The sequence below is a fragment of the Dipodomys merriami genome, unplaced genomic scaffold (genome assembly GCF_024711535.1).
Source record: "Dipodomys merriami isolate MVZ:Mamm:240054 unplaced genomic scaffold, mDipMer1.0.p SCAF_50, whole genome shotgun sequence".
Lineage (NCBI taxonomy): Eukaryota > Metazoa > Chordata > Mammalia > Rodentia > Heteromyidae > Dipodomys > Dipodomys merriami.
This window is the reverse complement of record NW_027206069.1, coordinates 1,919,281-2,028,717: the sequence shown is the minus strand read 5'-3', so window position 1 is coordinate 2,028,717 and position 109,437 is coordinate 1,919,281. Positions and strand designations below refer to the sequence as shown.

The 109,437-nt window shown below is 48.4% G+C and overlaps 1 protein-coding gene across 1 annotated transcript; it reads left to right on the top strand.

Annotated features, from left to right (window-relative positions):
• The first annotated feature begins 6,281 nt into the window (after nucleotides 1-6,281).
• Rcor1 (REST corepressor 1) lies at nucleotides 6,282-93,889 on the top strand. The gene is made up of 12 exons (XM_069997523.1): nucleotides 6,282-6,802; nucleotides 6,897-6,956; nucleotides 47,339-47,422; nucleotides 61,519-61,571; nucleotides 69,128-69,289; nucleotides 70,817-70,935; nucleotides 76,883-76,961; nucleotides 79,592-79,786; nucleotides 84,516-84,593; nucleotides 85,042-85,099; nucleotides 85,703-85,932; nucleotides 90,028-93,889. The coding sequence occupies exons 1-12, from the start codon at nucleotides 6,526-6,528 to the stop codon at nucleotides 90,067-90,069; spliced, it is 1,437 nt and encodes a 478-aa protein (XP_069853624.1). The 5' UTR covers nucleotides 6,282-6,525; the 3' UTR covers nucleotides 90,070-93,889.
• The last annotated feature ends 15,548 nt before the right edge of the window (nucleotides 93,890-109,437 follow it).

Genomic DNA, 109,437 nt, shown 5'->3' with positions numbered 1-109,437 from the left:
GATGCCTGGTCCCCGGGCCTGGCCCCTGTTCTTTTTTTTTCTTTTCTTTTCTTTTTTTTTTTTTGCCAGTCATGGGGCCTGAACTCTGGGCCTGGGCGCTGTCCCTCAACTCTTAAGCTCAAGGCTAGCACTCTACCTCTTGAGCCACAGCGCCACATCTGGCTTTTTCTGCTTATGTGGTGCTGAGGAATCAAACCTAGGGCCTCATGCATGCGAGGCAAGCGCTCTACCACTGAGCCACCTTCCCAGCCCATGGCCCCCGTTCTTGATGGGGTTTGTGGTGGACCGGCCCATCTCCCAGCACGCAGAGCTGCTGCTCAGCACGGCCTGGGTGGGCAGGCAGGCAGATTCTGACGGGGTGGAGGCTGGGGGTCCGTATCCTGTCACCGGGGCAGAGGTGGCGGCATCCTGGCGTTGCGCGCAGCAGTGGAAGCCAGCGTGGATGCTGGCCCCCAGGCTTGCTTGCGGTAGAAGGCAGAGGACAGTCTTTCCACTCCTCGCAGGCATGTCTCCGTTCCTGAGCAGCCTTTGGGGACATCTCCACTCCGCCAGGGAGGGAAGTTGAGGCAGCTATGTCCGGTACGTGGGGCAGGTCTGAGTCCAGCGTGGCTCTGCAAACAGAGGCTGCAGCAGGTCGGGTGTCTGCCTCCCGCAGGCCCCGCTCCCTTCCTTTCCGGAGGCCTTGCGCGGGCAGAGTAGAGGGCTGGAGATAGCCAGGCAGAAGCAGCAGTCTGGTAACTGGAACGGAGATAAGGAGACCTGGAACAGTGGGGCGGAGGGGGCAGTCCAGGAGGAGGTGACAGGTGAGGCAAGGGCAGCCTGGGGACACCAGGGAAAGGAGTTCTGTGCTGGGAACAGCATGTACAAAGACCCCAGGTAGGTGTAAGATGTGGAGGGGAGGCCAGGACCGGAGGTCTGGGCTGTGGAGGGCTCGGAAGCTCATGCTCAGTGCAGCAGGACTGCTGAGGGTAGAGGGGTGGCCCCTGACTGCCTGTGGAGAGAGAAGGGCTCCCCCAAGGGAAGGGGCTGGGGGTGGGGTGCAGCCCAGTGTGGCTGGGCATGCTGGCACACAGCGACTGGGAGCTTGTCTGGCATGGTGAGGCTGGTCCCGAGGCCCACGTGGAAGCAGAGTTCTCCACTTCGCAGCTCTGCCCTGTGCTGTGCTGTCCGCTGTTTGTCTGATGCAGTTAGTTGCCTGTTTTTTTTTTGTTTTTTTTTTTTCTGATCCACAGCACCAGGGGAGGAGAGGGAGGGCCAGGGGAGGGGCCTCAGGCAGGAAGGCAGTGTCTATATAGAAGAGGACCAGCCCCGGGCTGGGAATGTGGCGGCTGGGAATGTGGCGTAGTGGTAGAGTGCTCCTCAGCACCACCTACACACACAAAAGCCAGAAGTAGCGCTGTGGCTCAAGTGGTAGAGTATTAGCCTTGAACAAAAGAAGCTCAGGGACAATGCCTAGGCCCTGAGTTCAAGCCCCAGGACAGGACCAGCTCTCTGCGTGTCCAAAGCTACTGGGCAGTGCAGGTGGCCTTTAGCAATGTCTCCATGCCATATCTTCATGTCTTATGAAAGTTTCATGTGTAGCTGGGCATACCTATAATTCCTACTAATCAGCAACCTGAGATCTGAGGATTGTGGTTCAAAGCTAGCCCTGGCAGGAAAGTCTTTGAGGCTCTTTATCTGCAATAAACTCAGAAAAAGCCAGAAGTGGTACTGTGGTTCAAGTGGTAGAGCACTAGCCTTGAGCACAGAGAGGCTCAGGAACAGTTCCCAGGCCCTGAGTTCAAGCCTTCAGCTCGCACTGGCATACATGAAGAGGAAGCTAGGAGAGGAGGCCCTGGGGACTCCCTGTGGAGGCCGTGTCAGTGGGCAGGTGAGAGCGGGAGCAGCAGCTGCGGACAGCCAGAGCTTTCCAGGCAGGCCGGTTCCACTGGAGCCACACCCCAGCCCCCAAGCATACTTTTCTAGCACACCAGCTAACAACAACAACAAATAGCAACCACTGTAACGGTCAATATCATGTTCAGGATTACACAGGACCTTGTGTAGGCATCCTGCCTCCTCCTCATGTCCCGGCCCAGCTCTGGTGGGCGTGGCTGGGGTTGGCCGCTCTCGCTTGCTCCCGCTCACCAAGGCCGAGCAGCTCACCTCTAGGTGCCTGCCTTTCCTTGTTTTCTTTCCTAGAAGGCGGCAGGTTGGGTTTACCGAAGTGGCTATTCTCTCTCTCTCTCTCTCTCTCTCTCTCTCTCTCTCTCTCTCTCTCTCTCTCTCTTGCCAGTCCTAGGCCTTGAACTCTGGGCCTGGGCGCTGTCCTTCAGCTCTTCAGCTCAAGGTGTGTGCTCTACCACTTGAGTCACAGCGCCACTTCCAGCTTTTCTTTTTCCTGCTTATGTGGTGCTGAGGAATGGAAGCCAGGGCCTCAGGCATGCAAGGCAAGCACTACCACTGAGCCAATATTCAGGATAGTAAAGAGGTTAGCATTAGGCCCCTTCCAGATGAGAAATCAGCTTTCACTCTGCACATCCTCCCATTCCTGCTCAGTGAGGCAAATGTCCAACTGTTTGTTTCATTCAGATCTCTAAACTGTAACAGAAATGCAAATCAATCCCTTTAAAGGCCAGGATTTCCACGTGGTTCTGGGTGACTGGGGGAGAGCATGCGCTTCAGCACCCCTTGGCCTCCTGTCTTCCTGGCGGTGGGCAGGAGGGCGCCTGGGCTTGGGTTTAGATGAAGACCCCTTCTCAGCAGATCCACAGAGGCTGAGCCCAGGGCCGCAGCTCGCAGGCCCGGCGCTGGAGGCCCAGGTGCTCCTCTCTAGGTCATGATCTGAGGAAGGCAGAGGTGCTCCCCAGAGTGCTAATGAGTCCCTGAAAGGGTTTTGCTTGGCCGTGCGCTCCTACCTGACCAGACGCGCGGCAGACGGGGTCCTGGGTCCTGCTGGTAAGAAATGAGAAGCACCACGAGGATGGAAGATGGGGGCTCCTCAGGAAAGAGGCTGGGCTGACACACGGAGGCCTTCCCCCCCCACACCACAGCCAAGTCTCAGTCAGACCTCAGCTGTTCCAGGAGACCCCCCCCCCCCACTCCCTACAGCAGCCTTCCTTTTCCGTCACCATCCACCCATCCCTCCAGTCCTCACTTAACAATATTTAATGAGCACTTGCTATGCTTTAAGCAGAGCGAGGGCAGGGAAGGCCAAGCAGGAATCTGGTAATTACAGGTTGAAGCAGGGTGGAGATTACAAAGGAGACTAGGGAGGGGGGCGTTCTGTGGGGTAGGAGAGCTGGTGGCTCAGGGGTGCTAAAGACTAGAGAAGTGAGTTTCTGGGCGGAGTGTTCTCCCCAGGAACTGAGCACAGGACTGGCAGTAGGAAGGCTGTGGTGGGACACAGCCCTGAGGGGAGGGTGAGGAGAGACTGAGGTCGGAAGGAGGTTGATTCCTCTCTGCAGGAGTGTGGCTGCCAAAGGGGAAGAGAGATGGAGCCAAGGCCTCAGGATGCTCAGTAGCCATTGCCCCTGTGTTTAGAAAATACTGGCCTAAGCCAGGCACTGGTGGCTCAAGCCTGTCATCCTAGCTACTCAGGAGGCTGAGATCTGAGGATAACAGTTCAAAGCCAACCTGTGGAAGGAAAGTGTGTGAGACTTTTTTTTTTTGTCAGTCATGGAGCTTGAACTTGGCCTGAGCGCTGTCCCTCAGCTCTTCAGCTCAAGGTGAGCACTCTACCACTTGAGCCACAGCGCCACTTCCAGTTTCTAGTGGTTTATTGGAAATAAGAGTCTCACGGAGGGCTGGGAAGGTGGCTCAGTGGTAGAACGTGTGCCTAGCATGCCTGAGGCCCTGGGTTCGATTCCTCAGCACCACATAAGCAAAAAGAAAAAAGCCGGACGTGGTGCTGTGGCTCAAGTAGTAGAGCACTAGCCTTGAGTTGAAGAGCTGAGGGACAGCGCCCAGGCCCAGAGTTCAGGTCCCATGACCGGACCCCCCCCAAAAAAAAGAAAGCTGGAAGAGGTGAGGAACAGCACCCAGGCCGAGTTCGAGTTCAAGCCCTATAACCAACAACAACAACCAAAAAAAAAAAAAGAAAAAAGAAAATATTGGTCCAGGCTGGGAATGTGGCTTAGTGGTAGAGTGCTTGCCTAGCATGCATGAAGCCTTGGGTTTGATTCCTCAGTACCACATACACAGAAAAATCTGGAAGTGGTGCTGTGGCTCAAGTGGTAGAGTGCTAGATTTGAACACAAGCAGCTCAGGGACAGCACTCAGGCCCTGAGTTCAAGCCCCAGGACTGGCAAAAAAGAAAGAAAAAGAAAACAATACTGGGCTGTGAAGGCGGCTCAGTGGTAGAGCGCTTGCCTTGCACGCATGAGGCCCTGGGTTCAATTTCTCAATACTACATAAGCAGAAAAAGCCAGAAGTTACACTATGGCTCAAGTGGTGGTGCTAGCCTTGAGCTGAAGAGCTGAGGGACAGCGAGCGCCCAGACCCAGAGTTCAGGCCCCATGACTCGCAAAAGGGACAAAAAAAGTATGTGTATGTATATGTATATGTGTCATGCTTGGAAGTAGGTTCCATTCCCGGTTTTATGGCTGAGGAGGCTGAGAGGCTGCAGGCCAATATGGTGTCCATATGGTTTTGGGGTCACACCAGAGTAGGGTCTGGCCTGTGAGGACCAGAGAGGCGCCCACAACCTAGCCAGGATTTGAGGCCCGGGTTATGGGGTGGAAAGAGGCAGGGAGGGTCCAAGTGCGCAGTCAGGTGTCAGCTTCCATCAGCCCGGCCCACCCTCCATGTTCACTGGCGGGCAGAGGCTGGCAGAGAGAGGCTGGGCAGGAGAGCGGGGCCCTGGCTTGGCCTGCTGAAGCTGTGGAGGAGGCCCCCGGCTCTCCGGCTCTCCGTGCGTGTTTCCGGAAGTGGCCTCAAGCTTGGGTGTCTGGGGTGAGCCCGTCCTGGCAGGCCGCTCATCTCCGTGTCCAGCCGCCCGGGGCAGCGCAGCCCGAGCTCCTGCCGGCCCGGAAGCTGCCCGGCCTCCCCGCCGCCCTGGCCAGCGCGCAGGAGGCTGGACGGCTGTCCCTCACCGTCCTCCCTTCTTCCATTTTTGAGGCAGACTCACGGGACACCTCGGGTTGACCTGGGACCCCAGTTCTCCGGCCTCAACTTCCAGAGGGCGGGGATGACAGGTGTGCCCGCTAGCTTTGGCCCTGGCGGCGCGGCGAGGATCCCAAATGTGGAAGAGAAGGAAACCGTAAAACCCCGGATTTCTTCCGGTAGCTATGCATATCCGGCGCGGGGTATACCGTGCCCGCGCTGAGCGTCCAGGCAAAAGCCATCCCTCTAGGCCCAGGGTGTCCCCGGGACGGGCACGGCCGGCCACCGCCGCGGGCGGGCGGGCAGGGGGGCGGGCCGGGGCCGCCGTGGACCCGCCGCGCTCTCCCCTCCCGCTCCGCCCGGGCCCGCCTCCCCCGGGCCGGCCCCGCCCCGCCGCGCCGGGACCCCCCGGGCCGGCCCCGCCGGGACCCCCCGGCCCGCCTCCCCCGGGCCGGCCCCGCCCCGCCGCGCCGGGACCCCCCAGGCCGCCTCCCCCGGGCCGGCCCCGCCCCGCCGCGCCGGGACCCCCCGGGCCGCCTCCCCCGGGCCGGCCCCCGCAATTAGCGGAGCGTGCCTCCCGCCCGGCGCAGCCGCCGCGGCTCCCCGGGGTGCGCAGCCCCCGGCGGCCCGGGCTCCGGGGGAGGTGGCGGCACAATTAGTTTCTCCCAATTAGTTTTCGGTCTTTGTACAGCGCCCATGCGGGCTGCCGTACTCCTCCGCGCGGGGGAAAGTAGTCCCGCCGGGGACCCCAGTTCCTGCACCCGCGTGGGGCGCCCCGACAGGGAGGAGCCGGCGGGAGCCCCGCAGGGTCCGCGGGCGCGGGGCGGGGGCCGCGGGGCGCGGCGGGAGGGGCGGGGGCCGGGGAAGGGGCGGGGCGCCCGGTCGGCCCCGCGCGGTGGCCTCGAGAGAGGGATCATGGGGCGGCGAGCGAGCGCCAGCCTCCAACCACGTACGGCGGGCGGTACGCGTCAACCCAACTAGCCAGCGGAAGCTCCGGGCCTCCCTTCCCCGCGCTCCCGCCCCCTCCCGCTGACGGACTCGCGATGCATCCAATCCAGGCTCCGTTCGGCGTCAGGGTCTCCCGAGAACCAATGGCGCCGCTGGGGGGCGGGGCCTGCGCGCGACGAGTTAGGTTGCGCGCGGGCCCCCCCCCCCCCGCCGCGCGCAGGCCCCGCCCCCCCCGCGGCTCGCGGAGTAGTTAGAGCCAGCCAAGTGCGGGCGGCGATGAGAGCCAAAGTTGCACTGGGTTCGGCGCCGGGGGCTTGAGGCGGCGCAGCGCGGTGCGGGTCTGGGTCTCTCCAAGCCCCCAACTCACGCCTGTGGGCTCCCCAGCGCTCGTCCGGCCCGGCCCCGCGCCCGCCCGCGCCCCCTTGCCCGCGGCCCGGCCCCCGCGCCTCGAGAGCCGGGGTCCCCGTCACTTCGGCCCGGCCCCAGGCCCCGCCGATGCCGGCCATGGTGGAGAAGGGCCCCGAGGTCTCAGGGAAGCGGCGGGGGAGGAACACCGCGGCGGCCGCCGCCTCGGCCGCCGCCACCTCCGCCGCCGCCGCCGCCGCCGCCTCGGCCGCCTCCGCCTCGGCCGCCGCCGCCGCCGCCGCCGCCGCCGCCGCCCCCAATAATGGCCAGAATAAAAGTTTGGCGGCGGCCGCGGCGCCCAATGGCAATAGCGGCAGCAACTCCTGGGAGGAGGGCAGCTCGGGCTCGTCCAGCGACGAGGAGCACGGTAGGTCGCCGCCGCCGCCGCCGCCGCGCCGCGCCCGGCCCGCCCGGCCCGCCCGGCCCGGCCCGCGCTGACCGCCCCGCTCTGTTCCCCGCAGGTGGCGGCGGCATGCGGGTGGGACCCCAGTACCAGGCGGCCGTGCCCGACTTCGACCCCGGTGAGTAGCGCTCGGCCGGCCCCCCGGCGGCGCCGGCCCGGCGACAACTTTCTTTTTGTGCGTGGGGCCCTGCGGGGCTGGGCGGGGGGCGCGCGCGGGCCGCGGGGCTCGGGCCGCCCGCGGGGGTGCGGCAGATCCCCGCGCGCGGCGCCCGCGGGCCCCGCTCGGGCCGGCCTGCGCTCCCGAGCGTTGCCCGTGGCCACACCTGACCGCGGGCGCGGGGGCCCTCGGGTCCAGGTGAGCCGCTCCCCGGCGGGGCCCGGGCTGGGAGCCGGGGGTCTCGGGGCGCCAGGAACGACGGGTTCCTGAGACGACCCCCCCCCCCCCCGCTCGGAACCAGCCTGGCCCTCACTGGCTTCTGACTCACCTCCATCCTGAGGCACACCACCCCCCAAATCAAGTCATAAAAGAAGTGTGCTTTCCAGGGGGCGCCTGCCTGAGCGCCGCAGCCTCGCGTGTGGCAGTTTGATTTTTGGACCTATTTGTGAGCTTGTGTGCATTTCCTTTAACCTCCCTCCCCCCTTTGTGGGTTACTTGTGTGTGGAGATTCTGAAAGACTGGAACCATTATAAGCTTTGCTAACCATTGATTTTCATCGACTAGAAGTCCTTATACTCAAGTATGAAGCATTTGCTCCCCTTGCCGCTGTCTGTGTGGAAGCAAATTTAAAGTGGTACAAGGGAAGGAAAATCCAATCAGACAAAGGAATTCGACAGATTTTAATGCAAGTGGTTCTCAGCCGGTCTCTGTGTGAGTCTGTATTTAAAGGTGGTTGTTACCGAAGGTGTTTGAAAGGATGTGGGCCTTTGGTTCAGAAAGGAATTTCAAAAGAGAGTCTTGTACGGCTGGAGTCGAGTCCTGGTTGGAGGGCTTTAAGAGCTGGAGGCTATAAGTAGGTTACACCACTACTTTGCTTTTTAAAAATATAAATGCTTTTCCTAGGAAACGAGACTGGGAAAATAGCAAGGATCTAGTCCTTGGGAAAAAAAAAAAAGATAGCTCTAAAGCTGTTATTGAGATACTAAACTCTAGGTGTACTTGAGAATTTAAAACAGGGTGGATCTCCAGAGATCTTGCATCCTCTCGAAGTAAATGGCTGCTCCACGTTTACCTTCTGGAATTTGTTTTATCGGCTCCAGTCTTGTACATTTATGTAGTCCAACCTCAGATTCATATTCCCTTTAAAGCCCTGCTAGTGGTTTTGATCGTTCCTCCCTTTTCTGGTAGTCACTTCTCGTTTGTGAGTGACAGCCTAGAAGTAGGAGGCCAAGCCTCTCTTCCATGCAAGGGCTCCCCCATTCCTGGACTGGCCACCAGGGGAAGCATTCTGGTTTTTTTTTTTTTTTTTTTTGGTTACAGTTGACCCTATCTTCATTTTGTAGGTCAAGTCTGCAGAAATCCACAAAACATAAAGGTTGTCACCAAGGTTCCCTTCATGTAATTAAAAAAAAAAATCAAGCCAGGCGCAGGTGGCTCATGCCTGTAACCCTAACTACTTAGGGGGCTGAGATCTGAGGATCAAAGCAAGCAGGGGCAGGAAAACATGGACCTTTTGCCAGGCTCTGCTGGCTCACGCCTGTCATCCTAGCTACTCAGGAGGCTGAGATCTGAGGATCACAGTTCAAAGCCAGCAGGGGCAGGAAAGTCTGAGAGACTCATCTCCAATTAACCACCAGAAAACCAGAAATGGTGCTGTGGACCAAGTGGTAGAGCCCTAGCCTTGAGCTGAAGAGTTCAGGGACAGCACCCAGGCTCAGAGTTCAGGCCCCACGACCCCCCCCCCAAAAAAAAAAATTGAGAAAATCTTTGAGAAAGTTGTTCAGTTGTTGCTACATTAATTTTGGAAGCTTTATCTATTCAGTGGTCACAAGAACTACATTTCTGACACTCGGCTAAGAATAATGCCAGCCTTACATTGTTAGTAAGAAGCCTGACCTGTGTTCTTTGAAATAGCAAGTGTAAAAAGGTCCTTTTTTTTTTTTTTTTTGTTGGTCATGGAGCTTGAACTCTGGGCCTGGGCGCTGTCCCTCAGCTCTTCAGCTCAAGGTGAGCACTCTACCGCTTGAGCCACAGCACCACTTCCGGTTTTCTAGTGGTTTATTTGTAGATAAGAGTCTCACGGACTTTCCTACCTGGGCTAGCTTTGAACCGTGATCCTCAGATCTCAGCCTCCTGAGTAGCTAGGATTACAGGCGTGAGCCAGCACAAGGTCCATGTTTTCTACTGTCTTTACCATAGGATTTGTACAAGGCATAGACTTGCTAGAGCCCCTCTATTCTAGAAAGTAAAGCATTTGGAATGCTCAAATGCTGTTTGTCAGTGGACTGAGTTTTGATGTTAACATTTCCACATTTCCTATAGTGTTCATTTGAAGTCTGGAAAGGAAGTTAAATGGTGTGAAGTTATTTCAGACCCTGTGTTGTCAATCTGAGCGGTAGGACATACTTCTAGATATAGCTGAATATTGTGAAACTTTACTATTTCTTAGTGATTTTTCATGTGTTTTCTCATTTAATTTAAAATCTAAGCCAATCACTGGTGGCTCACACCTGTAATCCTAGCTACCCAGGAGGCTGAGAGCTGAGGATCGATGTTCAAAGCCAGCCTTGGCAGGAAAGTGCATGAGACTCTCACCTCCAGTTAACCACAGTAAACTGGCAGTGGTGCTGTAGCTCAAGTGGTAGAACGCTACCCTGGAACTGAAGGCCCAGAGTTCAAACTCCACAACCCACAAAAAAAAAAAATTCTATTTTGTAATAGAAATGGTACACCATTTTCATTTCTTTATAGTTTTTTTTCTGTCCTTAGACTTAGGTCTTTTTTTTTTTCCCTCTCTCTCTCCTTCTCTTTTTGGTGTGCTGGTTCTGGGGATTAAACTCGGCCAAAATGTTGCCCCTGACCTTTGCTGCACAAGGCTGGTGTTGTACCACTTTGGGCCACAGCTCCATTTCCAGTTTTTTTGGTAGCTAATTAGAGATAAGAGTCTCATGGACTGCCAGGCGCTGGTGGCTCACGCCTGTAATCCTAGCTACTCTGGAGGCTGAGATCTGAGGATCGCGGTTCAAAGCCAGCCGGGGCAGGAGAGACCGTGAGACTCCTATCTCCAATAAACCACCAGAAAACCGGAAGTGGCGCTGTAGCTCAAGTGGTAGAGCGCTTGCCTTGAGCTGAAGAGCTGAGGGACAGCGCCCAGGCCCGGAGTTCAAGCCCCATGACCGACAAAAAAAAAAAAAAAAAAAAAGAGTCTCATGGACTTTCTTACCTAGGCTGGCTTTGAATTGTTATTCTCATATCTCAGCCTCCAGAGTAGGATTATAAGCCTGAGCCACTGGTGCCTGACTAATAAAAGCTTAAAAAAATAAGTATATGTGGGGCATGAAGCCCTGGGTTCAATTCCTTAATTCCACAAAAACAAAAATCCAGAAGTGGTGCTGTGGCCAAGTGGTAGAGTGCTGGCCTTGAGCAGAAGCTCAGGGACGGTGCCCAGGTCCTAAGTTCCAGCATGTATATGTGGTAAAAGTGTGAATGAAATTCAAGTTGATTTTAATTTTTTAAGTCATCTTTCTAGAATGGTTGGAGCTAAGGTTAGTTGACAATCACTGTATAGTTCATGTAGGATCACTTAATTATCATGTAGGATAATTAAGATGAATAGAGCACACTGGTTCTAACGTATTGATTTAGTTCTCTGAAGACCTCCATATCAGTGGGATGTGAACTATTTTTCGGTGGGTGAAAATATCTCTGAGGTGAAAGAAAGTGTGACCATTTAGAATGAAAAGCAAAATGCTGGGCATTGGTGGCTCACATTTGTAATCCCAGCTACTTGGGAGGCTGAGGTCTGAGGAGTGCAGTTTGAAGCCTGTCCTGGACAGGAGAGTTCATGAAACTTAAGTCTGGTTATTCACCAAAAAGCTGTAAGTGGAGCTATAGCCCAAGGGTGGTATGGGTGCCAGTTTTTTTTTTTTTTTCTTCTTCTTCTTTTGCTGGTCCTGGGGTTTGAACTCAGGGCCTAGGCACTGAGTTTTTTTTGTGCAAGGCTAGTGCTCTACCACTTGAGCTACGGTGCCACTTCTGGCTTTTTCTGTTTATGTGGAACTGAGGAATCCAACCCAGGGCTTCACGCATGCTAGGCAATCACTTTGCCACTAAGCCACCTTCCCAGCCCAAAGGTGCCAGTCTCAAACAACAAAAACAAAGCGCCAGTCGCCCATGGCTCATGTCTAAAATGCTAGCTAGGCTGAGATCTGAGGATTGTGGTTTGAAGTCACTCCAGGCAAGCAAGTCTTATATTTCTAATTAACTACTTAGAAAAACCTAGAAGTAGAGCTGTTTCTCAAGTGATAGAGTATTAGTCTTGAGTACAAGAGGCTCAGGGACAGTGCCTAGTCCCTGAGTTCCAAGTCCCAGGACAGGTATAAATTAAAAACAAAAATCAAAGCGCCATCTTTCATTGGGGCCTCGTTCCCACCGATGGTGCCCAGATTGTGTGTGCCACACTGCACTCTGGCAGATGGTCTTCAGGTCCCCTTAGAACTCAGCATTTACAAGTCATAGGGCAGATGCTTTCCTATGCATCTTTTCTCTGGTTCTTTCCTCCACTAGCCAAGTGTCTCTTATTTTGAAACAAATGGGTGTTTGCTATAAAAAATGTCTGTTGTTTAGCGGCAGCTGGTGGCTCATGCCTGTAATCCTAGCTACTCAGGAGGCTGAGATCTGAGGATTGCAGTTCAAGCCAGCCTTGGGCAGGAAAGTCCCTGAGACTCATATCTCCAATAAACCACTAGAAAACCGGAAGTGGCCCTGTGGCTCAAGTGGTAGAGCGCTTGTCTTGAGCTGAAGAGCCGAGGGACAGCGCCCAGGCCCAGAGTTCAAGCCCCACGACCCACCAAAAAAAAAAAAAAGTCTGTTGGTATAGGCATGTAGACAAAGATCTATGCCTATATGCTTCTTTTTTTTTTGGGGGTCTGGTCGTGGGCCTGAACTCTGGGCCTAGACGCTGTCTCTCAGCTCTTCAGCTCAAGGCTAGTGCTCTACCACTTGAGCCACAGCGCCACTTCCGGCTTTTTTCTTTTTTGCTTATGTGGTGCTGATGTGGTGCTGAGGAATCGAACCCAGGGCCTCATGCATGCAAGGCAAGCGCTCTACCACTGAGCCACCTTCCCAGTCCCCTATATGTTTCTTTGGTCAATTTTCAGGCATTCTTCCTTTGTTATTTTCTAGCCAGAAGAGTGCAGTGATAGGATGTTAGGGTTGGCTCTATTTAGTTCTTTGTTTTCTGAAGCATGTGTGAATGTGTGATGTCAAGCTCTTATCCAAAGTTGGTTTTCATTATCACAGTTCACACATGCTAAAATTACATCTCTTACCCAAGAGAATTTTCTCGTGTGTGTGTGTGTGTGTGTGTGTGTGTGTGTGTGTGTGTGTGTGTGTGTGTGTGTGTGTGTGTGTGTGTGTGTGTGTGTGTGTGTGTGTGTGTGTGTGTACTGGGAATTGAACCCACACTTTAATATATACTAGGCAAGTTCTATCACTGAGTTATAGCTCTAACCCCTCTAGGAGGAGATTTTGTTAATGTTGATGAGACAGGGTCTTAGTAGGTAGGCCAGGCTGGTCTTAAACTTGGTCGTCTGGCCTCAGCCTTCTAGGTGCTCAAATCACTAGCATATGCCACTATGTCTGGTGCAGGAATTGTTAGTGGTATTTCTGAGGCAATAGTTATTTAAAAGGGCACGTTCTTTTTTTTTTTTTTTTGAGGGTGAGGGGCTTGAACTCAGGGCCTGAGTTCTCTCCCTGAGCCTTTTCTGCTTAAGGCTAAAGCTCTACCACTTTGAGTCACAGCGCCTCTTCCGGTTTTCTGGCAGTTAATTGGAGATAGAGTGTCATGGACTTTCCTGCTTGGGCTTTGACCCATGATCCTCAGATTTCAGCCTCCTGAGTAGGGTTACAAGTGTGAGCCACCAGCACCTGTCTGCAATCTGTATTTTGAACATTGAATTCCGTGTATTTGATCAGATTTGAACATTTGTGGTTATCATTGGCTTAGTAATAAAAAGTTACTTTCATGTGAAATAGATAATTCTACTGACTAGGTGCTTGACCTGCTTTTCATTTGTTTCCACTGACAGTTCAATGCTCTGTGCTTGTCTCTAGATGCATTGTTTTCTATGCTTCAGTGTATGGTATAAATTTGTATTATAAAAATGCTCAAACTCACAAGTCATGATTACTGCTTTGTGATTGAAGCATGCTTTAGGGATGTGTCTGCCAGAATGAGAGCTCAGGGCTTTCTTTAGTTGGAAATGATGAATCCTATGAATGATCCAATTAGTCAAAGAGTGTGGTGGAGCCCAGAGTTGATTGTCAAAAGATTGATTGTAGCCAGGTGCTGGTGGCTTATGCCTGTGATCCTAGCTGAGATCACAGGAGGCTGAGATCTGAGGATCAGGTTCAAAGCCAACTCTGGGCAGGAAAGTCTCTGAGACTCTTAGAGCCTCTTATCTCCAACAAACCTGCAAAAGCCGAAAGTGGAGTTATGACTCAAGTGTAGAGTGATAGAAAAAACAGTAACTAAAAAGAACAACAACAACAAAAACCGTAAGGGACAGTTCTCAAACCTTGAGTTCAAGCCCCAGTACCAGACCCCCCCCACCCCCCCAAAAAATGTATTGTCCTGTGTCTGCAACTCTGAAGGTAGTATAAGGTTAGAACTGAAGTGATCACTTTGTATCTCCAGGGCCTCAGTTTTCTCAGTTCTGGATTACTGCTTTTCATCAGAAACAGTGCAATGTCAGTTACAGAGTAGCATCTTTGTAACTAGAAGCAATATAAAGTAGATGGGAAGCTTGGGCTGCAATTATCTGGTCTGGGTGGATTGTCCTGACCACTGTGTGTTTACAGAAAATGGAACTCTGTCCTCAGCGAGGCATTAACTGACATACTATATGTAAAAAGCCTGGCAAACTTCAGTGAGTACTCGGGAAATGTTTTCTGCTATGGTTCTGATTTTTATGTAACAGGTTATTGTCAAGTAATTGGTTCCTGCATAGTCTGATTCACTACTAGGGAAACGCCTTTGAAAGGAAGCCACTGGTTGCTTTTATTTATTTATTTTTTGTTGGTTGTGGGGCCTGAACTCTGGGCCTGGGCGCTGTCCCTCAGCTCTTCAGCTCAAGGCTAGTGCTCTATGGCTTGAGCCACAGTGCCACTTCCAACTTTTTCCGTTTATGTGGTGCTGAGGAATGGAACCCAGGGCCACAGGCATGCAAGGCAAGCACTCTACCACTGAGCCACCTTCCCAGCCCTATTCTTCACTTTTGCCAGTCAGTTTCTTCTTGCTAGTGTTTTGTTATTTTTCTGTATGGTAGTAGTGCCCCCCACCCTCACCCCAATTCCCAGTGCTCACAGGCATGTCCCTCTACACCCAGTATTTTGATCTTTCCCTCTCCCCCTCCCCCTTCCTCTCTTCCCTCTCTTCTTCCTCTCCCCCTTCCTCTCTTTTTCCTTCCCCTCCCTCCTCTCCCTCTCCCCTCTCTTCTCCCCTTTCTCCTCTTCTTCTTCTTTTTTTTTTTTTGGGTCCAGTCGTGGGGCCTGAACTCTACGTCTGGGCACTGTCCCTCAGCTCTTCAGCTCAAGGCTAGCATTCTACCTCTTGAGCCTCAGCGCCACTTCCGGCTTTTTTCTTTTTGCTTATATGGTGCTGAGGAATCGAACCCAGGGCCTCAGGCTTGCAAGGCAAGCGCTCTACCACTGAGCCACTTTCCCAGCCCTCCTCTTCTTGCTAGTTCTAAGGGCTTAAACTCAGTTTCTGAGTTTTGCTCAAGGCTAGTGCTGTACCACTTGAGCCGTAGCTCCAAATCTGCTTTTTTTTTTTCTTTTTCTTTTTTGCTAGTTGGAGGAAAATTTGCTTCGAGCCTTGATCTTCATATTGTGGCCTCCTGAGTAGATAGGATTACAGGTGTGAGCCACTGGTGTCGGCTTGATCTTTTTCTTATTGACTTGTATGAATTCACATATTGGGATATTAATCAATTTTTTGTTGCATATATAGTTTTTGTTTTCAATGTGTGTATATATAGGATTCAGTTTCTTGGCTAGAAAGGAATAAAAATATAGATATTCAGTCCATGTTGATACACTGTTTAGCTGTTGACCCAAATTGTAGTTCCAGATGACTTGAAAGCTCTAGTTTAATTTTTGCCTAGCATGTAGCTATAGTAGCAAGTTCAAGGCTAAAACGATGGCTTCAATTCCCATTTTCCTATGAAAGGTTAAATGCTATGAGCTAAAACTAAATCCAGCTGTCTTAGGGATTTACCACTGGTACTTAGGAAAAGATGCATGTGGTCAGGAGGCACCGCCTTTCATCACGGATGGAAGCCCTCTAAAGAACGATGTGTCAGTGCCAGGCCAGTGTAGTGCTTATTTTGTGCCAGGCTGGTTTGAACACTATTGAATTATTTAACTCTCCCAGCAGTCATATGAGGTGAAGTTATTGTCTTCATATTGCACTTGGGACACTGAGAGACGGAGGGTTTAGTGTTAGGGCTCATCTGGTAACCTGCCCAGTGTTACTAACTCAGTCTAAGTCAGTTGCCATCAGCCAGAAGAGGCATCATTATTTTGTATATTACTAAGAAAGGAAAAACGTCCCTGGGCGCTGGTGGCTCATTTCTGTCATCCTAGCTACTCAGGAGGCTGAGATCTGAGGATTGCCAGCCGGGGAAGCAAAGTTTGTGAGACTCTTATCTCCAGTTATCCACCAGAAAAACTGGAAGTAGCGCTGTGGTTCAAGCGGTAGGGTGCTCACCTTGAGCTGAAGAGCTGAGGGACAGCGCCCAGGCTCTGAGTTCAAGCCCCACAATTGACAAAACAAAAAAAGAAAAGGTTAAAAAAAAAAAAGCCAAAAGCACTAGCCTTGAGCAAAAAACTCAAGGACAGAACCCAGGCTTCAAGCTCCATGACAACAAAATGAAACCAAACGAGGAGCAGTGTTTGTATTAGTTTTTTGTTTTTGTTTTTCCCATGTGACCTCAAATGTTATGGTATTTTAGAGGTTTCATGACTTAAAATCCAAATTTAAAAGGACAGGCACTGGTGCTGGGCATTGTGACACATGCCTGTAATTTTAGCTAGTTGGGAAGCTGAGATAGAAGATTCTAAGCCAGCTTGGGCAGAAAAGTAATCAGCTAAAGCCAGGCTGGAGGTGTGGCTCTAAGTAGGAGAGCACCATTTGTGACAGAAGTAAGTCTCAGAAGCCAGCTGAGGGTTAGGCTCCTGAGTTTAAGTCATAGCTCTGCCGTATTGACACCTTCTGTATAGTATATATACTCTATGCGTATGACACACACATACATAGCACAAACAGAATGTATGTACGAGTGGTTGTGGGAGGTGTAGGTTAGTGATAGAGACCCTGACTTCTGTCTAACACTACAGAAGGACTTGGGTTCTGGTGCTCACGCCTGGAATCCTAGCTACTTAGCAGTATGAGATCTGAGGATTGGTTTGAAGCCAGTGTAGTCAGGAAAGTTCGTGAAACCCTATGTCCAATTAACCACTAAAAAGATGGAAGTAGAGCTGTGGGTCAAATCTTAGACTGCTAGCCTTGAGCATAAACGCACAGGAACAGCACCCAGACTCCGAGATCAAGATCCAGGACTGGCACCAAAAAATAAATAGATGAGTTTTTGGCTGAGGGGGCAAATATGATTTGTATGTGGTACTGAGGACTTGAACCCAGGGCTTCTTGCATGCTAGGCAAAAAGCACTCTACCACTAAGCCACATTCCCAGGTCTTCTTTTCTGTTTTTTTGAGGCAGGGTCTTGCTATGTATGGCCTCCAACTTGTGCTACTACCATTGGCTTATACATTTGTTTTTTTTAATTGAGGAGAATGTCACATAACACAATTAACTATTTTTAAATTAACAGTTAAGTCAGGCGCCAGTGGCTCACACCTGTAATCCTAGCTACTCAGGAGGCTGAGATCTTAGGATCTCGGTTCAAAGCCAGCATGGGCATAAAAGTCTGTGAGACTCTTATTTCCAATAAACCACCAGAAAACTGGAAGTGACACTGTAACTCAAGTGGTAGAGTGTTCGCCTTGAGTTGAAGAGCCCAGGGACAGCACCCAAGCCCAGAGTTCAAGCCCCACGACCGACCAAAAAAAAAAAAAAGGGGCTGGGAAGGTGGCTCAGTGGTAGAGCACTTGCCTTGCATGCATGAGGCCTTGGGTTCGATTCCTCAGCACCACATAAGCAAAAAGCCAGAAGTGGCACTGTACCTCAAATGGTAGAGTGCTAGCCTTGAGCTGAAGAGCTGAGGGACAGCGCCCAGGCCCAGAGTTCAGGCCCTACGACTGGACCCAAAAAACCCCCACAAAAACAGTTAAGCCAGGTACAATTAGAATGCCTGTAGTCTCAGCTACTTAGGAGACTGCTTTTATTTTCCAGGAAGTCTGCATGTAGTAGGTGTAAAATTGCTGGTTCCTAGAGTAATTCAAGTGCTTATACACATATGTGTATATATACTAATTTTAAATTGTTATAAAGGTGATATACAGAGGGGTTACAATTACATAAATCAGTCCCTCCATGAGACTTTATCTCCAGTTATCCATCAGAAGACCAGAAGTGGAGCTGTGGCTCAAAATGGTAGCACTTTAGCCTTGAGCAAAAGAGCTCAGGTATAGTGCCCAGGCTCTGAGTTCAAGCCCCATGACTCACCAAAATTTTTTATTATTAATACTAAACATTGAATATTAAATTACTAATGTTAAATATTTACATTTACACTCATAATCATGTTAAATATTATCAATTTTATATGTATATATACATACACCCCAATTGACTATGCCTAGTCTGCTGGCTTTGTCTATTTATGTGGTGCTGAGGAATCGAACCCAGGGCCTCATGCTTGCAAGGCATGCACTGTACCGCTGAGCTACCTTCCCAGCCCCGACCATGCCTAGTCTGAAAATATGAATGCTTTGAACTTTTAATAGGATTGAATTCAGGGCTTTGGTTAGCGTCTTTTTTCCACCCAGAGCTGGTGCTCTACAACTTGAGCCACACATCTGTGTCCGGCTTTTTGGTAATTACTAGTTGGAGGTAAGAGTCTTATGAATTTGTCTGTCCGGGATTGCTTTGAACTGTGATCCTTAGATCTCAATCTCATGAGTGGCTAGGATTGCAGGCATAAGCCACTGGTGTCTGGCTAAGGAACAGCTGGAATCTGAAATCTTTGGAAGCATTTGAGATTTTGGATTTTTTGGATTAGAGTGCTCAACTTGAATTTTAGAAACCAGAATAATTCATTTCTTTTTTTTTTTTTTTTGGTAGGTCGTGGGTCTTGAACTCTGGGTCTGGGCGCTGTCCCTCAGCTCTTCAGCTCAAGGCTGGCACTCTACCACTTGAGCCACAGCGCCACTTCCGGCTTTTTTCTTTTTGCTTATGTGGTGGTGAGGAATCGAGCCCAGGGCCTCATGCATGCAAGGCAAGTGCTCTACCACTGAGCCACCTTCCCAGCCCTAATACAGAATTCTTCAAAGGATAGTTATTTTTAGTTGTTTTCTAAAAAGTTAGTTAAGAATTACTACATCTAATTAATGTGAGAGAAGTGTAATTTAGGAAGTATCCCTGGATATTTCCTTGGTATTGGAAGGTAGATGGTGAGGTGAGGAGGAGGGAGGGGAGAGCAAGGAAAGGGAGGCAGTGTGAACAGAGAGGAGAGGGAAGAATGCCCTTTAGCTGGGCGCCAGTGGCTCACGCCTGAAATCCTAGCTATTCAGGAGGCTGAGATCTGAGCATCACAGTTCAAAGCCAGCCTGGGAAGGAAAGCCTGTTAGACTTTTATCTTCAAAAAAGCTGAAGGAGGCTCTGGGAAGGTGGCTCAGTGGTAGAGTGCTTGCCTTGCATGCATGAGGCCCTGGGTTCCATTCCTCAGCACCACATAAGCAGAAAAAGCTGGAAGTGGGACTGAGGCTCAAGTGGCAGAGCCCTGGTCTACAGCTGAAGAGCTGGGGGACAGCGCCCAGGCCCCAGAGTTCAGGCCCCACAACCAAAAAAAAAAAAACCCAAAAAACGCTGAAGGAGAGCTGTGGCTCAAGGGGTAGAGCACTACCCTTGAGCACAAAGACAGGGGCACCTGAATTCCATTCCTAGCACCAAAACACAACAAATAAAACCTTGTACATTTTTTTTTTTTTTTGGTTGGTCATGGGGCCTGAACTCTGGGCCTTGCTGTCCCTCAGCTCTTCAGCTCAAGGCGAGCGCTCTACCACTTGAGCCACAGCACCACTTCCGGCTCCTTTTGCTTATGTGGTGCTGAGGAATCGAACCCAGGGCCTCACAAATGCAAGGCAAGCACTGTACCACTGAGCCACCTTCCCAGCCCTGAAGTCCTTTTTCTTTTTGTTGGTCATGGGGCTTGAACTCTGGGCTTGGGCGCTGTCCCTCAGCTCTTCAGCTCAAGTCAAGCGCTCTATCTCTTGAGCCACAGCGCCATTTTGAGTTTTCTAGTGGTTTATTGGAAATAAGAGTCTCAGGGACTTTCCTGCCTGGGCTGGCTTTGAACCTCAATCCTCAGATCTCAGCCTCCTGAGCAGCTAGGATGACAGGCGTGAGCCACCGGCTCCTGTCTCCCTGAGCCCTTTAATGAAGGCTAGTGCTCTATACTTTGAGCTACAGCTCCACTTTTGATTTTCTGGTGGCTGATTGAAGATAAGTGTCTCATAGACTTCTTTTCCTGGGCAGTTTTTGAACCATGATCCTCAGATCTCAGCCTTTTGAGTAGCTAGGATTATAGGTGTGAGCCATTGGATACCCCCCCTCCCCCCCCTCCCTCGGTCCTGGGGCTTGAACTCAGGGCCAAGCGCTGTTCCTGAGCAGCTTTGTGCTCATGGCTAGTGTTCAAGCCCCACACCTAACAATAAACAAGCAAACAAACATTGAAAACCACATTTTATGCTTTATTAAGACATAAGCTGAGCCCGGTACAGGGTGCTGGTGGCTCACGCCTGTAATCCTAGCTTCTCAGGAAACTGAGATCTGAGGGGATCATGGTTCAAAGGCAGCCCAGGCAGGAAAGTCTGTGATACTCTTATCTCCAATAAACCACTAGAAAACCGGAAGTGAATGGTGCTGTGGCTCAAGTGGTAGAGCGCTAGCCTTGAGCTGAAGAGCGCAAGGACAGCACCCAGGCCCAGAGTTCAAGCCACAACCGACATAAATAAATAAATAAATAAATAAATAAATAAATAAATAAAAGAGAGAGGGGAACAAGGAGAGAGTGATAGAGGAGTAAGGTAGGTGGGGTACATTGTGCGTGTGTGGAAATGTCACAGTGAAATTTCTTGGCAATTAATGTATACTGATAAAAATCTTCATAAAAGAAATATGTTGAAGGCTGTGAAGGTGGCTCAGTGGTAGAGTGCTTGCCTTGTGTGCATGAGGTCTTGGGTTCGATTCCTCAGTACCACATAAGCAGAAAAAGCTGGAACTGGTGCTGTGGCTCAAGTGGTAGAGCGCTTGCCTTGAGCTGAAGAGCTGAGGGACAGCGCTCAGGCCCAGAGTTCAGGCCCTACGACCGACCAAAAAAAAAAAAAAGGTGAAATATTGGTGTAGGAAGTAAAAAAGAGGAGAAGGGGAGGGAGAGGTGATTTGAGTGGTGCATTGCACACACGGATGGAGTTATCAGAGGGAAAACCTTGTGCAGTCAACACTTTCCAAGTGGATGTGCTGAGATGAGTTAGTTCAAGTGCAGATTTTCTTTTTTTTTTTTTTCTTTCAGGTAAGGGGTAGGTTTATTCAGTAGACCTGCTGGGACCAGGCAAGATTGGCACTCCACATGGCTGGGAAAGGCCTGGGAATGAGAGAGAGTTGGGAAAGAGAGGAAAGAGCTAGAAAAGAGCAGAGAGAGCAGAGAGATTTTCTAGACAATGCAGTTGACAATGCTAGTAATTATTAGGCATCTTTGCAAGCGTGTGACTTCTATCATAGACAACTTACTTGTTGACTATTGAATTGTGAAAGAAGTAGTAATTTAAATTTTCCAATGTATGACCTTGGAAAGAGTCAGATGAGATGTGGTTGGGTATTTTGTATTTTTAGTGTGTTGAGAGCATAATTCTCCCTATGGAATGTCTGTTGTCTTGCTTTCATACATTCTCTCAGGTACATGTTTTTAGGTGTTCATTATGTAAGAGAAGTGATGGGAATCACAGTTCAGAGCCAGCCCAGGCAGGAAAGTCTGTGAGACTCTTACTTCCAATTAATCACCAGAAAACCAGAAGTGGAGCTGTGGCTCAAAGTGGTAGAGCACTAGCCTTGAGCAAAAAGCTCGGGGACAGGGCCCAGGCCCTGAGTTCAAGCCCCATGCCTGACTCCTTAAACTTCTGGCAGCTGAACACTGATTTTTCTGTCAGATTATACAGTTCTCTCATTGTTTTCTAAATATTAATAAGCTTTCTAGCTTATGAAAAAATTTGAACAACAGGAAAGTAGAGTATTATTAACAAATCATGTGAGCTGGGAGCTGGTGGCTCATACTAGTAATCCTAGTTACTTAGGAGGCTAAGCTCTGAGGATCATAGTTCAAAGTCAGTCTGGGTGGAAAAATCTGTAAGACTTTGTCCAATTAACCAGCAAAAATCCAGAAGTGGAGCTGTGCCTCAAGTGGTAGAGCACCAGCCTAAGTGAACAAGCCCAGACATAGAGTACAAGCTGCAGGACCAGCATGTGTGTGTGTGTGTGTGTGTGTGTGTGTGTGTGTGTGTGTGTATGTGTGTATGTGTCTGTGTGTGTGTGTCTGTGTGTGTGTCTGTGTATGTGTGTGTGTGTCTGTGTGTGTGTGTCTGTGTGTGTCTGTGTGTGTGTGTCTGTGTGTGTGTGTGTGTCTGTGTGTGTCTGTGTGTGTGTGTCTGTGTGTGTGTGTCTGTGTGTGTTGGGCCAACATGGAGTGAGAGAGACCAGATTTACATCCAAACAAAAAATATTAGCAGTGCAGTAGTAGATTGTGCGGGAAGATTAGAAACACGGTAGCCCTACAGCTATCCCAAATTACTACCTTGAGTCTTGGCTTTTGGGTAGTTGGAGATAAGAGACTCATGTACTTTCTTACTGTGGCTGGTTTTAAACTGCAGTCTTCAGATGTCAGCCTCCTGAGTATCTAGGATTATAGGCATGAGCCACAGTGCCCACCTATGTGTGCAGTTCTTTCTTTGTTTCTTTGTTTCTTTCTTTCTTTCTTTTCTTCCTTCCTTCCTTCCTTGGTTTTTTTTTTTGTTTTTTTTTTTTTGTTTTTTGCGTCCGGTATTGGGGCCTGAACTCTGGGCCTGGGCGCTGTCCCTCAGCTCTTCAGCTCAAGGCTAGCGCTCTACCACCTGAGCCACAGCACCACTTCTGGCTTTTTTCTTTTTGCTTATGTGGTGCTGAGGAATCGAACCCAGGGCCTCATGCCTCATGCATGCAAGGCAAGCACTCTACCACTGAGCCACCTTCCCAGCCCCATGTGAACAGTTCTTTATATGAACTTTTTGTCATGGGGAAATACTTGAGTAGAATTTAAGATAGCTGCAAATGGATTTTATAATTTTATGTTCTCATCAGCAGTGCATCAGAATCTATATTGCTCTACAAACTTGCTGACACTTGCTGACAGTCTTTTTAATTTTAGCCAGGCTAATAGATTTACAGTAGTATCCTTTATGGTTTTAACTTTTTTTTTTTTTTTTTTTCTTTTCCTGGGGTTTGAACTCAACTCAGGTGCTGTCCTTGAGCTTCTTTGCTCAAGGCTAGCACTCTGCCTCTTGAGCCACAGAACTACTTCTGGCTTTTTTTGTGTATGTGGTACTGAGGAATGGATCCCAGGGTTTTTTTGTGTATGTGGTACTGAGGAATGGATCCCAGGGTTTCATGCATGCTAGGCAGGCCCTCTACCTCTGAGCCACATTCCCAGCCCTGGTTTTAACTCTTTGTTATGTCTAACAGTGTTGGCCATCTTTTCAAGTGCTTATTGGCACCAGAAATGTTGGAAGACTTCAGGTAGTAATTTGGGATAGCTGTAGGGCCGCCTCCTTCTCATCTTTCAGGTGGCACTATCTATCCTTTGTTGGCTCAAGTCCTTTGTCTGGAAAAAAATATTTCTAACTTTTTTTTTTTTTGGTTCCGGTCGTGGGGCCTGAACTCTGGGCCTGGGCGCTGTCCCTCAGCTCTTCAGCTCAAGGGTGGCGCTCTACCACTTGAGCCATAGCGCCACTTCCGGCTCTTTTCTTTTTGCTTATGTGGTGCTGGGGATTCGAACCCAGGGCCTCAAGCATGCAAGGCAAGCGCTCTACCACTGAGCCACCTTCCCAGCCCCCCACATTCATTTTTATAGATAGAGTTTTCTTTAATTTCTTTTTGTTTTTTCTTCTAGTTAATTTTTGGAAAGCATCTAGTTTGTCTTGGTTTCCTTCATTCTGGGTTTGGTGATTGCATTTCTCTGGTATTAAAAATTTTTTTTTGCCTTGTTTTCTGTTAATGGTACTTAGAGGTTTAAACAATGTCTGATTAAAATTGCTTTTGACAGAAGTATTTTCAGGGCGGTATCTTACCATTCTTTAAAATAATTGCATCTGTTGTACTCTAGTCCCTCTTCTCTTGCCCTATTTTTTTTCTCATAGCAGTAAATAGCGCTAAGATACTCTTAAGTTCACGTATGTATGTTTAGTGTCTGTGGTAGAATGCAAACTCCACATGAGAAGGACAGGGGTCTGCTGCTTGTTTACTGCTATATCCTAAGTGTCTAGAGCATTGTTTAGCACACAGTTGGCACAAAACAATCTCTTAAGTAAATACGAAGGCAGAAAGCTAGGTAAACTGTCACATTCTTTGCTAAGAAAAGTAAGATCGAAAATATTTAGATTAAAGCTGGCTACCGGTGGCTTATACCTGTAATTCTAGCTACTCAGGAGGCTGAGATCTGAGGATCATGGATCATAGCCAGCCCAGGCAAGAAAGTCCCTGAGACTCTTATCTCCAGTTAATCATTAGAAAACCAGAAGTGGCACAGTGGCTCAAAGTGGCAAATCGCTAGCCTTGAGCAAAAAGAGCTCAGGGACAACCGTCCAGGCCCTGAGTTCAAACCCCATAAAGGGACTGGGAAGTTGGCTCAGTGGTAGAGCACTTGCCTTGCAAGCAAGAGGCCCTGGGTTCTATTCCTCAGCACCACATAAGCAGAAAAAGCCAGAAGTGGCTCTGTGGCTCAAGTGGAAGAGCACTAGTCTTGAGCTGAAGAGCTGAGGGACAGCGCCCAGGCCCAGAGTTCAGGCCCCATGACTGACCCCCCCCCAAAAAAAAAATTTAGATTATTTGTGTTTAACAACACTATTAGGAATGACATACAATCCTCTGAGATTTGGGCAGTTATAAATTCTAGAAACTTAAAAAAATGCAGAAACTTCAAATATACTGAAGAAAGGGCTGTATACTGGCTCCACTTTGTCTGAGATAACCTTCCTTTGGTAGCTGCCAGCGGTTTATGGATTCTTTAACAGTCCTCCAACTCACGGCTTCTTGAAGATAAATGAAGACTGTTCTTGTGCTTACGACTACTACTCTTCAATCTGAAGAACTCAAATGGAAAACTCAGGAGCTTCAGATATTACTGGCCATCCTCTTTGCCCTCAGCATTTAGATTTCTCATCAGTGAGTATTTGGAGTCGCTCAGTATTAATCTCATCGTGCACTTTTGTCTTAGTTCTTAGCCATGGAGAGAGCCTGGACCCCTGCATCATTTATCCTATCGTGGACTTTGACATCTCAGACTGCATTCCTTCTCCTTTACCCTGGACCTTCTAGAAACCTTTTCTGTGAGCTCTCTGCAACTCACCGTGCCTAAGAAACTATCCGGGTTTTTATTTCTTCTGTGACTTCCTCTCACACTCAACACAGTGGCACTTAACTTCCTGTGAGTATCTGGGTCTAGATATTCTGGGTCTAGATATCCTGGGTTTTCTTGCCGTTTCCATGCCTTTCATCTTTGCTGTCTGAAGAAACCCTTGTATGAGGAACATGATCTTACCAGAATATCCACTCTCTTTGTGATTGTTCTTTATTCTGTGGAATTTCCTTCTTTACCTCTAGTAATACTTCCTGTCCTTTTGCCTATGTTAATATCAGTACATACAGATTGGACAGTTTTCTTTTTCTGCCCGTCCTGGGGCTTGAACTCAGGGTCTGAACCTCTTTGTGCTCAAGGCTAGTGTTCTACCACTGAGCCACAGCACCACTGGCTTTTTTGAGTAGTTTATTAGAGATAAGAGTCTCATGGGGACTTTTCTGCCCCAGCTGGCTTTGAACTTCTATCCTCAGATCTCATTCTCCTGAGTAGCTAGGATTACAGGTGTGAGCCACTGGCACCCAGCTAGACAGTTTTCTTTTGGTAGTGTTTGAAAGTTAGTATCTTTTTTTTTTTTTTTTTGGTCAGTCATGGGGCCTGAACTCTGGGCCTGGGCCCTGCCCCTCAGCTCTTCAGCTCAAGGTGAGTGCTCTACCACTTGAGCCATAGCACCACTTCTGGCTTTTTCTTTTTATGTGGCACTGAGGAATCGAACCCAGGGCTTCATGCATGCTAGGCAAGCACTCTACCACTTGAGCCACAGCACCACTTCAGTTTTCTGGTGGTTAATTACAGTGCCACTTCTGGTTTTCTGGTGGTTCATTGGAGATAAGAGTCTCATGGCAGGACACTTGTGGCTCACACCTGTAACCCTAGCTACGCAGGAGGTTCAAAGCCAGCCCAGGCAGGAAAGACTGAGAGACTCTTTAACTACCAGAAAACCTGAAGTGGTGCAGTGCCCTAAGTGGTAGAGCACTTGCCTTGAGAAGGACAGGGCCCAGGCCCAGAGTTCAAACCTCATGACCAACCGGAAAAAAAAAAAAAGTCTCATGACTTTCCTCCCCGGGCTGGCTTTGAATCATGATCCTCAGATCTCAGCCTCATGAGTAGCTAGGATTACAGGTGTGAGCCACCGGTGCCTGCCCTGGCTTTCTTAAAATAAGCTTTGTTTTTGTGGTACTAGAGGTGGAACCCGGGTCCCTGAACATGCTAGGTGAGCCACTATCACTGACTTACCTCCTTAGGCCCTAAGTAATTATCTTTTTACAGTTACTCTGTTTGGATTTACTAATATATTATTAGACTTTTTCTTCATGTCTCCCTATATCTTTGAAGTTTTTGTCATCTGACTTTATTTTGAGATTTCTTTCAGTGTAGGCCTATCAGTGATAAACCTGTTTGAAGTTTATTATTATTATTATTAATTTGGGGTTTGAACTTGGGGCCTCACACTGGGCCTTACCCACTGCCTCCCCGTCTTTGCATGGAGTCCCAGGCAGCTCCTTGCTGCTGCCATAGCCCTATGGTAACTATGCTGCCTAGCCTTTGCACTCAGTGCGTCTGCTGTCTCCTGGCCTCTCTCCCCCAGTTCTTCTGAGTCAAGTCTGGTTCTTTTACATCCACACTGAAAGTCACATTCTCAGAGAGGCTTTCCTAGGCTATCTAAAATTTCAGCTGTATCCACGCTACTTCCTGTTCCTCTTGCTTGTTCTGCACCCCACCTTCATTCACTCTTATCATTATTTAACATACTTCCTTATTTATGTATTGTCTGATTTCTGAAACTAGAGAGTAAACTCCTTTGAGATGAGGGCTTTTATTTATTTTTTATTTTTTGGTCCGGTTGTGGAGCTAGAACTGGGACCTGAATGCTCTCCCTGAGCTCCTTTTGCTCAAGGTTAGTGGTCTACCACTTTGAACCACAGTTCCACTTCCAGTTTTCTCGTGGTTAATCAGAAGTAAGAGTCTCGTAGACTTTCCTGCCCAGGCTGGCTTTGAACCGCAATTCTCAGATCTTACCTCCTGAGTAGCTACGATTACAGATGTGAGCCACCAGCACCCAGTGCTTTTTATTTTTATTTATTTATTTATATTTTTGTTGGTCGTGGGTCCTGAACTCTGGGCCTGTGTGCGCTGTCCCTCAGCTCTTCAGCTCAAGGCTAGCACTTGAGCCACAGCGCCACTTGCGGCTTTTTCTGCTTATGTGGTGCTGAGGAATCGAACCCAGGGCCTCATGCATGCAAGGCAAGCACTCTACCACTGAGCCACCTTCCCAGCCCGTGCCCATCAGTGCTTTTTTTTTTTTTGGTTGGTTGTGATCCTTGTACTCTGGGCCTTGCTGTCTACCACTTGAGCCACAGCGCTACTTCCCGTTTTCTGGTGATTTATTGGAGATAAAAGTCTCACAGACTTTCCTGCCCTGGCTGGCTTTACACCATGATCCTCAGATCTCAGCCTCCTGAGTAGCTAGGCTTGAGCCACCAGAGCTCAGCACCGGCCTGGAACTTTTGATTCTTCTGGGGCCCATCTAAGGAGCTTTACAGATAGATTAGATGTAATCCTCAGAACACTCCTGTAGGAGTGGTATCTTTACTGTTGTGTGCTGACAATGGGACTGAGATTTTGAGAGCTTAAACACTGCCCGAGGGCTGTAGTGGACTGTGTCAGCAGAACTAGCTTAGAGTAATTTAATCGAACCAGTATTCTATGTGTCATCTCTAAATGTAGACACATCGTGTAACTTTATGTCACAGATAACAGGAATCCTGAGTGTGTTATTGAATCCTGTTAGGCCATAATAGGTAGGTCAACTGTATTTAGAAATCCCTCCCATTTCTTCTAGATTTTCCAGTTTGAGTATAGGTTTTCAAAGCATTTTCTCTCTTTTTTTTTTTTTTTTGGTTGGTTGTGGAGGCTGAACTCTGGGCCTGGGCGCTGTCCCTCTGCTCTTCAGCTCAAAGCTAGTACTCTACCACTAGAGCCACAGCACCACTTCGGCTTTTTCTATTTATGTGGTGCTGAGGAATGGAACCCAGGGCCTCATGCAGGCAAGGCAAGCGCTCTACCACTGACCCAACTTCGCAGCCCCATCAAAGCATTTTCTCATGATCCTTTGAATTTGATATTTGTTCTGATATTCTTTATTTTTTTCACTTCTAATAAATTTGAGTCTCTTTCCTCCCTTTGATCTGATTAGCGGAGTTTATTATTACCGATTTCTTCAAATACTAGTTTTGTGTGTGTGTGTGTGTGTGTGCGCGCGCACGCGCATGTGTGTGTGTGCATGCGCATGTGTGTGTGTGCATGCGCATGTGTGTGTGTGCATGCGCATGTGTGTGTGTGCATGCGCATGTGTGTGTGTGCATGCGCATGTGTGTGTGCGCGCACGCACGCACGCTCCTGTGTGCCTGTGCACGCCATTTTGTCCATCTTGTCTCTTGGGGTTTCACTTGAGGGCTTAGGCACTGTCTCTAGCTCCTGATTTTTGTTTTGTTTTGGTTGGTTGTGGGGCTTGAACTCTGGGCCTGGGAGCACCCCTCAGCTCTTAAGATCAAGGCCAGCACTCTTACCACTTGAGCCACAGCGCCACTTCCAGTTTTCTAGTGTTAAGTGGAGATAAGAGTCCCATGCCCTGGCTGGCTTTTTTTTTTTTGGTCGGTCATGGGGCTTGAACTCCGTGCCTGGGCACTGTCCCTGAGCTTCTTTTTGTTAATTTTGCTCACTGTGGCTCACTTGAGCCACAGCACCGCTTCTGGCTTTTTCTGTTTGTGTGGTACTGAGGAATCAAACCCAGGGCTTCATGCATGCTAGGCGAGCACTCTACCACTGAGCCACATTCTCAGCCCTCATATGTGTTTCTAAACTTGAAGCTAGCCTGGACAGAAACATTTGTGAGATTCCATTTCCAAAATAATCAGCAAAAAAGTTGAGCCGGAGGTGTGGCTCAGGTGGTAGAGTGCCACCTGAGCAAGCCAGCGAAGTGTATATGTGAGGCATTGAGTTTGAACCCCAGTACTGGGGGACACAGACATTTAAATAAGGGTCGTGAAAAGTGCTCTAAAAATGCCAAGCATTCCTTTCTTTTCTCTAGTGGCATTATGTCTCAACTTAGGTCCTGTAGTTCTTACTTTTTTTTTTTTTGGTCGGTCATGGGGCCTGAACTCTGGGCCTGAGCGCTGACCTTCAGCTCTTCAGCTCAAGGCTAGCTCTACCACTTGAGCCACAGCGACACTTCCGGCTTTTTCTGTTTATGTGGTACTGAGGAATGGAACCCAGGGCCTCATGCATGCAAGGCAAGCGCTCTACCACTGAACCACCTTCCCAGCCCCATTCTTATTATTTTAAGCACTAGAAATAAACATTCAAATTTAAAGTAATTTTCTTGGGCTAGGAAGGTGGCTCAGTGGTAGAGCACTTGCCTTGCATGCTCAAGGCCCTGGGTTCGATTCCTCAGCACCACATAAGCAAAAAGAAAAAAGCCGGAAGTGGTGCTGTGGCTCAAGTGGTAGAGTGCTAGCCTTGGGCTGAAGAGCTGAGGGACAGCGCCCAGGCCCAGAGTTCAAGCCCCACAACCGGCCCCCCCCCCCCAATTTTTTTTTTCTTTCCTACAGTTTGGATTATGTACTTCTTTTCCTCCAAATGTCAGTAGTTAGAAAAAAAGATTGGTTTATCAAAAGTAATGAAAACATGTAGCTTTTCTCCACATTACAGATTTATAATGTAAAATGAGTTTTTACCTTTCAAGCCAGTGTTACAAATTCGCTACATCAGAAATGCAGAACCCTGTGTGCCAATTCTGGGAGTAGCGCACATGCAAATAGACTGAGGTCATTATCAACCCAGGCACATAAGTTGTTGCAGTAGCTGGTTAGCAGGCTGTTCTTTAGAAACACTGGGTGGGGCAGAGCATGTTTAAGGAGGGAGATCTTAAAGCACTTTTTAGACTAGCGGAGAAAGAGCTTTTCACAGGAACAGAACTAGGCAGTAATTTTACCTTTATAGAATTGTTTTCTATCCAAGTTTGGAATGATTCTCTTGAGATTCTTTCCTTGATTTTACAGCTGTGACTGCACCGTTCATGACTGTATCCATGGGAACGTAAGTTTACAATATGTTGCTAGGCAGATGTAGCTCACAGTGTACTAAAATTTCCTCATTAAAAAGTATTTGGCTTCTTCCCATAATGCTGTGAGTTCCCGCTCAAAACATTGCTTCCCATAATGCCTAGAGTGCTTACTCAACCAGTGAAAAGAGCTTGGCTGTCCCTGCACAGGCCATCACCACAAAGCCCGGGGGAAGAGACACGGGAGGAGCCTTGTACCATTAAACTACCCTTGGAGAGGACTGCATTGGATTCTCTTGGGGCCCCTCTCTGGGTGGAGAGCTGTATTCTCATTTCTTCTGTTTTCTTTCTTTCTTTCTTTCTTTTTTTTTTGGTGTCAGTTGTGGAGCTTGAATGCAGGGTCTGGATTGTTGTCCCTGAACTTTTTTTTTTTTTTTTGCCAGTCATGGTGCCTGAACTCTGGGCCTGGGCGCTGTCCCTCAGCTCTTCAGCTCAAGGCTAGCCCTCTACCACTTGAGCCACTGCACCACTTCCAGCTTTTTCTGCTTATGTGGTGCTGAGGAATCAAACCCAGGGCCTCATGCATGCAAGGCAAGCTCTCTACCACTGAGCCACCTTCCCAGCCCCTGTCCCTGAACTTTTGTACTCAAAGCTAGTACTCTACCATTTGAGCCACAGGTCCACTTCTGGTTAGTTAGAGATAAGAGTTGAATTGTGATACTCAAATCTCAGCCTCCTAAGTATAGCTAGGAGTACAGGGGGTGGGGAGCCACTGGTGTCCTGCTGTAGAGCTGATGTCTTTCAGGGCTTTGCTCTCACTTTCAAATATTCTGTTTAGCTTAAAAAATGTGTTTGGGGGGCTGGGAAGGTGGCTCAGTGGTAGAGCGCTTGCCTTACATGCCTGAGGCCCTGGTTCGATTCCTCAGCACCACATAAGCAAAAAGAAAAAAGCCGGAAGTGGCTCTGTGGCTCAAGTGGTAGGTTGCTAGCCTTGAGCTGAAGAGCTGAGGGACAGCGCCCACGCCGAGTTCAGGCCCCACAACCGGACCCCAAAAAAAAATGTGTTTGGCCAGGATCGGTGGCTTCCACATTTTATTCTAGCTACTTAGGGAGGAGGTAGTGTTTGGAGGATTGAGGTTTGAGGCTAGCACAAACAATAAATGAGACCCTCATCTAGACACAAGTTGGCCATGGTGTCATGCCTGTATTATACCAGATTCCCAGTGGCATAATTATTAGGAGGACAATGGCCTGCGACAGGCTCAGGCAAAAACAGGAGACCCTGTGTGAAAACAAAGCCGAAAAAGGGATGGGAGTTGAGACCCTACTGCTAACATTGTCCCTCTCCCCTGCAAAAAAAAAAAAGGATACATGGGGGCTGGGAAGGTGGCTCAGTGGTAGAGCGCTTGCCTTGCATGCATGAGGCCCTGGGTTCAATTCCCTAGCACCACATAAGCAAAAAGAAAAAAGCCGGAAGTGGCGCTGTGGCTCAAGTGGTAGAGCGCTAGCCTTGAACTGAAGAGCTGAGGGACAGTGCCCAGGCCCAGAGTTCAGGCCCCACGACTGGACCGAAAAAAAAAAAAAGGTTATATGTTTTACCTCCTGTTGGGGGAAGGTGGTTAGTTTAGAATCACAACTGTGAAACTGTGTAAATCCTTTGTAGTAGGAAAGTAATCTTAGTTCTGGGGTGGTGTGGAACAGCATTAGTCCTAGTTACTGGGGAAGTGAAGGGAGGAGACTCACAGTTGAGGGACAGCCTGGGCAGACTTACTGGAGCCCCTGCCCGAAAGCTAGCAGGAAGCAGCCGCACATCTGTCTAGCAATCTCAAAACCCTGGGTTCAGCCCCGAGCACTACAGAAAGTTTTGAATGTTTGAAATGGAAGAGAATCAGTTGAAATAATGGATGTTTCGCTCTAACTCCAGGCTTGCCAGCACCGGAGGACCCGACGGTGTGTAGAGAGCATGGGCTGGATGGGTGCCTGACCTACCCTCGAGTTACGCACATCTCGGAGGGGCCGGCAGCTTTGGGTCTTAGGTATCCTGACTCTAGAAGAGTCCAGAGGACTAACCAGAGAAGCCTTGTGGATATAGAGACATCTATTTTTAGTTTGTTATAATCTCAATTTAATTAAAAGTTCTTCAACAAATATTTCATTGGTATAAACTAAATTTCAAAAAAGATACAGTGGTTTGATATTGGCTTTCTATTAAATTGTGTCACATATTTTGTTTCTCCAGATTCCTCCTCTAATTATAGTTTAGAGAATTGAATGGGTAGTTATTTGGCACTATTCATGCAGTTCTTTGCAGCAGCTAATAAGTGATTTATAGAATAATTTTAAGAAGTATTTATTGTCAACTTCCACTTTACTGATAAGGAAATTGAAGCATAGAAGTGTTAAATAACGTGCACAAGATTTAGCTTATTTTTGCCCATTAGATTGTATTTTCCAAGGAAGCAGGGCTATGCTTTATATCTGCTGTGTGCTCCTATACTTGCATAATTTTTTTTTTTTTTGGGTCCAGTCATGGGACCTGAACTCTGGGCCTGGGAGCTGAGCTCTTCAGCTCAAGACTAGCGCTCTACCACTTGAGCCACAGCGCCACTTCCGGCTTTTTCCTTTTTGCTTATGTGGTGCTGAGGAATCGAACCCAGGGCCTCAGGCATGCAAGGCAAGCGCTCTACCACTGAGCCACCTTCCCAGCTCCATGAAATTTCTCTTTTTAATTTTTTTTTTTTTTTTTGGTCAGTTGTGGGGCTTGAACTCAGGGCATGGGTACTGTCTCTGAGCTTTTGTGCTCAAGGCTAGGAATCTTACCTTTGAACCACAGTACCACTTCTGGTTTTCTGGTGGTTAATTGTAAAGATAAGAGTCTCATGAACTTCCTCCTGATTGGACCGGCTTCAAACCATGATCCTGATCTCAGCCTCCTGAGGAGATAGGAGTGCCCAGCTTTGAAATTTCTGTCAATGGAGAAGTCCCGAGGGATATTTGAGCAGCATTAGAGCTACACATTTGGCAAAGGAACTTTATTTTTTCTTTTTTCTTTTTTTTTTTTTTTTGGTCGGTCGTGGGGCTTGAACTCTGGGCCTGGGCGCTGTCCCTCAGCTCTTCAGCTCAAGGCGAGCGCTCTACCACTTGAGCTACAGCGCCACTTCCGGTTTTCTGGTGGTTTATTGGAGATAGGAGTCTCATGGTCTTTCTTGCCCAGGCTGGCTTTGAACCGCGATCCTCAGATCTCAGCCTCCTGTGTAGCTAGGATTACAGGCGTGAGCCACCAGCGCCCGGCTAGGAACTTTATTTTTTCATGTTGGGAACATTTGAGAGCGCCTGGTGACGTCCTAGGGCCCGTCTTTGGGGATGAGGATAGCGAACAGAAGAGATGCATGTCATTGTCACACTGTTCTGTTTGGGTGCGCTTAGTGTTTCCTTCTTTCCCTTCACTCCTTTCCCACATGTTAGGTCCCTGGCCTTTTATATTCTAAATTAGTAAGGAGGTCCATGGCCTTTTACATTTAATTAGTTGGAATACATTAGGATTATGGAGCTTAAAAAATTTCAAAGTCGGGCTGGTGTGGTAGACCTCTTGCCTAGCATGTACAAGGCTCTGCATTAAATCTTGGCATCAGAGAATACATACATACATGCATGTACGCACAAACACAAATAGTTCTAGAAGTTACGTCCAAGTCCCATCCCACTTACTAAGACATTCTCTGCCATCTGTCCATCTGTCCGTCTGTCCGTCTGTCTGTCTGTCTGTCTATCTGTCTGTCTATCTCTATTGATTGTCCATTTGTAGGGCTTGAACTCAGGCCTGGGTGCTGTTCCTGAGTTCTTCAGCTCAAGGCTAGCACTCTACTATTTTGAGCCACAGCATCACTTCTGGTTTTCTGGTGGCTAATTGGAGATGAGTCTCATGGACTTTTCTGCCCTGGCTGGCTTTGAACCATGGTCCTCAGGTCTCAGTTTCCTGAGTATCTAGGATTACAGGCGTGAGCCATCAGTGCCCATCAAGCTAGTCTGGGACAAGCATCCAGGATCTGAAGGGAAAACAAAGAAATGGAAGAGATTAATTGTGAGAGAATGTAGACAAACTAGAGATGAAAAAGAGTAGGTGGGCTGGGAAGGTGGCTCAGTGGTAGAGTGCTTGCCTTGCATGCATGAGGCCCTGGGTTCGATTCCTCAGCACCACATAAGCAGAAAAAGCCAGAAGTGGTGCTGTGGCTCAGGTGGTAGAGTGCTACCCTTGAGCTGAAGATCTGAGGGACAGCGCCCAGGCCCAGAGTTCAGGCCCCACGACCGGACACCCCCCCCCCCAAAAAAAAAAAAAAAGCTAAAAAAAGACTTCCTGCCTTCCTTCCCTCCCTCCCTCCCTCCCTCCCTCCCTCCCTCCCTCCCTCTCTCCCTCTCTCCCTTTCCTGACAAGGTCTGACTATGTAGCTCAGGCTGGCCTTTAATTCATGATCTTGCCTCTGAGTTCCAGGATTCCAATGCTATGTCACTACACTCATCACAAGGATTTGTGTGTTGGTGTGCTGAGTGCTGGGGTTCTGTGGAGAGAAGCGCAGTTTGGAGATAGCATTCATGTTTTAGAAATGAAAAAACTGGATGTGAGTGGAGTCATTACTTCGGCAAAACAAAAGGGGTGGTAGTGTGGTGCTTTTCTGGGGCTGACTGCTTCGAAGGACCTCAGAAAGGCTGGCAGTGCCAGGCCACGGTGCCAACTTATGGCTTGTAAGAAGCTAAGAAGATTTTTTTTTTTTTAAAGTTGGTCGTGGGGCTTGAACTCTGGGCCTGGGCGCTGTCCCTCAGCTCTTCAGCTCAAGGCAAGCGCTCTACCTCTTGAGCCACAGCGCCACTTCCAGTTTTCTAGTGGTTTATTGGAGATCAGAGTCTCACGGACTTTCGTGCCTGGGCTGGCTTTGAACCGCGATCCTCAGATCTCAGCCTCCTGAGTAGCTAGGATTATAGGTGTGAGCCACCGGCGCCGGCATGTCTTCACCTTTTTGCTGTCAGGGTTTAGGAATGGTTCAGATACACCTCTGGTCTGGTCTGGTCCCTTGAGAGATGGAGCCAAAGCCATCAGAGATGGCTGGCCACACATCCTTCTTCCTGTAGATCCTGCGCGGGCTGATTCACGTTCCTCACCTTGTTGTAGTAGTCTCTGACTGCTTAAAAGCAGGCTTCCAAGGCCAGCATTCTGAGAACTAAGGTAAGTTTGTGAAGGGTAAGATCTTTTAGGACCTGGCCAGGGAGATCATGTGGCTCACATTTTTGCCATAGTCACAAGTCTCAGCTTCAAGGGGTTCCTTCTGCTAAAGGATCAAAGGCTCATTGTGAGGAGAAAGGTATGAAATAAAGATATTGTCGTTTTGTAAAATACCTACAAGTTTTCAATTTGGTCACAATAGTTGATGTATATTAATACTCGCACCCTACCATACCTCCAGCCAAAACCCCTCCTAGAATTAGCTGAAAGTTCAGGATTTTTTTTTCTTTTTTTTTTTTTTTTTGTGAGTTGTGGGGCTTGAACTCTGGGCCTGAACTCTTCAGCTCAAGGCAGCTCTCTATCACTTAAGCCACAGTGCCACTTCCGGTTTTCTGTTGGTTAATTGGAGATAAGAGTCTAATGGACTTTCCTGCCCTGACTGACTTCAAACTACAGTCTTTACATCTCAGCCTCTCACGTAGCTGGAATTACAGGCATGAGCCACCAGACTCTGCTTTTGCCCCTTGTTTTATCATAGCAGTGAGAAAAAAACTGAGAGCCAGGGGCTGGGAAGGTGGCTCAGTGGTAGAGCGCTTGCCTTGCATGCATGAGTCCCTGGGTTCAATTCCTCAGCACCACATAAGGAAAAAGAAAAAAGCCGGAAGTGGCGCTATGGCTCAAGTGGTAGAGTGCTAGACTTGAGCTGAAAAGCTGAGGGACAGCGCCCAGGCCCAGAGTTCAGGCCCCACGACCGGACCCAAAAAACAAAAAACAAAACAAAACAAAAAAAAACCTGAGAGCCATTTTTAGATTCTTCCTGGAAATCGTAGCTGGATCACTAAGTTGATTAGGTATGTGTCCTCTTTTCTGCTTTATTTTTGTCAGGGGTGCCAGTCTTGGGGTGCACTCAGAGCCTGGGCTCTCCCTGAGCTTCACTGTGCATGGCTTGCGCTCTGCCACTGGAATCACAGCTCCACTTCTGGCTTTTTGGTCGTTAATTGGAGATAAGAGTCTCGTGGACTTTCTTGCCCAGGCTGGCTTTGAAAACCACAACCCTCAGATCTCAGCCTTGTGAGTAGCTAGATTACAAACGGGAGCCACCGGCACCTGGCTTGTTTTCCACATTTTTTCAGGCCACATTTCCTTCCACTGCATGACAGAGCTCCCTTTTCTTCAAAGTACGGTAATAGTCACCCCACACCCCAAGCTGTTACCGACAAAAAGAAGAGCTCAGGAACTACTGTGCTCAGGAGGTGAGGTCACGCCACACAACTGACCAAATAAAACAATGGTCTGGGTGCTGTTCCTGAGCTTGTTCCCCCCCCCCCCACCCCGTTTTCTGGCCATGGGTCTTGAACTCTGGGCCTGGGCACTACCCCTCAGCTCTTCAGCTCAAGGCTAGCGTTCTACCACTTGACCCACAGTACCACTACCCGTTTTCTGGTGGTTAATTGGAGATAAGACATTACTCCTCAGCTCTCAGCCTCCTGAGTAGCTAGGATTACAGGTGTGAGAAACCAGTGCCCAGCTGTTACTGAGCTTTTAACTCGAGGATAGTGTTCTATCACATGAGCCACAGCTCTAATTTCAGCTTTTTTGTTCTGGGGCTTGAACTCAGGGCCTGGGTGTTCTTCCTGAGCCTCTTTGTGTTCAATGCTAGGACTCTACCACTTGAGCCACAGCACCACTCTGGCCTTTTCTGAATAGATGATAATTGGAGATAAGAGTCTCATGAACTTTTTTGCTAGGCTGGCTTTTTTGTCGGTCATGGGGCTTGAACTCTGGGCCTGGGCGCTGTCCTCAGCTCTTCAGCTCAAGGCAATCCCTCTAGGAGTTGAGCCACCGTGCCACTTCCGGTTTTCCTAGTGGTTTATTGGAGATAAAAATCTCATGGACTTTCCTGCCCAGGCTGGCTTTGAACCGCAATCCTCAGATCTCAGCCTCCTGAGTAGCTAGGATGACAGGCCTGAGCCCCTGGGGCCCGCCCGGCTCCAGTCTGGCTTTTAACTGTAATCTTCAGACCTCAGCCTCCTGTCTGGTAAAGGTGGCAGGCGTGGGCCTCCAGGCCTGGCAGATCCAGCTTTTGTTCTTGATGCAGCAGCAGCTCTTCCAGGAGCCAAAATCTGTTCTATTTGCTCTTTTTTTTTAAAAGAAACTAGTCCTGGGGCTTGAACTCAGGGCCTGGGCTTTAGCGTCTTCTGTTCAAGACTAGCACTCTGCCACTTGAGTCACAGCGCCACTTCCGGCTTTTACTGTCTTATGTGGTACAAGGAATGGAACGCTTGGCCAGCGCTCTACCTCTCACCCACCTTCTCAGTCCCCGTTTGCTTTTTGTTTGTTTGTTATTATAAGGTGATGTACAGGTAAAGGTTACAGTTTTGTAAGTCAGGTAAAGAGTACATTTCTTTTCCTTTTTCTTCTTTTTTTTTTTTTTCCATTCTTGGGGCTTGAACTCAGGGCCTGGGTGCTGTCCCTGAGCCTCTTGGTGCTCAGTGCTAGTGCTCTGCCACTTGAGTCACAGTGGCACTTCTGGCTTTTTCTGTGTAGTTTATTGGAAATAAGAGTCTCAGGGACTCTCCTGCCTGAGCTGGCTTTGAACTGTGATCCTTAGATCTCAGCCTCCTGAGTAGCTAGGATTACAGTTGTGAGCCGGGCTCAAGAGTACACTTCGCGCCGGGCTAAGAGTACACTTCTTGTGGACAGTATCACCTTTTCCCACACTCTCTCCCAGTCCCATTCAGTCTTTGTCGATCGTGGGGCTTCAACTCTGGGCCTGGGTGCTGTCCCTCAGCTCTTCAGCTCCAGGTGAGCTACCGCTTGAGTCACAGCACCACTTCCGGTTTTCTAGTGGTTTATTGGAGATAAGAGTCTCACGGACTTTCCCGCCTGGGCTGGCTTTGAACCATGATCCTCAGGTCTCACCCCCCCTGAGTAGGGAGAATTACAGGCATGAGCCACTGGTACTCGGCACAGTCCATTCAATCTTGCTACCTGAAAAGCATTGCTGCTTCATCTCCCCCCAGGGTTGTGAATTAGAATAATTTCATGGTTTGTGTAGGTAAGGAATTTGGAAGATCTTTGGTTGGGCAATTCTGGCTCGGGTTATTTCTGTGGTTGCAGAAATCCTCTTGGTAGAGCCAAGAGTATGGGCTTGGGCAGGCATGCAGTACTTGGAGTTGGGCATTTCTGACTTTGGGGTGGCTAACTGGGGATTAGAGTCTTACAGACTTTACTGCCTGCACAGGAGCTACAGTGACATGAGCCACTGTACCTGACTGATTGCTTTTTATAATTTAGTCTTTCTATTTCTGGTGCTAGGAATTGAACCCAGGACCCTGAGCATGTTGAAAGGTGCTATACTGAGTTGTACCCCCATTTCATCTCACATAGTTTCTGCTGTGGTTATAAACTTGCTCAGGTGCAAAGGGAGAGAACATAGATCTCTTTTGACACACATAGGTGTGTTAGTTAACACTAAAATATCCCACAAGATGGGTGGTAATGTAGCCACCTTGTGAGATGGGCAGTTATGTAGCCACCTTTGGAAAATACAAAGCCCTTGGTGAAGCAGTTAGATCATTGTCTTATCACTGCAGAGAAGTCTTGCCACTGAATAAGTCCCATCTGTGCTCATGATATTAAAGCCTAAGCACTTCCTTAGGATTTGAGGATTATCAGGCACATGAAGAAACTCTGTAACAGTCCAATGCAAGCAGATAAAAAACAGAGTGAAGAAACAGGAAGTGCATTTCAAAAGCAAGTTCAAACTTCAAAAATGCTTCAAGTGCATGCTACAAAATAGGGACCTTGGAGGGCTGGGAAGGTGGCTCAGTGGTAGAGTGCTTGGCTTGCATGCATGAGGCCCTGGGTTCGATTCCTCAGTACCACATAAGCAAAAAGAAAAAAGCCAGAAGTGGTGCTGTGGCTCAAGTGGTAGAGTGCTAGCCTTGAGCTGAAGCGGACAGCGCCCAGGCCCAGAGTTCAGGCCCCATGACCGTTCCCAAAAATAAATAAATAAACAAAATAGGGACCTTGGAGCCGGGCGCTGGTGGCTCACGCCTGTAATCCTAGCTACTCAGGAGGCTGAGATCTGAGGATCGCGGTTCAAAGCCAGCCTGGGCAAGAAAGACCATGAGACTCCTATCTCCAATAAACCACCAGAAAACTGGAAGTGGTGCTGTAGCTCAAGTGGTAGAGCGCTCGCCTTGAGCTGAAGAGCTGAGGGACAGCGCCCAGGCCCAGAGTTCAAGCCCCACGACTGACAAAAAAAAAATAGGGACCTTGGGCTGGGAAGGTGGCTCAGTGGTAGAGTGCGTGAGGCCCTGGGTTCGATACCTCAGCACCACATAAACAGAAAAAGCCAGAAGTGGTATTGTAGTTCGAGTGGTAGAGCGCTAGCCTTGAGCTGAAGAGCTGAGGGACAGTGGCCAGGCCCAGAGGTCAAGCCCTATGACCAAGCCCCCTCTCCCCCAATAAAAGGGGGACCTTTGAGACTAAAAACTCTTGGAGGAGCTGGGAAGGTGGCTCAGTGGTAGAGCGCTTGCCTTGCATGCCTGAGGCCCTGGGTTCAATTCCTCAGCACCACATAAGCAAAAAGAAAAAAGCCAGAAGTGGTGCTGTGGCTCAAGTGGTAGAGCGCTAGCCTTGAGCTGAAGAGCTGAGGGACAGTGCCCAGGTCCAGAGTTCATGCCCCACGACCGGACCAAAAAAAAAAAAAAAAAAAAAAAACTCTTGGAAAATAGGAGGAAAAGCTTCAGTAAGAAACAGAAAATCTAGAAAGTAGTTGGCACAGATAGTACCCAAGCCTTGATTCATGATCCTTGGTTATAAAATATTGTTTGAAGCTGGGCGCCAGTGGCTCACGCCTGTAATCTTAGCTACTCAGGAGCCTGAGATCTGAGGATCGAGGTTCAAAGCCAGCCCAGGCAGGAAAGTCTGTGAGACTCTTATCTCCAATAAACCTCTAGAAAACCGGAAGTGGTGCTGTGGCTCAAGCTGTAGAGTGCTGTCCTTGAGCTGAAGAGCTGAGGGACAGCGCCCAAGCCCAGAGTTCAAGCCCCACGACTGAACAAAAAATAAATGAATAAGATAAAATATTATTTGAGGTAATAGGAGGAAGTATGTAAATGTGACTAAGGATTATATCCTGAATGGTGAAAATTTATGTTGGTATTGGGTAAGTGAGATAATGACACTGGTCATGTAGGAAAATGTCCTCATTTTTAGAAAATAAGTACTAAATAGTCATGATGTCTGAATTTTTCAGATGGAATATACACATATACTACATATAGGAGAAAAGAAACAGGTCATAGGTAAGAATGAAAAAGAAAGAATTTATGTATAATGTTTATAATTGGTGAATTAAAAAAAAAAAGACCCTCACAACCGAAAGGACTATTCAGGATATCTGGTATCTGAACTATTAGGTATTTTAGAGAAAGAAGAAGAACCTTATAAGGAAACAAAATAACTTTTGGAAAATTTCCAGGGATGGAAAGTTATGTCTCCAGATGGAACAGAGCCACTAAGTGCCTATCACAATGAATTAAAAAAAAAATGGAGGCTGGGCCCCATTGGCTCATGCCTGTAATCCTAGCGATTCAGGATTCTGAGCTATGAGGATCTCAGGCAGCTTGCGCAGGAAAGCTTGTGAGCTCCTTACTTCCAGTTAATCATTAAACAGCCGGAAGTGGAGCTCTCACTCACCTCCCACTTTGGGCACAAAAGCTTAGGGAGTGTCCAGGCTCTAGTTCAAGCCCAAGACAAGGTGGTATACCCTGGTGAGACTTCGGAACACAGAATGGAGAGGACTCCAGAATCTTGGAGGAGTTAATTGTACTTGATTGAGAATGAAGTTGACACTGGAATTTAGATACTATGTCAATTTTTGGTTGTCACAAAATATCTGAGAGAAATCAATGTAAGGAAAAAGATGGGGCTGGGAAGGTGGCTCAGTGGTAGAGTGCTTGCTTAGCATGCATGAGGCCCTAGGTTCGATTCCTCAGCACCACACACAGAAAAAGCTGGAAGTGGTGCTGTGGCTCAAGTGGTAGAATGCTAGCTTGTGCCCAGGCCCAAGCCCCAGGACTGGCCAAAAAAAAAGGAAAAAAATACAATTTGGTTTACAGTTTCGGAGGTTCATCCCTGGCCCCACTGGCTCATCTCCGCTTACCCATCATCGAACCGAGAACAAGTGACAGACGCCGGCTCAGCTCACAGCAACCAGGAAGGGACAGGGCACAGAAAGCCCTTGAAAGACAAACACCAGTAACACGCTTCAACCAGACACACACATTTTTAGATGTCCAAGGATTTTTTTGGTCGGTCGTGGGGCTTGAACTCTGATGCTGTCCCTCAGCTCTTCAGCTCAAGGCGAGCGCTCTCCCACTTGAGCTACAGTGCTACTTCCAGTTTTCTGGTGGTTTATTGGAGATAGGAGTCTCACGGTCTCTCCTGCCCGGGCTGGCTTTGAACCTCGATCCTCAGATCTTAGCCTCCTGAGTAGCTAGGATTATAGGCTTGAGCCACTGGCGCCCAGTTTAGGATTTTTGTATTTTAAAGGAAGAGGACATATTTTCCTTTTCTACATATTATTATCGTTTTATCCTTGGAACATTGGAAAATAAGTTGCAGATGTGATATTCCCCCACTGAAATTACTTTCTTTAAAAAATAATAGTTTTGCCGGGCGCTGGTGGCTCACGCCTGTAATCCTAGCTACTCAGGAGGCTGAGATCTGAGGATCACGGTTCAAAGCCAGCCCGGGCAGGAGAGACCGTGAGACTCCTATCTCCAATAAAACCACCAGAAAACCGGAAGTGGCGCTGTAGCTCAAGTGGTAGAGCGCTCGCCTTGAGCTGAAGAGCTAAGGGACAACACCCAGGCCCAGAGTTCAAGCCCCACGACCGACCAAAAAAAAAAAAAAAAAAAAAAATAGCTTTGAAGCCGGGTGCCTGTGGCTCATGCCTATAATCCTAACTACTCAGGAGGCTGAGATCTGAGGATCAAGATTCAAAGCCAGCCAGGGCACGAAAGTCCAGGAGACTCTTATCTCCAATAAACCACCAGAAAACTGGAAGTGGCGCTGTGGCTCAAGTGGTAGAGCACTAGCTTTGAGCTGAAGAGCTGAGGGACAGTGCCCCGGCCCAGAGTTCAAGCCCCACAACCACCACCACCAACAAAATAAAAATAATAGCTTTATTGAGATGTAATTTCTATAGTTGATCCATCTTTCAAATGTGTGGTTTTGTGGTAAACAGCATCTTCAGAGTTGCAGGGCCCTCACCACACCTAATGTAGAATGTTTTCATCTCTCTAAAGGAAACCCCATGCCCACTAAGTCACCTCCTGTCCCCTCAACCACCCAGTCCTGTGCCATTCCTGATCTACTTCTGTTTCTGGAGTGCCGATTCTGTACATTTTCATGTAAATAGAGACATGGATGACTAGCCTTGATCACTTGGTGTAATATTTAGAAGGTTCTTCTGTGTTATGGACTGGATTAGTGTCTCTGCCCCCCCCCTCCCCCCTGGGCCTGGGTGCTGTTCCTCAGCTCTGCAGCTCAAGGCTAGCCCTCTACTACTTGAGCCACAGCGGAACTTCCAGCCTTTTCTGCTTATGTGGTGTTGAGGAATCAAACCCAAGGCCTCATGCATGCGAAGCAAGCGCTCTACCACTGAGCCACCTTCCTAGCCCTGGATTGGTCTCTTGCCCTCTGTTATTGCTCTGTAATTCATATGTAGATGCACATCTATCCATTATCAGCTGATGGACATTTGTGTTTCTGCTTTCCTGCTATTAAGAGCCAGACATTTATGTACAGGTTTTTAAATATATGAAAATAAACCTTCTCGCGCCCTCCCTCCCCCATTCCTTTCTCTTCTTGTGCTGGGTATCTAACTTAGGGCCTTGTGTATGCTGGGCAAGTGCTCTAAAGCTGAGCTACCCAGCCCTAAAGCTTATAGTTCTGAAAAAGTGGAATAAATACTTAGGTCCACTTTAATAAAGAGGAAGCTGTGGGGTATAGGGTAGTGAGGACATACAAAATTAGCAAATATCAGGTTATGTCAAAACTATCTGTGTGGTGTGTGTGTGTGTGCGTTTGTATATGTATGTGTGTGTAAGTTTCCGTAAATCTAAGAGGCCTCGAATCTAAATGATGTAAGGGGCCAGGAGAGAGCAGCAGGTTGAAGTATCCATGGAATGTCTGGTCTCTGGTGGAAGATTTGGATGTTTACTTGGGCCAGGCATGGTGAAAAACTTGAGTCTTCTCCCTCCCTTTCCCTTTCTTTTCTCCTCTCTCCATACTCTATGAGATTTGCAATGTAGTCTAAACTCCTGGACTCTCCTGCCTCAGCCTCCCTAGTGCTGAGATTGCAGGTGGGAAGCACCACACCCAGGGAGGATTGAGATTTGTCATATCCATGTCTTGAAAGCAGATAGGGAGCCTCAGTGAGAGCACGGCGTTTGTCCTAGGTCCTGGCCTTCAGCAGAATACCTGGCTCTCCATACCCTGGTTAACCTTGCAGTGGTCCACACGACCTATCTCCACAACAGCCTCAGAATGAGTGAAGGAGCAGGCAAACATTGCCAGTTAAACGTCTCCTCCTCTTGAGACATTCCATAGTAACTACACCATTTTTAGCAGTACTCTACAAGAGGGTTTGTCGCTCTGTCTTGTTAATTGTAATCATGTTGGGAGTGTGAATTTGCATTTCACTGATGCTTGACCATATCCAGTATCTTTTCCTGTGCTTTTGTGTAGAAATGCATATTCATATCCTTTTCCTTTATTAATTATTTTTTTTTTTTGTCGATCGTGGGGCTTGAACTTTGGGCCTGGTCTCTGTCCCTCAGCTCTTCAGCTCAAGGCAAATGCTCTACTTGAGCCACAGTGTCACTTCCCGTTTTCTGGTGGTTTATTGGAGGGCTGTGAAGGTGGCTCAGTGGTAGAGCGCTTGCTTTGCATGCCTGAGGCCCTGGGTTTGATTCCTCAGCACCACATAAGCAAAAAGAAAAAAGCCAGAAGTAGTGCTGTGGCTCAAGTGGTAGAGCACTAGTCTTGAGCTGAAGAGCTGAGGGACAGCGCCCAGGCTCAGAGTTCAGGCCCCACAACCAGACTCCCCCCCCCCACAAAAAGAAAGTCTAATGGACTTTTCCTGCCTGGGCTGGCTTTGAACCCCAATCCTCAAATCTCAGCCTCCTGAGTAGCTCAGATTACAGGCGTGAGCCATCGGCACCCAGCTGAATGCTCTCACTTTCTGCAAGCATGTATCTTACTTGCAATCTGCGCATTTTAGACTTTCATTGCTGGGATGACGTGTCACCATGTCACCATGTCCAGTTTCCCACTATGAGCGTTTCCTGCCCGAGTCCTTCTCCATCCGTCTCCTCCTAATCTTAGCCTCTTGTGTCACTTAGCATGTGCCACTGTGCCCAGCTGTGGTTGAGAATAGGTCTCACTCGCTTTCTGCCCATATTGGCCTTTGAACCACAGACCTTACATTCTAGTCTCCCAAGTAGCTAGGATTGTAAGCTCAGGAAAGATATTTCTTGCTACTATTCAGAGATGAAATTTGGGTTTAGAGGAAGTGAGAAGAGGCAGAAAGCTTGATCATGTCAATGCCACCTGAAGTAGTTCCCCAGAGTCTTTAAATTTGCGAATGTAGGTGGAGAGAACCATAGCCACGGAGCGTGAAGCACGCCAGGATAGGTGGCTTTCTGTTGGGGCTACGTTGAGCCCTGGGGTTTGTCGTTAGTCATTACCAGTTTGGTTTCAAGATGTGTCAACACATTCAGCTGACCATTTGGTCATTGTGAGGGAGAGTCTTTTTTTTTTTTTTTTTTTTGTCAGTCCTGGGGCTTGAACTCAGAGATTGAGTGTTGTCTCTGAACTTTTCTGTTCAAGGATAGGGTCCTACTGCTTGAGCACAGCTCCATTTCTGGCTTTTTGGTGGTTAACTAGAGACGAGTCTTATGGGCTTTTCTCCCTGGGCTGGCTTCCAGCCTCAGATCTCAGTCTCCTGAGTAGCTAGGATCATAGGCGTGAACCATGCATGCCCGGCAGCAAAGGCTTTCTTTTTCATTCTTCTGTCTGCCTACTCCCTAGATTCTCAAAGAAACATTAAAGCTGCTACAGAGCAAAACCTCCTTCTGTTAGTGTGGCTGTTAACCTGATTTCTGAGGCTTTTTATTGTGCACATCTTAACTTTTAAATGTATCCCATGACACAACACATCACTTTGACATTTAAATGTTTGTAACCTGATGCTGTACAGCTGATTAATTTTAGTTTCTGTATTCTTTTAAATGGCCGTGGACTTTTCTAATCCCTGTCAATAAAAATTCATGGTTTTCACATACTTTTTTACTGCCCAATTCTGTAGTGATTGTCTTTATCAGTTAGGGTTCTTTCATTTTTTGCCAGTTTGGGCTGAAACTCAGGTCCTGGGCACTGTCCTTGAGCCTCTTTGTGCTTACCACTTTGAGCCACAGCGCCTCTTCTGGTTTTCTGGTGGTTAATTGGAGATAAGAGTCTCATGGACTTCCCTGCCATGGGCTGACCTTGAACTAGGATCCTCAGCTCTCAGCCTCCTGATAGCTAGGATTACAGGTGTGAGCCACTGGCACCTGGCTCATTGTTCTAAATTTTTTTTGGGGGGGGAAGGGGTCAGTCATGGGGTATGAGCTCTGCCCTTGAGCTCTTCAGCTCAAGGCGAGCACTCTACCACTTGAGCCACAGCACCATCTTCTGGTTTTCTGGTGGTTAATTGGAGATAAAGAGTCTGAGACTTTCCTGTCAGAGCTGGCTTTGAACCGCCATCCTCAGATTTCAGCTTCCTGATCCTCAGATTGCAGCCTCCTGAGTAGCTAGGATTACAGGGGTGAGACACCAGCACCTGGCCTCCTTGTTCTATTTTAATACATGCAAACAAACTACTTAGACCATATTTATCCTCATTCACACATCTTATTGGCCCAATCCCCTTCCAGTCCTTCCCCACACAGGGTTTGTTTGACTTTCTTTCTTTCTTTTTTTTTTTTTTTTTTTGGATCCAGTTGTGGGGCCTGAACTCTGGGCCTGGGTGCTGTCCCTGAGCTTCCTTTGCTCAAGGCTAGCACTCTACTACTCGAACCACAGCTCTACTTCTGGTTTTTGAGTGATTAGTTGAAGATAAGAGTCTCACAGGGACTTTTCTGCCTGGGCTGGCTTTGACCTCTATCCTATCATGCCTATAGTTCTGTCTCATTAGGAGGCTGAGATCTTACTATAGGCTTGAGCCAGGTTAAATTTGTAAGTAGTTATTTATTTTGGTGGTCCTGGGCCTTGTGCTTGTTAAGGCTGGAGCAATACTCCTAGCTGGGCCACTAACCCTGTTTTAACTGGTTATTTTTAGGGTGGGGTCTTGCTTCCTGCCAGGGTGAGCCCCTGAGCTGTCATCCACTTTGGGCTAAATGTAGTAGCTCAAGTGAAGGACACCTACCTGTCTGGGCTGGCTTTGTACCTCACCCTGCCATTGCAGCCTTCCATAGAGCTTGGCATGGCCGGCATGCGTCTGAATCCAGCTATGCGTTGAGAAGGGATCTCACAAGCTTGAGTTAGTAACTTTTATATAGTTGTTCATTGTTGGGTTATTATTACCAAGACACTGAAAAATGAATGAGAAGTGTTAAGTGATCAAAGCACGGAACTCAGTTCTTTCTTTCTTTCTGGAAATGGGGTAGCTACATCGTAGCGCGGGGTGGTTTGAGCCCTTCATCTTCCTGCCTCATCTTCTGGAGTACAGGGCTTGTCAACAGATCCCACTCTCCCTGGTGGAGCCTCACCATTGGAAAGAACTTGCCGCAGTAAGCTTTCTCCAGATGAGCTGTCTCGGAGCAGAGCAGCGCCAGGGCTCCTGCCCTTGGGCACAGTGCCCTGCTCATGGTCAGCACTGCTGTGGCGGTTGCCTCCCTGGACTGCAGGGGCAGCGTTGCGCCTCGCGCACCTGTGCGCTCCGTGAGCCCGGGGATGTGGGGAGAGGACTGGGACGCACAAACGCTTCAACAGCTTGTCGCTGCCGCCAGGTTCCAGTGAGGCCACTGAGCGCCACCTGAGCACCTGTTTAGGGAAAGGGTGAGGGGTGACACGTTCTGAAGCTTGGAAGACCAGAACGGACGGTGTTGATTGGTTATTGTATCTGCTCAATTATAATGAGAATTTTCTTTTCTTTCTACCAAGCCAAACTGGCAAGGCGCAGTCAAGAACGAGATAATCTTGGCATGTTGGTCTGGTCACCTAATCAGAATCTATCAGAGGCAAAACGTAAGTCTTCATGCACCTGTATTTTCCACCTTTCTTAGGTAATGTAATATTTTAATAGAGGTATCTTTGTAGCTAAAAATCCCCTTTTATGTTACATTCTCTTACCTTTTAAAAATAATTTGACGAGTGAAATAATTTCTTTTTCTTTTTGTGCTGATACTGGGGCTTGAACTCAGGATGTTGCATTCTTGCTTGGCCTTTTCATTCAAGGCTGGCACTCACCACTTGAGCCACAGCTCCACTTTCTGCTTTTTGCTGATTAATTGGAGATAAGATTTCTCTGGACTGACTTTGGCTTTATATGGTGATTCTCAGATCTCAGCTTCCTAAGTAGCCTGGATTATAGGCCAGAGCTAGCAAAACCAGTTGTATTTCTTTTTTTCTCCTCTTTTGTTTCACCCCCCCCCCCACACACACACACTCCCCACCACCCCTGACAAGATTCTAGCTCCGTTGCCCAAGATGTCCTGAAATTCATGGTGTAGCCCGGGTTAGCCTCATCTTCCTGATGAGCATGCTCTTCCTCATGAGGCAAGCTCACCATACCTGGCTGGTAAGTATTTCTTTAATCGGGTCTAGAAACTTAAACATTTCAAGGTCTGCATTCTCCAAAGTGCTTTATATGCCAATATTGAAGTAACTTGGAGAAATGGCTCCTAGTAGAAAGAAAAATAGAATGTAGTAAATTGTTTTCTCAGTTGGGAATTTATGGAGTTTTTATTGTGTTTGTTTTTTTTTTTTTTTTTTTTTTTTGGGTCCGGTCGTGGGGCCTAAACTCTGGGCCTGGGCGCTGTCCCTCAGCTCTTCAGCTTAAGGCTAGCACTCTACCACTTGAGCCACAGTGCCACTTCCGGCTTTTTTCTTATGTGGTGCTGAGGAATCGAACCCAGGGCCTTGAGCATGCAAGGCAAGTGCTCTACCACTGAGCCACCTTCCCAGCCTGTGTTTGTTTTTTGGTGTAGGATCTCAACATTGTAGCCCAGGCTGGACTCAAACTTTGACCTCTCATGACTCAACTTCCTGAGTGCTGGGATTACAGGCATATGCCACCAGACTGAATTTATACTTAAAGAGACAGATTTTACTTGGAAGGACTGCAAAGGACAAATACACATTATTAAGAATAGACTCTAATGGCTAGATGTCAGTGCTCACACTTGTAATCCTGGCTACTTGGGAGATTGAGAATTAGAGGATCATTATTCAAGGCCAACTAGACAGAAAAGTTTGTGAGACCCTTTCTCAGCCTGAGTGTAGTGGCACATGCCTCTCATCCTAAGCTTTGTTGGAGGCAGAGATTACACAGAAACATTCTCAAGGCTCCAAGGAGAAGAATCTGGTGGAGCTGGTAGTGTGTGCTAGTTATTACAACTACAACTTGGAAGCCTAAAATCAGCCGATTGAAGTCCAGGTGCATGTTTGGGCAGTAAATGAGGTCCTGTTTCAAAAATAGCCAGTGCATCCCTGTGCTAGCGGTTTATGACTATAACCCTAGATGCGCAGGTGGCTGCAACCTGGATGATTTTGGGTCAAACCCAGCCCAAGAAGAAAAGCTCCTGAGACTATCAATCAGTTAACCAGCAAAAAAAGGGGGACTGGAAGCCTTGCTCAGTCAGTAGAGTGCCAGTTGTGAGTAAGGTGAGCAAGGGAGTATGAGTGTACGGCTCCTGAGTTCAGCTCTAGTATGACAAAAAGTTTATCATAGTGACCAGTACAAAGCAGGACTTAAAAATAACAAGCCTGGGCTGGGAAGGTGGCTCAGTGGTAGAGTGCTTGCCCTGCGTGCACGAGGCCCTGGGTTCAATTCCTCAGAACCACATAAGCAGAAAAAGCTGGCAGTGGCGCTGTCTCAAGTGGTAGTGCACTAACCTTGAGCCGAAGAGGTGAGAGACAGCACCCAGGCCCAGAGTTCAGGCCCCACAACAACAACAACAACAACAACACAAAGCCCCTTATCACATGAAACTTGATCATATCTAGAAATAAAGTTTGAGGCTTTCTCACAGTTAGAATTCTTCCTTTTCTTCTTCATTGCTGGGATTAAACTCAGCCTTACCCGGCACAGCGGGCTCTCACCTCTGGCCCGTACTCCAGCCCAAGGCTGTCTGCAATTTATTAGGTAAATGTTCTGTACTACATTTTTTTTGGTGGGGGGGTCTGGTCGTGGGGCCTGAACTCGGCCTGGGCGCTGTCCCTCAGCTCTTCAGCTCAAGGCTAGCGCTCTACCACTTGAGCCACAGCGCCACTTCTGGCTTTTTTCTTTTTGCTTATGTGGTGCTAAGGAATCGAACCCAGGGTCTCAGGCATGCAAGGCAAGCGCTCTACCATTGAGCCACCTTCCCAGCCCCTGCCATAGCTTTTTCAAGTCAGGGCTGGCAGTTTTCCACCTGAGCCACAGCTGCACTTAGGTTTTTTGCTGGTTAATTGAAGATAAGAGTCTCATAAACTTTCCTGCCTGCGCTGGCTTTGAATTGTGGTCCTCAGATCTCAGCCTCCTGAGTAGCTAGGATGACAGGCCTGAGCCACCGGCACCTGGCTTCCTTGCATTTTTGTACTTCAGTTTTATCATTTGAGACAAGATAGGTCCTTCTTTGAGAATTTTTTAGTGAGGTTTGTGGATAGTTTTTATGTTTTTTTAAATTATGAAATAACCTTTTTTTTAAAATATTGTATACATTTTTCTGTAGTAAAGGACTCTGGATTCTCAGAGGCATCTTTGACAAATACAAGTTTCGAATCATTATTTTCCAACAAACTAGGGCTTAGAAATTGATTAATTGGATAGTGAATTAGTACAGATGATATGCAGTAATTACAAAAGGTTACAAAAAGGGAAGTGCGGCAATTGGGGCCTGGTGTGGGGACACACACCCATGGGCCAAGGCAAAATGATTGTTAATTTGAGGCCAATTTGGCATCCATAGCAAGGCCTTGTCCACAAAAATAAGGCAGAGGGGAAGATCTGTTCATGTTTATGTTTATAAGAAATAGTTAAGTTGTGGGTTAAGCCTGAAATTTTCAGGCTTCGGCCAGGGTATCCCCAATTGTGCCTAGCAGTGTTACAGAGGTGCTCTAGCCTCCCATGCCAAGGCAGCGTGAGAGGCGATGTGTGCTGCGCACTCTGTGTTGAACAGTCACCGTCTGCCCCACTGGGTTTAAAAAGTTGAAGGCTCGGGCTGGGAAGGTGGCTCAGTGGTAGAGTGCTTGCCTTGCATGCCTGAGACCCTGGGTTCGATTCCTCAGCACCATATAAGCAAAAAGAAAAAAGCCGGAAGTGGCGCTGTGGCTCAAGTGGTAGAGTGCTAGCCTCGAGCTGAAGAACTGAGGGATAGACAGCACCCAGGCCCAGAGTTCAGGCCCCACGACCGGACCAAAAAAAAAAAAGTTGAAGGCTCACACAGAAAGAAGCCGGGACCCAGGGGATCTTTTTTTTTAATTGCCCTTCCTCGAGTGTGGGAAATTCAACCGACAATAGTTGAATGGTATTGGACTTAGCTATAATAAAATAACCTTTTCAGTATAATGTGATTTTTTTATTTTTGAAGGATATCCTAATTTCACTACTATTAGGATGGTATTTTATGAGTTCATAGTGGAGAACTGAGTAGCATTTCTGATACTTTTGGAGAACTGTTCTTCATATTTCCTGTTTTTTGTTTTGGTTTGTTTTCTTCTCCACGAGCACTTACAGTGACTTTCAAGAGCACTGTATTGGAATCTTTTTAGTGTTCTTCCTTACAGAAAGCTCAAAATATGCCTGCCTCCTTTATAACTTATGTAGCTCCCTCCTCCCCCCCCCAGTTCTGCAAGATAAATGTGCTTTATCCTCAATTTGCTGCCACGTTGCTTTGAGTATTTTTCAGGCAGTGTGACTCTGGGGTGTCTTTATCTCCTTTGCCCTCAGAAATGTGTTCCAGTTGGTCATGATGCCCATCTTTAGTTACAGTACCCAAAATGGAATGTTGGGAAAGACAGGCATTTATTGAGCTTTATGCCAAGCATAGTGTCCTGAGATGCTCACTTTTCTGGAATTTTCAGTCTCCACAGTCCATCTGTGGGAACTTTGTCCCCATTTGACAGATGGCATTCTGCAGGTCAGAGGCAAATGATTGACTGGTGGGTAGGCTCACTGTGTGGCATCTAGACCAGGAATTGCTCTCTGTTCTCACCAGGGCTTTTCCTGGATTGAGTTCTAATCCTGACTCACTCTCAGGGTAAATTCGCATTGATCTTCTTTTCATTTCTGTGATTGTCTTATCACTGGAGGTCAAGTTGTTGTTGTTGTTCTTGTTGTTTTTTGCCTTCCTGGGACTTGAACTCAGGGCCTGGGCACTGTCCCTGAGCTTTGTCAAGGCTAGCACTCCACCACTTTGGGTCTTTTTTTTGGGGGGGGGGTCCAGTTGTGGGGCCTGAACTCTGGGCCTGGGCACTGTCCCTCAGCTCTTCAGCTCAAGGCTAGCACTCTACCACTTGAGCCACAGCACCACTTCCGGCTTTTTTCTTTTTGCTTATGTGGTGCTGAGGAATGGAACCCAGGGCCTCATGCATGTAAGGCAAACACTCTACCACTGAGCCACCTTCCCAGCCCAGCACTCCACCACTTCGAACCAGAGAGCCATTTCTGGTTTTCGGTTAATTGGCAATAAAAGTCTCATGGGGACCTTTCAGCCCGAGCTGGCTTTGAACTGCAGTCCTCAGATGTCAACCTCTTGAGTAGCTAGGATTACAGATACAGAGGTGAGCCACCGGTGCCCAGCTAAGATTTTTTTTTCATGTTTGTATTTGTGTTATCTATGGGAGTCTTTGGAGTTACAATTTAATATTTTGGCTAGACTTAGAAAAGAACAGAAGAAAATTTGGGCATCGACAGCTTATGCCTATTATAATCCTAGCTGAGGATCATGTTTCAAAGCCATCCTTGACAGGAAAGTCTCCGGAAGACTTTTTTTTGGGGGGGCGGGCTGTCCGGTCATGAACTCAGGGCCTGGGCGCTGTCTCTCAGCTCTTCACCTCAAGGCTAGTGCTGTACCACTTGAGCCACAGCGCCACTTCCAGCTTTTTTTCTTTTTGCTTATGTGGTGCTGGGGAATCGAACCCAGGGCCTCATGCATGCAAGGCAAGCGCTCTACCACTGAACCACCTTCCCAGCTCCAGAAGACTCTTATCGCCAATTAAAAACCTGAAAACCAGCTGGGCACCGGTGGCTCACATCTATAATTCTAGTTACTCAGGAGGCTGAGATCTGAGTATCGCTGTTCAAAGCCAGCCTTGCCAGGAAAGTCCATGAGATTCTCATCTCCAGTTAACCACCAGAAAGCCAGAAGTGGTGTTGTGGCTCAAGTAATAATGTGTTAGTCTTGAGCTGAAGAGCTGAGGGACAACTCCCAGGCCCAGGGTCCAAGCCCCACAACCCCCCAAAAATAAATAAATAAAACCTGGAAAACCAAAAGTGGCACTGTGGCTCAAAGTGATACCTTGAGCAAAAGAGCTAGGGACAGTGCCCAGGCCCTGTGTTTAAGCCCCATGAATGACAAGAAAACGCAAAGAACAGAAGAAAGTGAAGAGAGAGGCGGGGAGAGAGAATGAGAATGTGTAGATGTAGGTCCTGGAGCTTAAACTCAGGGTCTTGAGCCACTACTCCACTTCCAGCTTTTTGGTTTAACTGGAGATAAGAGTCTCGAGGACTTGCCTGCCCCTGTTGGCTTCCAGTTGTGATCTTAAGATCTCAGTCTCCAGAGTAGCTAAGATTGCTCCTTGGACACTTTTTTTTTTTTTTTTACAGTACATCATAATGGTGCTTTTATCAACATGTACATAATGGTCCCATAAGATTATAATAGAGCTGAAAATTCCTGTTGCCTAGTGCTTGTATCCAATAAGTTGTTCATGTTTGTGATAGTGCTGGTGTAAACAAACCTGTTGTGCTGCAAGTCCACGGTAAAGATAATGAACCACTGGCTTGCGCATTTACACTTTGAATTGTTAAATTGTACTTAAAAAGAAGTATTAGTGGAGGGGCCCATCAGCTGCACTGGACATTGATGAAAGTGAACTAAGCGATGGGAGGGAGGGAGGGAGGGAATGAGGGGGAAAGAGGGAATAGCTGATACTAAGCAAAAGGAAAGAAATGTGTACATATCACCCAATGTGGAAAAAAGAGTTGTATTGTCAAATCTCATAGAATTCACAGACATTATAGACCATAATAATGACAATTGGCCTTGTGAAGGTTAAAATGTATTTGTGACTTTAGCTAAGTATAACTATACCACAGTATTGTGAAATTTATGTAGTCATTTAATCTCAATAAAGAAATATTTGGAAAAAAGTATTGGGTAACTGCATGGCCACCTCACACCAGTGGCTTCATACATCTTGTATTGCCCTATGTTTATTGTGTCTTTTCCCCTTGTGCTTAATTTAATGTCACTTTGTTTTTTCACCATGCCCCTAGGAGCGGTAGGCTATAGCATATCTGTATCTGTCCTCTTCCCGGAATCCTCTCCAATGTCTGAGGTTTGTTTGCCCAGTGGCGTCCAGTCTGAGCAAATTGAGACACAATCTTAGTGTGGTTTCAGTTTACATTTCCTTAAGGTGAAGTAAGAAAGTCCAAGACTCTCTTACCTTATCTCCAATTAAACAGCGAAAACAGAAGTGGAGCTCTGGCTCCCAAATTTGACTTTGCCTTGTCTTTTGACACAGTTTGAAATTTTACACAGTTTTCATGTTACATATATTAACAGTTTTCATGTTACATATGTTAACTCAGCTTGATTGTCTTTGGAGCTGTTAATGCTTTCCATCATTGTCTACCATTAATTAATTAATTAATTAATGTATTTATTTATTTATTTTTGTGCTCGTCCTGAGGCTTGAACTCAGGGACTGAGAGCTGTCCCTGAGCTTTTATTCCCAGAGCTGGTACTCTACTGCTTGAACCATAGCTCTACTTTGGGCTTTTAATTGATTGAAGATAAGAGTCTCAGGGACTTGTCTACCTGGGCTGGTTTTAAACTGCAGTCCTCAGATCTCAGCCTCTTAAGTACCTAATATTATAGGTGTGAGTCACCATGCCCAGGTTCGATTTTAAAGATATAGGAGATGGATTGTACAAATGACTTTCTGAGGCAAAAGTTGGGGTGTGGTCTTGTCCTTGTATCACTTAAGAAATTCTGATGTATTATTCATCCAAACATTTAAAAATAATTTATTTTTAGTTTAATGTTTTTTGTACCTCTACTGCCGCCCCCCCCCCCCCCCCCCAGTCCTGGGGCTTGAACTCAGCCTGGGCACCGTCCCAGAGCTTCCTTTGCTCAAGGTTAGCACTCTACCACTTGAACCCCACAGCACTGCTTTCAGCCTTTGCTCTTTATGTGGTCCTGAGGAATGGAACCCAGGGCGTCATGCATGCTAAACAAGCACCCTGCCACTAAGTCACAATCCCAGCGCCTTAGTCTTAGTTTAAAATATGTAAAAATATGTTTAAAATATGTAGTTTAAAATCACTTATGGCAGTACCATCACTTGCTAGGTAAGTACTCTACCTCTGGAGCCATACTTCCAACCCTTTTACCTTTAGTTATCTTTTTTTGTGCTTTTGCCTAGGCCTTGGCTGCAGACCAAGATCAAGTCTGTCTACCTAAGGCCTTCTGCATGCTGAAATCACAGGCGGGTGGAATAGTGACTGGCTAACTCTCGGCTGGCTGTCTCCTCGAACTGTGATCTTGCTAATCTCTGCATCTTCGTTATAAAGGGTGTACTTTATCCAGACTGGAGGACTGGTTAATCAACAATCGGTTTCTTGTTCTCTTTCTCACCTACCTCCTACAGCTACTCAGAGGGATCATTGGAATGAAAACTGTAGAATGGCTGCCACCAGGTGGCAGAATTGCTTTATTCAAGCTTCTTTTTTGATACTCAATGACAGATAATTTCCTGTTTTTATAATAACGGAGATGCCAGGATATTTGCTGTCATATTCTGCTTGTTTTTGGAGGTGCGGTCATGAAACCCGGGGTGGGTTTGTGCATGCTAGGCAAGTACTCTGCACTCTGCTCCTTCTCTAGCCCGGGACCATGTTCTTCAAAGATTTTGGCATGCTCAGTTTGAATTGTGAGGGGGCCACTCTCGTGCTTCCTTTGCAGTATGTAGCATCACTGCAGATGCTGATAGCAAATGGTTATTAAGAGCTCCACGGGGTGTCCTTAGCTCCTTAGGCAGCGCTTGCCACTGGAACAGGCCAGGCGCAGTGTGCGCGGGAGGGCCGGGAGAGTGAAGGTCATGGTGGCAGTGTTCATCTGCAGTCTCTTTTGCAGTTGAATTTGAGACTTTTACCATTGCACCAAGGGCATTGGGTTCGTTCTACTAAACCATGAATAAACAGAAGCAGAGCTGAGTCCCCACAAAAAGGGTAAGCATCCCTGTTGGTACCACTCCCTCCAGCCACAGCGCTCCTTTCAAGCTGGAGTAGATAGAGGGGGTGTGGCCGGCTTTGCTTGGTTTCCTGTTCCACTGAGTGGAATTCCTTCTGTCTGCTCTCAAGGAAGATTTCAAGTATTCTGGGATCACGGTGTAAATAGCAGAAATCAGTGTGTGACTCTGGCCAGCTTCTTACATTTCCTGAGCTTGTCTCTTCATTTGTGAGTAAGAATGCTAAAAGGCTTATAAAGAGCTTAGAGCATCGGGCGCTGGTGGCTCATGCCTGTAATCCTACCTACTCAGGAGGCTGAGATCTGAGGATCTCGGTTCAAAGCTAGCTAGGGCAGGAAAGCCTGTGGGACATCTCCAGTTGTTAATAACCAGAAAATCAGAAGTGGCGCTGTGGGTCAAGTGGTAGAGTGCTAGCCTTGAACTGAAGACGTGCAGGGACAGTGCCCAGGCCCAGAGTTGAAGCCCCACAACCGACCAAAAACAAAAAGGGCTTAGAGCAATGGCTAGCACAAAGTAAATTCTCAGGTGTTAATGATTGTTTTTATTTCAGCCATGTAACTTTGGGGTATTTAGGAATCCCTTCCTCCCCCCTCTTTTCCTCCCTCCTCCTCTTTCTCAACTTCTAAGAAAGCTAGCCATGGGTTTGAACAGTCTACTTTTTTTTTTTTTTTTTTTTGTGGGTCCTGGGTCTTGAACTCTGAGCCTAGGCCCTGAGCTTCTTTAGCTCAAAGCAAGCACTCTACCACTTGAGCCACAGTGCTCTTCCAGCCTTTTTGACTATTTTATAGGAGATAAGAGTCACATGGACTTTCCTGCTCAGTCTGGCTTTGAGCCATGATCTTCACATCTCAGCCTCCTGAGTAGCTAGGATTAAAAGTGTGAGCTACTAGTACCCGGCTCAATCTACTTACTATAGAGCATAATTCATGCCCATTTTCATTACATTTAAGATTAGATAATTATTATTTCTTTTGTTGGTTGTAGGGCTTGAAGCCAGGGCCTGGTCACATTCCCTGAGCTCTGCCACTTTGAGCCACAGCGCCACTTCCAGTTTCCTGGTGGTTAATTGGAGATAAGAGTCTTATGAGGGGCTGGGAAGGTGGCTCAGTGGTAGAGCGCTTGCCTTGCATGCATGAGGCCCTGGGTTCTATTCCTCAGTACCACATAAACAGAAAAGACTGGAAGTGGTGCTGTAGCTCAAGTGGTAGAGCGCTAGCCTTGAGTTCAGACCCCATGACCAACAAAAAAATAAATTAGAAAAAAATTTTTTTTAAAAGACGACACCTTTAGAACAAAACAAAACAAAAAGAGTCTTATGAACTTTTGTGCGCAGGCTGGCTTTGAACTGTTGTCCTCTGATCTTAGCCTCTTGAGCAGCTAGTGTTACAGGTATGAACCACCAGTGCGCAGGCTGATTTTATTTTTTTATGTTAAAAGCTTTTTTCACATAAGGAAATGACTTGGTTTTGAAAATTGCGCATTTTCAAAGTAGTAAAGCTTCTCTCTAGCAAGCTCAAGGCCTGAGTTCAAATCCTTGTATCTGCGTTTATTACTGTTGTACCCGTAGCAGCTGCTGCCATCTGTGGGGCACCTAGCTAAGTAATAGCAATCATAGACTTGGGAGGAGAGCCCAGGACTGTGTGGGGTAGGAAGGCAGAGAGAAACGTGGACTGTCAAAGGCGTGGGGTTTTTTGGTTCCCAGTTCTAGACCCTGAGTCCAGGCCTTGGTGCTTGCTTGCTCAGAGCTATTATGCTACCAATTGAGCCAAACTTCCAGTCTGGGATTTTGCTGTTTAATTGGAGATGGAATCTCAAAAATTTTCTGCCCAGACTGTCTTCAAAACCGAGTCTTCCATAGCTCAGCCTCCTGAGCAGCTAGGATGACAGGCGTGAGCCGCCCGCCGGCCAGGAAAAGGCCCGTGCTGAGAAGAGAGGCACGTGAAGTGCCTGAGGTTTCTCCTGAGGCCATGGCCAGGCTTTGCTTGTGGTGGCGCCTTCCCAGGCTTATAAAATAGTCACAGCAGTATAAAGGTCTTGATTGGCTTTAATTTTAGTTCTAGGATAGCTGGCTTTATTTATTATATGTAAACAAAAGATCGTGGGGAGGAGGAAGCATTAACAAAAGAACAAAAAGTAAACTGGTTACTTAATAAGTGTAAGGGTTGGGGACTAGACAATAATAGATGCTGACCAGTTCACTTCCAGTTATTTCAGTTTACTTTTGTGTAAAGGCTAAAACAGAAAGAACTTTATTATGCCAGTTGAACCTGGCCTATTTGGGACATTAGGCTGTTGTCTAATCCTGATGAGTTGGAAGGGCAGATAAACAGCTTAGTCTTGGCTGAGTGACATGGAGTGTTAGCTGTAGGGCTCCATTTTCATTTCTAGCCTGGTCTTTTGGGACTCAGTACAGATTAATACAGTACAGATTGGTGCTCTGTAATTTTTATTTAGCCCTGGGAAGGTCAGGGAAGTTCCTAAAGGAAATAAAAGATGCTTTCTGTGGTTTCTGCCCTGCCACATGAACTCAGTAATAAACAGCCCAGATTGGATCTTGACCTTTTGGAAACACACTTGACCTTGCTGCCTTGCTGGACAGACAACCTAAAAGAAAACACTGGCATTGAATATATGAAAGTGCTGCCAGCAGCCACTTAGCAATTGTTTGTGTAAGCTTTGTCAGAAATTGGGGATGATGAGATGGCTAAAAAGTGTTTGCTAGTGTGTATTAGATGGCGTCATTTCACAGGTTACAAGGCTTTCCACGCACGACCTTATTTCTTCCTAGTCTCCAGAGCTCCTGTAGGCACACTAGGTGACTCCTTTGTTTTTTTTTTTTTTTTTTTTTTTTTGGGTCCGGTCGTAGGCCTGAACTCTGGGCCTGGGCACTGTCCCTCAGCTCTTTAGCTCAAGGCTAGTGCTCTACCACTTGAGCCACAGCGCCACTTCCAGCTTTTTTTTTTTTTTTTGGTCAGTCCTGGGGCTTGAACTCTGGGCCTGGGCGCTGTCCGTCAGCTCTTCAGCTCAAGATGAGCGCTCTACCACTTGAACTACAGTGCCACTTCCGGTTTTCTGGTGGTTTATTGGAGATAGGAGTCTCACAGTCTTTCCTGCCTGGGCTACCTTTGAACCGCGATCCTCAGATCTCAGCCTCCTGAGTAGCTAGGATTACAGGCGTGAGCTACCAGTTCCCGGCCCAGTTTTTTTTTTTTCTGCTCATGTGGTGCTGAGGAATCGAACCCAGGGCCTTATGCATGCAAGACAAGTGCTTTACCACGGAGCCACCCTCCCAGCCCCCTAGGCGGCTGCTTTGTAGCTGGTAGTAGTGGTGCTGTTCGTTCTTTTGGTCTGTGTCTTCAGGGTGATCTCATAGCACATCTCACAGTAGTGTCCTTTGAAAGGCAATCTTAGTAAAAGTACCTTGGTTTTGCCATACGGTAGTGTGGCATCAGAGGGAAGTGGAGTAGCACTCAAAGCGCATGTGCTTCTCTTGTGAGTTTTTAGCTCATTCTGAAGGCATTGGGCCAGGCATGAATCGTGAGCCTGTTACTGATGCAAAAGGATGGACTCTTGGAGGAGGGGCAGCTGGCACCGGCCTCAGGAGGACGGGTGATCCAGGCACTCTGCAGTCTTTGATTTGCCTAGAGAACAAATGACTGGCATAACCACCCTTTTATGAGGGAAAAAGCTAGAGATATGTCTTGTAGTACCTGGCTCCAAGCCCCAACCACCAGTTTCAACCTTGGTGGCAGAATAAAACCTTTCAATTTGTTATTAGTGATAATCAGTTGGAATTTTACTGTATTCTGTGAGTGAAGAAACTAGGAAATTTGTAAATATTTCAAATTTTGAAAAAATATGTTGAGTGCCTCATCTCATTGTACAACTAATGTAAACTAACAAAAGAAAATTAGTTGGGCACCGGTGGCTCACGCCTATAATCATAACTACTCAGGAGGCTGAGATCTGAGGATCACGGTTCAAAGCCAGCCTGGGCAGGAAAGTCCAAGAGTTTTTTTGTTTTTTTTGGGGGGGGGTCCGGTTGTGGGGCCTGAACTCTGGGCCTGGGCACTGTCCCTCAGCTCTTCAGCTCAAGGCTAGCGCTCTACCACCTGAGCCACAGCGCCACTTCCGGCTTTTTTCTTTTTGCTTATGTGGTGCTGAGGAATGGAACCCAGGGCCTCATGCATGCAAGGCAAGTGCTCTACCACTGAGTCACCTTCCCAGCCCCTCCAAGAGACTCTTATCTCCAGTAAACCACTAGAACACTGGAATTGGCACTGTGGCTCAAGTGGTAGAGCGCTTGTCTTGAGCTGAAGAGCTGAGGGACAGCGCCGAGACCCAGAGTTCAAGCCCCACAACTGAAAAAAAAAAAAAAGAAAGAAAATTAGTGCCTTAGTCTCAATTAATACTGAGTTACATATTGATTGCTGTTTGAATTAAGTCGACTCTCTTTTGTCAATACGATTTTCTTCCTCTGAGTGTTAGAATACATACTAATAAAAGAACTTGAATTCTTTTTCACTATTGATTTTTTAAACTTGGTTGTCATTTCTGTGATAATTGGGGGAATGCATGTGTGGTATACAGTAGGATTAGTGTGCTGGGATTGAGATGTTCTCTCTCAGGGTAACCATGCTCAAGGCAAACACACCGGGCCTCTCTTTCCATGTTGTGCCTCTGCCTGGACAGTGAGATTTGGGAGTAAGAGGACATATGGGCTGGAGGAGATTTTGTTGCTTATTCCATGAAATTCTGTGCCATTTTACTTTCTGGGTTTATGCTGTTCTTAGAATTTATAAAGCAAAGTCAGCCATGGATGGTGCCCTTGACAGTAGTTCATTGCTATCTGGCATGCTTGAAAAGACCAGAAAACCCTTTAAAGGATGCTGATTTCTTGGGGGGGGATGGCTTCTGTCTCAGCCTCCCCCATCCAGGATTGAAGGTGGGCAATACCACACCGGCTCATATTTCTTTTTACTACGAAATGTAATTTTCAACCAAAGTAATACTTGTTTTAGAAAGTGGAAGTTAGCCTGGCTGCTCAGGAGATGGAGCTGGGGAGGTTCACAGCTCACGACCAGACTAGGTAAAAAGCAGAGACTCAGCCGGCGCCGGTGGCTCATGCCTGTCATCCTAGCTACTCAGGAGGCTGAGATCTGAGGACCATGGTTCAAAGCCAGCCCGGGCAGGAAAGTCCGTGAGACTCTAATCTTCAATAAACCACTAGAAAACTGGAAGTGGCGCTGTGGCTCAAGCGGTGCTCGCCTTGAGCTGAAGAGTGTAAGGTCAGCACCCAAGCCCAGAGTTCAAGCCCCACGACCAACCGGAAAAAAAAAAAAAAAAAGCAAAGGCCCTGCCGGCCCTGCCTGAAAAGTAACTACAGCTAGCTCATGCCTTGCGTAAGTCAGAGAGTACCCGCATAGCACGTGCCAGGCTCTGAGTCAACTCTAGTACCACCAAAAAGTGAAAAAAAAGAAAATACAAAGAGCACTCATCTGGCCATCAGTAATTGGGTGTGCCCGGGCGCGCCTGTGGGCTCTGTGCACCCCACAATTCCCCGGTGTCCTGTATTTCCCCCGGGATGTGGCAGCCCTAAGCGACGTGTCCGTGGATGGGGATTGTGCTGTCCTCAGGTGGTTCACTGGTTTCCTCCTGTTTTTCAGTGGATGAGTACATCGCCATCGCCAAAGAGAAGCACGGGTACAACATGGAGCAGGTATTGGCATGTTCTCTGTTGTTCACTGGGGCCACATGGTTTCCTCTGTTTATTGAGCACCGTGTCTCTTCATGGGCTTTTGTCGGTGTTACAGATCTTGGTTGTCTTTCTCCTTGCTGGGGTGTCTGTTGAGTGGATCTTGGCTTTGGAAGGCAGACGTTCTTTCTGTAAGTCTCCAACCGCCAGGGCAGTGGCCCTGTGCGGGCAGTGAGGCGTCGGTCTGCAGCACGAAACTCTTCTCGAATATGATTTGTGGATCATTCTTTGGGTTGTGGGATTTTTTTTCTGATTTTGTATCATACTCTTTTTTTTTTCCATCTATCTGAGAAAGGGTCCAAGCCCAGAGCTCACTGAGTTGGTCTCAAACATGAGGTCCTCCTGCCTCAGCCTCCTAAAAGTGCTGGGATTGCAAGCGTCCATCACCATGCCTGCTGAATAATGTTTTGATATTCAGTTGAATCAGTAACAAGTCATAAAACAACATTTACTCAAAAGAGAAAATGGCTTTCTTTTTCCAAAGTATACTCATAAACTGGTTTAGAAAAAAACATTAATTTTTATAGCCTAAAATGCTTAAATATTAACCTGATTGCTAAATATTTCTATTCTACTCTATTCTATTCTCTCTCTCTCCTCTCTCTCTCTCCTCTCTCTCTCCTCTCTCTCTCTGTCTGTGTCTCTGTCTGTGTCTCTGTGTCTCTGTCTCTGTCTCTGTCTGTCTGTCTGTCTGTCTGTCTGTCTGTCTGTCTGTCTGTCTGTCTGTCTGTCTGTCTGTCTGTCTCTCTCTCTCTCTCTCTCTCTCTCTCGTCAGTCATGGGTCTTGAACTTTGGGCCTAGACGCTGTCCCTGCACTCTTCAGCTCAAGGCAAGCACTCTACCACTTGAGCCACAACACCAGTTGCAGTTTTCTGAATGGTTTATTGGAGATAAGAGTCTCACAGACTTTCCTGCCCAGGCTGGCTTTGAACCAAGATGCTCAGATCTCAGCTTCCTAAGTAGCTAGGATGACAGGCGTGAGCCACCAGTGCCCAGCAATATATCTGTTCTTAAGGATGCTACTCTTGATTATTTTCATATTTAGCAAGATGGTTTTTACTTTAAAATTTGGACATAGTGGGGCTGGGAAGGTGGCTCAGTGGTAGAGCGCTTGCCTTGCATGCCTTAGGCCCTGGGTTCGATTCTTCAGCACCACATAAGCAGAAAAAAAAAGCCGGAAGTGGCGCTGTGGCTCAAGTGGTAGAGTGTTCGCCTTGAGCTGAAGAGCTGAGGGACAGCACCCAGATCCAGAGTTCAGGGCCCACGACTGGACCCCCCCCCCAAAAAAAAATTTGTACATAGGAAATTGGTATATAAAAGTATTGCTGCATTATCTTGTTTCTAATTCATTCCTCACCTACTTGTATTTCTTTTCTTTTTGAATTGAAACATCCAACAGTACGTGTGAGAGGTTTCTTTGTAAAACAAAACAAAACAACTGTTTTTGTAGACTGCCTGCTCTGCATATGCATTGCAGGGTGTGGTGCCTTATTGGCTTGTTGTTTGCCACTTCCTAGTTGTTAAAGCTGTCTAGTGTCTCAGAGCCTCAGGGTTTTCAGATTTGAGACATAAGGATAATGGAATGTACTTCACAGGACTCATGAGATGAGAGTCAGTGTGCAGAAAGTCATGTGACCAGGAGGATTCTGAGACTGGCAGGGTAGGAGGCACCAAGCGTCTGTCTCCCCATCTAAACTTGAACTGCACTGATGGAACTATCTGATAAGCCTGAGGTCTGTCAAAGACCTGTAGCTTCAGCCATTATCCCTCACAGGCCAGTGGCCGCTGATGACAGGAAGCTGTATGTGTGTTTCTGGAATAGTTTATACATAGCTTGCAGGACCCAGTGGGCAAAATGCCTGCCCTCCAGATGCTCAGCATCTGTGCTCTGCTGGCAGATGGCTGCTTCTCATCGCAGCGCAGGCCGAGGCTGAGCCATCGCCGGTGCTCTTCCTGGTCCTTGAGTGCCTCTCCTTCCTGCTACGGTGACTTAATGGTGAACGGAAGGGCCAAGGCCCAGGCCCTCTGCTGCTCCCTTCATTTTCCTCCTTTTTTCCCCCTCTTGAGAGGCAGCCAGTACAGATTAGGGCATTCAAAAGCAACTACCTATGAGGGAAAATTAGAAAGTTGATGTACATAGCTAGAGAAAGAAGTAGGCTTAGAAAAATCCAAACTCATGCATCAGACAGATCCCTGGCAGAGACAGATTGCAATTATGAAAAAATAGAAAAAGAATCACAAAAGAATAACACACCATGGAGAACAGCGAACATCTGACTTACCATGGTAATTGCATTTTTAAATTCAGACATCCAGTTTTCAGCCAACACACACACCCCACAAAGCTAGAAAGAAACAGGAAAGAATAGCCCATTGAGAGGAAAATAAACAAACAGAATATGTCTCTGACAAAAACCTGTTACATGAAGATGTTTATTTTATTTGAATTCTTGGGCATTGCCGCGGACTGAGGCCAGCGCTGTATGCGTGCCAGGCCGGGCAAACCCTTCGTTTAGTCCACACCCCAGCCAGACCTGCCTCAAAGACCACTGACACAGCCCCTGACTAAAAGACCACGTGGAGGACAGCAACAAAGTGGTGTGCCGGAGAAAATGGAGATACTAAAAAGAAAACCTGACTTGAAATTTGAAAAAGTTCTGGAGCCACAAATTACAATATATGTAAGGAAAGTTCATCTGAGAGTTGAGCGGTTTTGAGGAGACGAAAGAAAGAATCAGTGCATTTGAGCATAGGACAATTTCTTTGTAATCTGTGGTGCTGAGGATGGAATCCAGGACCCCCACATGCCAGGCGGGAAGTCTGTTGAGTTTCCCCCATCAGAGTACATGTTACTGAACATGAAGAGCAAGAAGGGAAGGAAGGGACAGCAACTGGGTGAACAGCTTGGTGCTGTGGCTCAAGCTTGCAGTCTGAGTTACTTGTTAGGATGAGATTGAACACTGCAGGTTGAAGGCAGTCTGGAGTAGACATTCATGAGACGCCCATCTCAACAAATATCTGGATATCTTCCATGCTACATGACTGTCAGCCCTATTGAGAGAAGCACAAATAATAGCATTGCAGCTGGGAGCCGGTGGCTCACGCCTGTCATCCTAGCTACTCAGGAGGCTGAGATCTGAGGGTCTCGGTTCAAAGGCAGCCCGGGCAGGAAAGTCTGTGAGTCTCTTATCTCCGATAAACAACAAGAAAACCAGAAGTAGCACTGTGGCTCAAGTGGTGGAGTGTTCGCCTTTAGCTGAAGAGCTGAGGGGCAGCGCCCAGGCCCAGAGTTCAAGCCCCATGACCGACCAAAAAAAAAAAAAAAAAAGAGCCTTGCAGTCTAAGCTGGCTGGGGTATAAAGCATGATCCTGTCTCAGCACAAGAAAGGCTAGGTTGTGATTCAAGCTGTATAGCACCTGAATTTAAACCCCAGTACTGCCAAAATAAAAACAGATAAAACGGGGTCGAGTTTAGCTCTGCTCCATGCGAGAGCACTTGCCTAGTAAGTGCAAGGCCCTGAGTTCGGTCTTCAGCTCTGCAGAAATTTAAAAAAAAAAAAAAAAAGTGAATAGAACCCAAGAGGCTTGTAGGATATCATCAATGAGAAGAATCAAGAGCACTGGGAATTTCAGAGGGAGAAAACTTCAGGATGGAGAAGTTTTGAAGAAATAATGGCCCATAGCTTCTCAAAGCTGATCAAAATCATGAGTATGAACATCAGAGCTCAACAAACTTCAACTAAGGTGAACTCATGCCTACACCAAGACACAGAATAAAGCTTCCAAAAGCCAATGATGGGCTGGGTGTGTGGCTCACACGTGTAATCCTAGCTACTCAGGAGGCAGAAATCGTGAAGATCATGATACAAAACTGGTAGATATAAAAAAGAAAATGAGCCAAGTGCCAGTGGCCCACGCCTGTAATCCTAGCTACTCAGGAGGCTGAGATCTGAGGATCATGCTTCAAAGCCAGCCCAGGCACAAAAAGCCATGAAACTCTTATCTCCAATAAAATACCAGAAAACCGGAAGTGGTGCTGTGGCTCAAGTGGTAGTGCACTTACTTGAGCTGAAAAGCTGCAGGACAGTGCCCAGGCCCAGAATTCAAGCCCCATGACTGACCCACAGTTTCCCCCCCCACTCCCACACGCACCAAAAAAAAATAAATGAGACTACATCTGAACAAATAAGCCAGGCATTGTGGCTATATGGGGGGTGTAAGTAGGAGACTCACGGTCCTTGGCCAGTCCAGGCAAAAAGCAAGAACCTACCTAGAAATATAACTAAAGTGAAAATAGCAGGAGGCATGGCTCAAGTGGTACTTGTTTGCCTAACAAGCACAAAGCCCTGAGTTCAAATTACATACTGGGGGCAGAGGTGGGGATAGGAGACTTTAAGAGGGAGACCATTTTTCACACTGAAGAGATCATCAATAGCACAATGCTAAGTGGGAAAAATCATCAACCAAGAACTGTATGTGTGTTCTTGTAGTTCAGCACTTGCCTGGCATGTGCCAGGTCCCAGATTCCAACCCTAGCACCACACAGAGACAGGAAAGCCTGCATAGACAGTTGTTCATCAAAAGTGAAGATAGGTGCTAGTGGCTCATGCCTGTAATCCTAGCTGTTTAAAAGCCTGATATCAGAGGATTCACACACACACACACACACACACACACACACACACACACACACACACACAAGATAGGTGCTAGTGGCTCATGCCTGTAATCCTAGCTGTTTAAGAGCCTGATATCAGAGGATACACACACACACACACACACACACACACACACACACACACACACACACACACACACACACACACACACACACACACACACACACACACACACACACACACACACACACACACACACACACACACACACACAAGCAGGAAAAGAGACCCTTATCTCCAGTTAACTACCAAAATGTCAGAAGTGGAGAGTGGAGCCGCCTTGAGCACAAAAGCTCAGGACAGATTCTAGGCCTCGAGTTCAGGCCCCAGGACCAACACACACACACACACACACACACACACACACACACACGATGAAATTAAGATAATTCCCGGGAGGGAGTTCATTCCCATTGATGTACACTTCAAGAACAAGCAAGGTATCCTACAAGAGAATAAAGATTTTAAAATACACGAGTAGTTGTGAAAGCTAGTATTACTAAGCAATGGTTTGTAAGTGTACTCTTGATTTTCTGTGTGCTTCAAGAACCTAATATAGTAGAAAAGATAGTCGGAATGTTAATATTATTACCTTAGTGATTAGATGCTACACTTTTCCCATATAGCTTAAAAGACCAGTACATGCAAAAAAAAAAGAATTATTGGTATAAAGTATAAAATGATATAATTTTGTGATGTCAGCAGCTGAAAGGGGTGGGACAGAGATATTAGAATATCATTTAAGATCTTAACTGTAACCATGGAGGTAACCACAAGAAAAAACACAGCAGAGTGTGGTGGTATGGTGGTAAGTGAAAATAGGATCTGGTTGAGGCTAGCCTGAGCAAAAGAGAGTTTTAAAAGTTAATATCTCAACAAAGAAGCCTAGTAGAGCTGGGCACCAGTGGCTCATGGTTATAATCCTAGCTACTGAAGTGGCTGAGATCACAGGATCAAGGTTCGAAGTCAGCTCAGTAGGAATGTCCATGAAACTCTTACTTTCCAATTAACCAGTAAAATTCCAGAAGTGAAGCTGGGGCTCAAGTGGGTGAACACTAGCCTTGAGCATAAAAGGTCACAACGGTGCCCAGGCTCTGAGTTTAATCTCCAGGACTGGCACACGTTTGCACGCATACACATACACCTGGTGGTACATGTCAATACCAGCTACTTGGGAATTGGAGGTAGGAAGACCATTGTTTAGGCCAGCTTAGGAAGCATGAGACCCTACAAACCCCAGGGAGGTGGGAAGGAAGAAGTGACAGGAGCACCTTAAGCTTATAAAATAGACTTAGCTTTACACTTTTTAGGGTTGTTTAGGGTTTGGGGTTATTTTGTTGAGACCTCGGTAGCCTTACTTTGTAGCCCAGACTTCTCAGACCTCCTGCTTTACCTCCCAAGTGCAGGATCACAGGTGTGTATAACCACACTAAGCTCAAAATAGACTTTTAAATCAGAACAAGTTACAAGAGACGACAGGGACTTTGGCTGTGAGTGGGAATGTAAAATGGCAGGACTGCTGAGGAGAGCAGGTGCCGTGCTTTAAGAAATTCAAAGCAGTATTACCATAGGATTCAGCTCTACTTCTAGATACATAGCCAAACAAACAAAAGCAGGTTCTCAAAGAGCCATTTGTACATCTGTGTTTATAGTAACTAAAACAAGGAAGCAGCCCAAGTATGGAACAAGCAAACAAATAGGCAAACTACAGTCTATACTTACATGGGAATTTGTTCACCCTTAAAAGAAGGGTGCTGGATGCTGGTGGCTCATACCTGTGTTAGCTACTAAAGAGTCTGAGATCTGAGTACTGTGGTTTGAAGCCAGCCTGGCCAGGAAAGGCCCTGAGACTATCTCAACAATTAATTACAAAACAAAAAGAACACAAAAAACCAGAAGTGGACCTGTGGCTCAACTTGTAGAGCACTAGCCTTGAGCGAAAGCTAAAACACAGCACCCAGGCCCCAAGATGAAGCCCTAGGCCAGCACCGAAAAAAAAGGGGAGTGAGGAAGCAATATGGATGGACCTTGATAAGCCAGTCACAAAGGACCGAGGCTGCGGTAGCACCTGCCTGCAGTTCGAGTCTGCCAGAGGATCAGGAGTTAAGCTCCGGTGGGGCACCATAGTGAGATTCTGTCTCCAGAACATCAAAACGAAATGAAAACTGGACAGATGCTCTGAGCCTACCTAATGCTAAATATATGCAGTACACTAAAGTGGTTGAGATGATACTTCATGTCTTACAATTTTATTACAAGATGGGGCACATCTGTAATTTTAGCTGCTGCAGAGGCAGATATTAGAAGTTTGAACCCAGGCCTGGCTGAGAACCTATTTCAACAAACACAATCCAGGCATGTAGTAGGTCCCTGTAATTCCAGCTAGGTGGGGGGCAATAGAGATAGGAAGATTGCCTGGCCCCAAGCAGGAGACCTATCTAAAACCTGAAGTAAAGGGCACTAAGCATGCCTGTGACCTTGGGCTCAGGAGGCTGAGATTCTGATTCATGGTTTGAAGTCAGACCGAATTAGCCAGCAAGAAAAAAAAATGCTGGAAGTTGTAGCTCAAGTGGTAAAGCACTAGCCTTTAACAAAAAAGCTGGAGGACAGTGCCCAAGGCCTGAGTTCCAACCCCAGGACTGACACTAGCAAGTGTGAAAGCCTAAGTTCAACCCCTGCCAGCACTGCCAGTAACGAACAGACTGAAAAGGGAGGAAGATGTCAGTGTCCCGCTTAGCAGTAGAGCAGCCAGATACTCGCTTATCTGGATGGAAAGTCACACATCTCTTCTTCCATCAGTTTCTTGGCTGATCTAATATTTCACTGATATAATTTTTCTAGGCTCTTGGGATGCTCTTTTGGCATAAGCATAATATTGAAAAATCATTGGCTGATTTGCCCAACTTTACCCCCTTCCCAGATGAGTGGACTGTGGAAGATAAAGTATTATTTGAGCAAGCCTTTAGTTTTCATGGGAAAACTTTCCACAGGATCCAACAAATGGTAAGTGGTGCTTTGTGTTGTTTTTGTGTGAGTCTCTACTTTGAAGCTTGTGTGAAAGACAACCTCAATCTCAAAAGTTTTCATTTATAAAGATGGCTTTAGGGGAAGGATGGCTTGCTAGTGCTGCTCTGTGGCTGGGGAACTTGCAGCTTCAGTGAGCCCTTCTTCCACTGCAGTGAGCATTTCCTGCTTCTGGCTTGACAACTGTTGCCACCGCCCCTCCCCCAGTTCTGCTTGATGAGTCTACCCATGCCCCTGCCAGCAGGGCAGTGGAAAACTGTTTGGCTAGGTGGTGTTGGTTCTCACCCATAATACCAGATACTTAGGTATACAGGTTCAGAACCATTTCTGGCAGATAACCTTAAGACTCTTTTCTCCAGTTAACACAAAGAGCAGGAAGTAGGAAGTAGAGTTGTGGCTCAAGTGGTAGAGTCCCAGCCTTGAGCAGAAAAACCTCTCAAAGGCATGAAGGACTGAGTTCAGGCTCCAGTACTGGAACCAAAAAGAAAAAACGCTATTTGAAGCCAGGCGCCAGTGGCTCACTCCAGTAAGTGTAGCTACTCAAAAGGTGGAGATCTGAGGATTGCGGTTCAAAGCCAGCCTGGGCAGGAAAGTCTATGAGACTTACTATTTTTTTGTCAGTTGTGGGGCTTGAAACTCTGAGCCTGGGTACTGTCCCTCAGCTCTTCAGCTCAAGGCAGCACTTCTGAGTGGTTTATTGGAGATAAGACTTTTCTGCCTGGGGGGGGGGGGTATAATTGGGTGGGGGGAGGGGGGTAAAATTGGGTGGGGGGAGGGGGGAGGTGGGGAAGGGAAGTGAAGGGTAAACAAAGGAGGAGGCTGCAATGCTTGGTAAGAAATGTATGCATTATCCTGCCCATGTAATTGTAGCCCCTCTGTACAGTATGTTCCCAAATAAAATAAAATACAATTAAAAAAAAAAAAAAGACTTTTCTGCCTGGGCTGGCTTTGAACCTCGATCCCCAATCTCAGCCTCCTGAGTAGCTAGGATGACAGAGCCACAGTGTCCAGCTTCCTGAGACTCATCTCCAATTAACCACCAGAAAACCAGAAGTGGCTTTGTGGCTCAAGTGGTAGAGAGAGAGAGAGAGCGCTTGCTTGAGCTGAAGAGCTCAGGGACCGTGCCCAGGCCCAGAGTTCAAGTACCACAACTGAGGGAAGAAAAGCTATTTGGGTAGATTCCAACTTAAATCTTACTGACGGTTGCATTAATGTTAAAATGAATTTTTAAAAATTGCACCAAAAGGTACGTTAAGGACATGGATTATGTGAAAAAATTAGAACCTGATTTCACAATTCTTTATTTGGCATTGCACACTTGAGTAACCTGTGTTATTGTCTGTATAGAGAATTCATTTTGTCAATGTTTTTCCTTATCAGAAAAGAAAGGATGTGAATTAAGACATTTCTGCATAAGTGAGAGTAACCCTTATTAAATACATCTAATTGGATTTGACTGGTAAAGATGAGTGTCAAACCTAAGCTAACTCATTTTTTTACATTTAGCTTCCTGATAAATCTATAGCGAGTTTGGTGAAATTTTACTACTCATGGAAGAAGACAAGAACTAAAACCAGCGTGATGGACCGACATGCCCGGAAGCAAAAGCGGGAGCGGGAAGAGAGGTGAGCGCCGACTGGGGTGTCAGGTGAAGGACACAGGAGGAAGCTACACCCTCCTGACTGCAAAACTTACATGGCATTTCTTCTCCTGACAAACATTCGCGCAGCGCTGGGAAGCAGAGTGCTCATTCCCTGCAGCTGAAGCCACTGGATTTGAATGTGTGAACTAAAGCACAGATGAAAGCTTTGACTCCTTTTCATAAAAACACATAGCCAGGCGTGCACCAGTGGCCCACGGCTGTAATCTTAGCTACTTGGGAGGCTGAGATCTGAGGATTGAGGCTCAAAGCCAGCCTGGGCAGGAAAGTCTGTAAGACTTTTTTTTTTTTGGGTCTAGTCATGGGGCCTGAACTCTGGGCCTGGGCACTGTCCCTCAGCTCTTCAGCTCAAGGCTAGCACTCTACCACTTGAGCCACAGCACCACTTCCGGCTTTTTTCTTTTTGCTTATGTGGTACTGAGGCATTGAACCCAGGGCTTCATGCATGCAAGGCAAGCACTCTACCACTGAGCCACCTTCCCAGCCCCTCCTGTAAGACTCTTAACTCCACTAAATAACCAGAAAGCTGGAAGTGGCACTGTGGCTCAATTAGTAGAGTGCTATCCTTGAGCACAAAGAGGCTTAGGGATATCGTCCAGACCCTCAGTACAAGCCCCACAACCAACGAAAATAAAATTAAAGCCAGGCACCTGTAATCCTAGCTACTGTGAGACTTTTTTTTTTTTTTTTTTTGGTCAGTGTGGGGCTTGGGTCCTGTCCTGCGCTCTTCAGCTCAAGGCGAGTGCTCTACTGCTTGAGCCATAGCACCACTGCCAGTTTTCTAATGGTTTATTGGAGATAAGAGTCTCACAGACTCTCCTGCCCGGGCTGGCTTTGAACAGAGATCCTCAGATCTCAGCCTCCTAAGTAGCTTGGATTACAGGTGTGAGCCACTGCCACCTGGCTTCTGTGAGACTCTTATCTCTAATAAACCACTAGAAATGGGCTGGGAAGGTGGCTCAGTGGTAGAGCGCTTGCCTTGCATGCATGAGGCCCTGGGTTCGATTCCTCAGCACCACATAAGAAAAAAGAAAAAAGCCAGAAGTGGTGCTTTGGCTCAAGTGGTAGAGCGCTAGCCTTGAGCTGAAGAGCTGAGGGACAGCGCCCAGGCCCAGAGTTCAGGCCCCACGACTGGACCCAAAAAAAAATAAAAATAAAAAAATAAAAATTGAGTTTAGATTTCCTTCTTCCCTTTGTTGATCCATCTACCTACCTGTCTTGTTTGTGCGAGTTTTGTGTGTGGGTTTTTGTTTTGTTTGTTGGGGGGTTTTTTTGGTGTGAGTATCGGGGCTGGAACTCAGGGCCTCCCTCCCACTCACCCTTTGCTTTTTTTTTTTTTTTTTTTTTGTCGGTCGTGGGGCTTGAACTCTGGGCCTGGACGCTGTCCCTCAGCTCTTCAGCTCAAGGCGAGCGCTCTACCACTTGAGCTACAGCGCCACTTCCGGTTTTCTGGTGGTTTATTGGAGATAGGAGTCTCACGGTCTTTCCTGCCCGGGCTGGCTTTGAACCGCGATCCTCAGATCTCAGCCTCCTGAGTAGCTAGGATTACAGGCGTGAGCCACCAGCGCCCGGCCCCTTTGCTTTTTTTGTTGTTGTTGTTGTTGGTCGTAGAGCCTGAATTCTGGGCCTGAGTACTGTCCCTGAGCTCTACCACTTGAGCCACCACCACTTCTGGCCTTTTCTGTTTATGTGATGCTGAGGAATCAAACCCATGGCTTCATGCATGCAAGGCAAGGGCTCTACCACTGAGCCACCTTCCCAGCCCCTCAGGCTTAGCGTTTTTGCTCAAGACTGACACTTTACCACTTGAGCCACATTTCTACATCAGGCTTTTAGTGGTTAATTGGAATTGAGAGTCTCACACTTTCCTGCCTGGACTGGCTTAGAACTATGATCCTTAGGTCTCAGCTTCCTGAGTAGCTAAGGTTATAGATATAGTGAGCTACTGGCACCCAGCTGAGAAATATTTTTTAATTTGTGTATGGGGTGTGTGTGTGTGTGTGTGTGTGTGTGTCTGTCTGTCTGTCTGTCTGTCTGTCTCAATCGTGGGGTCTGAACTCTTGGCCTGGGCGCTGTCCCTCAGCTCTTCAGCTCAAGGCTAGCACTCCACCATTCGAGCTACCACCATTTCCAACCTTTTCTGTTTATGTGGTGCTGAGGAATTGAACCCAGGGCTTCATGCATGCAAGGCAAGCACTCTACCACTGAGTTACCTTCCCAGACCCTTCTTTAATTTCTTTTTTTTTTTTTGTCGGTCGTGGGGCTTGAACTCTGGGCCTGGGCGCTGTCCCTCAGCTCTTCAGCTCAAGGCGAGCGCTCTACCACTTGAGCTACAGCGCCACTTCCGGTTTTCTGGTGGTTTATTGGAGATAGGAGTCTCACGGTCTCTCCTGCCCGGGCTGGCTTTGAACCGCGATCCTCAGATCTCAGCCTCCTGAGTAGCTAGGATTACAGGCGTGAGCCACCAGCGCCCGGCTTCTTTTTTTTTTTTTTTTTGTCGGTCGTGGGGCTTGAACTCTGGGCCTGGGCGCTGTCCCTCAACTCTTCAGCTCAAGGCGAGCACTCTACCACTTGAGCTACAGTGCCACTTCCGGTTTTCTGGTGGTTTATTGGAGATAGGAGTCTCACGGTCTTTCCTGCCCGGGCTGGCTTTGAACCGCGATCCTCAGATCTCAGCCTCCTGAGTAGCTAGGATTACAGGCGTGAGCCACCAGCGCCCGGCCCTTCTTTAATTTCTTAAAAAGACATTTATTTAGTTTTGCCAGTTGCTTGTGGCTTATGTATGTAATCCTAGCTACTTAGGAGGCTGAGATCTGAGGATCTCAGTTCAAAGGCAGCTAAGGCAGGAAAGCCCATGAACCTTTTATCTCCAATTAATCACAGATAAAGCTAGAAGAAGAGCTGTAGCTCAAGTTGGAGAGGGCTAGTCTTGAACAAAAAAGGAAGTTCAGGGACAGCACCCAGGCCCTAGCTTCAAGCCCTAGGACCAGCAAAAAAAAAAAAAAATAATAATAATAATACATTTATTTCGTTTTGTTCTTGCTATTAGTTTTGAGTTCTCTCTCCCTTCCCCTCTGCCCTCTCCTCTCTCTGTCTCCACTCTCTTCTGGCCCCTTTCCTTCTTTCCTCTGTTGTTCCCTTTGTCATCTCCCCTTTCTCCCACACTCTGGGGATTAAACGTAGGGCCTTGCACATGCTAGACCTATGCTCTACCTCTGAGCCGTACCCACCCTGGATCATCAGAGTGAAGACAAGCTCCCTACGCCTAGTAAGGGAAGGTGTGTGTTAGCCGCCATTTCCTCAGCCTTCCATAGCTGCGGGCAGTGACAGTGCCATCTCTTCAGCTCTCAGAATGGACTCCAGCCTGGGCTCAGAAGTTCCACTTTGCATCCTCCTGGGCGAGTTAGTTCCTTCCAAGCCTGCTTTGGTGATAGTAGCTGAAGGTGCTTGACATCCAAAAGGCACTGCGTCTGCACATGGTGGCCTTTAAAAGTATTTCCACATTTTCTATAATAATACTGTTTTAGTACGTTGAAAGTACAAAATAAATTGGAAAATAAATACATTATCCCCAATGTCCCTTCTAGAATATATTACTTGTTACAAAGAAAAATTACGTGTAAGAACACATTGAAAATAGAATGTCAGGGGCTGGGAAGATGGCTCAGTGGTAGAGTGCTTACCTCACATGAATGAGACCCCTGGGTTTGACTTGTCAGCACCACATTAACAGAAAAAGCCAGAAATGGTGCTGTGGTTCAAGTGGTAGAGCATGCGCCTTGAGCTGAAGAGCTGAGGCCCAGAGTTTAGGCCCCATGACAGACCCTCCTTCCCCCCCCAAAAAAAAAAAATCACTTTTGGAAAATTCTAACCTCTGGGACCAAGTTTAAATTGGTAGTGATGTTAAGAACATATCCATGGGCTGGGAAGTTGGCTCAGTGATAGAGTGCTTGTCTCGCATGCATGAGGCCCTGGGTTCGATTCCCAACACTACATAAACAGAAAAAGCTGGAAGTGGTGCTGTGGCTCAAGTAGTAGAACACTAGCCTTGAGCTGAAGAGCTGAGGGACAGCGCCCAGGCCCAGAGGTCAAGACCCAGGACTGACAAAATAAAACCACATTTATCCAAAGCTGGGTGTGTGGTGGTGCTTAGTGCTTAGTTCCAGCACTAAGAATGCTAAAGCAGGCGATCACTTGAACCCAGAACTCAGGAGTTTGACCAACTAAGTTTAGATAGCAAGTCCCTTCTCAGAAAAACAAAATGGGGCTGGAAATGTGGCTTTAGTGGTAGAGAGCTTGCCTTGCGTGCATGAGGCCCTGGGTTTGATTCCTCAGCACCACATAAACAGAAAAGGCTGGAAGGGGTGCTGTGGCCCAAGTGGTAGAGGGCTAGCCTTGAGCTGAAGAGCTGATGGACAGTGCCCAGGCCCAGAGTTCAAGCCACAGGACTGGCAAAAAAAAAAAAAAAAAAAGCATCACTAAAACCATGAATCTTGATTTGTATGTATGTTCTTTTGCATACAGATTATTGGATCTACTTATGCATTAGTACTCTTTGGTTTTTGATTAAATATTTGATTTCCTTTATATGGTATTTATTTTAATTATAAAATTGAATCTGTGACTACAAGCATGTTCAATCTACTAAGCAGCAATCTAAATTAAGTCAAATAGATTGGGATTGATTATCCTTGATTATGACAGTAGCGTGTGGCTGACACTCCCGCGTTTTCACACCCAGGTGCTTCTCTTCGCACGACTGCTGCTGGGGAAGAGTGGGCACCCGCTTGTGCACCGTACACTACGAGGACACACACTGGCCGCGGCCCTGAGGGCTTATTGAGCTCTCACAGGCTTTGCGTAGCCGCTGGTTCTTGGGTTGAACACTCTCCCCCCAGAGCCTCTCCTTGCTCGATAGAGATGGGGACGGGGACACAGTGGAGGCTGGTTCTGAACTCCCCTCTTCCACTACCGTCTCAGTTCTCTGGGGGCAGGCAGCCTGACTGTTTCCTCCTAAAAATTAAAAAACTTCCCAGCAAGCACAAGCGGGTGGACCTTTGAAGTGCCATGCCACTGCAAGTTGTCGCTGTTTTAATGGCAGTACTGGAGTTTGAACTCGGCCCAGTGTCAGGCATGACCCCGCACTCCCCCCACACCCCACCCCCAACACACTTTTGTTCCCCTTCGGTTATTTTTCAGGTCATCTTGTCCCCTCTGGTCACCATCTTCCTACCTGTCTTTCCTGTCTGCTTAGCTGGGATTACAGAAATTTACCACCATGTCCACCTTACCTGTTAGAATGGATGCTACAGAGTTTTTGCCCTTAAACCATACTCCTCCCATTAGAGGACTAGGAGTCATCACTTCAATGGTTGAGTGTGGGCCTGTGTTCAATTCCCAATACTGCCAGGAAAACACACACACACACACACACACACACACACACACACACACACACACTATGCAGGTCACCAAAAGCCTCAGGGTTGAGTGTGGGCCTGTGTTCAATTCCCAATACTGCCAGGAAAACACACACACACTATGCAGGGTTCAGTTCCCAGTACTGCCAGGAAAACACACACACACACAATGCAGGTCACCAAAAGCCTCAGGCTTTTTGTGACTGTGAACAGAAAGTTGGGACTTGAAAATGGATTGGTACTTGTTGCTAAGTTTGTTTATTCTTGTAGAAGTTCTTTGTCTTGCTGCTTAACCATGCCCTAGACCTCCAGTAGAACTATGAAATGGTTGCTGTTCAGTTTGAATTATGAACAGTTTTTGTCTCAGCAGTCTGAGGTCATGTAGAGTAATTTTACATTAAACTTGTCACTAAATCAAGTTTCGACTTACATTTTTATATGAACTAGAATTAATCCAGAATAACCTTTTAGTAATTTTTTCTTGTCTTCCAGTGAGGATGAACTGGAAGACACAAACGGAAGTAACCCCATTGACATTGAGATCGATCAGAACAAGGAAAGCAAAAAGGAGGTATTGCCCTATAATTGCTTAGGCAAAGGAACTTCATCACTAGTTTTTCTGCGCATTCTCCCTAGTACATTAAGTGCTGTGTGCAAAGTTCCTGTTAGGACTTTACTGCCAACTTAACTTTATGCAACTTAGAATTCTGTTTGCCAGGAATCATAAGTAAAAGAACCTTTATAGGAAAACAAAAGCCAGGCACCGGTGGCTCATGCCTGTCATCCTAGCTACTCAGGAGGCTGAGATCTGAGGATGTGGTTCAAAGCCAGCCCGGGCAGGAAAGTCTGTGAGACTCTGATCTCCAATGACCCACCAGAAAACCAGAAGTGGAGCTTTGGCTCAAGTGGTAGAGCGCTCGCCTGGGGCTGAAGAGCTCAGGAACAGCCCAGACCCAGAGTTCAAGATCCACCACCGACACCCCCTCACCCCCTACCCACCCACCTCCACCTGGCCAAAAAAATATATATATCCTTGCACAAGAGATGTTTTTTGAAGACTGTGAACTTAAGCAGCTCATGAGCTCCTCCAATTGCATGTGACTGTTGGTGTTTTCATATGCTTGTCTGTCTTTTGTCTGAATGGTATTTTTGCAAATGATTTGTAGGAGCCTGAATGACAAGGTCTAAGAGTTAACTCGATCGCATGGTTTAGGATGTTGTACTTGGAATTTTGAGTGGACTTTGTTTTGATAGATTGGTACTTTATTGTTTTGTTTTGTTTTGTTTTTTGTTGATAGATTGCTACTTACTAGAGACTTTGGTGAGGTATTTAAAATGAACGAGGAGAGGCTTTTCTATAATTCTTACTTATATCATAGCACAATTTCTGACTCAAAAAGAAAATTGACTAAATCTTAATTTCTTTTAAATGTATAATGCTATTAACAACACACACAGGTCATTGGGTAGTCTTTATAAAACAGTGCTATTCAGAACATAGTTTGTGCCTGCTAAATATTTTTATGTTATTATCACTTCAGAAATTGCCATTACTATCATCGATCTTAGTTTGTATTTTGTATTTTAGTTTTTAAAAGTTGAAGCAAAAATCCACTTTAATAGTTCTATTAGCAGATGTTACCCTAGCAAAAGGAGATCAATCATGAGCAATCGTTGGAACTTATTCTTCTTAAAATGATTACTAGTAAGACAGTCCTTGTCTTGCCAAGATTTTGTTGTGTTTCAGTTTGGGAATTTTTTATTTTTGAGGAAACACAGAAAAGTTAGCATGTCTTGGATGTGTGGATGTGTGGAGCCTGTGCTGAGCTCCGCTCAGAGCCGCAGCTCTCACGTGGCTTTTGCTCAAGACTGGTGTCTGCCACTTGACTCACTCCCACTTCCTCCTTGGTGCTTAATTGGAAACAATGAATGCTTTTCTTCTTGGGCTGTTTTTGACCTGTGATCTTCAGTTCTCAGCCTCCTGAGAAGCTAGGATTGCAGGTGTCAGCCACCAGCATCCAGCAGTGATATGCAGAGAAGGTCATAGTTCATATTACAGTTTGTGTTTTGGTGAGGTTTTTTTTTAGGGGCTGGGGGCTGCTTACTGGAGTTTAAGTCCATAGCCTTGCATGCACTAGGCAGGCACTGTACAACTTGAGCCATTCCTCTAGTCTTTTTTTTTTCTTTTTTCTTTTTTTTTTTTTCTTGCCAGTCCTGGGGCTTATATTCAGGGCCTGGTCACTATCCCTGAGCTTCTTTTGTTCAAGGCTAGCATTCTACCACTTGAGCCACGGTGTCACTCCCTACTTTTTCTGTTTATGTGCTACTGAGGAATTTAACCCAGGGCTTCCTGCATGGGAGGCAGGCACTCTACCACTAGTCATATTCCCAGTCCCTTGGCTTTAGTTATTTTGGAGATAGGGTTTTGAGTATTTGCCAGGGACTGACTTTAAATGAAGATCTTCTTACCTCTGGCCTTCTATACAAGATTACAGAAGTGAGTCACCACCCCAGAGATAGGCTCTTGCCAAATTTCTTTTAACTTTAATTTTATTTTTTGTCCAATTTGATTCTCCAGTTCACTTCTGGAGTAGCTAAGATTACAGTTGTGAGCCCTAAAAGGTCATATTCCAGGTGATTTAAAGTTAGACACATAGCACCTGGTGCTGATGGCTGCCGGGTGAGACTAGTTGAAGTCCTAGCACCTGAGGCTCTTGTCTGCTATTAACCAGCAGAATGCTGGGCTGGAAGGAGAGCTCAAAATGGTTGAGCACAGCTCTACCAGCAAAAGCCAAACGAGAGTGCAAGGACCTGAGTTTAAGCCTCAGTACCTTACTAACAAGATTTACAGAGCCTATTTTTTCTGTCTGTGGCATATAGTGGTCTGTATTGCTAGAGAATAGTGTAGTAGTGAGATAGAATTATTCCTGCTTCACTTACCCATTTCATAAAGATAGGGCCACAGAGCTCAGAGAACACAAATTGTTTTTCTGCCTGGTACTATCAGAAGCGTAAAGAGAGAAAGAAGGAAACAATAATAAAAGTCCCGAGGCCCGTTTGTGGCTGCTGACCACAATGGTGATTCAGACGCATAGTATTTGTTTTGGGTCATTTGGGGCTATATTAAGGACATAGGCTTTGCACTGTTCATTTGATGTTTCTGTTTTACACTTTCATATTTCTAATATGTATGTCATGCAGGCACCGCCTACGGAGACAGTTCCTCAGGTCAAAAAAGAAAAACATAGCACACAGGCCAAAAATAGAGCGAAAAGGAAACCTCCGCGAGGAATGTTTCTTTCTCAAGAAGACGTGGAAGCGGTTTCTGCCAATGCCACAGCTGCCACCACGGTGCTGAGACAGCTGGACATGGAGCTGATCTCCATCAAACGACAGGTACTGTCCCACCAGCCACCATGGCAGCTGCCACCGTGCGTGCGGTGACACCGCCAGCCAAGGGCACATCCCAGAGATGGGGCTGCCGTTCACACAGACACCACCCCGAAAAGAGCACTTCGTTCCTAACGAAATGAACAGAAGAAACAAGTATATGGATGTTAAGTTTATATACAGTACATTTCTGTGTATGTACGTGTATGTGTATATAATGACGGGTTTATGTGCAAGCTCTTGAACTTGCCGAAATGGCATTCCACACTGGACCTGTGCCCCGCATGCTTCTCCCTTGAGTTGTTTTCCACACTGGGTCTCATGTTTATGCCGGGTCCGTGTGGACCGTGGTTCTCCTGTTGATACTTCCCACGCAGCAGTGATGACAGGTGGGTGCCAGCACCTCCGCTTTCATTGGCTGAGATGACCTGTTGGCTACCTCCGCTTTCATTGGCTGAGATGACCTGTTGGCTACCTTTTTTTTCTCTCAGGGCGAGCACTCTACCACTTGAGCCCAAGCCCACTTCCTGCTTTTTGGTGGTTAATTGGAGATGAAGAGTCTCGTAGACTTTTCTACCCTGGCTGGCTTATAACCAGGATCCTCACTGCTCAGCCTCTTTGAGTAGCAAGGATTATAGGTGTGAACAACCAGTGCCCAGCTTCCTATACCTTTTTTTTTTTTTAATCCTTGGCTTTTTCTATTTCCATATAAAAATGGAAATTTTGTAAATTTCCAAGAACAGTTCTGTTAGCATTATGATTGGGATGTTGTTTTAGCTATGGACTTGCTGTCCTCATTGAGTCTTTTTTTTTTTTCGTCAGTTATGGGTCTTAAACTGGGCCTGGGCACTGTCCCTCAGCTCTTCAGCTCAAGGCTAGTGCTCTGCCACTTAAGCCACAGTGCCACTTCCATTTTTCTGAGTGGTTTATTGGAGATAAGAGTCTCACGGCCTTTTCTGCCTAGGCTGGCTTTGAAGTACGATCCTCAGATCTCAGCCTCCTGAGTAGCTAAGATTACAGTTGTGAGCCACCAGCGCCCGGCTCGTTGAATCTTCTGAGTGGAGGTGCGCGCTCTCCCTCTCAGGCCTTCAGTGTCTGTGTGTTGTTACTTTCTGTGCACAAGCTTGTGCATCCTCTGCTAGAATCACTCCTTGGTGTTTGGTGTTCTGTAGAGAATTTTTGTTTTTTTCGTTTATTTTTGTTTTGTGATGGTTCTGGGGCTTGCTCCTAGGGCCTGGGTGCTGTTCCCAAGCTTTTTTGCTCAAGGCTAGTACTCTGCAACTTAGGCCAAAGCTCTGCTTCTGGCATTCTGGTGGTTAATTGGAGATAAGAGTCTCATGGTCTTTGCTGCCCAGTCTGGCTTTGAACCTCAATTCTCAGATCTCAGTTCCTGAGTGACTCCAGGCTATGATATATTTGTAAGGATCTTCTGAGATTCCGTGTAGAAAGGACTTAACACTTCAATTTGCAGAGTACACTCAGACTGAAAATTCAGCATGATAATCTAGTACCGGTAACTCATTAATTCTTTCTCTTTGGTTCTAGAAAGCCATCAGCAGATTGCAGCTGCCCTTTAGTTGTGAATTTTGGGGCTTTTGCCTTGTTAGTCTTGATGGTGTCCTTGAAAGGTTAGATGGGAGGCAGCTGTGATTTCCCAGTGAGAAGGGTTGGGGGTCTGTGGCCAGTGAGAAGGGTTGGGGGTCTGTGGCCAGTGAGAAGGGTTGGGGGTCTGTGGCCAGTGAGAAGGGTTGGGGGTCTGTGGCCAGTGAGAAGGGTTGGGGGTCTGTGGCCAGTGAGAAGGGTTGGGGGTCTGTGGCCACTGTGTTGGGGGTAGGAGGCAGTGCTGGCTTGGCCAAGCAAGGCCCTCAGAACTAGAATCACTTACGGACTGGCACAGCTGTGTTCTAATCTTAGGAGAATCACTTAATCTTCCTGGGCCTCTTTTCTGAGGAGGAGATTAATCCTTTCAGCCTGATCTCCCAGGATCTGTCAGGGTGGCTGCCACAGCCTATTAACCTCTGTGAGCAGCAAGATCTCTGCTGAGCCGGGGAGCTCCTGTCCCTCTCCAGTCCTCTGCAAAGCACTAGAAAACCGGAAGTGGCGCTGTGGCTCAAGCGGTAGAGCGCTCACCTTGAGCTGAAGAGCGCAGGGACAGCGCCCAGGCCCAGAGGTCAAGCCCCACGAAACAAAAGAGGCTCCTCTCTTCCATAGAGCGGTTCCTTATTCTACCATGAGAGATTAAAACATGGTTTGGTTTTCAGAGCAGGGTCAAGGGCAGGAATTGTTATAATTTGAAGACAGCCACTGAACAGTTGACATTTTAAGGAGGGAAGGCCTAGAGTCTATAACATAGAGAAGAGACGTGTGCCAGGGCCATGGCTGAGCAGTGCATCTGCTGCCCTTCTACACTCAAAATGACCAGTCATGCAGGGAGCCCAGGTATGTCAGAGACACTCACCTGAAAACAAGCCACCCACGAATGATGCTTGCCCCATAGCCATCAGTCCAGCCATCATCTCTTCCGTGACGCACTGGGTTCTCTGAGGCTCTCTAGTTTATTGGCTTCTCTTCTTTGGTCATGTGTTGTAGCCATCACGTCTGTATTCAGGGGAATAAGCAGAGGACAAGGAGGCAGGGCAGCCCTCGCTCGCTCCTTGGGACGTGGCACCCGACACGCTGCTCCTGGCTCCAGCGGGCCTCACCTCACAGGCACCAGGGGGAGAGCCTGGCAGGCCCGAGCGGACAGTGAGTGGCCTTGCAGGAGCGCAGGCTGAAGCACTAGTTCTGCCGGGTGGTGCACAGGCCGCGCGGTTCCGCCTGGTTTCCTTTGTGTCTGTGGGGTCTTCTTGTCTCGCAGCTTGTGCTGCCCTGGCTCCTTTTCAGCTGGCACAGTGTGGACAGCTGACTTCTTACTGCGGTTCTGATCCTAAATGCTGGGTGTTGCTTTCTTTAATTCCTTTCTAAAAATTACCTTTTCTTCGTTTTTTAATAGGATCTTGCTATAGAGCCCTGGGTGGTCTTGAACTCTCCATTCTCTTGTCTTAGCCCGCTGCCAGTATTGGGGTTGGAACTCGGGGTTCATGCTTGTTCAGTTTACTTGTTTAGTTGGAACCTACCACTTGAGCTCTTCCTCCAGTCCAGCTTTTGCTAATTATTTTGGAGATGGGGTCTTTCAGACTTTGCTTCCAAACCGTTTGAACCTTGATCCTCTGGATCTCAGCCTCCTCAGTAACTAGGATTATAAGTGAGCTGCCAGCATCAGGCATCTTTGAATGAGATTATATAAGTATAAAAAAGGTTACTTAGAAAAAGGAATTATTAAACAGTGTGCACATCTTGCTCTCTCCTTATCTTTTTTTTTTTTTTTTTTTTTTTAGTCAGTCCTGGGGCTTGAACTCTGGGCCTGGGCGCTGTCCCTCAGCTCTTCAGCTCAAGGCTAGTGCTCTACCACTTGAGCCAGTGTCACTTCCAGCTTTTTCTGCTTATGTGGTGTTGAGGAATAAACCCAGGGCCTCATGCATGCAAGGCTAGCACTCTACCACTTGAACTACAGCGCCACTTCCGGTTTTCTGAGTGGTTTATTGGAGATAAGTCTCTCAAACTTTCCTGCTTGGACTGGCTTTGGAATGCTGATCCTCAGATCAGCCTCCTGAGTAGCTAGGATTACAGGTGTGAGGCACTGGCACCCAGCTCTCTCCTTACCTTTAAAATCCTGCTATTTGGCTGGGAAGATGGCTCAATGGTAGAGCGCTTACCTTGCCTGCCTGAGGCCCTGGGTTCGATTCCCCAGCACCACATAAGCAAAAAGAAAAAAGCTGGAAGTGGCACTGTGGCTCAAGTGGTAGAGTGCTAGCCTTGAGCTGAAGAGCTGGGGGACAGCGCCCAGGCCCAGAGTTCAGGCCCCACGACCGGACCCCCCCCAAAAAAAATCCTGCTATTCTTCATTTCTTTTTGGAGTATCTTCTATTTTTGAGTGTTGTAAGATGATTTTTTTCCTGGGAAAGACCTCTTCTTTCTATTACTCCTTTATTGGTTTGTGTGGTTATTAACAGATGGAACATGCTAGAGTCAGCGTTGCTGCATTGCGCGTGGAGCACCCCTGTGCTGGTGGAGTGCAGGGCAAAGGGCATTCCTGTGGTCAGCCCAGTCAGAAACCTGTTGGAAATCAGAGCAGCTTTGGCTTGATGGCCGTGAAGCGTCTGATTGGATGTAGGCAGTGACAGTTCGATACATGGAGTCAAAGCAAAAATGTGAGGAAAGACCCCTTATGGAAACATGACAATGTTACAGTTGATTCTTTTTTCCCTCTTGAAGGTGCCCGCGCCTGTGCGTGCTTGTGCGTGCTTGCGCCCCTTGCTCTGGGCTGAGCCGGGAGGCTGTGGCTGCAGCTCTGCTCTGGAGCCTGTGCAGTTAGCAACTGTTGTTACCCATCATTCCACCGCCGTTGTGAGTGGTGGGAAGCCCAGACGCTTCCTTTCTTGGGTCGGGCTCTAGTTAGGTGTAGGCAGCACAGACTGTCACCTGTAGGAGGCAGTGGGTTGCATTTGCCCTCTTCCTGCCAAGGCTGCCCCTTGTCTCTTGCCCGGGGAGCGGACTGGCAAGTTTGATTAGACAGACACACACCCAGGTTCTTGTGGCCACAGCAGGGGTTAGGAACTTCTTTGCTCTTTTTTTTTTTTAACTTTTTTGTTCTCTTTATAAAAAATTGTAAAATGAAAATTTTTTTCCTTCTTAGATTCAGAACATTAAACAGACCAATAGTGCTCTCAAAGAAAAACTTGATGGTGGAATAGAACCATACCGGCTCCCAGAGGTAGGCTTGCTCCTTGTCTCAGAGGTTGATGTGTGGATGCATCCCCAGTGTGTGTGCTGTAGGACATGAAGGGTGTAGACATAATTTTTTTTTTTTTTGGTTTTTGGTCCATCATGGGTCTTGAACTCTGGGCCTGGGCGCTGTCCTGTACTCTTCAGCTCAAGGCGAGCACTCTACTGCTTGAGCTACAGTGCCACTTCCAGTTTTCTAGTGGTTATTGGAGATAAGAGTCTCACGGATTTTCCTGCCCGGGCTGGCTTTGAACTGCGATCCTCAGATCTCAGCCTCCTGAGTAGCTAAGATTACAGGTGTGAGTCACTGGTGCCTGGTTGTAGCCATAATTTTATAAACCTAGTTATGTTAAAATTCTCTACAAGGAAAAGAAAGATGCCTTCAGGACATACTTCTTTTTCCATGTAATATGCTAACGATCTGTCTGGATGTCTAGGTCGTTCAGAAGTGCAATGCCCGGTGGACCACGGAAGAGCAGCTCCTTGCTGTCCAAGGTACGGCGCCTCAGACAGCCTGCGGGCGGCGGGCGGTCTCCGGAAGGGGACATCCCGCCCCACCCCACACTTCACCCAGTGACGACTACCTTCTCTCCACACACTTTAACCATAGCTCCTCTGCTTTTATATCTTGGTTTTGTTTTATTCCCCATGACTTATAAGTTATAAATATGAACTTGGAAGCCACAGTTTTGTACACATCAGCTGTTGCTTGTTGAGTGTTGCATAGTCAAGAAGTACAAAATCCCCAAAGAAAAAGATGAAGTGTTAAGATTTTAAGATGGGAAATGTATTAGACCTGCTGTGACCCCCTTAAAATAAAAAAAAAATGCAGAATGCATTCCCACCATGGGGCCATATTACATCTGGGAAGACAGGTTTGTGGGTGGCAGGGTGTCACTCAAGTCCAGGGCCCATCTGTGGGGTGTTTGTTTCTCGAGTTGGCTGCGCTCTTTCCACTGGTGAAACATGTAGAGGAACGCCTGCTGTCAGAAGCCTGTACTCTGTTTTGTTATCAGGATGAAAGGACAAGGCTCAATTGTGGTTCTTAAAGATTGTTTTTTCTCTTGCATTAAAAAAAAATGCTCTTTGTCTCCCTAGCCATTAGGAAATACGGGCGAGATTTTCAGGCAATCTCAGACGTGATTGGGAACAAGTCAGTGGTACAGGTGAAAAATTTCTTTGTAAATTATCGACGCCGCTTCAACATAGATGAAGTTTTACAAGAATGGGAGGCAGAACATGGTAAAGAAGAGACGAACGGGCCCAGTAACCAGAGACCTGCCAAGCCCCCTGACAGCTCTATCAAGATGCCCGAGGAGGAAGATGAGGTAAATCGACGGCAGCGGTCCCTTCCCCACAGCCGTTCACCGGCGCGCACCTTCCCCTGTCAGATGTGCTGGCAGCTTGCTTAAAATTTTATTTTTATTTTTTATTGTTATTATAAAGGTGATGTACGGGGGGGGGGCGGAGCGTGGGGGATCACAGTTTCGTACGTCAAGTAATGACTATTTTTCTTTTTGGACGGTGTCACCCTTCCCTCTCCCTGTGCCAACAGCTTTTCCCAGAAAATGCCATAATCCATGTGCTCTGCCTCCAGGCAGAGACTTGTGAGCCACTGGTTTCAATGGCCAGTAGAGAGCCCATCGCAACAGACTTGTGAGATCCCCGCGGGCGCGGGTAGCCGCATCAGCACACTGCGCCAACTGCCCGGGCTGTGCCACCTACTGGTGAGCACCTGTGTATGTCCTCTGCCAGCTCCAACAGCTATGCCAGGGCCTGAGCCATCGTTTCTAGGAGGGGGGTGCCCATTTCCTCCGCCCCATCGGCTGGTGTGTGAGGGATTGGACTGACCAGAGACACTTCAGCTTCCTGTGACAGGCTCCCTTGTCATTTCCCACCTGGCCTGGCCTGCTCTGCTCTGTCCTCCATTCCCAGAGATCACACATAGAGAGGGGGCTTGGCCTAGACCGTCACTGTACATCTGAGCTTGTTCACTGGCATCATAATTCAAGGATTTGCCTAGTTTTCTGACACATCCCGCAGCCCCTGCAGTCCATTTCTGTGATCACCTGGGTGGCATGTGTTTGCTGCCCCTTTGCACAATGTCCTGGCACCCAGAGCATGGCAGTGAAGGGGTGGCTGTAGGCCACATAGGGCCTGTCAGGTCTTAAAGGGCTCTGAGCACTTCCATTAGAAAAGCAGTGAAACCTGACAATGCCCCACGGCCTGTGTGAATGCACGCCTGACACGTCACTTTGTGACAGCTTGAGACCTGAGACCCGGTAGCAAATGAGAAAGCAAATGGACTTTGACCTTTTGGCAGTAATTCTGTTCTAGTGCTAATTGCCCCTTTAGTAACAAACTAACTTCAGTAACTAATTAATTGCAGTTCTAGCCCATCCCTCCTCTCCTCTGCTCCCTTTTTTCTGTTCCGGCTTGGACGGGACATCGCTCACCGTCCTGTGCCTGACAGTACTAAATTCTGAATGTCGGAAGTCAAACTGTTTGAGCTGCTCTTTGTTTAAGTAGACAGAGAGAAACAGAGAGAGAGGGAGACACCCTGAGATACTACCTTACCCCAGTCAGAATGACCTATATCCTGAATTTAGGCAATGACAAATGCTGGCAGGGATGTGGAGAAAGAGGAACCCTACTGCACTTCTGGTGGGAATATAAGCTAGTACAACCACTCTGGAAAGCAGTCAGGAGTTTCCTCAAAAAACTAAACATAAGGGCTGGGAAGGTGGCTCAGTGGTAGAGTGCTTGTCTCGCATGTATGAGGCCCTGGGTTCAATTCCTTAGCGCCACATAAGCAGAAAAAGCTAGAAGTGGCACTATGGCTCAAATGGTAGAGCGCTAGTCTTGAGCTGAAGAGCTGAGACACAGCGCCCAGGCCCAGAGTTCAGGCCCCATGATTGTGCCCCCCCCCCCAAAAAAAATTTAAACATAAGCATTCCCTGTGACTCAGCCATACCACTACGAGGTATTTACCCTGAGCATCATTAACCAGGATACGACAAGGATACCTACATAGGTCCTCAATGTTCATTGCTGCGCTGCTCACAATAGCCAAGATACAGAAACAACCCAGAAGCCCCTCTATAGACAAATAGATCCAAAAAATGTGTACCTATATACAATGGATTTTACAAAGCCATTAGAAACGGGGAGGGAGGGGGCTGGGAAGGTGGCTCAGTGGTAGAGCGCTTGCCTTGCATGCCTGAGGCCCTGGGTTCAATTCCTCAGCACCACATAAGCAAAAAGAAAAAAGCCGGAAGTGGCACTGTGGCTCAAGTGGTAGGGCACTAGTCTTGAGCTGAAGAGCTGAGGGACAGCGCCCAGGCCCAGAGTTCAGGCTCCACGACTGTACCAAAAAAAAAAAGAAAGCCATTAGATCCGATAAAATAATGGCATTTGCAGAGAAATATATGAAAGTAGAACAAATCATGTTGTGTGAGGTAAGCCAAGATCAGAGAGGCAAATGGCGCATGTCCTCCTCCCTGATAGGCAGATGTGAGATTTAAAATGCAGTAAGATGACCAAGTAAACAAGACTCAAGACACCCCTACACAGTGAAGCCAGAGGACACCCACACACAGTGAAGCCAGAGCACACCCACACAGTGAAGCCAGAGGACACCCACACACAGTGAAGCCAGAAAACACCTATACACAGTGAAGCCAGAGACACCTATACACAGTGAAGCCAGAAAACACCTATACACAGTGAAGCCAGAAACACCTATACACAGTGAAGCCAGAGACACCCAGTCATCTGCAGACTGCCAGAACCTCAAAGACAAGGAAAAAAAGGACTAAATTTGTCTTATCTCTTTTAGATGACTGTATTCTTTACCTTACGTACCATGTACACACGCACATCTGAGGCTGCTGGGAGGAGGGCATAGAATCGGTGGGAAGCTGGTGAAAAAATACAGCAGAAGTGAACTAAGCAACTTCAGGGCTGTGATGGGAGGGAGGGAATGGAAGAGAAAGAGGAAAGAGCTGATAGTAAGCAATGTACCTCCCACCCACTTTGGAAGAAATAGTTTTATTATTAAAGTTCATAAGCTTTGTAGATTAAGATGATGATTATCATTGTGATGGTTAAAATGTATTTGTGACTTTATTTTGTCGGTCGTGGGGCTTGAACTTCGGCCCGGGCACTGTCCCTCAGCTCTTCAGCTCAAGGCAAGTGCTCTACCACTTGAGCCACAGCACCACTTCTCGTTTTTCTTTTTTTTTTTTTTTTTGGGGGGGGGGGTCCGGTCGTGGGGCCTGAACTCTGGGCCTGGGTGCTGTCCCTCAGTTCTTCAGCTCAAGGCTAGCATTCACCACTTGAGCCATGGCGCCACTTCCGGGTTTTTCTTTTTGCTTATGTGGTGCTGAGGAATCGAACCCAGGGTCTCAGGCATGCAAGGCAAGCGCTCTACCACTGAGCCACCTTCCCAGCCACTTCTCGTTTTTCTGGTGGTTAGAGATAAGAGTCTCACGGACTTTCCTACCTGGTCTGGCCTTGAACCATGATCTTCAGATCTCAGCCTCCTGAGTAGCTAGGATTGCAGGCATGAGCTACCAGCGAGTGTTTGTGACTTTAGCTAAGTATAACTATGCCACAGTATTGTGAAATTTATGTAGTCACTTAATCTCAATAAAGAAATATTTGGAGGGGCTGGGGATGTGGCTCAGTGGTAGAGTGCTTGCCTAGCAAGCATGAAGCCCTGGGTTCATCCTCAGAGCTATATAAACAGAAAAAGCTGGGAGTAGCGCTGTGGCTCAAATGAGTACTAGCTTTGAGCACCAAGAGGCTCAGGGACAGAGCCTGGGCCCTGAATTCAAGCCCAGGACTTCCATATATAGAGATGGAAGGAAAAAAAGCACTGGAGAAAAGAAAGCATGTATAGCCAACAGCTAGTGGTCATTGGCATCCTCCTTTATGTAAAGATGGAATTACCAATTGGAGAGGTGGCAGGTTAGAGTCCTGCTGAAAATGAGGATGTATTGCCAACAAGGAGAGTTCTGACAGGACTATCTCCGTTCGGTCTCAGCACTACCCTGAAGCAACGGTATTCTTGGATTTTGGATTCGCAGCCTGGCAGCTTCCCCAGCATGCATTCTGTCTTCTGGCAGGAATTGGTGGCCGCCACCACCTGTCTCTGGACAATGAATCGTTGCCACTGCCGTGCTGTTCAGCCAGCATTGGCTCCTGCGCTGCCCTTTCTTCACCGAGGAGCACACTGCTGTGGATGGGAACGTGTGCGTCCACACTCGCACGCTCCCTGCCCAGGAAGCGCTTGTGCGGCCAGGCACTGCGTCTGCCATGTGGGGTTGGTGGCGTGTACCTTCTCCCCCCACAGAGCACCCAGCCATAGCTGTGTGCCTTTCCCTGGTCTTTGATCTTTCCTTCCTTTTCCTTTCCTGCAGACTGCTTCCGTCCTCGATGTGAGATACGCCTCAGCCTCGTGAGCGCCTCGGGGGGCTCGGAGCACTTGGTATGGACTCCACGATGTTATCCAGGATATCAGGTATTACAAGACATCACCTAGCCATCTGCATCACATCTCTGTGGACAAGCAGCTATTACCAAAAAAGGCATACACTTCCAGTCCTGCGCTACATCTGCCTTAAGTCCTTGCTCGTTCCTCCATGTTGGCGCCACTTCTCAGAGAGCTCCGCTGCATCCCACTCCGCCGCCGACGTGCTGGGGCCCACGGCTGCACGCCCCCCGCCCCCCGCCCCCCGCCCCGCCCGAGCCACGCAGCGCAGGGCAGGTCGTGATGGAGGGCCCGGCTCCGCCCTTGCATGGCCCGCACTTTCTACTTTGTGCGTATTGCGATTCTCCGAGTAACCAGCCCTGCTGGCCTTCTAGAAAGCTCCTTGTTCTTTTTGGGGGCAGCCACCTAAGTAATATCATGCTTCCTTGGAAATCAAACGTTTATTGGCAGACTCACAATCTTTATTGTACCAGCCATCCTGACGCCGCTCACCGCCCCCTAAGTGTAGAGCTACGGTTTAGAAACTGGGTGCCCTTCCCCTTTTCCTCTAATGCCATGCCTTTCTCCCTTCCCAAGTGGCTCACTCACAGCCACTGTCCTTGGACACTGTAGTTTAACAGGAATACGGACCTCGGCGCTTTCTGCCTTCAGCCTTCAGCATTGCGATCCCAGGGTGGGTGCACCCCATCTCTTCCTGATCCCCCAGCCACCATTGCCACCACCCCACCCCGAGAGACTCGGTCCATATCACTGTACCTGGTGCTTGTACATTTGGAATTGGTGCCTTCTACTTTTGGCAACCATGTTATCAATCCTTTTCTGTTGAAGTGTCTTATTTAATGTTTATTGCTTGCCAAAGAGAACATCGCTGAGACAAGACGTGGCGGGAGCTGGAGGTTCTGACAGTGAGGGTTTTTAAATGTCAGGCTAGTGCAGGACATTAGAATAGCTGGAGATGGTTTTTTACAAGAGACACACCATTTGTTCCCACCCTTTTGGTGTGCCTGGCCTGTTGTGTGTGACTGTGTGTGTCCTTTGTGTCATTTGTGTACAGTGTGATCCCACAAACATCATGGCCTCCCTTCTCAGCAGAGTTCAGGGCAGAGAAGTGATCAGTACTGGTCCACTGCTACCAGGATGGAAAGAATCCATCTGCAGTGCTCCAGAATACATTTAGAGAGGACTGGCTAGGAACAGCAGAGCTCCTTACAGACTTCTGTTCTCTTACTAGACTGCCTGCCTGCCTGCCCGTCTGCCTGCCTGGGATAGAGGGTTGTCAGCCAGTCAAGACGGAGCCTGGTTGTTGCATCGCTGAAATAGTTTTTTCTGCTTTGAATACCAAAAAGGAAACAAAAGTAGATGCTTTAATGCATAAACAATTTTTAAGAATTTAAATATGCAATTAGAAATTGGTGTGTTTTGAGTCTCAAGCACCTTGCTTTTTCTATTTACTTAGGTCCACTGATTTTGGGGTTTTTTTTCTTTAGGAAGAGGCTCAGCTAGGAATCTCGGATTTGGTGGCGTGTCCGTTCTTTCTGAGAGGTCTGGAGGAAGGTCATTGGGCAGGGAGCGCGGCAGGACTTTCCGGTCCTGCTGCTGCTGATCATGTGCTTGTTGGCCAGGGAGCACTTGTGAAGATCAGGACCAGGGCCTGGCCTACTGGTCTGACCCGAGGGCAGGTAGCAAAGCTACACTGGGCACAGCTGAGTTTTGTGTCTTTGTCGCCAGCCTGCTGTGGAGTTGCAGGATGGTGGGAATGGCGGGATGAGGGGCCCGGTTTGCACAAGCCCCTGCCTCAGCCTTCCGCTCTCCTCGCTTTCTCAAGTGCTTGCTCCTGCTAGCGGGTTGTGTCCAGCACCAAGGCAGCGGCTTTCTCCCTCTGCCTATGGTTCTGTCTGGCTTCTTCAAGCCCAGGCTCTTTTCCTTCCAATTTAATCCTTCATGGCAATATCTAGAATTCATGCTAACCCTCAGGAGGCGTGGCAGGCAGAGCGGCAGGGCTGGGCCCTGTCCCCTTGCGTGCTTCCTGGTTTGGAACGGCCTCCAGCCCTGAAGAGTCACGTGCTGGCGAACTCGTGATCATGGTCGCTCATTGGAGGGAAAGAGGCGCCCATTCTCATTGGACAGAGGGGAAAGGTGGTCTTTGCCTAGCTGCTTTTGCTGCGGTCTCGTGTAAAACAGCACTGTGCTTTAAACTTTTTATTACATTGTCTTTCCAGTGAGATAATGCAAGAAACCACTTAGCTTTCAAAGCTGAGTGGTCTGGTCTTACATACGTGAAGACTCTAACATATCAATAATTAGGTGCGTTGGCAGGGTGCATTTGGGACATGGTAACTGCTTCAGATAGAATGTCACTCAAGCTTTGTGTTCTTAAAATTATCAATGTGAATGTCATAATTATATATATTTTTTGGGGGAAATTCTCCTAAGTATAAGTTATTGTGCAAAATAGAGTATCATGAACACAAATAATAGTTAACTTTTAGTTTAGGAATCCCTAAAAGATCAATTGTATTGCATATGCATTAAAAGTTTGTTTTATTTAATTTTGTGTAGATGTGTAAAGTCTTAGGTAAAAGTCCTCTTCACTTACCATTTAGACACCTGTTACTTGAATGTCGCGTGGACTGGCGAGCAGCAGTGGTCGTCTCTGTCACGTTGCTGTAGCTGGGAAGCTGGCGCCCGCCGAGCCGCCCGCTGGGGTGCACAGTCAGGTGCTGGTGTGGGCGGGAGCCGGTTAGCACTGTCCGCCCGCTGCCTTGTCTTGTGTGTTTGTCAAGACATGGCTTCCTCAAGATAGTTACTGGTTTCAATCTATAAGATCCGCTGGGGATCACAAGCCTCTAATCACAAAAGAAGACGAAAGGCTTGCTGTGTTGGAGTAATTCAGTCGTTGCTTTCTGTTCATATAAAAGTTCCTCAAATATCACGCGCCACTCTGCGTGCTCATTGTCACTTTAAATTTCAACTATACCCTATTTTTGTCTTTCTGAATATCAGATGTACTATTGGTATAATTGTACACCAAAAATAAGCCAAACAGTGCATTACACTAACTGGATCCCTGCTTTTATGTGAGCAAAGGAAAGACAGAGCCAACTTCCAACACGAGCCTCTCTCTCTCCACTAGCCTGTTTCTATGAGTAGTGACCCAGGATTCAAGCTTTTGGTATCAAGCAATCTTTGCCTCCAATTACTCGGAGTAGTTAGAGCCTCCTAATCTAATCTAGTGACCTCGTGCAATGCTCTTTCTGCCACTCCCGGATCTCCGTGGCTTTTCCTAACTGTAGTAAAGCACAATGGCAGGAACGCTATATAGTTGAGAAGAAGGCAGGTCAGTATAGTCTATGCATGTTGTAAAATAATGAGTGTTTACAGTCACCTTCTGCAGCGAAGTTTATACCGGAGCCGACAGTACTCCACCATGTAGACTTACAACTTTGCTAAGTGCTTTTTAGATTGCTTAAAATTTTTTCAAGATTTTAAAAGATGTATAAGGTTAAGTTTGCAAATATAATGGAAATGCTGTATATCTTTTGAAGTGATAAAAATCCACTTTGGAATTTTAAAGAAAATATGTTGTAATAATGCTGTTGTAAGTAATATTTTCCTGTCTCTCTCTGCCTGTTTTCTATTTCAGCACATACGTTGTGGTGAATGTTCATAGCATTATAATTGCTTAGCCATTGAATGATAAATTTGTTAGTGGAAATTGGAAGATTTGTGAAATTCTGCAGAATTCATTTTTCTATTTCCAATATTTGCTGAAGTTAAATAAAAATTTTCAAGCCATTGATGTAATAAAATATGAAACAAAACAGTATCTGCACCCCCATCTCCACCCTCATATGAAGTGGGGTGCTGTTCTTCCTTCTGAGCAGGCCTGGGGGGGGGCTGCGGCTTGGTATGTGTGACTTCCCGGGACTTGACCTCTGAGGCAGCCGCGCAGTCCGTCTTCAGCCGTGCCTGACCTCTGAGCTAGTCCTTTCCTGTGTGATGGTCTTGCAGTTGACCTCAGTTGTGGTGCAGAATTTCATAAATTTTAGCATAGCCGAGGGCTCACACACGTGCTGCTCCCAGTGCTCAAGATAACAGCACTCTACCACTGGAGTCATAGCTCTCCTTCCGGCGGGTAGGAGGAGGAGTTAATTGGAAATACGACTCTCACAGATTGCCTGCTGGGACAGACATCAAACCTCGATCTTGAGGCCTGAGCCTCCGGGAGGCTGGGATTACAGGCCAGGCTGAGCCATGCTGTGGCCTGGCTGCTGTTGGCAGCTCCTGTTTCTTCAGCTTGACTAGATCTGACCCTGGAGGCTGGCTCTGTGCAAGACCATACCACTGCCTTCATTGCTGTTTGCTCTCTTTTCTTTTTTTGGTAGGTAGTTAGGACTTAAACTCGGGGCCTAGTTGCTGTCCCTGAACTATTTTGCCCAGCCCCAGCTCCACTTCCAGTGTTTTGGTGGTTAATTGTAGAGAAGAGTCTGTGAGACTTTCCTGCCTGGGCTGGCTTAGAACCGCTCAGCCTCGGGAGCAGCTGGGATTACAGGCCCGGGTCCCAGCACCCAGCTTGTCTTTGTTATTAAGTGCTATTACTGGGGTGTGAACTCAGCAATTCAAGCTACTACAGCTTTTTTTGCTCAAGACTAGCACTCCACCACTTGACCCACACCTCTCATGGACTTTTCTTCCTAGGCTGACTCTGAACCACTATCCATAGTTTTAGCCTCCTGAGTAGCTACCGAAGATCATGGTCATAAGCCCTCAGCATCCAGCTCCTTTGTTGCTTTTGAGCAATCAAAAGTGAACCCAGCTGGCACTGGTGGCTCACGCCTATCATCCTAGCTACTCAGGAGACTGAGATCTGAGGATCGCAGTTCAAAGCCAGCCCCGGCACAAAAAGCCATGAAAATCTTTTTTTGGGGGGGGGGAGGGGGAGGGGAGGTCCGGTCGTGGGGCTTGAACTCTGGGCCTGGGAACTGTCCCTCAGCTCTTCAGCTCAAGGCTAGCGCTCTACCACTTGAGCCACAGCACCACTTCTGGCTTTTCTTTTTTCTGTTTATGTGGTACTGAGGAATCGAACCCAGGGCCTCATGCATGCAAGGCAAGCGCTCTACCACTGAGCCACCTTCCCAGCCCCAAAGGGAGTGTCGAAGGTTTTTGTTGTTGTTGGTGGTGGTGGTGGTCATGGGGCTTGAACTCTGGGCTGGGCGCTGTCCCTCAGCTCTTCAGCTCAAGGCGAGCACTCTACCACTTGAACCACAGCAACACTCGTGAAAATCTTGTCTTCACTAAACTGCCAGAAAACTGGAAGTGGCACTATGGTTCCAGTGGTAGAGCGCTGGCCTTGAGCTGAAGCACTGAGGGACAGCGCCCAGGCCCAGAGTTCAGGCCCCACGACTGACCAAAATAAATACAAAGGAAGTGGCCCCACTTTGGGCTTGGTGTCTCCGAGTCGCTGAGGAGCACATCTGGTGTGTGTGGTCTCCCTGGATTTCGCCAGATAATGGATTGATGAGGAGATTATTATAATTGACAAGTACTTGAGTAAATCAGTTTCCCAAAAAATAAATAGATTTACCAAAGGAGGAGGTTTCTTTTGCTCACAACTTTAGAGATTTTAATTCAGTGACCAGTCAGCCCCCCCCCTTTTTTAATGTTAATAAGTACAGAGCTTTGTGGATAATGTCACCCTTTCTGGCCCCCACCCCCATCTTTAGTATTTTGAGACACGGTCTTAGCACCTAGCTCACCAAGGCAGAAGCCCATGGCAGAACAAGCTGCCCGGCTCACGGCGGGGGACAAGGGACTTGAAGGTTCTGTCACTTCCCTGTAGTGCCTTGTCCGGAACTTCCGCAAGCATGTAAGGTCAGAGGACTGCAGTGGAAACCAACAGGTGAGTGCAGGGCTCCTGGAGTAGGAAGGCCGGCCACCACCACCGTCCGTAGCCCTGCGCACGGTGCAGGCGGCGCTGCAGGAGGACCCGGCCTCCAGATGATGTGGCCTCTGCTCTGCCACTCAGCCTCGTGATGTCTGTACAGAGTTGGCTTTCAGAAGTAGATGACAGCATCAGGAAACAAAGACCTCCCATGTTCACAGCTATGTAGAGTGAATATTGTGAAAATGGCCATGTTAGCTGGGCGCTTGTGACTCATACCTGTAATCGTAGCTATTCAGGAGGCTGAGATCTGAGGATCGCAGTTCAAAGCCAGCCTGAGCAGGAAAGTCCGTGAGACACCTCTTATCTCCACTAACCCAGTAGAAAACTGGAAGTGGCGTTATAGCTAAAGTGGTAGAGCGCTTGCCTTGAGCTGAAGAGCTGAGGGACAGCGCCCAGGCCCAGAGTTCAGGCCTCATAAATAAAAAGAAATAAAAAGAAATAGAAAAAATGGCCATGCTGCCAAAAATGATCTACAAATTGAATGCATTGCTTAGTGACATTCTTCACTAAGAGAAACCATCCAAAAATTCATATGTAACAACAAAAGACCTCCACTAGCCAAAGCAATTCTGGGCCAAAAAAGAAAAAGAAAAAGCAATGCTGGTGGTTTCACAATCCTAGGCCTCAAGGTGTCCTACAGAGCTCAGAGACAGGTCCGAAGATCAGTGGAATGAACTAGAAGGTCCAGCAGTAAAGCCCATATTATTAGTGATTTGATAAGCCAGAATCATTGGTGTTGGAAATACTGCACATGTCCAGTAGTAAAGCCCATATGATTAGTTATTTGATATTAGTAACAGACTTGTAAAGAGGTGGCTTCTAGCCAGCATTTGGGAGATAAAGCCAAGAGACTCAAGTTCAAGACCATCCTGGACTACATAGTGAGTCTAAGGCTGCCCCGGGCTACATAGACGCACAAAGTAACAGGCTGGGGTGCAGCTGGGTGTTGGAGCACTCACCTGACACACAAGTTCCTGATTCCAGCCCCTCACCACCAGATGAAGAGAAACCCCAAAGTGGTTTTACACTTAACTACTATACCTGGCGTGCAGGCACACCCAGAGGCACTCGGCCGGTCCTCTGACCAGCCAGTCCTGCCCAAAGGCTGCTCTGAGGCCGTTTCCTTACACGGCCGCAAGTGTGTTTGGACACTCAGACTCCGCTCTGTTCACATTCTCTGCCTCGCTGTGTCCGCGGCTCTGCCCCGGGCGCATGCAGTAGAGCAGCCTGGAGGATGGCAAGACGGGTGTAGAGCCAGCAGCGGGGCGCTCCAGAGCTCAGCCTCGGGACGAGCCCCGGTGCAGGGCGTTGCATCTTCACTCCCTGCCTGGTGTGAGGCTGTGCCAGATTCTCTCATAGGCCAGGAATGAGGAGGCCTGTCTTCACCATGGCAAGCTGTCTGTCCCCTGTGTGTGACCAGCCACTGACAGGTGCTGGGTGTACCGGGGAGCAGAGGCACGCGTGGTCCTCCCAGATTCAGGCATGGCTGCACTGGGGGAAGGGAGTCCCCCACTGTCATGACCAGCTCTGGGAGCTCCTGGACATTGGTGGGGTCTGCTGAGGGGGAGGATGGGAAGGGGGAGGACTCTTTGCTGTCCGTGGGACACCCTGCCATTCTGATGCTGCCAGAATGATGGGGAATTAAATTCAAACTGAATCTGATGGTTAGGGATGGTAACCGGTGGCCTTGTACACCCTCTGCCTCCCGTCCCCAGTCACCCTCCTCGCTCTCCCGCCCCACAGAAAGCCAGCGTTAAGCTAAGCAGATTTAAGCAGATGTTTTGAGTGCTGGCCTGCAGCAGCTGCGCAGATGTTCACCCCCCCCAGAGTGCCGACGTGCCGAGAGGCACGGTGAGGCTCGGGGTGGGGGTGGGGCCGCTCCCCCCTCCAGAGGCCTCCAGGCCCGGTCATGGGCCAGGCAGGAGCAACGTCCAGCTCACGTGAACCTGTGCGCGCAGATCCTCCGCGTGGAGCTCCGGCTCCGCTGGCCTTTGAAACGCCCTTGCCTTGGATCTGCGTCTGCCAGCACCCCAATCCTGCCACTGTGACCCCCTGGAGACGCAGACGTGCCTTGCCCGTGGGGCTCGCTGTACTTGGTTGAATAAAGGTAGTGACTATGTACAGCGAAGTATGTGTGCTTACGTTTTAGTAACAGTTGCTAAATTCTTTGAAAGTTAGCTTGCCTCCCGTTCTGCCCAGTTGGAAATGTGCCTGATAGAGATACTTACAGAAGGGGGAACTTTATTTTTGTCAGTCCTGGGGCTTGAACTCATGGCCTGGACGCTGTCCCTGCGCTGCTTTTGCTCAAGGCTAGCGCTCTACCACTTGAACCACAGCGCCACTTCCAGCTTTTTCTGTGTATGTGGTGCCGAGGAATCGAACCCAGGGCCTCATGCATGCGAGGCGAGCGCTCTACCCCTGAGCCACCTTCCCAGCCCCAGGAACATTTATTCTTGGCACGTGGTTCTGGAGGGTTCAAGTCCAGGGTCGCGCAGCTCTGCTGGGTTGGGAGGACAGCGCAGCCAGAGGAGAACGCGCCGGAGTGACGCACGGCGTCTGACCCGGGCATGGAGAGGCCAGGCCGAGGCCCTGCGCTCCCGCGAGGAGCGTAGCCGCCGCCGAGGAGGCCCAGCCTGCAAAGCCCCTCCGTCCACCCGGACCGGCGGCCTGGGATGCCGGGGCCCCTCGTCCAAACCCGGCACACACCATCCCGGTACGTCGCCATCCCGAGGAAAGCGCTGGGCTGCCGCGGGAGGGCGGCGGCCTCGGGGTGACCAGGTCAAGACCGGGCGGGGCCCGCGCGCGCTGCCATACGCACCGGCCACCGGCGCGCTCTGGCCCGACGCTGCTCCAGGCCCTGCCTGCGCTTGCTCTGGAACATTCTGTGTCCTGTGAGGAAGCTGAAACGGCCTCCGCCACCCCGCGTGCCCGCCCCGGGGCCGGGGAGACCGCGTGCCCGGCTGGCCGCCCGGGCGGAGGGGCCACCGCGGGGCCCGCGCAGGGGAGGCTCGCGGCGGGCGCGGAGCGGGGTCTGGAAACGCCCGGGACCGAGCGCCAGGCCTCTGGCGTCACGGTGACGGTGCTGTGCCTCTGACGTCACGGCGACGTCACCAAGGCCCGGCCAGGGGCCGGAGGGAGCCCGCCCCGGACGCGCCGCTTCCTCGCTCCGCGCTCTCGGCCGCGCTCCCATGTCATCCGCCTGGGCCAAGGCCGGGCTCCGCGCTGCCATGCCGGGCACGAGTCCGTCCGTCCTTCCGCTGAGCAGCGAGGGCGCGGCCTGTGCCCTGGAGCCCGGCCGCCGCCTGACCAACTGACCATCCGGCCAACTGACCAACTGACCGCCGCCTGACCAACTATCACCTGACCACCTGAACACAGCCTGACTGCATGACCACCTGACTGACCAACTGACCGCCTGACCAACTAACCGCCTGGACTGCCGCCTGACCATGTGACCGCCACCTGACCACCTGACCATCTGACCACCTGACTATCTGGCCACCTCACCACCTGTCCACCTCACCACCTCACCACCACCTGACCACCTGACTGCCGCCTGACCAACTGACCATCGCCTGACCAACTGACCATCGCCTGACCACCTGACCACCTGTCTACCCGACCATCTGCCTAGCCACATGACCATCTGACCACCTCACCACCAGACCACTGCCTGACTGCTGCCTGTGCATCTGGCCGCCTGACCATCTGTGCACCTGACCATCTGACTGCCTGACTGCCTGACCACCTGATCGCACTTATACAGTGAAAGGTGAACAAAAGAAGTTTATTTACACTATTTACACCAGAAAGGGGGCCTGAGACTACCTTGTCCGGGCTAGATATCCAGCACCAAGAGCAGCCTCGACCACCAAACCTCCAAGCCTACAATGGGCAGCCCAGACCTTTATTAGTCGGTCTGCAAACCTCCAACCCCAGACCTCCAAAGCTCCAATGCTCTAAACCTCCAAAGGGGAAGGCTTTTCCCTTTCTTCCCTTCCTCCTCCACTGCAGGCCTCTCCACTGTCCACAGGCCTGCCCTGCTCTGCTCCTGCAGGCTTTCCCTACTCTCTTCCTCTCCTCTCCTCCCCTCAGAACTTGGTCTTACCTTTACTCCCCTCTCCTCTGGACTCCTCTCCCCTCCCACACCACAAAAAATACCTAAAAATGATCAGTGAAACATGCAGGTGTTCAGAGGGCTAAGGAATTTCATGAAGCTAAAGAATTTACAGACAGGACCATCCAGAGAAGAACACAGAATAATCAATCACCCAGAATGTGGAGGAGGAAGAGGAGGAGGAGGGGGGAGGAGGAGGAGGAGGGGGAGGAGGAGGAGGAGGATCTGTGGCTTAAATAATAAATCACCAGCACTGAGTGAAAAAAAAAAGGCAAGAAAATAAGAGTTTAAAGCTGTAATACTGACATCAGAGAGAGAAAAAGAGGGATTTTTTAAAGCATCAAGAAAAGATCTTAAGGCTGGGAAGGTGACTCAGTGGTAGAGTGCTTGCCTCTCATGCATGAGGTACATACTGGGTTCAATTCCTCAGCACCACTTGAGTGGTAGAGTGCTCGCCTTGAGCTGAAGAGCTCAGTAACAGCGCCCAGGCCCAGAGTTCAGGCCTCACAACCAACAAAAAGAAAAGTCTTATCATATAAAATAGAATCTTTTTTTGCTCATGGCTGGTACTCTACCACTTGAGCTACAACTCCACTTCAGCCACTTCAGGTTTTTTTCTTTTTTTTTTTTTTTGTCGGTCGTGGGGCTTGAACTCTGGGCCTGGGCGCTGTCCCTCAGCTCTTCAGCTCAAGGCGAGCGCTCTACCACTTGAGCTACAGCGCCACTTCCGGTTTTCTGGTGGTTTATTGGAGATAGGAGTCTCGCGGTCTTTCCTGCCCGGGCTGGCTTTGAACTGCGATCCTCAGATCTCAGCCTCCTGAGTAGCTAGGATTACAGGCGTGAGCCACCAGCGCCCGGCTCCACTTCAGGTTTTTTGCTAGTTAACTGGAGATAAGAGTCTCATGGACTTTCCTGTCTGGGCTGGCTTCAAACCATGATCCTCAGATCTTAGCCTCTTGTATAGCTAGGAATACAGGCATTAAGCCACCAGCACCCAGTGAGCCTTGTCTTTTGATCCACTTTGACAATCTGTATTTTTTTGTGTTTTGGTCAGTCATTGGGCTTGAACTCAGGGTCTGGGCATTGTCCTTGAGCTTTTTTGCTCAATGCTAGTGCTCTACCGCTTTGAGCCACAGTTCCACTTCTGGTTTTCTGGTGATTACCTTGAGACATGAGTCTTACAGACTTTCTTGCCTGAGCTGGCTTTGAACTGGCATCCTCAGATCTCAGCCTCCTGAGTAGCTCGGATAACAGGTGTGAGCCACCAATGCCCAGCCTAAGTCTGTGCTCTTATTGGCACATTTATACTATTGATCTTCAAAGTGATTTCTGATCTAATTCATTTTATATCTGTCTTACTTGTTACTGGAATTTATTTATTTATTTATTTATTTATTTATTTATTTATTTATTTGTCATGGGGCTTGAACACTGGGCCTGGACACTCTCCCTCAGCTCTTCAGCTCAAGGCTAGTGCTCTACCACTTGAGCCATAGTGCCAATTCCAGTTTTCTGATGGATAGTTGGGCTGGCTTTGAACTGTGATCCTCAGATCTCAGCCTCCTGAGTAGCTAGGATGACAGGCATGAGCCACCAGCACCCGGCTTGGATTTTTTGTTGTTGTTTTTAGTCTTTTTTCTTCATTTTAAAATATGTCTGTGTTGATGTGTTTGCAATTTCTTCCTTTTCTTTTCTGGGCCATATAGTACAATATGTTTATCTTATGGAATGGAGCTTTGGGTTCTTTTCCAAAGTGAAAAGCATTTTAGTTGTTGAAAAGTTCAGCCCATCCTTGTCCTTGCCAACACTTGGTATTATCAGTTTTTAATTTTATCATTTCTAATTACAAATTGATTTCCATTTGCAAATGGAAAAGTTAAGATCTAAAAGAATCAGGGTGTTTTGGTGGAGATGTTGGGAGGGTTCAATCTTTCTGAGTCATTACTATACTGCTTTCAGTAATCAAGACGTGCTGGTGTGTTTGGGCATTTTAGTGAGTGAAACCAATGGGGTGTGTATGAGTGAGGACGCCTTGCAAGGACAGGCTGGAGCCGTCCATGGGGAGGAAAGTAGTCCTGGTCCTGCATCACTCCATGTCTGAAAGTCTGCTCACCTGTCAGGTATCATGAGGCATGCCTGACATCCTGGCACTCAGGAGGCTGACATTGAGGCCAGCCTGAGCACATAGCCGGGGGCTGGGAAGGTGGCTCAGTGGTAGAGCACTTGCCTTGCATGCTCAAGGCTCTGGGTTCGATTCCTCAGCACCACATAAGCAAAAAGAAAAAAGCCGGAAGTGGTGCTGTGGCTCAAGTGGTAGCGTGCTAGCCTTGAGCTGAAGAGCTGAGGGACAGTGCCCAGGCCCAGAGTTCAGGCCTCACGACTGGACCCCCAAAAAAAAAAAAAAAGATAAGACGGACGCCACTAGCTCATGCCTGTAATCCTAGCTACTCAGGAGGCTGAGATCTGGGGATCTCGGTTCAAAGCCAGCCCAGGCAGGAAAGACCGTGAGACTCTTATCTCCAATAAACCACTAGAAAACCGGAAGTGGCACTGTAGCTCAAGCAAGTGGTAGAGCGCTCGCCTTCAGCTGAAGAGCTGAGGGACCGCGCCCAGACCCAGAGTTCAAGCCCTACCACCAACAAAAAATAAATAAATAAATAAAACAGAATCAACTCAGAACACATCACAGTTACAAAACTTGTAGAAGAAAGGACAGGAGAAACCTTTGTAACTTTAGAACAGGAAGATTTCCAATAACAACAGCACCACCAAAAACATGATGAACTGAAGCTGAATCTAGGAACCTCTAGATCTAATTACTACTCTACCAGAAGACACAGAGGAACAGCTCACACGAGGCCTAAAAAAATCAATTAGGCCAGCTTAGAATGAGTGCAATTCCACAAAACAGGAGTGCGGTTTCTCCAGGTTAATAGCATTTTAAAAAACATCCAGCCCAGGGCCTAAAGAGACGGCAGCCGTGCTGCCAGCAAGCGGTGGCCGAACCCTGCGATTCTATGACAGGAGCAGCACAACCACGGGAAGCCATTGTCACTGCAGTCCTGCAGCGACAATGTGAACACGGCCTGGAAAACTGATAGTGTTAAGAAATGGCTCAGCTGGGCACCAGTGGCTCACGCCTTTAATCCTAGCTACTCAGGAGGCTGAGTAGCTGTAGCTCAAGTGGTAGAGAGCTAGCCTTGAGCTGAAGAGCTGAAGGACAGCGCTCAGGCCCAGAGTTCAAGTCCCACAACCAAAAAAGAAAAAAAGAAAGAAAGAGAAAGAGAGAGAGAGAAAGAAAGAAAGAAAGAAAGAAAGAAAGAAAGAAAGAAAGAAAGAAAGAAAGAGAAAGAGAGAAAGAAAAGAAAGGGCTGGGAAGTTGGCTCAGTGGTAGAGCACTTGCCTTGCATGCCTGAGGCCCTGGGTTCGATTCCTCAGCACCAGGTAAGCGAAAAAGAAAAAACCCGGAAGTGGCGCTGTGGCTCAAGTGGTAGAGTGCTAGCCTTGAGCTGAAGAGCTGAGGGACAGCGCCCAGGCCCAGAGTTCAGGCCCCACAACCAGACCCAAAAAAGAAAGAAAGAAAGAAAGAAAGAAAGAAAGGGCTCAAGGGCCAGGAAGGTGGCTCAGTGGTAGAGCGCTTGCCTTGCATGCATGAGGCCCTGGGTTCAATTCCTCGGTACCACATAAGCAGAAAAAGCTGGAAGTGGTGCTATGGCTCAAGTGGTATAGTGCTAGCCTTGAGCTGAAGAGCTGAGGGACAGCGCCCAGGCCCAGAATTCAGGCCCCATGACAAAGAAAGAGAGAAGGAGAGAGAGAGAGAGAGAAAGAGAGAGAAAGAAAGGAAGGAAAAAGAAAGAGAGAGAGAGAAAGAAAGGAAGGAAAAAGAAAGAACGAAAGGAAGGAAGGAAAGAAAGGGTTCAAGTCAGGCGCCGTTGGCTCAGGCCTGTAATCCTAGCTACTCAGGAGCCTGAGATCTGAGGATCACAGTTTGACGCCAGCTGTAACCACCAAAAAAACCAGAAGTAGAGCTGTGGCTCAGGTGGTAGAGCCCAGGCCTTCAGTACAATAGCTTAGGGATAGCACCGAGGCCCTGGTTCAAGTCCCAGGGCCAACACACAGACACAGACACAGACCCAGAAAAGGTTTATCATATTGGTTTGATACTGGCAAGATTCCCAAATAGGCAGGGATGGGGGCTGGTTTGTAGGTCAATGGTAGACCAGTTGTCTAGACTGCACAAGGCCCTGGGTTCCATTTTCAGCAATGAAAAGCAAATGAAATGTCTGATTAGTAGTGGGACCTGCAGCAGTCAGAGCAGGAGGAGGGCAGCCAGGGTCATTTGTGTGCTTGATGGAACCACAGATCAAAGATGTCACTCTAAACTCAGGTAAGCAGAGACGCGCCCACTGTCTTACTTTGCTGGTGCTGCGCTTGCACTCAGGTCCTGGGCGCTGTCCCACTTTTTCACTCACGACTGGAGCTCTACCACTTGAGCCACACCTCCACTCTTGGCAGGTTTGTTGGAGATGAGAGTCTCGCAGGCTTTCCTAACCAGGCTGGCTTCACACTGTTGCTTTCTGGGGGCTTTCTTACCCACTCTTTTGTGTATGCCTGAGTTGATTATCATCATCCATGTTGGTCGATGTGCAGAGGTCTGGTCCCCTGGCCTTTGACTCTGCGCTGACTCCCGGGTCACTGTGGGGGTTTTGGCCAGGGGATGGGAAAGCCCAGCCCCAGCTGACTCGGGCAGCTGGCAGCCGCGGAGGGCCGAGGCTGGGTGTTGGCAGTGCGGTGGGCCCGGTGCTCTGAGGCTGTTTGTGGGAGGCCATCCTGGCTGGTGGTGGCTCTGCTGACCCCATCTGCTGTGTGCCCAAGGGCCCTGCGCCCCCCCTCCCCACCACCCTCAGGTAGGAACCCGGCCAGCCTTGCGACTTAGTGTGGGGTGCGCTCTCTCTCTGAGCGGGGTGTGTGGGGTGCTCTCTCTCTGAGCGGGTTATGTGGGATGCTCTCTCTCTGAGCGGGGTATGTGGGGTGCTCTCTCTCTCTCTCTCTCTGAGTGGGGTATGTGGGGTGTTCTCTCTCTGAGCGGGGTGTGTGGGGTGCTCTCTCTCTCTCTGAGCGGAGTGTGTGGGGTGCTCTCTCTCTGAGCGGGGTGTGTGGGGTGCTCTCTCTCTCTCTGAGCGGGGTGTGTGGGGTGCTCTCTCTCTGAGCGGGGTGTGTGGGGTGCTCTCTCTCTCTGAGCGGAGTGTGTGGGGTGCTCTCTCTCTCTCTGAGCGGGGTGTGTGGGGTGCTCTCTCTCTCTGAGCGGGGTGTGTGGGGTGCTCTCTCTCTCTGAGCGGGGTATGTGGGGTGCTCTCTCTCTGAGCGGGGTGTGTGGGGTGCTCTCTCTCTCTCTCTGAGCGGGGTGTGTGGGGTGCTCTCTCTCTCTCTGAGCGGGGTGTGTGGGGTGCTCTCTCTCTCTGAGCGGGGTGTGTGGGGTGCTTTCTCTCTCTCTGAGCGGGGTGTGTGGGGTGCTTTCTCTCTCTCTCTGAGCGGGGTGTGTGGGGTGCTCTCTCTCTCTGAGCGGGGTATGTGGGGTGCTCTCTCTCTCTCTCTGAGCGGGGTGTGTGGGGTGCTCTCTCTCTCTGAGCGGGGTGTGTGGGGTGCTCTCTCTCTCTCTCTGAGCGGGGTGTGTGGGGTGCTCTCTCTCTCTCTGAGCGGGGTGTGTGGGGTGCTCTCTCTCTCTCTGAGCGGGGTGTGTGGGGTGCTCTCTCTCTCTCTGAGCGGGGTGTGTGGGGTGCTCTCTCTCTGAGCGGGGTATGTGGGGTGCTCTCTCTCTCTCTCTGAGTGGGGTGTGTGGGGTGCTCTCTCTCTCTCTCTGAGCGGGGTGTGTGGGGTGCTCTCTCTCTCTGAGCGGGGTGTGTGGGGTGCTCTCTCTCTCTGAGCAGGGTGTGTGGGGTGTTCTCTCTCTCTGAGCGGGGTGTGTGGGGTACTCTCTCTCTCTCTGAGCGGGGTGTGTGGGGTGCTCTCTCTCTCTGAGCGGGGTGTGTGGGGTGCTCTCTCTGAGCGGGGTGTGTGGGGTGCTCTCTCTCTGAGCGGGGTATGTGGGGTGCTCTCTCTCTCTCTCTCTGAGCGGGGTATGTGGGGTGCTCTCTCTCTCTCTGAGCGGAGTGTGTGGGGTGCTCTCTCTCTGAGCGGGGTGTGTGGGGTGCTCTCTCTCTCTCTGAGCGGGGTGTGTGGGGTGCTCTCTCTCTGAGCGGGGTGTGTGGGGTGCTCTCTCTCTCTGAGCGGGGTGTGTGGGGTGCTCTCTCTCTCTCTGAGCGGGGTGTGTGGGGTGCTCTCTCTCTCTGAGCGGGGTGTGTGGGGTGCTCTCTCTCTCTGAGCGGGGTATGTGGGGTGCTCTCTCTCTGAGCGGGGTGTGTGGGGTGCTCTCTCTCTCTCTCTGAGCGGGGTGTGTGGGGTGCTCTCTCTCTCTCTGAGCGGGGTGTGTGGGGTGCTTTCTCTCTCTCTGAGCGGGGTGTGTGGGGTGCTTTCTCTCTCTCTCTGAGCGGGGTGTGTGGGGTGCTCTCTCTCTCTGAGCGGGGTATGTGGGGTGCTCTCTCTCTCTCTCTGAGCGGGGTGTGTGGGGTGCTCTCTCTCTCTGAGCGGGGTGTGTGGGGTGCTCTCTCTCTCTCTCTGAGCGGGGTGTGTGGGGTGCTCTCTCTCTCTCTGAGCGGGGTGTGTGGGGTGCTCTCTCTCTCTCTGAGCGGGGTGTGTGGGGTGCTCTCTCTCTCTCTGAGCGGGGTGTATGGGGTGCTCTCTCTCTGAGCGGGGTATGTGGGGTGCTCTCTCTCTCTCTCTCTGAGTGGGGTGTGTGGGGTGCTCTCTCTCTCTCTCTGAGCGGGGTGTGTGGGGTGCTCTCTCTCTCTGAGCGGGGTGTGTGGGGTGCTCTCTCTCTCTGAGCAGGGTGTGTGGGGTGTTCTCTCTCTCTGAGCGGGGTGTGTGGGGTACTCTCTCTCTCTCTGAGCGGGGTGTGTGGGGTGCTCTCTCTCTCTGAGCGGGGTGTGTGGGGTGCTCTCTCTGAGCGGGGTGTGTGGGGTGCTCTCTCTCTGAGCGGGGTATGTGGGGTGCTCTCTCTCTCTCTCTCTGAGCGGGGTATGTGGGGTGCTCTCTCTCTCTCTGAGTGGGGTGTGTGGGGTGCTCTCTCTCTGAGCGGGGTGTGTGGGGTGCTCTCTCTGAGCGGGGTGTGTGGGGTGCTCTCTCTCTGAGCGGGGTATGTGGGGTGCTCTCTCTCTCTCTGAGTGGGGTGTGTGGGGTGCTCTCTCTCTCTGAGCGGGGTGTGTGGGGTGCTCTCTCTCTCTCTGAGCAGGGTGTGTGGGGTGCTCTCTCTCTGAGCGGGGTGTGTGGGGTGCTCTCTCTCTCTGAGCGGGGTGTGTGGGGTGCTCTCTCTCTCTGAGCGGGGTGTGTGGGGTACCCTCTCAGAGCGCGGTCCCTGCTGGGCGGTCTCCCTGGGGTGATGGCCCCCCTGCCATGTGGACCCTGCGGGCCGGGGGTGCCGTGTGTCCCCTATCAAGGCCCTGAGTTGGCGCTGAGTCCTCTCGTCTAGGGCGCCGCGGTCCTGGGGGCCTGGGCCTCACCCTTGTGGCCTCATTTAATCTTTGTTTTTGTGTGTGTTATTTTTTTGTTGGTTGTGGGCCCTGAACTCTGGGCCTGGGCGCTGTTCCTGCTCTCTTCAGCTCAAGGCAAGCGCTCTACCACTTGAGCCACAGCGCCACTTCCGGCTTTCTGATGGATTATTGGAGGTAAGTGTCTCGTGGATTTTGTTGCCTGGTCTGGCTTTGAACCTCAACCCTCAGATCTCAGCCTCCTGAGTAGCTAGGATCACAGGCGTGAGCCACAGGAGACCAGCTGTGGCCCCAGTTCTTATAGCTGGTTTGCTCTGGTTTTCTTGTGAGTCTTGTCTGAGGACAGTTTACTTCTTCCTCTTGGAGGGAGATAAGGGAGGAAATTGCCTAACTTCTTTGAGAAAACAGATGTTCTTGTTGGGCCTCAGGTGAGAGAGGAAGGCAGGATTGTCAGTGCGCCTGTCCTTCCTGCAGTCTGACTGTCAGAGGACGGCTCCACGCATGCCTGCCGGAAGGCGCGTGCCCAGAGGATGCTGGGAACTCAGAGTCTAGGCCTTGAAGCTGCTTGGTGAGGAAGCCATCTCACTGGCTCTTGGAAATGTAAAGTTGTAAGTAGACACTGGAGTTCTCCTGGGTACTCATCTGCCAGATGGAGTATGTACAGCAGCGTAGTGTTACTCTTTTGTTCTGGTAGGGCTTGAAACTCAGGGCCTACCGCTCTCACTTGGCTCTCCTCCCCTGCTCCCAATTGCTGCTCTATCACTTGAGCCACACTTCCAGTTCTGTCATTTTGCTGGTTCATTAGAGGTAAGAGTCCTATGAATAAGATGAATGATCTGGGTTTGGTTCTCCCCCCCACCCCCCCACCCCCCCACCCCCCGATAAAGACAGATTATCAAGGGAGAGATGGCAGATGAGTTGGTGAACTTCAAGATGGCAATAGAAATGAACGAATCCAAACAAAATGGAGATCGACTGAGGGAGAGTAAGCATAGCTGCAAAAGGAGAGGGCTGCGTGAGAGATCTGGAAGATTCCTCGCTGTCTCAGAAGAGATGGAGCTCCAGATAGGAAGCTATTAAGGACATGGTGGTCAAAGCCACCCCAGATTTGGCGGGAAACCTTAAAGTCTGGGTCTGAGAATCTCGGTAAACCAAAGCAGGGCTCCTGGGTGCCAGTCAGCTGGCCGCACGCAGAGACAACCAGCGTGGCAGAGCACCGACCCTGCCCGCCACAGCGCCAAGGCAAAGCCAGCCAGTGCCGGCCTCAGAAGGAAGACAGAGGAAGAGACATTTCTAAACCAGACGGGAGAACCAGCAGCTCCTTGCCATTAAAAAAAAGCCAAGTGATGGGCTGGGAAGACGGCTCAGTGGTAGAGCACTTGCCTTGCATGCTCGAGGCCCTGGGTTCGATTCCTTAGCACCACATAAAAAAAAAAAGCCGGAAGTGGCGCTGTGGCTCAAGTGGTAGAGTGCTAGCCTTGAGCTGAAGAGCTGAGGGACAGCGCCCAGGCCCAGAGTTCAGGCCCCACGACCGGACCCAAAAAAAAAAAAAAAAAAAGCCAAGTGAGCTGTTCAGGTGAAGGGCAGCGCGCAGCGCCTCTCTCCTGTGGGGGGAAAAGGCGGCAGACGCAGGCAGCAGGCTGCAGGACCACATGCACCAGCCAGTGCCCCGCCAGAGCAGAAACACAGGGCAGC

What these genes read in the sequence shown, in the direction of transcription:
- Rcor1 (XM_069997523.1), top strand. Translation starts at nt 6,526, where the DNA reads ATGCCGGCCATGGTGGAGAAGGGCCCCGAGGTCTCAGGGAAGCGGCGG. An exon ending in GTCCAGCGACGAGGAGCACG is followed by an intron (nt 6,803 to 6,896) that starts GTAGGTCGCCGC and finishes TGTTCCCCGCAG; the next exon opens with GTGGCGGCGGCATGCGGGTG. An exon ending in CGTGCCCGACTTCGACCCCG is followed by an intron (nt 6,957 to 47,338) that starts GTGAGTAGCGCT and finishes CTTTCTACCAAG; the next exon opens with CCAAACTGGCAAGGCGCAGT.